General features: G+C 42.7%; 17 protein-coding genes across 19 annotated transcripts, besides 83 other annotated features; 8 read left to right on the top strand and 9 right to left on the bottom strand.

The window, feature by feature from the left end:
• Positions 1-342: part of a dispersed repeat that runs on past the window's edge.
• Positions 343-767: a mobile genetic element.
• A 2,957-nt stretch (positions 768-3,724) lies between these two features.
• Positions 3,725-5,595: a dispersed repeat.
• Positions 4,095-4,288: a mobile genetic element.
• Positions 4,299-4,450: a mobile genetic element.
• Positions 4,596-4,801: a mobile genetic element.
• Positions 4,599-4,795: a mobile genetic element.
• Positions 4,638-4,801: a mobile genetic element.
• Positions 5,596-18,893: 13,298 nt separating the features above from the next.
• Positions 18,894-18,928: a tandem repeat.
• Positions 18,929-19,291: 363 nt separating this feature from the next.
• Positions 19,292-19,332: a tandem repeat.
• Positions 19,303-19,311: an inverted repeat.
• Positions 19,303-19,401: a mobile genetic element.
• Positions 19,393-19,401: an inverted repeat.
• A 3,933-nt stretch (positions 19,402-23,334) lies between these two features.
• Positions 23,335-25,077: a mobile genetic element.
• Positions 24,249-24,409: a mobile genetic element.
• Positions 25,049-25,077: a mobile genetic element.
• Positions 25,078-26,959: a mobile genetic element.
• A 23-nt stretch (positions 26,960-26,982) lies between these two features.
• Positions 26,983-27,067: a mobile genetic element.
• Positions 27,004-27,069: a mobile genetic element.
• An 18,525-nt stretch (positions 27,070-45,594) lies between these two features.
• On the bottom strand, positions 45,595-47,869 carry EKO05_0010026 (uncharacterized protein; the record flags this gene model as incomplete). Its single annotated transcript, XM_038942788.1, has 2 exons — positions 45,595-46,757; positions 46,858-47,869. 2 exons carry the CDS (start codon positions 47,867-47,869, stop codon positions 45,595-45,597), a joined length of 2,175 nt encoding a protein of 724 aa, XP_038794578.1.
• Positions 47,870-48,026: 157 nt separating this feature from the next.
• Positions 48,027-48,062: a tandem repeat.
• Positions 48,063-48,451: 389 nt separating this feature from the next.
• Positions 48,452-49,568, top strand: EKO05_0010025 (uncharacterized protein; the record flags this gene model as incomplete). Its single annotated transcript, XM_059637673.1, has 2 exons — positions 48,452-48,597; positions 48,710-49,568. The coding sequence occupies 2 exons, from the start codon at positions 48,452-48,454 to the stop codon at positions 49,566-49,568; spliced, it is 1,005 nt and encodes a 334-aa protein (XP_059493656.1).
• Positions 49,269-49,301: a tandem repeat.
• Positions 49,569-62,808: 13,240 nt separating the features above from the next.
• On the bottom strand, positions 62,809-63,249 carry EKO05_0010024 (uncharacterized protein; the record flags this gene model as incomplete). Its single annotated transcript, XM_059637672.1, has 1 exon — positions 62,809-63,249. The coding sequence occupies one exon, from the start codon at positions 63,247-63,249 to the stop codon at positions 62,809-62,811; it is 441 nt and encodes a 146-aa protein (XP_059493655.1).
• Positions 63,156-63,197: a mobile genetic element.
• A 495-nt stretch (positions 63,250-63,744) lies between the features above and the next one.
• On the top strand, positions 63,745-64,457 carry EKO05_0010023 (uncharacterized protein; the record flags this gene model as incomplete). Its single annotated transcript, XM_059637671.1, has 2 exons — positions 63,745-64,127; positions 64,193-64,457. 2 exons carry the CDS (start codon positions 63,745-63,747, stop codon positions 64,455-64,457), a joined length of 648 nt encoding a protein of 215 aa, XP_059493654.1.
• A 304-nt stretch (positions 64,458-64,761) lies between these two features.
• Positions 64,762-64,863, bottom strand: EKO05_0010022 (uncharacterized protein; the record flags this gene model as incomplete). The annotated part of the gene is made up of 1 exon (XM_059637670.1): positions 64,762-64,863. One exon carries the CDS (start codon positions 64,861-64,863, stop codon positions 64,762-64,764), a length of 102 nt encoding a protein of 33 aa, XP_059493653.1.
• Positions 64,864-66,230: 1,367 nt separating this feature from the next.
• Positions 66,231-66,533, bottom strand: EKO05_0010021 (uncharacterized protein; the record flags this gene model as incomplete). Its single annotated transcript, XM_059637669.1, has 1 exon — positions 66,231-66,533. One exon carries the CDS (start codon positions 66,531-66,533, stop codon positions 66,231-66,233), a length of 303 nt encoding a protein of 100 aa, XP_059493652.1.
• A 341-nt stretch (positions 66,534-66,874) lies between these two features.
• On the bottom strand, positions 66,875-67,172 carry EKO05_0010020 (uncharacterized protein; the record flags this gene model as incomplete). The annotated part of the gene is made up of 2 exons (XM_038942857.1): positions 66,875-67,120; positions 67,170-67,172. The coding sequence occupies 2 exons, from the start codon at positions 67,170-67,172 to the stop codon at positions 66,875-66,877; spliced, it is 249 nt and encodes an 82-aa protein (XP_038794574.1).
• Positions 67,173-67,555: 383 nt separating this feature from the next.
• Positions 67,556-67,894, top strand: EKO05_0010019 (uncharacterized protein; the record flags this gene model as incomplete). Its single annotated transcript, XM_059637668.1, has 1 exon — positions 67,556-67,894. One exon carries the CDS (start codon positions 67,556-67,558, stop codon positions 67,892-67,894), a length of 339 nt encoding a protein of 112 aa, XP_059493651.1.
• A 1,211-nt stretch (positions 67,895-69,105) lies between these two features.
• Positions 69,106-69,137: a tandem repeat.
• Positions 69,138-70,610: 1,473 nt separating this feature from the next.
• On the bottom strand, positions 70,611-70,973 carry EKO05_0010018 (uncharacterized protein; the record flags this gene model as incomplete). Its single annotated transcript, XM_059637667.1, has 1 exon — positions 70,611-70,973. The coding sequence occupies one exon, from the start codon at positions 70,971-70,973 to the stop codon at positions 70,611-70,613; it is 363 nt and encodes a 120-aa protein (XP_059493650.1).
• An 8,002-nt stretch (positions 70,974-78,975) lies between these two features.
• Positions 78,976-80,618: a mobile genetic element.
• A 916-nt stretch (positions 80,619-81,534) lies between these two features.
• Positions 81,535-81,566: a tandem repeat.
• Positions 81,567-84,804: 3,238 nt separating this feature from the next.
• EKO05_0010017 (uncharacterized protein) lies at positions 84,805-87,051 on the top strand (the record flags this gene model as incomplete). Of its 2 annotated transcripts, XM_059637666.1 has the most annotated exons (2): positions 84,805-86,913; positions 86,965-87,051. In XM_059637666.1, the coding sequence occupies 2 exons, from the start codon at positions 84,805-84,807 to the stop codon at positions 87,049-87,051; spliced, it is 2,196 nt and encodes a 731-aa protein (XP_059493649.1). The 2 variants fall into 2 exon arrangements, with proteins under 2 accessions (XP_059493649.1, XP_038794572.2); XM_038942748.2 differs by having other exon boundaries at positions 84,805-87,051.
• A 2,288-nt stretch (positions 87,052-89,339) lies between these two features.
• Positions 89,340-89,424: a dispersed repeat.
• Positions 89,351-91,218: a mobile genetic element.
• Positions 90,144-90,352: a mobile genetic element.
• Positions 90,144-90,355: a mobile genetic element.
• Positions 90,150-90,346: a mobile genetic element.
• Positions 91,219-91,491: 273 nt separating the features above from the next.
• Positions 91,492-91,628: a mobile genetic element.
• A 4,806-nt stretch (positions 91,629-96,434) lies between these two features.
• Positions 96,435-102,238: a mobile genetic element.
• Positions 97,134-97,208: a tandem repeat.
• Positions 102,222-102,225: a direct repeat.
• Positions 102,226-102,424: a long terminal repeat.
• Positions 102,226-110,554: a mobile genetic element.
• Positions 102,229-110,550: a mobile genetic element.
• Positions 103,194-103,221: a tandem repeat.
• EKO05_0010016 (uncharacterized protein) lies at positions 103,691-104,621 on the top strand (the record flags this gene model as incomplete). The annotated part of the gene is made up of 3 exons (XM_038942754.1): positions 103,691-103,960; positions 104,008-104,301; positions 104,349-104,621. The coding sequence occupies 3 exons, from the start codon at positions 103,691-103,693 to the stop codon at positions 104,619-104,621; spliced, it is 837 nt and encodes a 278-aa protein (XP_038794571.1).
• Positions 105,651-106,270: a mobile genetic element.
• Positions 105,672-106,246: a mobile genetic element.
• Positions 105,672-106,255: a mobile genetic element.
• Positions 105,678-106,267: a mobile genetic element.
• On the bottom strand, positions 106,761-108,725 carry EKO05_0010015 (uncharacterized protein; the record flags this gene model as incomplete). Its single annotated transcript, XM_059637665.1, has 1 exon — positions 106,761-108,725. One exon carries the CDS (start codon positions 108,723-108,725, stop codon positions 106,761-106,763), a length of 1,965 nt encoding a protein of 654 aa, XP_059493648.1.
• Positions 106,842-108,262: a mobile genetic element.
• Positions 106,845-108,238: a mobile genetic element.
• Positions 106,848-108,121: a mobile genetic element.
• Positions 106,848-108,133: a mobile genetic element.
• Positions 106,854-108,127: a mobile genetic element.
• Positions 106,854-108,196: a mobile genetic element.
• Positions 106,854-108,238: a mobile genetic element.
• Positions 106,875-108,127: a mobile genetic element.
• Positions 106,884-108,184: a mobile genetic element.
• Positions 107,178-108,112: a mobile genetic element.
• On the bottom strand, positions 109,049-110,278 carry EKO05_0010014 (uncharacterized protein; the record flags this gene model as incomplete). Its single annotated transcript, XM_038943013.2, has 1 exon — positions 109,049-110,278. The coding sequence occupies one exon, from the start codon at positions 110,276-110,278 to the stop codon at positions 109,049-109,051; it is 1,230 nt and encodes a 409-aa protein (XP_038794570.2).
• Positions 110,350-110,554: a long terminal repeat.
• Positions 110,551-110,715: a mobile genetic element.
• Positions 110,555-110,558: a direct repeat.
• An 11-nt stretch (positions 110,716-110,726) lies between the features above and the next one.
• Positions 110,727-112,787: a dispersed repeat.
• A 1-nt stretch (position 112,788) lies between these two features.
• Positions 112,789-113,043: a mobile genetic element.
• Positions 113,043-119,070: a mobile genetic element.
• Positions 113,388-113,435: a tandem repeat.
• Positions 116,551-116,729: a mobile genetic element.
• Positions 116,551-116,732: a mobile genetic element.
• Positions 116,551-116,744: a mobile genetic element.
• Positions 116,575-116,729: a mobile genetic element.
• Positions 119,068-122,973: a mobile genetic element.
• Positions 120,202-120,252: a tandem repeat.
• Positions 122,974-123,030: a dispersed repeat.
• Positions 123,031-123,039: 9 nt separating this feature from the next.
• Positions 123,040-123,073: a mobile genetic element.
• Positions 123,045-126,330: a mobile genetic element.
• Positions 125,583-125,591: an inverted repeat.
• Positions 125,583-125,727: a mobile genetic element.
• Positions 125,719-125,727: an inverted repeat.
• Positions 126,293-126,885: a dispersed repeat.
• A 279-nt stretch (positions 126,886-127,164) lies between these two features.
• On the top strand, positions 127,165-128,367 carry EKO05_0010013 (uncharacterized protein; the record flags this gene model as incomplete). 2 transcript variants are annotated; one of them, XM_059637664.1, is made up of 6 exons in its annotated part: positions 127,165-127,264; positions 127,321-127,580; positions 127,632-127,650; positions 127,701-127,892; positions 128,033-128,259; positions 128,314-128,367. In XM_059637664.1, 6 exons carry the CDS (start codon positions 127,165-127,167, stop codon positions 128,365-128,367), a joined length of 852 nt encoding a protein of 283 aa, XP_059493647.1. The 2 variants fall into 2 exon arrangements, with proteins under 2 accessions (XP_059493647.1, XP_059493646.1); XM_059637663.1 differs by having other exon boundaries at positions 128,033-128,367.
• Positions 128,368-129,427: 1,060 nt separating this feature from the next.
• On the top strand, positions 129,428-130,965 carry EKO05_0010012 (uncharacterized protein; the record flags this gene model as incomplete). The annotated part of the gene is made up of 2 exons (XM_038942856.1): positions 129,428-129,747; positions 129,801-130,965. The coding sequence occupies 2 exons, from the start codon at positions 129,428-129,430 to the stop codon at positions 130,963-130,965; spliced, it is 1,485 nt and encodes a 494-aa protein (XP_038794568.1).
• A 1,191-nt stretch (positions 130,966-132,156) lies between these two features.
• On the top strand, positions 132,157-135,534 carry EKO05_0010011 (uncharacterized protein; the record flags this gene model as incomplete). The annotated part of the gene is made up of 1 exon (XM_038946986.1): positions 132,157-135,534. The coding sequence occupies one exon, from the start codon at positions 132,157-132,159 to the stop codon at positions 135,532-135,534; it is 3,378 nt and encodes a 1,125-aa protein (XP_038794567.1).
• A 69-nt stretch (positions 135,535-135,603) lies between these two features.
• Positions 135,604-135,654: a tandem repeat.
• A 447-nt stretch (positions 135,655-136,101) lies between these two features.
• Positions 136,102-136,139: a tandem repeat.
• Positions 136,140-136,153: a tandem repeat.
• Positions 136,154-136,180: 27 nt separating this feature from the next.
• Positions 136,181-136,225: a tandem repeat.
• A 58-nt stretch (positions 136,226-136,283) lies between these two features.
• Positions 136,284-136,318: a tandem repeat.
• A 92-nt stretch (positions 136,319-136,410) lies between these two features.
• Positions 136,411-136,441: a tandem repeat.
• Positions 136,442-136,592: 151 nt separating this feature from the next.
• Positions 136,593-136,666: a tandem repeat.
• A 153-nt stretch (positions 136,667-136,819) lies between these two features.
• Positions 136,820-136,860: a tandem repeat.
• Positions 136,861-137,335: 475 nt separating this feature from the next.
• On the bottom strand, positions 137,336-139,169 carry EKO05_0010010 (transcriptional regulator opi1; the record flags this gene model as incomplete). The annotated part of the gene is made up of 2 exons (XM_059637662.1): positions 137,336-138,674; positions 138,739-139,169. The coding sequence occupies 2 exons, from the start codon at positions 139,167-139,169 to the stop codon at positions 137,336-137,338; spliced, it is 1,770 nt and encodes a 589-aa protein (XP_059493645.1).
• Positions 138,906-138,932: a tandem repeat.
• Positions 139,129-139,167: a tandem repeat.
• A 207-nt stretch (positions 139,170-139,376) lies between the features above and the next one.
• Positions 139,377-139,409: a tandem repeat.
• Positions 139,410-139,448: the final 39 nt, after the last annotated feature.

Genomic DNA, 139,448 nt, shown 5'->3' with positions numbered 1-139,448 from the left:
TGCTAGTATAAGGAAGGGTGGGATAGACTAACCTGACGCGTTAACACACTTAATTGTTGTCACCTACTCGCAATTGCCTGGCTAAACGACAGTAGCGCGTCTAACTGTGTCAGAGCTAGTAACAACCTTAGACGTTAAGGCAACACCTATTATAAACCTAGTCTTATTAAAGTTATAGATGTCCTTATTAGGTATCCCATATATAAGGCGTGTCTCCTCTACCAGCCTGAACCACGCGCTAATCCTGACAGGATCTTTACAGCGTGCCCTTTGTGAATGGAATTTCCTATTCCACTTTGTCTAGAGTTCTGGCTGGCGCTTAATAAAGCGTGCTACCCAGTTCTTGCCTAGCGAAGGAGGAGGAGGATTTTGGCTGCGGGCAGTAAGGAGAGTGTCTGCTATTCGTCGCACATTAATAATCTGGGGTAGAAATCCATAACAATCAAGGTCTAAGATCTACTAAATAAGGGACTGCTCTTTAACAGGGCTAAGCTTAAGGTTAACAGACGTTGTTGCGTCTTTTGACTTAATACCCTAGAGGCGGCGGCGGAGCGTTGTACGAGGCACCTGGTAGAGCAAAGCAGCCCTATTTTTTAACTAAACGCGTCCTGATTTAACAGCAGAGGCAGCAAGAAGGCATCTACCCTCTGTAAGGGAGGCTTAAGTACGTTGTGGTTGAGCCATCACAGTTGGGATGAAAGAAGTTTGACGCGTTTTGGTGGGGTTGGCTGGATACTGGTGTTGGCCGCTTACTGGTGAAACACGTTAGGCCTCTAGTTGCTTACGTAAGAGTGCTGAAGATATCAGCAATTTAGCAGCAAAACAAGCAAGCAGTGCTGACTTATAAGCAGAAGATATTGTTTTACTTCTACTTGTAATTAGACAACTTTAATTACTAATAAAGCCTACATACGTTACTGCAGAAACAATGTCTAATACAGTTAAGACTGCAACTAGGTGCACCGCCTATATAACCTAAGAAGGAGAGACAAAAACCTGTAGCATTCAGACAAGCTAAGTTTCCTATTAGTCTAGGACAAGCTATTAGAGTAGGCAGATTAACTTACGTTGTTGCTTATAAGAAATTAGAGATTATATATAATAACTACGTCTAGCTAGAAGTATATTCCTGTTAAATAGGGCGTAGTTGCAATTGTAACAAGTCTAGCAACCTCTAGGCCTATTAAACTAATACTAAAGACAATTCCTGTAATTATCTCCTAACAGTAATTATACTTAAAAATCTAAACTTCTACCCTAAGAAGATTTCTAATATTAAGGTAAGTAAGTATGCTGCTTAATATTAGTCTAACTAGGAAACAAATTGCAAGACAGACACGTATAAAGGGTGTTATGTTAATAAGTATTAGTACAGTACTAAACATAGGGGGCTTACCTCTTTTGTACCTGTTCTATGCGTTATCTGAAATAGGACTTGTAGAGAGTTGCACCGTCATGGACTAATTCTCTTTAGTGGAGCCTAAGCAGAGTAAATGACGGAATAAGAGACAGATTTCAACAGCTGCATGCTCAGCTTTTGGGAGATCCACCTAATCTTACGTTGGTGCGGCCTTGCCAACCACTAGAATATAGGGTTAAAGCTCTAGGTGCCTACATCTTTAGGACTGTAGATTGATGCGATACTGTATATGCAGCTGCACAGCTTTTGTCAATGTCTCTAGAAAAGGCAGACAATATGGTCGACTTGTATATAAGCTGGGTATATCCAGCGGCATCCAGGATGGAAACCAATGTTGACCCCTGAGCACGAGAAGGAGCGCTAGGAATGGGCACTTGAACACAACTCAGACCTCCACACAGATTGTGACAACGCGCTAGCACACCCAAACCGACAACTATGTCTGCCTGTAGATGGACAGCAACGGGACTTGCCATTGTCCCTTAATGTTTAAGATAAAACGTAGCCAGAGAGTTTCCTGTTCGCAATGCACCAACACCATCCATCGAATTCCTCAGATTGAAGACCGATTGTGCCCCTTTTAATCCCAATTAATTCGCAACGCTTGCGAGCATGTTAGCATGCAGCAGCGTAGAGTTTTTCAAATTGACTGACTTATTACTTAGCTCAAACTTCTAGGAGGGATAGAGGCATGCAACTGCTGTTCTTTTTGACTTTAAAGACTTCGTATAATATTATGATATTATTGATGGTCAGGTCTGAGTTACAGTTGATATCCCAAAGAATGTGCATCTTGGAACATCCGTTAGGGGCAATTAAGTGAGAAAAGAAATCTTACGCTGAAACGAAGAACACAACTCGCTTTGGGTTGTTTATGGATCCCATCATGACAGTGCGGCTCCGAGGCTGTACATTATCGCCTAATCTAACGCAAGATTTCTAGTTAGTTATGGGTACTGTATTTCTGGTAGCGCGCTGTGCAAAGGATAGTAATGTTCTGCGTCCGTTGGTGTATAGGTTCGTAGCAGCCAATGTTGCATCTTTTGGGCGAGCTGGTGCGTGTTGGAAGTGGTACGCTACAAAGATTTATAAAGTCGCGGCGCATAGCACCGCGTTGAACTTGAGCTAGAGGGTGATTGTAGTTAGACGCGTCTGCAGAACTAAGGTCGCAACCGTGCCAATAATGACATAAGCCAGTCTCTGCAAGCAATAAGCTAAGACTAGATAGACAGTCCGTGCGTACTGTTGTGACTGTCAACAGCCTCCGCCCTCCGCAACCCCCTCACCAATCTGCCCCAACTGCTGCACCATCTCAATACCGCAATAAAGCGTGCGCCTACAAGCCTTAATCTAGATAAGCTTGCAGACAATAGCATATATAACTTTAAGCGCTTAAAGTTATATAATCTTACTAAGCCTTTCTACATCTTTAACTGTGTATCTAAGTGTTGCAAGTTAAATACGCCTTTACTTACCTAAGAGATGCTTAGCAAGCTCTACTGTGCTATAGGTGCAAAGTTACAAGAGGAGTAGATAGCTAATTGCACATAATCTGTGCTGTAGTAGGCTAATAAGTGTAAAAGCAGTAATAAGCTTAAGATGCCTCTGTTACTAACACCTAGCGTAACGTCCTCTAGGGGTTACTGCTAAAGAACAGCAAAGCTAGTTTAATAACAGCGCTTATTAAGTCTAGTTAAAAAAGCAAACAGTCTGTAATATTAGGTAATAAATATAGCAGATGTAAATATATTTGTTAATTACTTTTCTAAAGCTCCTGTAACAGTTAATAAACAACTTAGACATGTCTTTAGCAGAGTAATATAGGCAGCTAGCCAGCAGGGGGCAGTTAAAGGGCTAGCGAGGCAGTATTGCGAGGAATTAAGGGTGTTAGCAAAGCAATGTGCTAGAGAGAATAAGTAGAGGAGTTAACTGTTTCTAGGCTTACTACAGCCGCTGCACAGACTTAGACTAGAGGTTCTAATGCTTAATGCATCTAAGAAACGTAAGTCTGCAGCTTTAATTCTGTACAAACTGTTTGAGCAGACACTAACTACAACCTTAGATAGCATAGGTATTAGAACTTAAACTAACAGCACTATTACTACATGACTTTATTCCTTGTCCTACAACCCTCCTCTAACAGAGCGTTCTGCAACGTTCAGATCCTGCCGTCACTAACGCAGCCACACCCTAGACTTATTCAGATGCTTTAGTCCTCCTAAACACCCCCCTGTTCAGCATACCCTCTACTGCTTTCAGTAATATCTCTTCTAAGAGTCTAAACAGCCTTACAACACCTAAACTAGATAACGTACCCCACGGACGAGCCGGTCACCGGACGAGTCGGTCACTTTTGCCAAGCCCCTACCAAACTACCCTTCACATACTAATGCCTTCTCAACAACACCATTCAGACGCGTTAAAAGAAGCTCAGATACAGCTTGCGCTTCAGGCTCTTAAACAAGACGCGACACTCTCTCAGCAACGCGCTGCAGCTATCTACAGAGTCTCTCAAACAACACTAAGCAACTGACACGCAGGACGACCTTTACGCGCTAATTCTATAGCTAACTTGCAGAAGCTAGACAACAACAAGGAGAAGGTAATTGTTAAACATGTTCTTAAGCTAGACGCGCGAGGGTTTTCCCCTTAGCTCTTAGATGTGGCTACTATAGCTAATTCTTTGCGCGCTAAGCGTAATCTAGGTCCTGTTAGCGCAAACTGGCCTAGTATGTTTGTTAAGCGGCACCTAGAGCTTATAGTCAAGTTTAATCGCAAGTACAACTACAAGAGAGCCCTCTGTAAGGATCCTAAGGTTCTACAGAGCTGGTTTAGCCTAGTAGCTAACACTAAAGCTAAGTATGGCATCTAGAATGAAGACATATATAACTTTAACAAGACAGGCTTCATAATAGGCCAGATCTCCCCAGGAGCAGTTGTTACAGCTTCAGAACGACAAGGTCGGCCAAAGGCTGTCCAACCAGGCAACCAGGAGTGGGCTACGGCTATAGTAGGCATCAATGCCAAAGGATAGGCCATTCCTGCCTTCCTTATCTTTAAGGCCCACTACTACCTCTCTGCCTGGTACAAAGAAGAGGATCTGCCTTAAGACTGGGTTATTAGAGTCTCTAATAACGGCTGGACTACCAACAAGCTTGGTCTGGACTAGATAAGCCACTTTGACAGGCATACAAAGGAGCGTACTGTTAGCACCCACCGTTTGCTTATTATTAATAGTTATAAGAGCCACAACTCTCTTAAATTCCAGCAGTACTGCAAGGATAGCAAGATAATTGCTCTTTACTTGCCTCTCCACTTATCACACCTTACACAGCCTCTTAATATGGCTTATTTTGCTGCTTTAAAGAAGGCGTATAGGCGCTAAGCCAAAATACTTATACGTAACCAGATTAACTACATTACAAAGACAGAGTTCCTACCATGCTTTATACGCGCCTACAACGCTGCAATTACTTCTAGGAATATCTAGGGAGGGTTCCGAGGCGCTGGACTGGTCCTGTTTGACCTACAACGGGTCATAAGCAGCCTTGATGTGAAGCTGCGCACGCCATCACCACCACTACCTGTCAACAACGAGCTCTGGCAGTCGCAAACCCCAAGCAACACCCTTAAACTAGGGTCGCAATCAACGCTTGTGAAGACGAGGATTCAGAGGCATATAGATAGCTCGCCTACCTCTATAGTTAAAGCGTTTAAGAAGGTCTTAAAGGGGGCAGCTATAATTGCGCACAAGCTAGTGTTAGCGCAACAGGAGATTGCTGAGCTTTAAGCTGCTAATAAGGCAGCTACACAACAAAAATCACACAAAAGAAAGCAGGTTAAGAAAGAAGGTACTCTAGTAGTTAAAGAGGGCTAGCGATTAACAGCCCTAAAAGAGTTTGGGGCGCGTTGTGATGGTAAGAAGGCAAAGAAGCAGGTGCGCGCTGAAGTAGGTGAGCCTTCCTAAAGGCGCTGTGGATGGTGCAGTAAGACTGGACATAACGCGCAAACGTGTAAGAAAGAGGTAGAAGTAGTTTCTAAATAATATTACAGACTGTACTGCAGTTTGCAGTGTCAATTTGGGTTGTTTTGGGTTATAATGGGGTGGAGTTTGGTGGGGGCTTGGCAAAAGTGACCGACTCGTCTGGTGACCGGCTCGTCCGTGGGGTACGTTATTGCTTTTAGCTTAGCGCACATATCTTTTAGTTATATGTAAAGAACTGCGCTAATGCTATTACAAGACAACTGCTCTGTCCTAAGCAAGCCACACTAGGCGCAGATTAGCCTGCGCTTCCCCTTCCTTATTGTTAAGAGCAAAGGTGGCGCAGCAGGTGGAAATCTAATTAGGGCGCAGAATTAGTCTGCGGTAGGTGGGGCCTGTGCTCTTAATATTCTTAGAGATTTAGAATGCATTGTTACGCGAATACAGTCCTAGTCAGACCATGTCCAGTCTAGGCAAGGAAACCCAGGCACGGAGCAAGAAGAAAATGACCAAACACCGTTTATCCTGTTCTCTGTGACAACAGAAGGGCCTCTGCACAAAATATGGGTCTACTATAAGGTCAGCAAGGCATATTATATGACTTGCTACCGCGCATAGCAGATAACGCGGCTTAAGGACGCAAGGGAATTTGTGCAAGCATTAGCTAGGATTGTAGAGTGGGGCAGAACAGAGTTTAGAGAGAGTGTCCTTAATCTACTGGGACAGATTGAACAAGCTGTGCTCAGAGGTGTTTTAACACAGATAGTTGAAAAGAGGTAGCATAGATATGCCTAATGCGAGACAAGAACCTTTGGTCATTATTGAGATTTAGCCTCGGAACTGATCCTGATACAGAGGCCAAGCCTGAAAACATCGCACATCGTTCTGGAAACGCTTTGCTTTCAGAAACGCTCCGCTCCTGCAAATGTACTGCTCCTGAAAATAGCTTGCTTCCGCAAACATACAGATTTTAGAATCACTTTGCTCCTGCAAATTTACTGCTCCTGAAAACGCCCTGTTGTCACAATCGCTTTGATTTTAGAAACGCCCCGCTCCTACAAATTAACTGCTCTTAAAAATAGCTTGTTTCTGCAAACATTTAAATTTTAGAATCGCTTTGCTTTCAGAAACGGTCCACTCCTGCAAATGTACCGCTCTTAAAAATAGCTTGCTTCCGCAACTATCCAGGTCTTGCAAACATTCGGTTCGTATAGCATCAGCCAATTAACGTTATAATAGTTCACAAAGTATCTTTCTGTAAACCCTTGTATAAATACTACATGTTTTGGCTGCTACACAGAAACGACGCTAATAAAATTTGTTGGCTGATTTACTGATTGCCATTTACCCTTAAGCTTAGCTATAGATCTTTTATCCTCCTAACTGTATGCGTTAAAGCTATTCGCTGCATGTGCTACAAGCAGATAGTTTAACAGTACAACTCCTTCTATAATAGATCTGACTAGCAGATCTGTTATGCAACTAGTACAAACGCCTTTAGGATATGCATGTAATAAGTATGTTAGAAGAGCCATTAATCCTCAGTCCAGTAGCTTCTTAGGATTATTTCTGGAACCTTATTAGTAAATTGAGCAAGTTAAATGTAAGATACAGTGCTTACACATGTGTCTTAAGCAGATAGCTACAAGTTAGCATTATCCTAACGCTAAGATAAGAGGTTACGTATGACCATCTCTTGCCAATTCTAGTGTGCCATTTAAGACTGTTCTTGCGTTTTTATCTAGCTTGCGCAGTAAGGCTGTTATACTGCAAACTATATATTCTCTCTAAGATAACAGACTTTACTACGCTAGCTAAGCCCTTTCCTAACAAAAGGTAAATGCGAAGACTAGAGTTGTGTTTTAGTAACATATGTTCATGCTCGTACTAATAATACAAAAGGACTCTTGCCATTCTAAGTTTAATAGGCTTAACTAATGAGTTAGCTGAGATAACCTTAACACACTGTAGGCTCTTTAGCATCTTTTCTGTCAAAGACGTCCCTGTTACTAGATTGCTAGTCAGAAGCCAAGACTATAGATCTTCCACATCCCACCTATAGCAGAAAAGGTTAACAAAATCTCCTACATCCTCTTACAGGAACAAATTACTAATCTTAATAATGTATTAGATCTCTACGTATAAGATCCTGTAAAGCTAACTTAACTAGTTGTATAAATAGAGCTAATAAGTCACTGTAACTCCTTTAGGCAATATAAATGCTGTCTCCTAATTCAAGCTTATATCCCAGTCAGACGAAATGGTGGACGGCGATATGGAAGCCAGCCCCGGCTGAGCAGCTGAGTACAGTAAAGTGCCATCTTCCAGAATGCACTCAGACTCTGCATCGTTCACAACCCCAATACGTAGAAATTCGGGTGCGTCTGAGGTAACTTCTGATTGCAGAGTAGCCCTTGACTCCTCCTGCGTTGGGTTTTGTGTTGTATCTTCTATTCTGCCGTACCAACCTGGTTCTTTTCTGTTGAAGCAAGATCCTTGGCTGACTCCAAAAATAACTGAATCGCAGCTGTTTGCACTACGTTCTCTGGCAACGGTTAGATGTGCATTGGGAGTTGCAGGAAAGAGCCCTATGCCTTAAGCATTAGATAAAGATGTTCCTATAGCTGCATTAGAGTCCGCGAAAAAAGAGTGCTCAAATGCCAACGTATAAGGGAGCAGCTTTGCCTGGATAGAGCTAAGATAATCGCCCTCTATGGTTGCAAGCAAGGACAAGAAGGCTTTGCCTACGTGCATGAACTGCTTATTGTTAGTTAGGTACATCTTGACTATGTCAACATACTTCCTCCTCTGCATCTTGCATTCTAGCCCAGGCATAGCTTAGCAGAGCCTGGTCCTCAATTGCATTCTATTCGATGTTAGAAACAGTGGTTTCAGGGGATCACTGTACATGCTAGGATTAGGTAACGCATAAAATGCGTAAGGATAAAGGTGTGTACAGAAACAGGTAATTAGAAGAGTTTGCAGAATACAAATTGTAAACCAATGTAGATATTATCAAACCGCTCTTAAGAAAAAAAAAGAATGTGCTGCAGTTAGTTTCCTTAGTGCTTTTAAAGGGGTTGACATTAATTTTTAGATTGCAGTTAGTTAGATGTACTATCTAATAGGCTAGCTGGTGCAGCGCCCTCTGTATAAGTAGCTCTAACTAGCCTAAGTGACGTGGTATCTTAGTTCTTACTTAACTACTGCTCCCCTAGTTGTTATCTATTCAGCATGTCGGTGGACAGGAGACCTAACAAGCCAACCCGAGCGTTTAGTAACGAAAATGGCTTTGCACGCTACATAGAGCAGAAACAGAATTATAAAGGCAGAGTATTTAACAAAAAAGGTTGGTCCACAGAGCAAACAACAAAAGATCATCAGCGCGAGATACATAAGGTGGAAGGGACCTTAGAAGTTTAAAGACAACTCTTGTCCAAACTAGCAGTGTATGAGAATGAGATAGTAGAAGACCCAGAAATGGATGAGTACCAGAATCGCCTAAAGGCTTTTAAGGCAGACACAGTCCAGGCAATACAAAAGACGTGGGATTAGGGTAGCAGAGTTTCTACCCATTAAAAACCGCTTTATATGTTGCATTGATATATAAATATCTTAGTTGTTTGTCTGTTAATTAGTTGTACTTGAACAGGAGACTAGGTAGTTTTTGCTTTCTAAGAAATAGTAGAGCTACAACCTTAAGGCACTTCCTTTACATCAGACAGTTAAATAAAGATAGAATTAGGCTATCTAAAAATGCACCTTTAAGAAAGCTGTACTTGTAAGTTTATAAGAGATGCAATGTATACTGCTTGCTATGCTGGTCTTAGAACGTTACTAGCTTAACACTGTGTCTCGCTACATCCTATATAAGCCTACTCAAAGCGTTAAGGCTATAGAAAGTATTATAACAGCTAAGACAAGTAAAATCTTGTATATTAGTACCCCCTTTGCGTTCTCTTTCTAACTTGCTGTGCTGGAGAAAGGAACGCTAGGCTTAGTAGGTGTGGAGAAGTTTTAGGTTGCGTTGGTTCTGTTATTCCAAAAGGGTATTAGCAAGCAGAGAGGCAGGCTGGTTAGGAACAGAAGATACTAAGAACCTGTTGCATCTGCTGTAGTTAGCACATTTAATAAAAGGATTGTTGCTGTCTTCTTGCAGGCCTCGCCAGTTGCGCTTGTAACATTGCCTTCTCCTCGCTGGAATAACGCATGTAACAGCCTAATAAGTACTAAAAAGTATAGAGATTTCATTGCGGAAGGCTACATCTTAACCTAGAATACTAGAGCTGCTATTCGAATATATGTTAACTTAATGGACTAGTTAATGTGGAAGCCTATTTAACTGTGTGCACGGTGCCATTATTGCGGCCAGCACAAAGACGCTAGCCCTTCCATTCTTTACGTGTGCTCTGCAAATACAAATACAGTCAGATCTACGCAACACAGAAGAGACACAAGACTTGTTTCTTTCTTGTAGAACACTAACATAGAGTTAATTGTCTCTAAAGTGCGCGCCAAGCTTGTTAATCTTACAGTAACTTATGCAGATGCTGGCCACAAGAATGTTACGCTTAGCCTTATTTCAGACTTTTAGCACGCTTTATTCCTGCTTCTTAATAAGAGAGTTCGTATCAACAACCTTAAACAATCTAATAAGCTTAGGGATGAGATATTACAACTTTTTAGAGATAAACATCTAACAAAACTAGTATAGCTGTACCTTAACTAACTAGATATGCAGGACTAGTGCTTTGCCTAGCTAGGCTGTAGGTTTAAACACGGAGCAGCGCTATATAAGTCTTCTTAATGCAAAGAGCACTTTGTGTGCAAAAATCATCAGTAGAGCCCTTGCCTCGCGAAACATAAGCAGATAACCAAAGGAGCAGCGGATGAAAGTACCTTAGATGAAACTGCTCCCTTAGCTAATTAAGTAGAGAGGAAGCTTAAAGGGGTTGGCAAAAGCAAAGAGAAGACAGCAACTATTAACACGGTAAAGGAAGAGAACCTAAAGAGCGATAACATAAGGTTTAAAAAGAAGGCTAATAATAAATAGGACTAACCTGCAAAGTTCAAGGTTAAAGATGTGCAATACCTTTTAGTAGATGACTTCAACTATAATTGCAATAGCTTATTAAGCGAGATTCAGGTCTGCCAGCTGCGAACGAAATTAGGAGAGCTTATGTAGGTTCTAATAGAAGATTATCTTTAGCTAAAACACAAGTACGCTATGCTAGCATCTAGCGATAAAGATGAATGTGACAATGAAGTTGTGGATAGAGAGGGTATGAATCAGCAGAATGCAGACGTCAGAAGACAGACATGGTAGCATCAGATTTAGACTAGACATCTACAAATAGCTATAGTTCTTCGTAATCTCACTTGCTAGAGATGCCTACACGTGACACTATTAACGTCCCCTGCCCGTAGGCGAGAAACGCCCGTCAGCGAGATGGATTCACCGTTCACGCACCTCGACCAATGCCACGCACATCCAGACATCTGCAATGGGCGTGATACTCTTGTTCAGCCTCTTGACTTCCGAGCCCTGTATAGCAGCAGGAAAATTACAACAGTTGTGGTCGTACCGGCATCATTTCGCGCGCAGCTTCGAAGACCATCCTGCCTTTAGACTCTGCTCTGTCGCCGCCCTTTAGTTTCTTTTCGAGCCTGGAATGCTACAACAGTAGGCCTAGCCTAGATGCACATCGCCCCAGGCTGTGAAGCTGATTAGGTGTTGGAGATGTGGTCTCCGAGGCTATCTCCGTGTTGACAGTGTCGGCCCTTGGCGCTGTGCGTTTTGGCAGCTTCCTGCAGTGTGCTTATGCAGTAGCGACAAGCTCAGCGAAGTTGACGGTATTGTATTTAACGCTATACTCTTTTGGCATACGACGTCGCGCCTTTCTAGGAGCTTCACTGCACCAGCCACACGATGTTCATTACACAGCCCGACAGAGGACGCTAAGCTGGTAAGGGATAATACTATTCAGACACCGAGCGCAGCCACGCCGTGCTGTCCAGGTCAGGAAATGGACGGTCGACCGAGCAGTCGCTTGTGCGTGTCAGGCGCGACACTAAATTTACGTATAGCAAGATCTTAGATGTTGGGTTGTCACACACCACTTCTGCACGACAGGGACTAACTTACTCCCATACACTTCCCCTTATCTTCTGTGAAGTATCGTGCACCCTATATATCTGCGGCCGTTCGCGTACGACTCAAGGACACAACGAGCAAGAGGAAACAGTCCCCTAGCTTGTGTCGTCTAATAGACGGAGACAAATGTTTGCGGGATCAATAGGTTTGCTACACGTCAATAGTGCACGTCCATACCCTGCCCGATCCAACGCCCATAGCCACCGTAGGGCCGCACACAGACGAGCACGATGGCCGGTACTCTGACGGTATTTAGCTGCCGGTGAGAAAGAGTGAGTTGTCTGAACGGTGGGTCCATCTCGCTGAGGGGCGTTTCTCGCCTACGGGCAGAGCACGTTAGCTATCCTAGTGCCGTTCATTCATAATAGGAGATACAGTTATTAACTTAGATAACTAGATTAACTACAACTTATGAATAAGAATTAGATCTAAAGAGCTTCTCTGTTTTTTTTCTTTTCCTTCTTTTCTAATTAGGTCCTAGCGCCAGCGTTATCTAATGTAAAATCTAACTGTACAGAGCTACTAAAGACAAGCTTACTACTACAAAATATAGCCTAACCTAGTTGTTAAGCTGCAATCCAACACGTATGGCTCTACAGAGTAACGTTGCCGCAGGGGCTTAACTGAGGTTCAATACAGCTTTCATTAGCAATTGCTGGTGGTAGTAGTAGATTGCATTAGCTTGCCTGAGTTAGGGACTGCAGCGAAAAAATAGAGCAATCCTTAATTAGCCCTAAGGAGTTTGTGCAGCTGCTGATAGCCTGCTGCAGTGTAGTTATGTTCCATCCATTTTAGAAGTCTCTATAATAGCTAGAACCTTTCATTATATAAGATAAAATTCTAAAACAGTAGACATTCTTACCTGTTTAATCGCCATTGCTAAGTAGGAAGTGTCTAGGAACATCTTTGAAGATAGCAGTCTCCTAAATTGTTTTGTAAAACAGAGCTGGAATGTAAGTATTATAATGCTTAGGACATGTGCCCTATATAACAAGGTCTAGATAGGCTACATAAGACTTATAGTTATCAGCACTAGGCATATTACTATTCTAGCATAATAGAATTATTAACTTAAGGCAAAGGCTATCTGCGTAATTTAAATTAATAAACGTTCTGTTTAGAAGGATGTAACGAGCTAAAGATCCTTTAGAGGTGCCACTATAATTTAGACAGGTGAATCTAATAGCTTTTTCTGCGAGCGCTTTTAGCGTTTTGTTATCTAGGCCCTACAAAGACTGTGGTATATCTAAAGTAGGAAAAGACACATTCTGCCTGTTTGTGTCCCCTGCAATTATCGTAAATCCCAGTAGAAAAGCAATAATGTTGTCCCTAAAGAGGAAATAGTAGCTGTATCTGTATTAGGGCTAGCTTTTAGGTATAACTCTCTATATCTACATAAGCATTCCACCAACTTACAGAACAATCTTAATGGTACTGTTCCTGTAGGAGAATATAAGAGGCGGTGTCTAGTAAGCAGACATGTTATTAAGGACTGCACATGTGGTACAGTTAGGCTGCACTAGACTATTATAGGACAAGGAGAAGCTTAAGTCTAGGCTAGAAATTAGGCACCTATCTTTACTAGTTATGTAAAACATACTCTGTCCCCTATGCAGCGTGTGTGCGTGTTAGGACAGAAGCCCCTTAGAGACAATTGGATCAATCTAAAAGACTCCTAATTGTGAATAGCACAGGAGCCGCCAGAACGCTTTAACAACTAAGCAAAGAGTAATAAGGAAATAGAAGAGCTTAATAATTATATTAAAACTGCTAACATAGAGTGTAGAGTTTATCTGTTAAATTTATTCTATACACCTAAATAGAAACGCCTTAATGTACAATCTTTAAAAAGTACAAAATAAGAGCAGTCTTTTTTAGAAGCCTAAGTTTATCACGCGTTTACCGCCTTCTACTTTTTAAACTGTGCTAGGTAAAGAAGCTACTGCTGTTTAGTTAAGTCTGCATACGTTGTGTCTTCTACTAGATTAAAAAGCTCTAGAAAGTCTGCATGAAACTAATCCTTTAGTAAGTTTCCAGACTCTGTTTTTACAGGAGTCTGCTTAGTTTATATCTTAGGTAAAAGTTTAAAGTAATATAGTAAAGTTAGAGGCCTTATAAGCGTTAGGCTTACTACTAATTTAACTATAGTGTATCTTAATCTACTCTAGCAGGACGCTGCTTTTTTCTTGTAAGCTAACTTATAGAGTAGACTAGGTCTACCTAAGATCCCACGTAGACACTTTTCCTTAAACCTGTTCTCTAGCCTAACTACAATGTTGTAGAAAGTAATAGACTTTTACTAGTCATCGTGTCTGTCCATTAGGAGTTTTATTATTAACCTAGTTTTGTAACTGTAGCTACTCTTATTCTTAATATTGTATCTTAAAATATAGAGTGCAGGATCCAGATAGATAAAGCAGCAGGTAGGAGGTTGTCTTACTCTATAGTTAGGAGCTAATACATTAACTTTAGCAGTATGTCTAATGCCTATCTTAGAATCCTAGTATATTACAAGAACCTTTACTTTACTAAGTATCTCTATTAGAAGTAATTACCTCTTGTCTTTGTAGGTCTGTATAATCCTCTTAACAATACAGTTACTGTGCTAGGTAACATCTCTAGTTCCTTTGTATCTAGACCTATCTAGGAGGGTTAACTCAAAACGAGCGCTGTAAGCGTCCGCAGACCTATACCTAACACAGTACTAAATCTAAGTATATCTAGCAATATAGCTAAAGACTTCCTTATTATAATTCTACAGAAAGGGTCTAGAATGCTTGTTATTAACGTTAACATCCTATGCTATATTAAGGTCGTCCATAAGTCTATTAGTCACATTTTTTAATCCCTCCTAGTGTTCTTGCCTAGTCCTTTTAGGTTTAGACAAAGTTCTTAGAGCATTTACATGTGTTGTTTCTAGGCCTAGAGCACTAACTGTAGCAGGTTGTCTAGTCGCTCTATATCCTCCTACGTTTTGTCCTGTTATTTCCTGCTCTGTTAAATCTTGTTTAATTGCTCCTTGCTGTACTAAATCTTGTCTTGCAGTATCCTGCCTAATAGCATTACTTTCTATTGTGGTATTAACCTCTAGACTAACTACTGTAGTAGGGTTTGTGTTTGCTTAAGCTATAACTCTGTTGTACCTAGCCAGCGCCTTCTGTATCTTATCTAGTCTGTTCTTATTATTATTAGTAAACATACCCTGTTCCTCTGTCTCTAGCAATTTTGCACGTTCTGTATCTAGCTTTCTGTACTTGTTGTTATAATGCTCTATCGCTAATTGTTTCAGATGCTAGGTCTTTCTAGATTTGTTTATTTTGCCACTTATGCTTATGCGTTTCTCTAGTCTGTTTAAAAGAACACTTGCATTGCGGTGATTCTTACTCTATTTATACCCTGTACTAAACCAACTTTAGGACAGTAATAAGAGGGCGTCACTATATTTGCGCACCCCAGCACCTTTAAGCATCTTGTATCTAACAACGCCTAAGCTGAAAATTACATTTCTTACTAGGATCTAGTCTCATGGCTAAGACTATGATCTTGTAGACTTAAGAGCATTGTACTGTACCGCATGCCATCTTAAAGCTTTACGTGAAATCTAAAAAGCCTAGCCTAAATAACACCTAACTCTTCATGTTACTAAAAAGAAGAATGTTACGCCCTTACGCAATTTGTGCTTAGATCTAGTAAGCCTCTGAATCTCTACATCTCTCTAACAGTCTGCCTAAAAAGATCTCCTCCTAAGCATACTCAGGAACTGGCGGCCTTAATAAGTTACTAGGTAACGAAACATCCTTTATAGCTGGTCGTAATTCCTTAGGTAATAGCTTTTTAGAGAAGAAGTCTTTGCTAGTCTTTACTATAGGCACTAGATATATTAATTTCTAGAACGTTAGATAATTACGTGCAACAAGAGCTCTAGGAACTTACAAGCTAGGTAGATGACAGCAGCCAGTCTAATTAGGTTAGATTCGAATTGTAAACGTAGAGCTGGCTGTTATCCTTCTAAATGCATATCTACACTGCTACTTTATACCAGTCACTTATCTTATAACTATAACAAATAAAGTTGTTCTTCTGTTTTTAGAAGGATTCTTGCTGTAAACTTTTTAAGGCCATAACAATCTTAACACAACAACAGTGGTAGGGCACTAAGCTACCTATTTATATGCATTAAAGGCGCACTAACTACTTCTATAGTATATTAGTAAGTATAGACAATGTGTCTGGCTTACCTAGGTATAGATTGCCTATTTAGTCCTTCTACCTAGTACTCTGTCCTATCTGCAGGGCTTACAGCCTTCCTCGTTCTATGTTTTAGCATTTGCCTGGCCCTTTAATAGCTGGCTGCTCTTGTAACAGATTTTCTTCTTAAGTATTTAGTATACTCTACAACAAGCCCCTTTAGGCTATCTAGATAGCGCATTTTAGTAAAAGATGTGCTCTTTAAGTTGTTTTATGTAAGTAGCAATAGTATTTGCTTAGGTTAGGGTGTGAAAACAGCTAGAGAGCTAAGCAGTTAATCTGCTTTAATGCTTACAATAAACCTTATCCTTCTGCTTTCTAGTATAAGTATAGCAGCTAATATCTTACACATTTCCCTAAGATTATACCACCGTACTCACAGCATAGTAGGCCTAGTTGCCCTAATTAAGGGTTCTATTTACGCAGTTATAGAACTTACTGCATATAATTAGACTAGCAATATTAGCGCAATAAGCAGAACAACAGTATATTCCTATAAATCTGTGTTTGTATTGTGGTCTTACGCACTTAGATACTTAGATGTCTTAGGCTAATAAGTGTTACTTCTCTACCTGCTTTCTGTTATTATATGTACAAGATCTTTTAGATAATTTACTTTAGCTGCTCTACATTAATTTGTATATTACTATAGTTTTATGTTCCTAAAGCAAGTAAGATAGGCTAAGTCTAAGTAATTATGGGGATATGTGTGTGGATAGCAACCTACGCTTACAGAAACTTCCTTATTGTCTATTGTAACTTTTTAGTAAGCAAGCCTAACACTAGTATTCTAGTTAAGAACGTGCACAACAATCTTTATATAAAGGTTAAACCACCTAGGCCTTAGAAAGTTAAACCTAGTTAGTATGTGTACCTCACCATAATAAGACATAGATTTTTCTTAATCCTCTAGCGCCACCCTTTTATAGTAACAGGCTCTAAATTAGAAGACTATAACTTCCAGTTACGCATTTAACCTAGAGTAGGCTTTACAAATTAACTTCTAACACAGACCCTTAGTAGAACTACAGAACTTAGCGCTTTTATAGAGGGGCCTTACAGACATAGATTTAATCTACAAGACTTTAGTACAGTAGTTCTTTTTGCTAGTAGGATTAGAATTTTCAGTTATATTGCATATGTTTAAAAGTTAGTACGCAACTACTAGCAGTTAAAGACTAAGACAAGGGACCTTCTCCTTGTCTAGCACGTAGACAATAAGTACTAGTTAGACTTGGTGTAGGAATCCATGAACAATATACTTAGAAGAGACAATCTTCTAGCTGTTGCGATGCGCTAAGATACACGCGCTCTGCACAGTAATAGAAAGATAGGCCGATATATAGGCAGTAGTAGCATTAACAAGACCCTAGGGGTACAACCTGCCCCCTATAGAGAAAACGTAAGTCTTATAGCAGGAGCATTAAACATTACTAAGAGCTAATGCTTTCTAGATAATTAATGTTTATATATACGGCAAATACAAAATACTAGATAAAGCTAGACATCTAGCATTATACAAACAGGCAGGTAGCTAAATTGCTAAGATAAAAGGAAAGCTAGATATGCAGCAAATTATCAGCAACGTGCTTAAGACAGGAGTAGGAAGAGTTGCAATCTGTAGTAAGCTTTTTAATCTACTATTGTAACACTAGATAACACAAACAGTATGTGCACACCAGCAAATAAGACATTAAGCGTAAGAAATTGTTACCTGTACCAGCTATAAGCAAGTAAGGTTTTTAGAGCTAAACTTCCAGCTATATAAACTAAGGAAGCATACTAGAAGGAAACAGTCCCTACTAATCTAATGTTGTAGTATTAAAGCAGCTTAGGTAGGTAGCAATTAATATTAAATCCATCTATCTATTGATAAAGTACTGTTTTTTAGTCCCTTTAATGCTTTGTAGGGCGCTATGAAAGCGTTAAACGCTTTCTCTTGGTTGTAACAAAATTGGTCTACTGCATCTACAACTGCTTTTAAAAGATCTTGAATTTTGTCTAAAGCTGCTTTGTTAAGTAGAGCAATGATACACGTATAAAGCAAATCTTAGGAAATACTTCTAACTTCCTCCTTAAACTTCTCTGCGTGCTAATAGCATTCTTAGTAAAACATAAGCTCTAGCCTTAATTCCCTATTTCTTTAATTTAGAAAACTAATATACTAGACTATGTCTCTAGGTTACTTAGACTTTTACATGTTACAAGGTTCTATTTCTATCGCAATTGTCTAACCGCTATAGCATCTTACAATGTAGTTAATTTAATTAGCTTTAAGAGGCGTTCTACGCAGCAATTGTCTTACAGGTAGATCTATAGTTAAGAGTAGATTTTAATAGGGGGTGCGCCTTAAGACTGCTAGAAGGTTGTAGGCAGAAAATTGCGATTAGGTCTGTTTTATATTAAGCCTACCGCATAAGCTTAGCTTACCCGTTATCTGCGCACATAGATTCTAGGCAATTAACTATCTTTCTAAGAACGGGAAATAGCTTAGAAAAAGCCAGACCTGTTAACGTCTAGCATGCCTCTCCTGCACCTAAAGCTCTAAAGCAAAAGATTTATAGTAGAAATAGGCCAGTAGACCTTATGCTTCTAAAGCTTAAACTAGCTCCTTATATGAAGCACAAAACTTTTAAACTAATTAACAAAGATCCTGGAAGACACTACCAATCCATACACAGTGTGGATCTAGAAGGGGAAAGGCCCTACTGTCTAGTTTAAGAAATTGCCTTAGACGTTACTAAGCATGCCTATTAGGTTAGAATAATCTAACGCAGCCTGGACAAATCTGTTTTTAGGCTAGAAAAGCTAAATGCAAATCTTCTTAATGTCTTGTCTGTATTTTGGTCCTAAAATTCCCTATTTACAGTATTGAATAGGCCTAGCGTTCTACTGTCTGAGGTTGCCGTCTCTTACTCTCTACAGCTAGGCTTGGCTAAGGTAAGAACAATAAGCACAGAGGTAAGGGTAACTAGATTTGCAATAGTTTTTGTATTAATAGTAGGTTAGGCTCTTTCTAGTGTTTGCGCTCTAAGCTTTGTAGGCATTTATCTGTCTTTAATTAATATAGAAGACATTATAATCTTAGCAAGTAATAGTTAAGTTAAAGTTAGTAAGTATAAAGCGTTTGTTAGAAGGTTGCCTAACTGCTAAACTATAGCAAGCATACAACTAAGCATCGCTGTAAGAAACAATAGCAGACAACAAGGCTAGTGCTTTTAGAATCATGCTAGAGGACCTTACTTCCTGTGTTCTAGGTCCTTTAACCCTACAGCAAAGTAACAATCTTCTTGTATTTATTTAATACGCTAGTATAGCAACATACTTAGAGTTGCAGAAGGTATTTATAACTCTTATAAGCAGCAATATTATGCTAAGACGCTTTAGGAGAATTTTCTAAAAGGCTCTCTACCTGCACTATTACTAATTCCTTTTGTGTTAAATGTACAAATTATTGTGCTTCTAGTTAAGCATATAGCAGAGACTTAAATTACTAAGTTAGGAATATTATAAAACTAAAAATTAAAATAGTGTTAGGCTTATAGATACTTAATTGTATTTTTATTGTTATAAGAGGCATTATTACTTCTTCCTAACTAACATCTTTCCTTGCTGTGGTTTTCTTCGACGAATGTCTTTAGAAGCGAGTTTAAGAGCCTTGTTTAGGCTGGTAACCTTATTTGTCCTATCTTTAACTTGTTAAGATAGAGTCTTAACTTGCTTAGAAAGCTCTATATTACGTTGCTGGAAATCCATATTTTAATCCATCACGTACTTTAACTTAGTGAAATGCTCCTCTTCTAAGTGCTAACTAGAAACCGCCTTTACAAGCAGTGTGTTCTTAGCTAACTCTAAAATTAATGCACTAATGCTTTAGCTATTCTGTAGTTCCCCTACTTCGCCTCCAGCCAGCCTAGCTTAAAGGTTATTTACTAGACCCTCAGCTTTTCTAGCAACCTTATTAGCAAATTCCTTTACGTCTTTTACAGATTAGTTAAGATTGCTATAAAACTTCTTAGAGCTCTTATATTTAGCTAAAAGCTTATTATAGCACTCTTGCAGCTCCCTAAATTGCTAATGTAGGAGTTCATAATCCTCTCGTTCCTGCTGTAGTTCTCGCTCTGTTGTAAGAATCTAGCGCTGTAAATTTCTAATATCGCCCTAAGTTGCAGTAAGGTGTTAATACATGCTCTGTAGCTAAGCTTAGCCATAATTATATAAACAGCTTATGTTTAGTGCAGCGTTAACACAGCATGTTTAGTAGCAAGACTTAGTAACCTCCTAATGCCTAAGGTTAATGATAAGACCACTAACGACGTAATAGCAATACCTCTGGTGGTTTTTTTAATAATGCCTGAGATGGCTGTAGCTAATTTATTGCATTAAGATTTAGCGAAATGCTTTGTTAGATATAGGGAGTTGTAGTGCAGGAGCTTATTTAAATACTGTTTTAGTAGTGTATCGCAGTACTACTGGGATTAGGGGGCTTGGAAGAAGCGTGCACGGCTGCGGAAGAGGAGGAAACAAGCGGCACTGCGCTAGGAGGCCACTCCACGCCACTAACTAGTGTTTCAAGTTGAACGTGCTGCTAGTACAATCCGCAGTAGACTTCTATAGCTGGCGCTTAGTAGGACTATTACATTAGCGCCTGATTAAAAAGAGCTAGTATGTATAAAAGAGACCTCCTTAGTTAGCTAACGCATTCCAGCTTTACTGGTTCAGAACAGCACAGCTAGAAGACGCTACTTAACAGCCGCAGTTCAAGAACTTAGCTAAATAAGATAAACCTAACTTGCAATACAAGTGCTGGCTGCATTTAGAAGTTTTAGACCTTGTAATTAGTTAAGATGTTCTAATATAAACTTATTACTAGCAGCTTCTTTCTTACGCTGTGCTACTAGCTATAAGTACATGTACCCTTTGCTAGGCTTCTAGCTAGCAACTAGTATAGCTTTAAACAACTAAAAAGCATAGTTTTCTAAGCAGGGTACATTTATCTCATCTTTAGATGTAATGCTTGCCTTAGGGTCTTCTAACTCTTATCTGCCGCCCATTCCAGAACAAGAGTAGGATTTTAGCTAGGAAGAGAATATGTTTCCTTTACCAGATCCATACAAAGGCTTTAAACAGACCTTAACTACTGTTATTAAGGGGTCTGCTGTTAACAATAACAAGTCATCCCAACTACAGGAGGAGCTAGTTAAACTACAAAACAAGGTCTAATAGTTACGTAATAATATCTTAGAGCTACACAACATGTTCTGTAAACAATTAGATAGAATAGACGTAAGTATTACTGTAGCTTAACGCTATATTAACAATTTAGTACCTTAGTCTGTTAAAGTTTACAAGAAGTTTTCCAAATTGCTAGTAATAGCAGCAAAGCAGGAAAAGCGAGATGAAGGCAATACTGGGTAACCAACTTAATAGAGCTACTTTAACAGATATTACTCTCTTACGTTATTATATAAAACTACATAATATCTGCATACATATCTTAATAAATTACATCTTACTAAGCTACTATATAGCAAGAACAGATCTAGTAAATTAACATCACAACTAAGGGTAGATTAAGAACACTAAACAAAGGCTGTACAGGTATCTTAGCCTAACTACTCCTATAGTATTAACTTGTATACTAGTCTTGTATAGCTATACAGCCCTTATTTACTTACTATATGCCTGTTTATATTGCCTTCTTTCTATAATGCTGTCTTAAGTAAACTAATTACAGTTTTTGCGCTCTACTTGCCTCTACTGTAAAATTGATAGAATTGCCAGCAGACGTTAAATAAGAGCCAGTACGAGCACTTACAGTCTCATAGTCAGGAATTGAGTTCGATCAAGCCAATAAAGAATATAAGTAGGTGTACTCAGATTGATTGTTTAAGTGAATATCTTCGAATTACTAGATAGCCCATTGCTACATACTATATGGCATTCCTTACCGCAAATTTAGAGCACTGTCTTTTAGTGAGCCTAGTCTTTAGAGTTACAGCTCTTTTCCTTTTCCTGCTGGTCTCACACTAACAACCACTTCTACCTGCATAGTCTATAGTTTAATGATCTAATCTACTAAACCTATTGTCTAGCAGCTAGAGTCTTGTAAATTGTGTTATAGACTGTAGAAACCTGCTAATTCTGTGCTAACGTATTTAATTAAACTGTAGGTAAATAGATACGCGCTGGTTAACATAATAGACCCTAAGATTTACAGTCTTACAATAATAGCCACATGCAGGACAAAGACTAGGGCCTCTAACATTACCTAAGCTAGTGCTGTCTTCTATAGTAAAGGAGGCAGCTAGATATTCTTACATAATTCTTTTAACCAGAGCGCGTGTATCTAGGCTGTGACAACAGATGGAACTAAAGCATACTACTGTTTTCCTCTTCCTAGCCAGCTTCTAGTTAAGCATAAAGAAGAATAAGGAAGCAAAGAGCGCCTGCGTAACGCTGGAGAAGTCGTATCTTTTAACAAAGGTCGCAGCTAGATCTTCTAGTTCTGGTATTTTACTAGCATTATTAAGCAGCAGCTCTTTGTGCAGCGCTATATTTATGCAGAAATATTTATATCTTTCCTCTCTAGGGATTTAATTTAGGTGATCTTCCTAGCTACCCTAGGCGCTTAACATAGCGTTGAAGAGCTGGAACAAGCGTGGGAAGAAGCGGTCGCAGAGACCTAATCTTCCAGACACTATCTGCGGTAATTCTAGGTCTCTAGCGAACCCTATACCTATTAAGACAGCTAGGTTAGGGGTACTATTCTAGATAGCTTTTAACTCCCATTTAGCAGGGTTAATAGGGTTATTGTGCTTTCTAGCACTACTGTCCTGCAGAAATCCTAAACCCTAGATAAACTTTGCTAGGAAGTAGGATAGGGCAGCAGATGTTGCCCTAGCCCTAACTATAATAAGTTTAAAAATATAAAGAAAGATGGAGAACCTACGCGTTGCAGATAAGAGCCTTATCTTTTATGTTAGAGGCTTAATAGTGTTTATAACCTGCAATACCCTATTAGCATCTTGTTTAGAGATAGGATATAACTTTTTACCTTGTCTAACCCCAGCTCTATTGTAATTAGAAAGGATGCAGAGTTTTGGGCTAGACACGGTCATTGTAGTAACCGCTACTTTCAGTCCTAACACACCTGCGTTAAAACTAAAAAGAGCAGAATCTAATCTAAATGCTTCTTTTACATATGTCTCTATCTTAGCAGCTCTATATAAGCTGTCTGTTAGCAGAGAAGACAAAAAGCTGTATACTTTTGTAAATAGGCTGCATCCTAAAGGTTGGTAAGGACAAAAAATGCGTTTAGCCAGCTGCTTAAAGACAGCAATGCACTTATCTATGTTGCGGCGTAAAAGAAACATGAGCACAATAAGGCCACCTGCATCTTGTAATAAGTAATTTTCTATCCTAGAAATTAAAACAAGAGTGGTACTTACCTGTGCTTGTACCTAATGTTAGATTAAACTCGTCGTAGATGGGATATAGAAGATTTTAATACTAATTAAGGGCGTGCAGTAACGTATTCAACGGGTGAGTCGGCCACACAGGCGAGTCGGCCACTCTGCTAAGACCACACCAACATTCTACCTTATAACGCGATAACTCAACAACAACATAAACCTACGCCCTTAAAAGAGGCTGCAATACAGCTTGCGCTCTAGGTACTTAAACAAGACGCGAACCTTACTATATAACGCGCTGCAGCCATATACAACGCGCCTTATAGCACACTACGCAATTAATACACAGGACAACCTGCACAAGCTAATTGTACGCCAAGTTAACAGAATATAGATCAGACTAAGGAGGATGTGATTGCTGAGTACATTCTTAAGCTAGATGCACGAGGATTTGCCCCTTAGCTAGCTGCTGTAGCTAATATAGCCAATTCTTTGCGTGCTAAGCGTAATATAGGCTATATTGGCATAAACTAGCCTAATATATTTATTAAGCGCTGCCCTAACCTTAAAGTAAAGTTTAATTGCAAGTAAAACTATAAGAGAGCCCTCTATAAGGATCTAGAGATTATATAAGGCTGGTTTAGGCTTATAGCAAATGTTAAAGCTAAGTATAGCATCTAGGATAATAACACGTACAACTTTAATAAGATAGGCTTTATAATAGGCCAGATATCTATAGGAGCAGTTATTACAGGTTTAGAGCATTAAGGACAGCTAAAGGCAGTGTAGTAGGGTAATTAAGAGTGGACAATAGTCATACAGGGCATTAATGGCACAGGGTAGGCTATTCTACCCTTTATTATCTTTAAAGGCTGCAACCACCTCTCTACCTGGTAAAAAGAGGATAATCTGCCCTATAATTGGGTTATTAGAGTCTCTAAGAACAGATGGACTACTAACAAGCTTAGTCTAGACTAGTTAAAGCACTTTAATGCCTATACAAAGACGCGCACCTAAGGAGTGCACTAGCTGCTCCTTATTAATAGCCACGAGAGCCACAACTTCCTTAACTTCCAACAATACTGTAAGGAAGCAAACATTATTATACTGTGTATGCCTCTACACTTATCTTACCTCTTACAACTACTAAATGTAGGTTATTTTGCCTCTCTAAAGAAGGCATATAGGCGCTAAGCTAAGAATCTTATACGTAACTACCTTACTTATATTACTAAAACTAAGTTCCTATTATGCTTTATAGGCGCCTATAAGGAGACATTTACTTCTAGCAATATCTAAGGAGGCTTCTAAGGCGCTAGAATAGTCCCCTTTGACCCAGAACGGGTCATAATAGGTCTTAATGTCCGCCTACGTACCCTACCGCTACCTACTGTAGAAGATGAGCCCTGGCAGTCCCAAACCCCAAGCACTACCCTGCAATTAGGGTCGCAATTAACGCTAGGTTAAGAGAGGATTTAAAGGCATGCAAGCAGCTTACTAACTTTAATAGTTAAGGCCTTTAAAAAGCTTGCTAAAGGCGCAGCTATAGTAGCGCATAAGCTGGTGTTAGCTTAAAGGGAGATTACTAGGCTTTAAGCAGCAAATAAGGCTGCTACGCGACGTAGATCGCATAAAAGAAAGCGGTTACAGCAGGAGGGAGTCCTAACAGCTAAGGAAGGCCTTTAATTAACTACTCTAACTAAGTTTAGGGCGCGTGGTGATGGTAAGAAGGCAAGGAAGCAAGTACGTGTTGAAGGAGGTAAGGCAACCCAAAGACGCTGTAAAAAGTGCCACAACGTAGGGCATAACTCGCGCACGTGTAAAAAGCCTAAAGAAGGTGTTACTAAATGATATTATATAACGTACCCTACGGGCAAGCCGCTTAACAGGCAAGCCGCTCACTTTTGCCAAGCCCCCACTAAACTTCTCCTCCTACACCAATGTCTTCTTAACAACACCATTTAGACGCGTTAAAGGAAGCTTAGATACAGCTTGCGCTCCAGGCTCTTAAACAAGACGCGAATCTCTCTTAGCGACGCGCTGCAGCTATCTACAGGGTCCCTCAAAAGACACTAAGCAACCAACATACAGGACAACCTTTACGCGCAGATTCTATAGCCAACTTACAGAAGCTGGACAATAATAAGGAGGAGGTAATTATTAAGCATGTTCTTAAGCTAGATGCGTAAGGATTTTCTCCTTAGCTCTTAGATGTAGCTACTATAGCTAATTCTTTGCGCGCTAAGCGCAATCTAGGCCCTATTAGCGTAAACTGGCCTAGTACGTTTGTTAAGCAACACCTAGAGCTTAAAGTTAAGTTTAATTGCAAGTACAACTATAAGAGAGCCCTCTGTAAGGATTCTGAGGTTCTACAGGGCTAGTTTAGCCTAGTAGCTAACATCAAAGCTAAGTATGGCATCTAGAATGAAGACATGTATAACTTTAACAAGACAGGCTTTATAATAGGCCAGATCTCCCTAGGAGCAGTTGTTACAGCTTCAGAACAACAGGGTCGGCCAAAGGCTATCTAGCCAGGCAACCAAGAGTAGGCTACGGCTATAGTAAGCATCAATGCCAAAGGATAGGCTATTCTGGCCTTCCTTATCTTTAAAGCCTACTACTACCTCTCTGCCTGGTACAAAGAAGAGGATCTACCTTATAACTGGGTTATTAGAGTCTCTAATAACGGCTGGACTACCAACAAGCTTGGTCTTAACTAGTTAAAGCACTTTAACAGGCATACAAAGGAGCGTACTATTAGCACCTACTGTTTGCTTATTATTAATAGTTATAAGAGCTACAACTCTCTTAAATTCTAGTAATACTGCAAGGATAACAAGATTATTGCTCTCTGTTTGCCTTCTTACTTATTACACCTTATACAGCCCCTTAATATAGGTTATTTTGCTGCTTTAAAGAAGGCGTATAGGCGCTAAGCCAAAATACTTATACATAACTAGATTAACTACATTATAAAGACAGAGTTCCTGCTATACTTTATACGCGCCTACAATGCTGCAATTACTTCTAATAACATCTAGAAAGGGTTCTGAGGTGCTGGATTGGTCCTATTTAACCCAGACTAGGTTATAATAGCCCTTAATGTGAAGTTACGCACTCTATTACCACTACTACCTGTTAACAACAAGCTCTGGCAGTCGCAAACCCTAAGCAACACCCTTAAACTTAGGTTGTAATCAACGCTTATAAAGATAAGGATTTAGAGGCATATAGATAGTTCGCCTACCTCTATAGTTAAGGCGTTTAAGAAGGTAGCAAAAGGGGCAGCAATAATTGCGCATAAGCTAGTGTTAGCGCAACAGGAGATTACTTAGCTTTAAGCTGCTAATAAGGTAGCCACACAACAAAAATTACACAAAAGAAAGCAAGTTTAGGCAGAAGGGACCCTAACAGTTAAGGATAGCCTACAATTAATAACTCTAAAGGAGTTTAGGGCGCGTAGTAATAGGAAGAAGGCAAAGAAGCAGGTGCGCGCTAAAGGAGGTAAGCCCTCCTAAAGACGCTGTAGACAGTGCAATCAGACAGGACATAACGCGCGAACGTGTTAGAAAGAGGTAGAAGTAGTTTCTAAATAGTATTACAGGCCATACTGCACTTTACAGCACTAAACTAGGTTGTTTTGGGCTATAATAGGGTGGAGTTTGGTGGGGGCTTGGCAAAAGTGAGCGGCTTGCCTGTTGAGCAGCTCGCCTGTGGGGTACGTTACTGTACTACTATAAACAATGCCAATGTGGGCCAATGCAAGCCATAATAGGGTAGAATGTTGGTGTGGTCTTGGCAGAGTGGCCGACTCGCCTGTGTGGCCGACTCACCTGTTGAATACGTTATTCCTAACATATATATGCCCTAAATACCACCTCTATTAAGGATAAGCAACTAACTTCCTGCTGTTAGTGGCTTAAGACAGATAGTAAGACTACCCTTAGATTAACATAAAATGCATTAGGAGATAGAGTATAAGCATTCTATATGCTCTAATTTTAACCTAAACTTACAGCTGCAGGAATCGCAAGGAGTATGTCTACAGCGCAGACTATGTTTAGGCTTATAGAAAAGATAGTAAAGACACAACTAAGAGCTATAAATAGCATCCTAGTTAATAGGAATGTTCTTAAGATTTCTTTTATGTAATTACACTGCTGTAAGCGTGTCTTTCTTAAGATTAGAGTAAAGCTAGCTAAAGATGGTTTTTAACTGTGTATATGAAGATGCTAGTAATATACCATACTTAGAAGGCAGCAACAAGAGGGCTTTGTAGCAGTAAGATTTGTATAGTAACTTAAAGACCGCTAAAGGTTTAAAGCCTGTTAGTTAGAGTTATAACACAGCATTTTGTGTAGAGAGTACTTACAATACATTCCTAGCGGGAGACTATTTAGTATAAGTGCGGATGCTATATACTCTAAGGCAGCTTCCTTATCTATATACTTATTAGCACATAAATCTAAGAAATTCTGTAGGTAGAGCTAGAGATGGTCTTCTATCTAATTGCACTAACGCGTAGCAAGAATAAAGCTAAATAGTAAGGATATGCATGCCGAAAGGTGTTATAATGCTAACTTGTAGAATATGTTAAGATAATAGGCTAAGTAGAGCGTTTTAGAGGTACTTCTGTTTTTTCTTATTATGTTTACATTAGAAAGGATAGCTTTCTTTAGGGTAGAAAACCTGGAGAAAGACAAGGTTTTGCGGGTATCTGTTAGTAATATCACACGCTGGATATTACTAAACATGGGCAGGCCTAGGTTACTCTCCCGTCTGTACGTGCTGCTGGTGACAAAAATCACCTGCGGTTTCCAGACCTAAGACCAACTGCTATAGTGTGCACATCTTTGTAAGAATTAGATTGCATCCTTACAAGTAGAGAAGTCATCTAGGAAAACACAAATAACGTTAACGAATAATAGTAGCAGTCTGCCGACTACAGTTTCTACAAAAGACTTAGTCGCAGTTGCAGATAACTGGTCTAACAGCTACCTAACCCTATAACTTAAATATCTATTCTGGTTTTGCAATAGCTTCTGTATGCTAAGAGCGTTATCTATGTCTAGGCTTACAACTAGTAGCAGATATTCACTTTCTAATGTAGAATTATTAGTCTGTATTTGTGTAATTCTATGTGATTTTAACTGGATACGCTAAGGTAGCAGTAATCAGCGTGCAGCTTCTCTCTCACGCTTACCAATCAGCAAAACAGTAGAAGGAAACTAGTTGTGGGGATTGCGAAAATTAGCAGTGGCGCGCTGTAGGCTACCCCCAGACGTTAGAAACTAATTGTTTCCACTTTAAAAGCTGTAAAGCCAGTCTGGACAGTTTTGTGGCGGCATCCGTACTTAAGGTAAACAGAACACAACTTACTTAGGTGTAAGGAATCATTAGCATCTACATGTTTTATATAAATACAGTTTAGAGATAAGTAGATTTCTATTAGATCTATTTTAAGGTGGGTACCTGCTATAACACAGTATTTATAAACAGACTAGAGCTATGCTAATACCTAGAAACAGATTATAGCATGACCATTAAGCTTAAACAATATTAATACTACCTTAGTACTGCTAAAATACAACTTACAAACCTATATTATAGTACACTTAGTACAGAGTCTAATAATTGTATTAGTTGTTGTGTATCTAATTTAGAACACAACCTACCTGCTTTAATTAGTTACCCTAAATACCAGGACTATCTAACTAGAGCTGGCATCTCTCTAGATGCGCTGTATACGGTGGGGCATTCTCTAAGACTTCCTCTTCTAGAGAGTGTTAAGGTGCCATGCCTTTACAGATGATTTTACTTAGAGACAGTAAAACAAAATAGGTTGCAAGGCTAAGATAACTAGTGGCTTATTAATCTTTACATTTCAGGTAAGAGCATTATTAACTTACTAAGAGTTTAGCTGCTAAACAGCATATGGACGTACCTACAATTACGTTAGTCTAGATTTGTTAATCCTATATGCAACATGTGCCTCTTTATAATAGGGAAAAGTTCCTTTAACGTTATATTTAATTCTATAAATACGAGAAAGAGTACGCAGTTGCTTCAAGTTAGAAAAGGCTACTTAGAGCTAAGGCAAAGAGCCTGTATTAAGTTTTGCGTAATAAATAGCTTTTTAACTGTCTTAAGAAACTAGAGCCATTTTGTTCTCTATAGATGGGCTTTTAGCTTAGCTCTTTTCCTCTAATTCTAAGCTGGCGATGCAGATAGGTATAACTACCCTAAATCATAAGCAAGTTAGATTGTTTACTCCTCTAGGAAATTAAATACTATCTTAGTAAGATATATGCAGTCTAGCATATAATTATAGGTGGCAACGCTTATCTCTATAACAAGCACATAATTAACAAGCTTAGGGGCCTTACGCCTCTGTAGAGTTCTTATAACTGCTTAATAATTAAAAACTTGTTTGCTATATATTAAATCTTTTCTTACGTCTATAATCCTGTTATATGCGCTTAGATTCTTTAAAGGGTTCTTACTGTAAAAGGATTTGTTCTAACTTTCTAGACGTTCTTTAAACACGTTAAGATACTAGGACCTATTATGCTTCCTTTAAAAGAGTTGTTTCTAGTAGGTAAGCTGTGCCCTCTAAGGGACGAGTTTAGCCTAGTATCTAGACGTCTTCCCTTAGTAAGAGACATTTTACTTTAACAATGCTATAAGCAGCCTTAATAAAATAAGTAATAATACCTGTTACAGTACAGCAAACATAATAAGTACTTTTCTAAGTGTAGTAATCCTAGAGCCTACGCGTACTAGCAACTCTATCTCTATTTACTTTGCTACGCGTAAGGCTAGTAAAAGCCCTACAAAGAAAAACAAACACAGACACAGTTATTAGAGCTTCCTAGATAGGTTATTTAGCTTAGTTACTTTACACGCAGACTTAGGTTTAAGTCTAACTAAATCCTCTCTCTCTATAATTAAGATCTAGATCTTTTGCAAATTCGCATATACATGCTTTAAGAAAAACCTAGTATCTTCTTTTCTACGCCTGCTAATAAGTTTAATGCAGAAGCAAATTCTTGTTAAAAGGGTTAAGTGATCTTTAAGCCTTGCCTGCCTGCGCTAACACCTCTAATAACAACTAACAGCGCAACTACCTTCTAGATGCCAAGGAGTCACCTAGAGTTGTTTCTTCCTACAATATGGAGCGCTCTTACTTAAGAGCTAAGATACACTTTAACAGAGTACAGGGCGCTTATATTAACTTCGATGTCCTTCTTTAAGAACTTTAGATCTAGCTCCACCAATAGTGTTTGTGAGAGCTCTTACCAGGCCCAATTGCTTTTACGCTCTTCTTCTGTTTACTTAGTGCCTGTAAATCCTCACCATGTAGCAAGACGCCACAACGCCAGTATCAGATTCTGGCATCTGCCCTAGAGCTAGGATATGCATCCACTTGCGGAGTATAGATGTGATGAAACTAGAGATAATATTAAAAGAATAGTGAGCAGAATTTGTGCGCAGGGCGTAGCGCCTCTGTTTGCTCTAGTGGATAGAGATGGGCGTTTAAGGCTCTGTAATCCCTTGCAGATTATGCATTACTGTAAACAATTAAGGCAACTAAACAACGTATACTATATATATAGTAGTAAAAACAGTAAGATTTAGATTATAAAGAAGCTAAATGGTTCTTAAAACTTAGCTTGCTAGCTTGTATGCAGAAATCAAAGTGCGTAAGACTTATTAAGGTAACGCCAGTTGTATCTTTTTCTTTAACACAGATTGTTGCTTCCCCACACTTATAGAGCGAGTCATTGTCACCTTTATTAAGCTAAAGTTTTTCTGCATTATCCTGTTAGGGATAGCTAATGTTCACACCAACTGCGGCACAGTTGCGTTTACTTTAGGAACTACGCAGCTAGGCTCTTGCAAAGCTACTAGGTTGATTATTACAGCACAGCACCAAAATGCAGGTATTTAATAAGAGCGAGACTTCTAATAAGTATATAACATATTCTATAGAGATTTGTATATGTTAGACAATATAAACTAACTAATAGCTGCAGTTACAATAGAAAAGACTAGGTAGTAAGTAAAGCAAGCGTGCAACTAGTGCCAAGTTAAGAAAACAAAGGTAAGTCTACTACTCTAGATGTATTTAAGCATAATTCTAACATTATTATTGTGTAATAGGGAGCGTGTATACAACAAATGTTGAGCTAACAACTTGTTATGTAACTATAGCTAGGATATAGGCTAACAGCGAAATAGAAGTCTCCTATAAGCGTCCCCTAGGATAGTAAAGCAGTCTTAAGTTTCAGCTTACACTACTTGCAGGGTAGCGCTTCTTAAAGCACAGAATAGAGAATTATAGGATGTAGTATAAACACTGTATAAATACATGCAGAGTAGTTACAACTTGCCAGCCCTACTAGCGCAGAGTTTAGGAGATAACTACCTACTTCTGCACGACATTGTAGTATACGTGAAAGCACTGCCTATAAGTATAACAAGTAGGCATAAAAGGATGTTATACCCTATATCCTGGTCAGAAACAGCGCCTACTATGTCTTTTTTACTACTACAGCTAGAAAACTTACTATTTTTTACTTTTCCCGCAACTTTCCTCTAGCTAAGCACTGCTACAGCCTTGTTGATGCAGCAAGACTTACTATAGACAAACCACAATTCATAAGGAATAGATTATAACCGCATGCAAAACAGATTGGACCTGTAAGAACTCTTATTGTTTATAGAGACAGAAACAGCCAGGGCTGTAGGACTTAACAATTAGTTAGTTAACTACTAGGCATGACTATTAAATGTACGTAGTCGTTAGGCGTATTAAAAGGAACTTGAACAATAGAAGTGACGATTAACTGCGTTTATTCTAGTGTAGTTCTCTAAATCTTAATATGTCTTTCGCGCTTAGAACAAGTGCCCTTAAATTGTCTAAGTAGATGTTACTAATACGTCTTCGTCGAAATTCATATAGCTACCAAACATGGTTTCTACCAGTTCGCTGTAGGCCTTAATATCCTCAAAATCTGTGCTGCTAGATAAAACACACTCCAAGTCTATAACATCAACATTTGCTAAATCTCTAGACAATTTCCTGTCCTCTGCAATCTAGACCTCTAAGCGCCTTACCTTATAGCACGTGTCTAGCTGTATAATTTCCTTTGTGCAGTTTCTATTCACTTCTCTACCATCTCTACTCGTAGTGCAGATATAATAATAGATTTCAGCAGTTACTTCCTTAATTAATCTACTAGCGTCTAGTAGCTGCTATCTCTCTAGGTTTGCAGCTCTTCTTATACTTTAAACGCGAGCATCTATCTCCTGTAGACTTAGACTGTCTTCTAGGATCTACACAGCTACTTTGCTTTTCTCTTGCAGGCAAAGAGCGTTATTACTACTTAGCAACTTTAACAGTGTGTATGCTACTTCTGCACAGCATACTACACTCTGTAGCGCTAAATCTGTTATAAGGCTTAGCAAACTTAATTATGTTTGTGGTAGCAGACGTTGTACTTAAGAGCAGAGCATACTCTGTGTTATAATTACCAGCTATCTGCTCTATAGGCAATGCTTTAAATTAAAGTAGATAAAGAAGAAACACATCTTAGATTAGTTGGTCCATTTTGGCAGAGCCTAGGACCCTTGCGACGCAAAAAAGCATAAGGAGCTTAGACACAGAAGACGTTTCTAGCTGTAGCGTTTAAATAAGGTAGCTGTATGCTACAGTATTGTATACACAGGATATAGTAAGAATCTTATATTATTAAACAACATCTGCTATTTATATAAGTGTTAACAGTAATATGCTAGCCTGCAGTATAAAGAAGCTATAAACTAACTAACAGATTAGATGGAACACTAAGGGATCTTCATCTAGCAGCGCAACGCACTTACGCACTAAGCCGCTTTAGGTAGTAAAGAGCCTCTAGAATTCTGGTAATGTTTAAGACATCTTTGAAGAGGAGACAAGAAACTGAAAATGTTGGATCTGGATCTTAACGTTACTGTTCTTGTATGAATTCATTGTGAGGTAGCTTAAGTGCAGTGCTGTCAAGTAGGGGTTAAATATTAGATACCATATGGTCTGCATTATAACCCCTTATATAGAGTTAAGCGTGGAAGTACCAGTATTAACAAGATACGCTAGAGGGTCTACCTAGTCTTAGCAGCGACCTGTCTACGTCTGCTCTTAGCACCACTCACCTGTTCACGTTAGTTTTCAAACTGTTGCTAGTTGCTGGAAAGTTATGCAGTTGTCTGGCTATCTTAGATAGCCAGCAATTTTCGCTCTTAGAGATCAGCGTTAATTCGTCATGTCTGCCCACTCTGCTGTGATATTGTTCCAAGACCGATAGCGCCAACACCACCAGCCTTACTTCTTTCACTAGAATCTCAGCGCTTGCAGCACCAATAATAGCTATACCTGGTCTTCCAGACCTATGCACAGCGGCAATCACATAAGTCTCCTGCTTAGGCCGCTGGGTTCTAAGCCATTAACTTCTAAACTAACCTTAAGATGTGACTTAGGCGCATTAAGCATGTATTAATGATCTGTAGAGGCTAGACCAGAAATTAGCGCATGTAGACGATGTGCAGGATCACACTACGCAACAAAAGATGCAGAAATAGTTGTTGTACAGTTAGGTGCGGGCAGAGTTGGTGATAGACGAATCAAGTCCAAATCAGGTTGTTAGTAGGCACGGCCCGACTTCTGGACCGAGATTTAGCTCCTTACTGTAGGCAGATAGCTACCAGTTAGAAGAGAGTGTATATAATTTTATTGTAGTATCCTAGCTCTACTTGTATTAAAGCCTGATTACGGCACGAGTAGTACAAAGGTTTACAACAACAATGTTACTAGATTAACAATACGTTCTTGGATCTTGTTTTTGCAAAGCCTATCTCAAGTGTATCTTTCCTAATGCAGTAATAGTTGCGTCTGTGTCAGATATAGTCACATCTTCTAGTTCCTCCTAGAGCTCTAGCGCTTAAGTAGAGCCAATTCTGTGATCATTGCTAGGGATACTAATTGCTGGATTCAACGTAAGAGCTTTGTAGAGAAAGTAAGGGGATGGCGTTGCATCTGTAACTAGAGTGTTCTTAAGAGCGGTAGGGGAAAAGCTTAGTAACAGGTTAAACGCTCTGCAAAGTAAGCGATAGTAAACAACAGTTAGTCCTGTAGCAAGCATTATAACGCCAGCCTGTCTAATATATCTAACTTTGCCTTATAAGTCTTACATAAGAAGAAATAGAGTTATAAGGCAGACTTGCATTAGGTACAGGCCTGTTAAAAGATGTTTAAGTGCTTTAGGATAGAAAAGGCCCCTATAATCCTGCTTAGTAAGAAGAATTCCTAGACTAGAGTAGATAATCTAGAACAAGCTTAAGGTAAGAACCTAAAATAGGATAATAATTGGTGATATAATAGCGTAGAGGAGTCCTGTCTGTTTTAGTGTAAGCTATACCAGAAATCTCTAGGGTATAGAACCTACTAATGCAGGAGAGGTTTGTAAAGACAGGTAAGAAGGTACCTTATTATAAATCCTAGCCCCTTCTTTGTATTATTATCTGGGTAACTGACTTGTTAAAGATTAGACTAAGTATTAGCTTTCCTAATAGACAGTCCAGCTGCAATAAGGAGCCAGCGCTTATTAATAGGGCCTGTAAGAGAATATAGGAGAGGAAGTAATTACTTACTTTTAGCAGATTCTTAGCTAAGGTTACAGCTAACAAAGCTCTACTTGCTATCTTATTTGTAATAGCAGTAAGCCCTGCAGACAGAGATACCACAAGAGTAACTTAAATAAAGAGGAAGTAGAAGTAATAATCTTAAATCTTAAGTTTAATCTGGCTCTTAGAGGAGATACCTTGTTTCTGCAGAAGGTACTCTAATATAAAAAGAAACACTTTTATTAGAACAGCCACTAGGGTAGGAGGTAGCACACCTTACAGCAGACCTAGGATAGACACTAGAAGCTTGTTAATCTAGCCTAACCAAGATACCGCTTAAGTAATGTAGATAATTTAGGAGAAGAGCCCTGCAAAAGCTACTAGAACAACGTAAGCAATTACTATTACTATAATAAGCACATTTAAAAGCACAGTACGTATAGTCCTACCCTGCTATGTAGTACTAACATTGCTCTATATTACATTATCTACTAATAAAGGCATTGTCTAAGCTGTTATATAGCCTAATTAGGTATATATTACTATTTAGCACGTAATGTAGGTAGTAAGTAGATTAGTAAAAGTTATAAAGGCAGAACGCAGTAAAGGGAATTTATCTTGTGTTGTGCGATAAAACTGCATCTTTTCACCTATGTTACAAAGCTCCTTTTAGTAAAACTAAGCAGTATTAACCTTTTTAAGTCTTAGCTAGACTAGAACGTTCAAAATCCTCTGTAACTAGAAGCTTAGGCGTCTGCGCTCTTTCAGAATGCTTAAAGTCTTTTCTCTCTTTTATACGCCTGCTCTGCACACTTTCCTTATGTTAACAATTTCAGCTGCTTTAAGGGCTTTAGCTAGCTGTTCCTGCCTTACTGCCAGTTTAGAGACTGCGCTATAGTCACAATTAAAGGAAATAGCAGTAACTTTACTAGGGAAAACCTGGAATTAAGACATAAGCGCCTTCTTAGACATCTAATTATCTAGTATAGAGTTAATAAGTACTATACGCAACCTTACGTAGGATAAATGTTATTAAGTTACAATATAAAAGGTTAGCTTGCCCTAGATAACTAAGCAAACATGTCTAGTAAAGATTAAACTTAACAGGAGATAAACCTAGTACCAATCTGCTTGGTTAAGGCCAACGTTAGACTATCCTAGAGCATTAATTCCACTTACTCCACAAGCAGCAGTCTTACTATTAGTGTAGTTCAAAGGGATAAGAATAGGCGTTATAAGGATTAAAGCAGGAGCAAATATTAGGATTAGCAAATGTAAATAGCGGCAGAAGAAGTATGTGTTAAGATGGTTATAGCGACACTTAAAATAAAGGAAGTTAGCTGCGATATTACTTCCCTAGGTTAGGTGAGTATTGTCTAGATACTTTGGAGTAACAGCACTGCGATAGTTAGCACAGGACCAGATAGAACACTGTAAGCTTACTAGAGATTAGGAAAGTGCTTGCAGATAATAAGGAAAACAAGGACTTCTAGTATAAATATAAGTATAGAAACAGATAAAGAAGCTATAAATGTGCTTAAAGAGACACCACAGAGCTGCTAAGCTCTAGCAAAGGATTTTCTAAAGGTTTCGTCCATTAGTCTAATCTGGATTTAAGTTCCTATGCTGAAAGTACCAGCACATAGTAGATAAGAGCAACAAAGGCTTCTTCTACTCTCGTTCAACGCTCTAGAAAAGGGCTAGTGTGACAAGCAAGAGGACTTTGGAATTTCGTGCTGGTCACACTAGGCCGAATAGGGTGGGGTCTTAGAGGAAGCGTCAGCTGGCAAGCAAGCGCATCTGCTACAGACTGCACTAGCGTAAAGCAAGATAGGCTATAGATAGTAGTTGGGACCCAGATCAGATGCGGTATGCGCATGCTTAATTCTAGACCGTCTCCTGCTGAATTTGCTTGAAACATTCGCCTGTTAAATCTGCCAATATGGTAGATCCAAACCCTTCTTTGTCATTGGCCTTGGAACGGATTAAGGTGTGTATATCCTAGTTAGTTAAGTGCTGCAGCTAATGTATATAATCTCGAAAAGCGCTTTGTAGATAATTAGTTACAAGAAAGCGATGCAATTAACTGTAACAACCTTACAGCTCTAATAGACGCGCTTAATTGCTTAAAGAAAGACGCACAACAAAAACTGTCTATAAAGAAAGCTACTCTAGATAAGCCGCCTTTAGGCAGAGATAGTGCTAATCAAGGGGTGCAGAGATCTTCACGCCGCATTGCGTCTGTTTCTCAGCCATCAGCCTCGCTTTTCGTTAGTGAGCACGATACAGAGTCAGACTTAAGCAATAACGCCAGTTCTGTTAATCACACGACGATAATTGCGATTTTAAAGACCCTGTTGGAAGATCCGACATCAAGCAAAAGACTAATAGAGCCATCTTCTTTAATGTATAATACAACAAGAACTGCTTTTAATGCGCAAGACGAACGTATAGGCGCACGCCCCGCACCAATCCCTAGCAGAGAGCCAGGTACTCTAACTCATCAATCGCCTTGCTCTAAGATTGACACGCCGTACCAAGCAGCAGACAATCTGGGATACAGTAGAAATTAACTAAGAACTAAACCTCTAGATAATTTCCCTATCGACCAGCCGCATCTAGAGTTAGCAGAGCAGGATGCACCAATCTTGGCGGCCTGTGAAATGGAACTTAAAGACAGCAACATAGAAGATCTTAAGATGTAAGACACATCAACTCTACAGTTCTTTAATAAAGCATTTAAAGACATGTTTGGCACCCCTATACAGCATGATTTAAGAAGAGATGTTAAAAAGGCTACAAGAGGCTATAACAAAGAGCATCTAATAGACCAAAATTACATGCAAAGCCCTAGAAATTATTTAGTATTTTAAAGCTACTTAGATCTTGCTTCTTGTTTAAGCTTTTGCCTTCCACACAAATCTGTAGAAGATGCGGAGAATAGAGATAGCCAAGAGCTCCTTCTGCCGCTAGTGGAAGGGAGGCCTCTTCCCCTAAGACTCCTCTGCGGCCTAATCTACTTATTGGTTCCTGGTCCACTTTGTGTACTAGAAGTCGACTTCAGTGAACGCAGTGGAGAATTCCTGGATAAGAGCCTGGCCAACAACTTTGCAGTAATCTTACGCCAAAACGGAGAGGCCCCGCCTCTGCTTATATTAGGAGATAAGAAGAGAACGACGCTGTTCATTCTCCATAGCTCTACAGCAGAAGTTCCTTTCCTAGACACTTTATGCTTAATCCTTCCTAAATAGAGGAAAGAGTACATTAATGTATAGAGCTTACTTATCTAATTCTTTATATTAGCTAACATTATACAGCCTTATAATGTTAAGCTACATTTAGAGAGCAGCCTTCTCTCTGTCTAGATAGTAGAGGCTTGCTTTCAGCAGCAGCTGCTAAATTACGTTTACATTTCCTAGGGGAGCTGTTAGCACCTTTTTAACGCGACTTAGTTCTTAAATAACATAGCATCTCTAGCAAACTAGCAGCTTGCTAGCTGATTAATACTAGACTTGTTAAAGCATATCTAGAGATGTAAGACTAAAGCAACAATATCCACGTGTTAAAGCTTAAGAACTTTAATCTTAAAGCTCTGCATAACGCACTACTCTAGAAGCCTGCTGAAATTTCGCGTAGATAGTGCCTAAGAATCTTACAGTGTGTGTACAAGATTAGGTCTCCCTTTATTCTTAACTTACTTAAATTAGCTTGTACCTAAGGGCGCTAAGATTAGACAAATTAAGGGATAGAGTAACCTGTTGTTAAGAAGCTCCTTTATATCTATCTCTACTTAGACAGCTAGAAGAGTTAGAGCTATATCCTAGTCGCCAGAAATTAATACATTAAGTACTGTTACTTTAAGACATACTTGCTAGCTGTTACAGCGCTTTAAAAAGAGAAGCGCAATAGTAACTAAGAGAAGCAGAGAGTATTAGCACAAAAGCTGACTGCTAGCTTTAAGTAGGGCCTTAGTAAGGAGCTGCCTCCTACGCTATACAATAACGAGATCCGTTATATCTATAAAGATCTTAGTCCCTTAGAGAAGAAACAACAGGCTTAGGACATAGTAAAAAATAAGATTTTAAGAAAAGTTGTAAAGATAGTCTAGGGCAATAAAAAGCGTATCTAACGCAACATTAACAGGTATATTAGGGAAGGTAAAGTTCTACACTTTATACTTTAAGGCAGGATTGCCTTAAACCTAGGTCTGCTTGTTCTATTGCCAAGTTTTAGGACCTAGCCGCCTTCTTTAAGCACAGCTGAATTTAGAATTAAACTTAAAGAGTCTAAGAAAAAGAACCTCTGCAAACCCTTTAAGATAAGAGAGTAAGGTTTAGCTCCCCCTATAGTTAGATATGTGCTAATAACAGCAAACAGCATAGATAGATTAACGCAAGCAGAGGCAATTTAGTTTAGCAAGGTTTTACAGGCTAGGCTAGGGCTGCTAGAGTAAGTACTAAAGACAATTCTTAATCTTATCTTAGATAGTCTTACAGAAGCTCTAGATCTTTATAAGCGTGATGTGAATTGTTTTAAGGACAGACTACTTTGTTTCTTTACGTAACAGGATGCAATCTTGTACGTACTTAGACTACCTTACTATCTCACTAAAGTCTACCACGCTAGCTAAAAACATTAAGCGGCTGTTTTGCTCCTATATATTTCCTTAATCCTCAGTCCAGGTCTAAGCCTTACTTCTATCCACTAACTCTGTGCAAACGTCTGTACATCCTAGCCATCGCGCTCTAATAAATTATGGTCCATGCTTTGAGTATAAAGGTTAAGTCTGGAAGCTATATAACTAGTGAAGATATGTGGTCTTACTTAGGCGCCATTAATATTAACCGCTGGAATCTGCTTGTATTCTGGGAATGTTTATAGCACTTAACAAACAACTACTATAAACTCTGTGCACATAGCAATAGAGGGTAGCTCGTCTATGCCTAGGGCGAAGACCAGCTGCTTATTGCCTAGGAGCCTACATTAGAAAGGAAGTTAATCTAGCCCTCTCCTTGTGACCTCTTCTATAAGCCGGCCATAGAGGTCCAAAAGAACCAGCCTAGTCTTTTTAGATTTGTTGCAGCTAAGGCTCTGCACAACTGTCTAAACACAGGGGACTGTTATCTTGCTTTCTTAGCCTACTAGAAAGTCGCCCTAATAACAAGAGGGCTCTTTTTCTATCTGCAGGAGGCTTTTTCTAGCTATTAAGGTTGCATTGTGCACACTAAGCAGGACAAGGTCTGGATACAATAGGAACCTACATAGGTGTTTTATTAAGATTTAGATAAGAAAAAGAAAGAGCAACTCCTACTGGTATGCTATAATCCTAAAGCGCTTTTACGTTGCTTTTATAAGGCAGTTGTTTACTACTCTACGCGCTTAGTAGTAGGAAAGAGATTTATGTAAAGATTAATTAATAAAGATTTGTTTTATTCTTTACTATAAGCTTTATACGTGTTTATACGTGTGTAGGGTATGTAGGGGCACATACTCTCTACTATTGTGCAGATCCAATCAATCTACCTGACATGAAGTCGTCTACTAGCTAAGAAAAACGACTTTTCTTCTTGCACTTCCTTGATGCTTCTTCTTTGCTACCTAAAAGGATGCAATCTGGTAGGTTGATCGCCTCTGATACCAGAGTCCACACCTAAGCTTACTAAAATAGCTTTTACTTCTTCTAAGAAGCGAGCTTTGTATAAAAAAAATGTTCTTAAAACAGTAAGTGGTCTTAGTCTACAGTATAAATCTGTAAGCTTAAGTTTGCAGGAAGCAGCCAACGCTCTTAAAAATATTTTCAACAATAATCTTGAATTTCGAGCCCCAGACTCCAAGTTTGCAGCTATTTTTAAGAGACTAAAAACTAATAAAGCCCTTTAGGTAATTAAAAACTATAGGCTATAGGTAGCTTAAATTTAACTAAATTTCTTACTTAAATTGACTATAAGCTAGGAAAGGAGTATTAGCCTATTGCATGCCTAAACATCAGCAAGTCAAAGCAGTACAGGGAAGGAGTGGAGGGCCACTACTACATTTTGAAATCTAAGCATAGAGACATAAGCAGAGACTTCTTAATTATTGGTCAGCACTTCTATGTTAAGAAAACATGGCATTAACACCTGTAATACGTCTACTCTAGCAGCTGCACGCAGACAACTGTAACAACATGCTTTTTCCACGCAGTATATTAGGCAAAAGACAATTAGTATACAGTAGAAGAAGTTAGTAGTATAAAGAGTTATAATAACTACGTAACAATTAGGCTACTCTGAATTGTAGACTATGCGTATAATATATAATATTTATACAATGTATTCTTGCTGCTACCTTATATTACGCATATGAGCGCAGTTAATCTAAGGCTAGATCTACCAAACCAAGCAGCATTCTACGCACAAAGTTCCTAGTAATAACATGTAGGGAGATGCTAGCAGGAAGCTCTACGTAGTTACAAAACCCCATATTGCTGTTACCACAACAGCTCAACTTGCGCTAGACACTACCAGCTCTAGTATTAGGTAGACTAGCGAAACAGATGCTATAGGAATCTATCCTTTATAATTTACTGCTCTTTTTATCTTTGTAGATAGCCTTATAAACTTTAATACTTACCTCTAAGAGAATGCTAGTATAAGCTTACAACACCGTGCCCTTAACAACAATAATGCTAACCTTTAAGCTAAGTCCACCTCTAGAAGATTCTTTAACATTAGTTAAGGCCCAGAGTGCAACGTTAGTTAAACTAATGCTGGTCCCAGCGTTGTACAATCTTCTTATAATGCTTTTGTAGTTATATACCGCAAAGTTAAGGGGAACAGATTCCATGTATCGTGGAAGGAGATCTCTTGCTTTTTAGCTTATTCTTTCTTAATAGCGCTTCTTTTCTCAAGGTTAGAATGCAGCCCTTGCGAGAGCGGCTTATTGTTGCCGCAGTGAACATTGCCCTTAGCCAGGAACAGATTAAACCAATAGCCTTCGCGCGTTTGCCTAAAGGCAGTCTGCTAGTCTAATTCTCTAAGGTGCAGGCTGCTAGTCTGTACTAAGTATTTGGTCCACAATTAGACCTCTTTGTAAAGAGTCTTAATGCTAGTAAGCCTTAATAAAGCTTTAGTGTCTCTAGTTGGATAGCAAAGTAGCCAATTAGGGAAATTAACAGTGGCACCTCTTGGCTTAATGCGATTGAAGACAAACTTTAAGACAACTAGGAGATCTAATTGCAGCTTCTAGTGGTCTAGTAAGTCTTCGTGTAATGTTATCTAAAACGCTCTTTCTGTTACTTACGCCTAGAACTCCCTATTGTTAACTAGATCCTATAGGGAGTTGTTTGTCTACTTTAAAGTTGTTGCTAAAAGTTAGGTGCGTGATGGCATATCATTAATAGGATGTTCTTCTATAGAAAAGAGTTTAGAGTTAACACAACCTATCTTTAGAAGATTAGATTAGGCAGTAGATGGTTGTTCGTAAGATAAGAGTCACAACAATACTCTACTTTCTTAAGCTAGGACATAACCTATGTTATATAATTATTACTTATACCTTAAAAAGTTGTGTATAAAACTCTAACCTCTGTATAACCTGTAACCCTGTATTAGCAGTCCTGTGCATAACTTAGCGTATTGTATAAAAGAGGCTGTAGTATCTATTGTCTTTTGTAATAACAGTGTAAAGAGTTACTGTATAGAATATTCAAGATGCACCTAGTACTTTCTTAGGCTCTAGTCCTGATTGCACTGGTTAGTCCTCACGTCTTTGTCGGCGATCCTGTACCATTTCAGTGGAATCTCCAGGTAGAAAAGTTAATTATGCTAATGAATGGCAACCTAAACTACCTGGGCCTAGGTTAGAGTTAACAACCCTTTCTATGCAAAGGGTACTATAGAGAATCAACTTACACAGTGCCTTAGACAACCTAGTATGCTGGAAGTAAAGCCACGTTCCAGTACGTTGGCTTAAACCTAAAATACTTACTTAAAATGGCTCACAATATGTCTATAGGATTTACAATTTAACAAATATAACTAGCGCTAGCATGCATAACCTAGGTGCGGCGCATTTAGGAGGCTCTTGCTAGGTGTTATTCTCCTACAATAACAGAGAGACCTAGATTGTTGTGTAGAGTTAGGAAGGAAACTGCGTGCGTGTGCAGAAAGGACAAGAAGGACAACTTACAAATTCCTACAATATTAAACAAAGCTACTCCTTTTATATTCCTAATTCCCTACTAGGGGCAGATACAATCATTTTTGCATAGTAGGATCTAAATCTCTATTTACAATGCACAACTAACTTAGCAGGACTTGGCTAAATGTATCTAGCAATTAAGAATTCTACATGTTATGCTTGCCTGTTAAGTTAATAGCAGCAAGTTCTTTAAACAGCCTCCTGTTAGGCTATCTAATGTATATTACTAACCTTTAAGCAACTTTAGAGACAGCAGGTTTGTAGTATTTGTTATAGTCTTAGTGTAACATTCCGCAGAACGTATAGATTCGCTACCCTCAACAGTACAGAGGCATTAATCCACCTATAGTAGCAGATTTACCTTAAGATAACAGCTAGGTTTAGTATACAGAGCTTAAAGATAATGGTGGAATATACGGCTTAGACAACAAGGAAAGGACTAACGCTCTAAGACTTTGCTCTAATTTAACTAGCTAAGAGTCTAGCACTTCACTATACATAAGCCAGCTAGAAACAAGCAAGAAGCAGTTTTAGAATAGTTAATCTCTGTTAGCTGTCTTATATCGAGCTACACAGGTCATTACTACATCCTTTTAGTCTAATGTGTTATGGGCGGTACCCTCAAATGAGAGATCCAGATAGGCGACCTGATTAAGATTACGCCTCTATGTGCAGTATAAATCCAGGCAATAGAAATTTATCTATGCTTCTGATATTCGTTGAAATCTTGCGGTGAAAACAGTTGTAGGCAAAGGGCAAGCGTTGAGATACGTGCGAGACTCAAAGAAAAGCTTCGCACAATAGGTTTAGAGGTAGGCTAGCTTTTACGCAACGGCACAAGGTGAAAATTCTCATAAGTAAGGATAGAGAATCCTAAAACTGTTGCAGTATCGCTGGATATAACGTCCCCACCCATGTGCCGAGAAGCCCACCGCAACGAGAAAACCAACAGGTACTTCGACCTTATACAGCCTTTTTATTACAACATCCTAATTGTCTACTCTATCTATACTTTAGCACTACTCTATAGGCACTCCTAGATATTTATATATCCTTATAACTAAAAATTACAACTGTCTTGTCTCTATTGCACTACTATCTGCAAAGAGCGTTTATTTGCTGTAAAACAGACTTACCTTACCACAGCGCCAACGTAAAGCTCTAAACACCTTTATACCTGCTAGGAAAATTAAACATAAGCTAGTAAACCTTACTACAGTCCTAAGAAGCTCTTGCTAGGCCTGTAGCTGTTGTTGTACAAAGATACATACAAGTTTGCTATAAGCGCTAGTACTTCTTAACTTAGGCTATAGCTAATTCTAGCTAGTGTAAGATAGCCCTGTACGTCTTGTATTATTATTACACTATAACCTTACTTACACTATAACTTAGCACTAGTAACTAAGTAAGCGTAGTAGAGTCTGTAGCTAGGTAGAGCTGCCTTATTCCTATACGCGCATAGTGGCTTACTAAGTTAAGACTTAACAAGACACAATCTCTATTACCCTATAGGCTAATATTGTACAGCAGCTTAAGTAAATTAGCACCTTTCTTATGCTCTAGAAACAGGTCTTTGTAAAGTTCCTTGTCTAATTACATTGTCTTTCTGCTAGTATTCTATATTAGCTAAACGTAGTCTATACTTTCTACATGCCTACTACTCTAATATCTGTTGTTACTTCTGTTTAGGCTTTAATGTTACCTTAACTACGTTTAGATTGTTAACATCTAAGAGTGTAGACTTAGACTAAGCTACAGCAGCTTTATCTCTTACATTTACTTAAGTCTGCTTATTAAGTAGTTGCTGCGTTAAAGCATACTTCTCTAGGCATACTTAAGTTAACAGATAATCTAGCCTAAGTAAAGCCTAGTAGCCTATATAGGCCCTTTTGTAGAGCAGTAAGGTGTCTTTATACTTGTTCTATTAATGCGTAACAAAGGCCAGCCAGTAAACGCTTGTCAGCGTGTCTGGGTGCTTCTTACCCAGCGCTATCTCTCTCAGCGCCAGCGTCTTGCGGTGCATCTGCTTGGCCTCTGCGTGCTTTCCCTAGCCGCTTAGTGCCTGCGCCAGGCTAGACATGCTCGTTAGCGTGTGTAGGTGCTTCTTGCCTAACACCTCCTGGCTTAGTGCCAGCTCTTCTTAATGTATCTGCTTGGCCTCTGCGTACCTTCTGTGCTTACTTAGTGCCTATGCCAGGTTGTTCATGCTAACCAGCATCTCTAGATGCTTCTTGCCCTACACCTCCTTGTTCAGCGCTAGCGTCTTGCAGTGCATCTGCTCAGCCTCTGCGTACCTTCCCTGGCCGCTCAGTGCATGTGCCAGGTTGTTCATGCTGACCAGCGTTGACAGGTGCTTCTTGCCAGACACCTCCTTTCTTCGCTCCAGCACCTGTCAATGCGCCTGCTCCGCTGCTCTATATCAGCCTAGCGTCTGCTTGCACCGCCCTACCCTGTCTAGTAGTAACATTCTCCGCACATTTTTGTACACGTTAGACAGACCTGCTACATGCTTAGCGTAAGGCAGATACGCTGTCTACGCCTCTTGCGTATTGTAGTCTCCAAAGGGCACAATCTCTAGCAGTCGCTTCAGTGCTCTTTCCGCCCAGACGTCCCACTGGCCGTGGTTTTTGAGCCAGCTGCGAGTTGCTACGTGCACTAGTGGATGGACGTCGAGCGCTTTGCTTAGTCCTTCTTGTCCACTCTGCTGCCGCTCAGTGATGAATGCATAAGCTTTGAGCGTCCCGATCGCCTCTATTTGCTCTACAGCAGACCCTGAAGCCGGCAGCATCGCCACTGGTATATTAGTGTTCGCTGTGCAGGCTATGAATGACAGGTGCTGCGCAGCTAGCTTGTCGTGCTTGCGAATCTGCTCGAACGAAATGATCCACGTCGTGGTCACTGGGTTTCTAATCTCCAGGTATCTGCCCTGATCTCCGAACTCTTTACTGAGAAGCTTGGCGGCTGCCTGCTCGCTCGCTCTGTACAGCGAGATGTAGTCAGAGAGGGTAGTGTTGTTCTTGTTAATGAACGCGGCTGCTTGGACGATGGCAAGAGCTAGGAAGGTGAGCATGTTAAGAAGCTTGTACACAGCCTCTTCATCCTCAAGCTGGCAGTGGTGTTTCTGGAACAGCCGGATCCTTAGCAACTCCGTCGCCTCTGATACGTCCAGCTCACCCAGCTCGATCACTCTGCTCTCAGCTAGGTCAACTGCAGCTTTTGCCGTCCGGGTGGTGAAGACGATGGAGCCCTTGCGGCTGTATGGAAGACAGTCAATAAGCCGGTCTGCGCTGCTTTCCCTGTCAAGCGGCTCAAAGAGAACACTGACGTCGTCTGCGTTGTCGACCACCATCAGCCACTGCCCCGACCCCTCGTCGCTCAGCCTCGCCTTGACTAGTTGCTTCACGTCAGCCCTGGCGTCTGCGATGCCTGGAATACGCAGCAGCGTCCCTATCTCGCGGTACGCCTGCTCGAAGCTAGCCTGGCTGACCGCCGGCACCCAGAAGACGGCGCGCGTAGGGTGCTGCTCTCGTGTCCGATAAGCTGTCTCAAGGACGAGGGCTGTCTTGCCACAGCCACCAAGACCGTATACAGCGAGTCGGCGACAGCCTTCTGATGCGACATTCTTGATAAGCTGAGCGAGCTGCGACTCTCGCCCGACGAAAGAGAGCGGCCTTGGCAGAGGAACAAGCCACAGCGCTATTCTGTGTTAGTTATCTGCTCAAACTGCCGCCTACTCATATGTATTTAATTGACATACTCCTACGTGCTATTATCGCAAAGCAGACGCGCCACTAACCTTCAGTCGACCCCTCCATCTCCTTCACTGTGCCTGGCTGCACCCTGCACAGCAGCTCGCGCGTGAACGCAGCAGCGTTGCCCGCAGCGTGCGACCGCCACACGTCGCTCTTGTGCGAGTCGGCGTAGTCGGAGACGCCGCGGACCACCAGACACCGTCGGTTGGCGTCGACGCCCGCTGCCTCCATCTCCACGCAGAGCGCCCCGTCGCATCGCGCCCGGATCTGGTCCCGCAGCTCGCCGTCCTGGATCACTGCGTTGCCCGTAGCGATCCGCCCGCGATGGAAGACGAGCGTCTGCCGGTCCTCCTCGGTCCGCTGGGGGCGCTCAACGAGCTCGCTCTGATCGCGGCACGCCGCGCACTTTGAGGTGTAGTCGCCGTTGTGGTGGTACGCAGCCCTGAACAGCTTGTCGTGCTCGAGGCCAGGGTGCGCAAACTTCCTCTTCTTCTTGTGACGCTGCAGCCTTGCTAGCTGGTCCCCGAACGTCGCCCTGCCCAGCTCGTGGTCGGACGCGAGCACGCCAAGCGCGTTGGTGAGCCTCCAGTCCGGGTTCTGCATCGTGCCGACTAGCTCAAACTGCCCGTCGACCTTGGATCTGCCACGGTCGTGGTACACGCACGCCGGCTTGCCGTCACCGGGCCATCCCACCACCACGTCTCCGAGGTGGATGTTCTCTAGTGACTCTTCAGACACCTCAGGACTGGGGATGCCGCCTCCGATGCCCACGAGCACCGCCATGCGGATGTTGCGAAACGTCTTGAACATGGACCCCGTCAGACGCCCGGCGTTGACGTTGCCCGTCTCGCCCGGCGGACAGGTTGCGACGACGACCGCATGGCCGTTGATCGAGCCGCAGATGTACGTGTTCTCGTCGTAGTGGGTGTCGTAGGGCGGGGTGGGGTGCTCCTCGTCGAGCATCAGGCGGGCAGGCAGCAGCTCGAGGTCGGCAACGGCGCAGATCCAGGCGACGTGGTAGTCGTCGCAGGCGCGCTGCCTGTCGCCGGCGGCCATAGTCGTGTGAGTGTTTGGTGCAGTACAACGCAGGCAGAAGAAGCAGCGCTGTGGAAGGTGCCAACACCCGTCACAGGCGAGAGCGCGAAGGAGGGTGTTTGACGCCTCAGCCTGATTGCAGTCTCTCCGCCTTAGCCTGGTCAGCGTGATGTGCCAGGCTGAGCTGCGCTGCGCTGTGCTGCGCCGCTCGCGCGTCACCCGTCAGCCGTGTGCTATGCTCCGGGTGCCGCGAGCCCTACGAGGCGTCGCGGAGGCGCTGCAGGGAGGGAGGGCGTAGCGCTTGGCCGCGCGCGTGGGCTGCCGCCCGATTGAATCTTTCACAATGTCTTCTTGATGGGCAGACTTTGACTTGCTTAAGTCGTTGCTATGGTATTTATAATCTGACATCAGTCACATTCCTATCGCTAGGCTCTATACTCTGCTAGATTAATGCATCTCCCAGCGGCACGGCGACCCAATCATCGCCCCGCACTCGCGGGGACATTGGAAACGAACACCGAAAGAACAGCAGCGTACCCAGCAGACACCGCCATCATCTCGAAGCTTGAAACTTTCAAGAACAGCGACACAAGGAAAGACAAGATGATGATGCACACCGAAACAACTACAAGCTGGACGTTCTTTGACGACTCACGCGACATAATAGCTAACGGTGCAATGATGAAGACAGCCGTCAGCGCTGCAGTCGTCACCCGTCCGATGACCTCGGCGATCAGTATCGTGTTCTGGTACGACCACCGCCGCTGTCTACCAGTGATCGACCCGAGACCTTCGCCATTGCTCTTGGCCTTTCGCGACAACCTCCAGTACCGAAAGGCCCGCAGGTACTTGTGGAGCCAGCGCTGGAACGGGTCGGTCCGCGACCGTCTCCATCGTTTTCACCACCCGGACGCGGAAAGCAGCAGTCAAGTTGGCAGAGAGCAATATCGTGGCGCTGAGCGAGCTCGAGGAACAAGAAGCAGAAGAGATATTAAGGCAACGTCTGCCTGGAAAAGAGCTGCTTGAAGACATTGAGGTTGTTCACGAGTTCCTTGAGCTTCTCACCTACCTTCCTCTTGCCATTGTGCAGGCAGCGGCCTTTGTTGTTGGAAACAACGCTCGCCTTTCTGACTACATCGCTATCTACCGGGGCAGCGAGAGGGAGGCTACTGATCTCCTCAGCCAAGACTTCGAAGACCAGGGCAGGTACCGGCAGATCAAGAATCCGGTGGCGGTGACGTGGTACATCTCATTCAGCCAGATTCGGGCGCGAGATAGGCTGGCTGCGGCGTATCTGTCGCTGATGGCTTGCACGACTGGCGAGGATGTGCCTGCGTCGCTGCTATGGCCGGGCAGGACGGTGCTCGCAACGACAGAGGCGCTTGGAACGCTGAGCGCATACGCATTTATCACCGAACGCCAGCATCAGCAGCAGCAGCAGCAGCAGCAGCAGGGTGCGACAGGTTTTCAGCACCGCGAGCGAGCGTTCAACGTCCACCAACTGGTCCGCTTAGCCACTTGCAATTGGCTCAAAGAGCAAGAGCGTTGGCATATATGGCCACGTAAGGCGTTGGCGCAGCTGCTAGAGGTAGTGCTGTTTAGAGATCACAAGACAAGAGAGATGTGGACTGTATATCTAACGCACGCTATACATGTAGCAGGCCTGCCTAAAGTGTATAAAGATAAGAGGAGATTATTGCTGCTGGAGAGGGTAGGATAGTGCGAGCAGACGCTAGGTTGCTACAGAGCAGCGGAGCAGGCGCATCGACAAGTGCTGGCACTAAGAGAGGAGGTGTCAGGCAAGAAGCACCTAGACACGCTGACAAGTGTTTACTGGCTGGCCTTTGTTACGCATTAACAGAATAAGTACAAAGACACCTTACTGCTCTACAAAAGGGCCTATATAGGCTACTAGGCTTTACTTAGGCTAGATTATCTATTAACTTAAGCATGCCTAGAGGAGTATGCTTTAACGCAGCAACTGCTTAACAAATAGACTTAGGTAAGTAGGAGAGATAAAGCTGCTATAGATTGGTCTAAGTCTACACTTTTATATGCCAGCAATTCAAACACAATGGAGGTGACTTTAAAGCTGAGAGAGGAGCAACAGCAGACAGTAGAATAGTAGAAGCATAGGCAGCACATGCTGTGTTCAGGCAACATAGGATATTAATAGAGAGACAACATAATTAGTTAAGGAGATTTACAAAGGCCTGCTCCTAGAACACAAGCAAGGTGTTAATGCACTTAAGCTACTATAGAACGCCGGCCTAACAGACAATAAAGATTGTGTCTAGTTAAGTCTAACTTTTAGAGCCACAGTAAGCGTACAGGAATAAGAAACCTACAGATTAGCTATAGGCCGGTCTGCCTAGCCACAGGCTTAGCAACGCTTTCTTAGTTACTAGTACTAAGTTATTACGTAAGTTAGGTTACAGTGCACTAACAATACAAGATGCTTAGGGCTGTCTTGCACTAGCCAGTGATAGCCGCTGCCTAGGTTAAGAAGTACTAGCTCTTATAGTAAGCTTGCATACATTTACATACAACAACAGCTACAGGCCTAGCAAGAGCTTTCTATAACTGCAGTAAGATCTATTAGCTTAAACTCAACTTGTCTCTTAGATCTAAAAGTAGCAAGAGCTTAACGCTAGTGCTGTAGTAAGGCTGTTCTATTCTACAGCAAAAGAACGCTTATTACAGAGAGTAATGCAACAGCAACAAGACAATTGTAATTTCTAGTTGTAAGGATGTACAAATGTCCGCAAGTATCTGTAGAACAGTAATAAAGTATGCTTAGAGCAGATAATTAGGACTGCGCAATAATATTAAGGCTGTATAGAGTCCAAGTACTAGTTGGTTTTCTCGTTGCGGCAGGCTTCTCAGCACACCGGTGGGGACGTTACACTTAAAATAGGTAGTTGCTTCGGAAATAATTGAGAGCTAATTCCTTTATTGCCCCTTGTTGCTTAGGTAAGTCGTTCTTAAGACGTGCGATTTCTCCTATTCGTTTTGAATACAATCTATTCCTTATGTGTGCTGCTAAAGATCTAGTGCTGCGTAAGTAAGCCAGCACTTCCTGCACAGTGGTGCATTTTAGCCCGCTTACACGCATTTCTGTTTTACCCCCACCTTGTAAACGCAGCTGAGCGTTACTCATTATCTCGACCATGTTGTTAACTATCTCGACAGGCCCGAATGGCATTGCTGTCTGCTGACTTTACTGTGGATATAAATAAGTTATGTTCTGCTGCTTATAGGAAGTTGTTTCTAACATGTTCCTAGAAGTAAAACACTCTTACCAACTTCAGCTTCGTCTTTTCTAAAATCGTTACGTAACTACAAGGCGATCGCTCTGCTAAGATGAGCCACGCTCATAAAGGCAGCCGTTGCTCGCTCTGTGGAAAATGCTGATCTGGCCGCGCCGGGCGCGCGCAACACAATTAAGGATTAGACACGCAGATTTGCTTAAGACAGATATGTGCCAAAATTAAGCATATAATGCAGAAATCTTTAAGGAGTAGTAGTAAGGCTAGTAGCCTAGCTATTAAGGTTTACTATTATCATCACGCTAGCCGTCCAAACGAGGCTGGCCTTAATTAAACGCACATCTACAGCTCTAAGCTCTATGCCAAATCTCTTCCCAAAAATCACAGGGTACCTCCGTACTCCGAACCGTTCACTAGATGTTGTAAGATAGCGCCTTGATAGGAAAGCAATGAGATAGGGTCTTAATTATTGGAATTAAATTGATTGAGTTGATGTACCATTTCTACTAAGACTTAATAACATTAGGCTCACTAAGGCTCCAGCTTTAAATAAGCAGGGTCTAAGCAACATCCCAACAACATTGTTGGCCATCTAAGCGGACTAAAGCGGCATTACTACTAAATAAAGCAAAACGACTTACACTAGCGACATAGCCATTGCTTCCTAGCCAGCGATAATAAAACGGTGTAAGCAAGGTCGACGTTAGTAGGTGTGTGATTATCCGCTTGCATTTTGCATCCAGGCCTACCTAATCAGTATTGTTCTTTTATGTTTAAATGTCTCTGGTTCCAAAAACACTTTGTATTGACCTCACTTCTGAGGTAGAACACTGCGCTGTGTGCTCAGCCATTCTTAGAGAAGGGAGTAGGAAAGCGAGCCTTGTGTATATACTAAAGGATTGTTATTGTATAAGTCTACCCCTACTAATACTGCAATACATAAATAATTATTAAAAGGTTATCTACAGCTTCTGTTTACAGTTTCCTAGTGTTCTGCCATTTCTTCCTTGCTAACATGCAGACTATCTAGACTTAGGGTAGTAAAGGCTGCTGCAGCTCTACAATCTTAAGTGCGCTATCTGCTTTAAACAGGAAAATTCTACGCGCATTGCTCTTGTTTATAGTAAGTTCACGTTACTTATAATAACACTAGCTAATATATTAGGCTATGTATATTATTAAACCTGTATTATTTATTAGGCTAGACTGTGTTTGGATTTAAGTGAGACTTGTGTAGTTTGTCCGACCTGTAGAAACAGCAGGACTAAGATGTAGCGATTGCTATCACAAGATCATGTTGTAATGCCCGCATAGTAAGATGTTAAGATTCTGTTACTGTATAATAGTCTATAGATGCACACTTAACAATCTTTACTTCCAGATCTGGCAGCTTCGACTGCATAAGGCGTTTAGATCCTTAAGGGTGTTATTAACTGCAAGGGAGAGCGGATTGTGTTCCTAGAAGTCAAGTTAGCATGCTAAATTTCTGGCACAGCTAGACCCCTGTAATCTTGCAACAAGTATCCTGTCTCCTTATCCGAGCTTATCCGTAGTCTTCTCTACGTTGTAGCAAGAAAATCTAGCGCAGTAAACACTAGTAAGTTAAGCGATACTTAAGCACGCCATAACTATCTCTTTAACTTCAGTTTAACCAGATAGAACTACTATAACATCTGCAAAATCTTATTACAGGGAGTATCTGCTCGTTTTGTCCGGACCAGTTGAAGTTGCCCTGTTTTTGGCAGATTGGAAAACCTTCAAAGACAGCGTTCGAAAGATTGCTGGAGATTTAGGGTGGACAGATGTGAGCTCTACTTCACACAAAGGAATACGACAGGCATAGTACAATTTATTAAGAGAGGATAAGGCAAAAGCTGCATACAGTACGCAACGTTAATAATAGAAATAAATACTACTAACCTAAAGTCCTCCAGAACACTACTCAGAGATCCTGCAAGTAAGAGCCTGCTTAACAAGGAGAACATCGGCTAGTGGATATCTGCTGTTACAGTACAATTGCGCCGTCCCCTTTCCCGCTGCATCTTAAGTCAGCTACTACCCTTGCAATCTTCGCGAGCTTCCCTATAAAATCATGCTTAACTTTAGTAGGGCAGCTGTCTTTGCATCTCAGAGCATGGTCCGGCTGTGGGATCACTTTTTTCTACCTCTGTAATTCTGCCCTTTCTATGTAGCAGACCTACATGTCCCTAGTTTTGCCAGAGGTCCTAGTTTCGCCGGAGGTTTAATAAACGGACTGCTTCTAGTCTTGCAGAAACTGTTCTATCTTAATATTTAGAAGCATGTATAACCTTCAGATCAGCAGTTATAGAGCGTACAATGCGAAAGGATTGTGCTGCTCTTAGACACTTCTAGACTACACATAATTGTAGCACTTAGCACTTTACGTTATGATTACGCTTAGATATACGCTTAATTCTACCCATTGTGTATGAAATTTTCTAGGTGCTGAATTTGCTAGATGAGTACTTAGCAGGATAATTGCTAGCGTCTATCTGTGCAAATCTAGTAAGCCCGCCTAACTTAAAAGAGACCTTCTCCAGACTTGAAAAAATGTTGGTGTCACCTCTAGTACAGTATGATCACTGTGCATATCTTCCTAATAACATTAGCAGTTACAACTTGGGCCTATATGTCGTTGTGGTATCCGCCTCCTCTAGGTAGCAGCCTAGAAGCCAATCCCTTAACAACACGGGTGGACAACAAATTCAATTTTCCTATTAGATGCTGTAACTCTTACAGCGAGCTAACACTGCCCTCTCTTAGTAATTGTTGTAGTTATCTTAGTCTTTTAGATACAGAAGAAGGCAGACTGCAGGTAACATAGGAACTAGGCTAGGACGCATATTTCTAGCTTTCTGATTACACGTATAAAATTAGTGCTCTAGGATTAAATTACTATAGCAGAAGCTGTTAAGTGGGCTTTTCTGTAGACAAAGGTTAGACTTAGAAAGTTGCAGCTTCATACTATAGGAACTGCCCCTACTGTTAGAAAGATGCACTTTAAATCTTCTAGTTTAGGGTTCCCTTAAACATACCAGGCGGCCTAGCTGTCTTTTCTTAGGTCTGGTTAAATCGGGAGCACGAATCCTTTATGAACTGCGCTTCGGTTCAGATTGGCAACAACCCTATGCCCATTCACTCAAACAGTACACCTAGTTCAACCATGTATCATGTTTCACTCGCATCTCCTACTAATAAAGTTTCCAGAAGAGGACAACACAGATCTGGTGATTACAATAAAGACTTGACCGGTCACAGCAGCCAGAGCAATCCCAAATTGACTAGAAGTCAGGGGGAACACGCCAAGCACTGTTACAGCAGGAAGCATTTTACGTACTACTACCATATGCGCAAAACTCACAGGCATCTACTATCTAAAGAGTATCGTCACAGTCCAAACAAACGTGCTTCTAATGCTTGTGATTGGAACACTGCACCCAGAATGGAAACTAGCTACTACTCTGTAGATGCAAATTGCGCCCCTAAGGCAAAGCTAAACAATTAAAACAGTGATACCTTCGAGATTGGCTGGAGCGATGCGTGCGGCGTTATTAAGGGGGATAAAGAATATACTATTCAGGATATCAAATGTGGAACTTAAGTAATAATAGCTTGGTGGCCGCTTTTACGGTACGTAGAACGAAGAGTCTTATGCTAGTTCTGTCTATGTTATTCGCATCTTTAGCTAACACAGCTAGGCCTAGATTTCTTAAACTAGTGTGTTAGTTTCTAGAGAACCACTAAGCTAAGGAGTTTACAAACATAGTATAGTGTAATAGATCTACTAAGTTACGTGTCTATATAAGCTATGTGCTAAAAAGAAGTAGTTTCCTTGCTGTACTTAAACTGATTATAGCGCAGACTCCTTAGAATGCCAACAGAAAATGAAAGCACAAACAGGATTGCTTCTACTACAAAAGCAAAGATCCCCTGTAATCAAAGCACCGGTATTATACTAAGAAATTGCTCTAGCCCAGTAGCTTATAGAGTTAGTTTGCGCGTTTTATAGTGGAGAAAGTGTAGTATTAACTTACAAAATAACAGGGTTGAGAGAGCGAAGCTAATACTGCAATCCTTGTACGTTGATAGGAAGAAGGTTCCACATGCTAGCCATCCCCATATTGCAATATTAGCAACAGCCAACGCAGCTGGGTGTGTTGAATTCACAACTGTAGCACCGACCCAGTAGAGCGCTGCAAAAGTCCAAGCAAGGGGCCCAGCAACAGTGCCGATATGGATAGCAATTGGTGTGACCAGGTTCATGAAGTATGCGAATAACAGATTAAGAAAATTAAGAACAAGTGTTATCTCACATAGCTAAAAGTCCTGGCGCACCCATAGATGCATAAAGGCTACAAGGAGCAGGTTTGAGGCAATGTAGTGGGCACTTAGCTTAACCGCAACGGTATAGTATACCATCTCGGTAGACCAGAGGGACAAGAGGTAGACAACCTGCAGTGCGAGAAGAACTACCCTAAGGCTAATTCAGTGCTCTTTCTTCAATACTTCATGGTATTAAGCAAGACTTATCCTACCAGTAGACTAAGGTCATAATACCGCTCTGTGCGAATGAAGTCACAGCTTGATGCTGCCAAAAGGTACAGCGTGAGCCATTGCAACTTCCTTCTTTGTCAAAGATATGATGCACTGCTGTGGCAATAAGGAAAAGGTAGGAGATGCCTGGAGAGGCCTTGTAGAGAAGAAGTGACTGTTTCAGCCATTTCTCCTGGTATGAGATGGCACTTTGGTCAATTGCGGTAGTAGACATGGTGAGTGAGGTGTAGTGCGAGTGCTTGCTCTAAGACGCAATAGACAAAGGCGCTGTAGGTAAAAAGATAGATGTTTATGAATGGAGTATACAACAACATCTCTGCGCTCTCGGTTCTAGTCTTTTTAAAAGTAACGACTCTTGTAGTCTAGAACAGGCTCTATTAACCATTCTTCCGGGCTTCCGTACGGATCGGCAAGGCTAGGTTTAGATTTTTTAGTTATAATTACTTTTTATAATTGAACGAAGAGTTGATACGTCCGCAGAACGAGTTATGTCACAGGATTTTAATAATCCGCAGTGCTTAGATGCAGGTATTTTTGTTCTTAAGTAGCTAGTTTCGACATGTCTTTGATTGATGTTAACGGCAGAAAGACTTGTGTTCTTGATTCAGCCATATCCATCCGAACAAAGCTTTACCTTCAGGCATACCAGTTAGGACAGTGAAACAGCTTACTTACTTAACTTATGTTAACAAAACATTATTATGAAGAGGTTATTGTAGAACCAGGCATCTTAAGTTAATACTAGAGACAGTTAAGCTAATGACTTAAGCTAGCTAGCGTAGGTTTAGGGCTAATTATACTATTAAACAATAATTTAATGCATATGTAAGAGAATTTGTCTTCTTCTACATAATTACATTGTTGTAGGCCCTTTCATTCCTTACTTAACCTCTAGGGCTGTGTATGTCAAGCTAAGTGATTTATAGTGCCAAAGCTAGGTGAAAATATATGTGCTTAGATCTTGTTTAATTAGCTTAGGCAGCTAAGGTCAAGAAAGCGACACCTAGTGAGGAATACACTTGCGCAGAACAAAGTCATTCCAAAAGTGCATCCAGCAATAAAATGCATGCCACAGGGCTAGGTATCAAGTATATAGTTTGGCTTTAGTCTTAGGCTAATTGACCGTACCCACAGGCTTAAATCAAGATCTCAGCTATCTCAACATGCGTTATCTACACTTGTTTATCCCAAGCGCGCTCCTAAGCAACGCATTCGCGCAAACCACAATGTTGTCATTACAGAACAATTAAGTGGAGCAAGCAGATTGTGCACAAAAGGTAGGACAGCAGGGCAACAAGCAACCGCGCTCACAGCTAATAGCTGACCCAAGCTTCACTTCTGCTCCAACGCAACGTGGAGAGACTGCAATGCGCCAATTACTTCTTCAGATTGCTGTGTCGCCACAGATCGGCTAAATAACGTAAATTCCATTGCTATAGAGCTGGGCCTCTGTTGTCAGTTCTACAGGTAGGTTTGATCTGGTAGCAAGTAAGCATTTCATGCTCTAACTGTGCAGCGATGATAACTGTAACACGCCGTTCAAAAAAGAAGGCAGCGGTGAGACTTAGTACCCTAGATTAGAACAGGTATCAGACAACTTTAAAGCGCAGGTGGGCAGCTATATGTGCAACAACGGCACTTTCTCCTCAGACTGCCCAGGAGCTGGGACAGCAGACAGAACTGTATCAGGAGGCGCGGCAACTTCTACCGCGTCTCAGTAAGCGATCTGAGCTCATTTCGTCTCCGAAGTACCTACGGAAAGTCACCACCTCCGAGGCGTGATCATCCCGTTCTTATGGTTGACAGTAGGTTTTGTACAAAGTTGATACAAACAAGAGTAATTTAGTGTTAACAATCTGTTGCGGTTAAGAACTGTGACATTAATCTGCATTGCGTGATCCCCTATACGATACAGCAATCCACTCACGCTCCGTTAGCAGTGCAGGCCAGCGGGGGGGCCGAAGGCTGTCGTACATTGTAGGGGATCAGTGATTACTTACAAGGGCAAAGACCCTGGTGTGGCAAAATTGTATTCTCGACCATTCAATTGCCCCATGTAGAGGTTATAGTGCAAATGGATGCACGGGGTGACGTTCCCTTCCTGGGCATGCACGAACAAGATCAACGTTGGACTGTCGCCAGCCTCGTGGCTTGCTTGCGCGTCACAACGCAGTACGCAGGGGGTGCCCGCATTAACAGATGCTCTTATGCGCCGTGCAAGGCACACAACACTTCGCGTTAGGGTCAGTCAGGGGATAGTGAATACATTAGACTAAACTAAGCAAGGGCGAAGTTGATCACTCTTCCCGCCATCCGAAGCAGCCGCGCCTACGACCGCGTCAGCTAGATATGACTCTCACCCTGGCAGCTTCGCGGCATCAGATGATCCACTCCATGGGTGTTGGTGTAGAACTCACTGCTGCTCAGGTAGGTAGCTGATGCCGCTGGCTGCAGGGGCCGGTTCAACCTGCGCTGCTTTGGGTCTGTCAAAGCGCCACACAACGGCGCTTGGTCCATCTGGGCCCCAAAGTACTTAACTCTTGCAAGCCTAGCTCGAAGTGTCATCAATATTTGACTAGAGAGCTACCTTTCTAGACCACTCTATACACATCGGCATTCATACACTCTAGCATCAACACACAAACAAGGCGCTGCAGACAGTAACTAAAATGTTAAGGTTATAATGGTGTCTACTATTGTACAGATCCAATCGCAAATCTTTTAGCAGAACCAGCCCACTTTCGCTCTAATGCACTGTTTTAGCCCTACTAATCGGCTGCATTTTCCACTCCAGTTAGTGGTGCGATCTTGGTGGTGCACTTGCAATCCCTTATCGCCTTTAAGCGCTTACTGCTCTAAGAACCTTGCAAGGATACCTTGATCCTGAGCCTGTAAGACGCATGCTAGGTTTCTTACGGTCGTCTGCGTAGAAGGATAATAAGCCCTAAGCTCCCTTAACCTTCCCTGAAGAACCAGCCAGTTCAGCTCTTCTGAGTCCTAGAGATTGCCCTAAAATTGTAACATACAGGCTAGATTACTTATACTTATAAGGGTAGAAGGATGTTACAAACCTAGCTATTCTTCTAACCCCTTTAGCGCTTACAAATTTAGCTTAACTGCTTCTCTAAATTTCCCCTAATGTTGTAGGCTTAAAGCCAGGTTGTTTACGCTTACTAGCGTGTCTACGTAGCATTCTCCTAGCACAATCTCACTCCCTTTAAGCGCTTTCCAGTTCAGCTTCTCTGCATCCTGGTACTTGCCCTAATGCTGCAGCACTAATGCTAAGTTACTTATGCTTATTAGTGTAAAGGGATGATATAACCTAAATCTCTTTTTAAACCCTCTTAGTGCTCGCTAATAGAGCTCTTCTGCTTGGCTGTGTCTCCCCTGTAACAACATAACACTTGCCATAATGTCAACACTAGTCAGTATTTGCTCGTTAAGCGGATTTAAAAACTGCTCTATGACTGCAAGCGCCTTAACTAGGAAGTCTTGTGCCATGTCATATCTTCCCGTCATCCAGAGGTACCACAAGGCGTTAGTAAGCGTCTTTGCCTATAAGATCGACAGTTCCCTAGTACACAGCTGCATGTGATAGAGCAACTCCACGTGTAGAAGCAGCTGCTCGCACTTTACCTAGTTCTTAAAGTCTCTGTTAGGGAATTCTTGTGACATAAGATAGATGAAAGATTGCTTTAAGTGCTCTGTCTAACCAATTAATATCGAGTAGGCTTGTGTAGGAACCTGCGTAGAAAGGCACATGGTGAATGTATTAATCTAGGTCGTTACGGTCAAGAGGGAGAATTCCTGCAAGATCGCAAATTCTTTGTCACAGCGACTGAATGACCTTTAGTTCCTTTTATAGCAGTCCCGTTCTGCTGGTCTGCATAGAATTTATCTTGTAGGTTAGAGGAATTTACCAGGCAGCAGGAAGCAGGGTGCAAGAAATCACCGCAGGTACTCTAAGTGGACTTCTAACAAGTTGTAGGACGAGGCTTACACTTCTTAAAAAGAAGCTGGGCGCGCAGGACACTAGCTGCTGCGCTTAAGTATATGCTACTATCTACTGTGTGAGCAGAAAATACAGCGCTTTAGCACAACACACTGTAAAGCACAATGCTTGCTAAAAAACTGCAGGAGCTGCTGTTTGATGATCCTTTAATATTAGTTAACGTTCAATGCCATTATAATAGGGCGGCATGACCAGTGCCTATCTAATCAAGCTTAACCCCTTATGCGCTCATCCTGTTCTTTCGCACTAAGAGCGGCGAACCAAATGAAGTCATGCCGCCATCACGACCCTATAACATAGTTCATCAAACCAGCTAGATACGCAGGAAGATGCTTTAATGCAGTTACAGCTTCCAGCGTAAGGTACCTAGACAAGTAAAGGAGAGTAGACCACCCTTTGGAACTATAAAAGGGCTAGCTGAGACAGAGAGGCAAAAAACTTAACCATTGCAATGCGGCACATGGAATAGCTTTCTACAATACATTTCAAATGTCTAACAGATAATAGAAATACCAGATACGCACTCTAGTTGCTACGCTAAGAGCAGCTAATAGATCTTTTCCTCTTAATGCCTCTAAGCAAGGATAACATAGATGGAGTGCTTAACATAACAGCCTTACGCAAATTAACTAGCAGCCTGTGTTTATCTGCATTATCGACGGTACAGAGACCAGACCCCATTAATTTTCCCTAAATCTAGTACTGCGCAAGCCTGACTACTGCATGCTCCAATCTGGCGCGCTAAGACGTATGATTTCGTAGCAGGTTGTAGGTCTCCTGCACAGCATCTACTTCCCCAGTCTGCATCTGCGTCTTAAGATTAGAAACACTAGCATTCTTAGATATAAAGGTGCGCAAAGCTTCATTTTTAACTCTAACAATGTTGTAAGTACTGTTCTGACTAATGAAGACAAGTGTTTCTGCGATGGCAGTATTGGCTTAACATAGCTCCCAAATGTGTGGTACAAGCGACTAAGGAGTTGCTTCGCTGATAGTCTGTAGGGCAGCTCTGATGCTTAAGCAATCCTCTGCCATTTCAATCAAATAGGAGCGGGATGTGGCTACAGTGTGTATTGCTTATGTCTAAGAAATAACTAGCAAAGGGGAACATGTTATTAAAACTTAGAACAAGGTGTAAAATCGTAAAGCATTAATAAAATAAAGCACGCCTAAAACTTCAGTCCTTAGCATGTAGATTTAAACCCACACTTACCTAAACGACCACCCTAAATCTCTTATCTTTTAGCACCTATAGCACCGCTAATCCCAGATATGTGGTACAGCCGCTACGCTATCCACTTAGTAGCTGACCTAAGCCCAGCATTGTTGCGGTTTACTGCCTAAACAGACACTGCGAGAAGATATAGACGACTAGCAACAGCGTCCACTAGCCACACAAACTGCTGCTACATAACCGGCGTACGCGCGCGTACACATTGTGGAGTATACAACAGCGCAAAGGTACTAGGTAGGTTAAGACGCCCGCTTTAGACCCCTAGAGATTGGCCTTATGCGACTACATCACGTACGGTTCACACACTGGGGCGTAGCAATCAAGTGCAGTATTGTAAGGCACCACAAACCTGTGTTGCACTTAAATTTCAGCTCCTTTCCCTGCAGACAAAGCCTCTTATATAAAGTCACAACGTAAGCCCTCCTCCTATTCAAATCCTTCCATACAAATCATATCAAAAACGTGTTTAATTGTATTCTCCAGGGTGCTAAACAAATCAGAGAAAGAGAAGAATCCTATGCCTCGCTCAAGTGGGAACAAGCCGCACATGCCCATAATGGAAGTTAAGGCCTCTCCTTATACCTGATATGATAAGGATTAATGCAGTTTTCTATAAAAAGAGCACGTCACATCACTTGCACTTACTGCTTCGATCTTTGTCTGTCTTCTCTGCTTTTAGTCTTATCTCTACTGTAACAGATCCACTAGCTTTCGCTTGGTTATCTTTGAGGGCGATGGAGGTCCGCTCGCACTCTCCCCTACGCTACTTGAAGGTGTCATAGGCACATCCAACCGCAGCTCTAACCCAGACGCTAACGTTAAAGCCAAGGACTTTGTTCTTCTTATCTTTTTCTTAGGGCGGTTCTTCCAGAACGCAGGAAGTGCTGTCTTGATTGACGCCAACCGTTCTCCTAACGCAAAGTTAAGATAATTGTGCAGCATTAGTTGTAACTCTAGCAAGTTGTCCAGTTTGCTCATGCGTGCTATCTCTACCTGCTCCATTCTTGTGTACACCTTGCTGTCTTCTACCACTTCTCTCTAGTATATCTAATATATGATTGTATAACCTTTAGTTGTTATTAAGAAGTGACACGTCTTAAGCTATATAGGGGGCTGATTAGGATACGCAAGCGAGTAGAAGTAGTGCATGTAGTTAACTATAAGGGCGCCGTTGCGGGCAGCTTAAAGGGAGGCATAGACTTGGTTTTCGCCAGAAATAGCAGCTTTCTACTAAGCAGTAAGAAAGGGAAAGTATGTATTAGCGTTGTGAACAACATTGAACCTGTAGCTGCAGTTAGATAAGCAGACTGTGTTAGGCTTGCTACGTACCAATCTGCCATGTTATCCTCCAGGCGCGTAAAGGGCATGGCAAATGCAGGCGTGTGTGCTGTCACCTCTGTAGCTGTAATGTATCCAATGCAACTATCTGGTTGAGGTCGCATAAGGGATCCCCACAGATCTGGTACAGTCACACGCGGCGGCTTAGGAAGATAGTCTCTTATTAAATTAACCTCATCCTTCAAAGCCAAATACTTAGTTCCGTCAGGATAACCGTCGCCTTAGAAAAGAATGTGCTCCTCCATCATCCTCCAAGCGGAGATTTTGTTCTTAACTGATGCAGCCCTTTGCATGTCTGTGATTGCTTGTGCGTGAGGTGATAGCTCTTGCTCACAATCTTGTTAGAGAGTCTTTACAAAGTCCGCAAGTGCGCTTGGAAGCTTGATTCCTTTGTCCACAGTAATGTTGTACCCAGCCAGCTGCCTCTTATTAGCGATGGCAGTGTCTCTCTGTGTGGGAGACAGGTTTCTGGCAAGTGACATAACGAAGGTGGGCGGCGTGCGATCTTCAAGAAGGCGTAGGTTCTCTTGTGTCAGGCGCGGCTGGGTAGAATAATAGCCAAGTGAACAAGCTTGGCGTGGCTTTGGACTGCGAGGATGATTGGGAAGGTTGTCGTCAAAGTTTGTAGGGCAGGAACTTCAATAGGAGTGCTTTGCATGAAAGCACTGTCTCTTTCGTGCGCGGGGAACCAAGGTAACAATAGCGCTGGCTTTCTGCTTTGTGGATAGAGTGCTTGGCAATGCCGTAACAGAGCTGTACGCGCGCTTTCCCAGCATAAGAAATAGAGGTTAAAAGTACTCACGGTAAGGTAGAGACACAATGCTGACATCTGACAGCGTCCCAATGTCACGGCTAGCAACAGCCGCAAGTAGGACGTGCACTGTGTCCGTGCGGTGGCGCACGGACTCGCGTGATGCACGCTGCTTGAAATATTGTTAATAAAAACTGAGATGACGCAGAGCGTAAATGGCATAGGTTTTATACGCACAAGGGCCAATGCTGCACTGCTCTACAAGGACCGTCCTATATGGGGAACCTGATTGGTGTCAAGGCCATGATGCCGTGCCGCATGCCAAAACCCAGCCAGCGTGGCTTGCCACGTTATTGTTTTTCGCCTAGCGTAGGGGTCTCCACGGCAGCTTTATCGTAGTAATTAAGTGCAACGTTCAGCTAGCCATTCTGATCACAAAGGCCACAGCGTTTGAGTAGCTACAAGAGTCGTTCACCTGCGCCAACGTTCAACTGTGGTTCCCATCCCCGTGTGTCATCCCCTCAAGCCTTCACCTACAATTTCGGGTACACCTTTCAACAGAGTTGTAAGCACCATTAAAGTTTTTGTTCAGCTCCGCTAACAAGTCTTACGTTTAGTACTAGTGTACACGTCTGCATCAAGAGGGCTCCAGCCAGAGCGAACCTCTCTCTTGAACTGCTCTTCAGCAAACGAACACTGTTATACGGGCAATTCACAATGTCTGTCCCCAATATTCCATGCGTCACCAACTCAGAGCATAGCTTGAATGTCCACAACTTCCATCCTCCACCTTCAGGTCAAACAGCTCTCCCACTACATATTCCACCATGCGTCACAACACCCCCACACCGCTTCCATCTACCGCTTCGGGAGCAACCGCTTCGAATCCACGCCGAAGGTCCACTACTAGCTCTTCAAAAACTCCTACCTGAGGTCTCATGGCACCTCACCACCCACTCTCCGGAATTTCTAATGTGTGGCGGACCTAAACTAGCGGAGCTGGTGTATCAGAAGATATATGGCCGCAAGGCACGACCTGACGTTGCTGGGGACATGGTAGTGAGGGATGAGTACATGGGTTGGATACCAAATGCACCACCGTATGTGATACATTATCTCACACGCATCCCCACTTTAAGAGCCTATAACCCTAATACTGCTGTAGCATGATCGATTACTATGGCGTTACATTCGACCACCTTGTCCCGGCAGACGATACTAATCCAGAAGTCCTTCAAATCAATATTGTTGAAATTGAAGATGATGCAGGCATGTACGCGATACAATATAACCGATTCGAAATCAACCCAGCGGACTATATTGGGAAGCAAGTATTAGGTGCGCCGAGGTGTTGTTCAAAAAGAAAAGGGACAACTGATAGAAGAAGGATCAACAACGCAGTGAATGAGAGGGAAGGAAACACCATATAAATGGGGAAGAACGGACTAAGGTAGAAGGTAAATGAGATTGGGGCGAACTATGTAGGATCTTGAAATTATATAAAAAGGTTCTTACAACCTTTAAGCTAGCGTAAAATCATTTAATTAGAGCAAAAGAGGAGCAATAAGCTTAATGTTTATGTATCCTTAGGTTGTTCGCTCTGTCCAGTTTCCTTCGCATTGTTTAGGTCTGTATAACTGCGCCTGACTATATCTCCCTAGAACCTTTTAACACCTAAGACGAAGGAGGTGTATCGCAAGCTTAAGCACCGCAATTAGTGGTGAAAGTTCTGCCTTAAGCATAACTCTTCACGCAGGTCGCAGGATTTAGACACGCGGTCGTTCTCGTTCCCTTCACATGACCACACATATAATAATCTGTGTATACAGTACACATCTTCTACGCGTATTCTTAGCTAAGGTGTCAAGAAGATGGGAAACTTACTATAGACTTGGAGCAAAAGAAAAGACTTTCGAGTAAATCCTATTTTGCGTTGAGGATTTGATAGTTTCCTGATAGATGGACTGTGAGGTAGTAAGGGAAATCTTTTTCCAATGTCAGCAGCGCTCAACACTTATACTGTAAGTGCCACCAGGTAAATCCAACCGTCTAGGAATGGTTTATTCCGTCAGTTTAGTTGGTATCTTGAACTCCCCCGGGCGTGCGTGTGCGCATGCAGGGAAGTGGCCACATCGGGCCAGCCGTGCATATTGATGCATGCCGTATCAACAATTACGCGCTGCGGTATTAAAGACCTCAAAGGGCGGCTATTCTTGGCATACATCGGCTAGCTTGATGTTTCCCTCCTCAATCGCTTCGTGAAGAAACGCCATGTTAGGAACAAATTGTATAGTGTAATATATAGACTGACAAATAGAGATAGAATGCCTGAAGGGTAACATAGTGCTCTCAGATGTTTTGTGTTCTGCTCGAAGCTCCCTCTGCGCAGACGGAGCACCATTGCCGTAGCCCTGCTTCCGCGGCAAGAAAATTGGTGGACCTGTCCTTCTTGGCCGATAATTACAAAACTGCCTCAAGCCAAGCGGGCGCTTATACATGCGAGAAAGAGGCGCCTTATCACCGCAATACATCAGCAACTTGGTCCCAAACAGCAAGACACGGCACAGAATCACCCATGCTGGTAGATGTCTACCTCCTAAGGCCGTGCTTATCGGCCCGAACTTCTATTTTTGACAGTCCGCCATTGGCTTTGCCTGCTCTAGACCTACTGTTCTACCTGCATAATCGCCTTCTCATCCGCCTAATCATCTACCTCATTATCTGCCTCACTATCTGCCTAGCATCTGCCTACTCATCTGCCTACTCACCTGCCTACTCACCTGCCTACTCACCTGCCTACTCACCTGCCTACTCATCTGCCTACTGGGCTGCCTACTGTCTCCTTAGTTACCCACTCAGCTGCCTATTCCTTCGCCTACTACTCCTTGGTTTACTTAGCTACCTATCTATCCACCTACTCGACTGCCTGGTCACCACCCTATGCCCAAAAGGCGTGTAACAAAGGGGTTGCGAGATGTCGAGTCTGCCTGGGAGCAGATCACCAAAACAATCAAGGTGCAGCTGTCGACGCCAGGTTTGAGTCTATCTCAATTACATCGCTACGAGAAAGTCGTAACAGAATGGCCGAATGGAACCCTTCCACACACTTCCCTCAAATATTATCGCTTTCTCCTGGAAGTTAAGGAGGTAGACTCAGACTACTTCGTCCTGTGTATAATCGCTTTCACTCAAGCTGAACTTGATCATACCCAACAGCATGTAAAGGACGCCCTACTCAAACGCATCAAAAAAAATCGCGGCGGTGCAAACAACGCACGCAATAAAATCATCGCAACTATAACCACAAAGACAGCTTTGCAGCCAGGCCAAAAGTCTAGCCAAAAGCTATTGAGTACCACGAGCAAGTGCGTCTCATTTACACACGCCGAACGAGAGGGAACACAGGAGATCTTCGGCGAAGATATGGCGAACAAGATCAAGAGACCGCAGATGGATAGAGATTGGAGAGCAGTCACGATGCGATTCCCCAAAAAACCCGTTAGCATCCATGACTCTTGCTCCTTAGATCTAGAGATTCGCGAAGAACATGTGAAGGAGCTTGCAAAGTCTCTCTTAGGAAGAGAAATAGACTGGGAGCCAAATTCATTTCCACCACATTTCTCGTTTAGAATAAGGGGTGCATCTGAGGAGAGTCTTAGTGCTGTATTCCGGCCTGTGGTTCACGAAGCGATTAACGAAAGACGAATGAAAGAGCTAGCAGAAGGAGAAGAAGCGGAATGTATCTCCATGACTTTCAGGCGAGGTGGAGCAACTATCAGCTTGCCAATGGACCTGTACAAGGGAATCCAAATTCAGAGGAAGCTTTGGATAAAGCAGCAGCATGATGCTATACTACTTTGAATTTTCCGCCAACAATGTACAGATTCATGCTTGGAGCAACTTTGAGTGACCCTTCACTCCTTTTTATGACTGTTGAGATTGTCTTCCCATTATCCTCCTCAAACACCGTTATAGTGCTGCCCCTCCAGCGCACCTCTTGATTGTCGCCCGTTACCCAGTCAACGCCATTCTCTTGCACTTTCGAAAAGTCTTCGCTTTGATCAAGTTCTTTCACATCGTCGTCCTTGAGAGCCTACACACGATTAGGATGAGTCTTACATGGAAAACAGATAAATACTTACCATTAAATTACAGGGAGCGTCAGTTCGTGGTGCGCGAGTAGGTACTGCCTGCAAGTCGCTGGAGTTGTTGCTTTGCCCAAGAGATTGTGGATGCTGGAAAGAACGCGGAACAAAGCACGCTGGCTTTAGCAGGTCATCTGGCAGCGTATGTCCCGGGGGCGGAGAAAGGCTATCGGCGGGGTCGTGGAGTCATATAATTCGTCGCAAACGTTAGGCATCAATGGCGTTGGGCCGTAGCAGATTTAGAAGCAACACGACAAATTGTAACGGGTGGATAGGTAGGTCTGTGAGCAATGAAGAATAACACAGCAAATTCTGCGCGTACAGAATGAGAGAAAAGGTTCGTGCCCCCACACCCGCCGCTGACGAGCTTCGCCTGCCCCGCAATGTCACGTGATTGGATATCGTATCTTAGTGTTCCATTCAAGAGCGGTGAGAGAGGCGCTGACGAGCCTAATACCTGTCTCGCACCATCACATGATCAGGTGTCCGTCACGGGTGCATGCACTCCCTTGTCTACCTTGATATATTCAACGCATAGGTACACGAATGGGCACGTGGACAGGCACGTGGACAGGCACCTGGGTAGGCACCTGGGTAGGCACCTGGGTAGGCACCTGGGTAGGCACCTGGGTAGGCACCTGGGTAGGCATCTGGGTAGGCATCTGGGTAGGCATCTGGGTAGGCATCTGGGTAGGCACCTGGGTAGGCAACCGAGCAGGTAACTGAGTGGGTACGTCTGTAGCCACGCTAGTAGGTATGTAAGTAGGCACGCAAGTAGGTAAAGGAGTAGGTAAGCTCACGGGCGACTATGTGAAGCTGTCAATGCAGGCATGCAGGCCAACCATGGAAGGAATTTGGAAATCCTAATTAGATCGTTTGTGGTCCCACATCTTGTCAGTCCATGCATTACTTATCACGTATATGCAGCCTCTACAACAGCATAGGGCAGGAACAGCGAAGCTCGCACTGATTCAAAGATGTGTCGGCATGTATCGCGGGTTTTGATATGCTCCAGGGATGTGACAATTCCTTGTAGCTTTCGTAGGCGGGCCGTACCATCAGCATACCGGAGAGGCGTGGTTGTGGCGGTAAGAGATGTATCGAATGTGAATATGGTCGTCATTGTTAGTATAAATGATCGCAGTTAATCTCCAGTTCATCAATTTCTCAAAGCCATTACTCCTCGTCTTGCTTAGCACATCCCCTTTGCTCAGTGTATTTCTCCTTCAAAACCTTCAATACCTCGATACCTTCGACATCCTCGATATCCCGTTCATTCTCGGCTCCCTTCAGAACAGAGCTCACTGATACGCTCAGCACCTCTTCTGCGGCTTTTACTGTACGTTATGAAATTGTCCAAGGACCGAGATAGCCTCTAGGTTGCTCTAAGGCTCAGCTTTTTCACGATAGGCACAGCATCCAAATGCCAGCCAGTAGAATCAGGGCAGCGGTTGCTTCCTTTGAGCACAGACTGACTTCTATAACAGTTCTTGCTGAGTCACTATGTCCAACTCTCAAGAGCCAGACTAACAGAACACCAATCCTTTAGCAAGACAGCCCGCCAGCTCACAGCAATCCACCGCTCTTGATAACCGCAATCAGCTCGCAAATGGAGCTCCTAGCATTCCTCCTTCGTATACAACGGCAGATTTAGGATTACAAAGGAACGGTACTCAGACGCGTCTGACAGGTAGCAACGAGCGTGTAACAAATGGGGTATAGTGTTCAGGACAGTGTTCTTATCAAAACGCACAGTGCTATCTCTCGTTAGCTGGGCTAGTAGTAGGTGGTCATGCTACAGTGATAGAAATAATAGGTCTTGAGTTTACTCAGTTACTTAAGAATATGTAGGCTTTGCACGTGATAGAAAAACCTGAATGGCGGGTGGAAAATGCATGTTATGAGCAGCTTCAGCGTTCCCAGCCACGATATCGATTTGATCTGATTAATTGATTTGATTTGATTGAGTCCTACACGGTTTCAGCTGTGGAATGCAGCTGTGCCTGGATGCCAGACGTGGCAGACAGCCGACGCGGTACGGACGTCAATCTGCACCGCCCCACTTCACTCTCAAAAGAGCCATCTGTCCCTAGAGGCCTGGCGTTGTCTGGCTTTTATTTACGACTATGTACATTTTGTCTATAGAAGTAACGTGTTTGCCTATGTTTATGTTCCTTAGATTGTGTTCCTGTGTGTATGCTGTACTCAAAGCCTTATGTGTGCAGCAATGTTCAAGGCTTATAGAGGCACAGTTGCCTCGTGTTTTGCGACCGCAATACCTTCAGTCTCCCCCCAGCGTGTGTGCTAGCTTGCCCCGATACACCCAGGGCCTGGAATATGTTCCCTGATCTCCGATGTTATGCTGCCGTCCGCTGGGTTCCTATGCGGCTGTGTTGTGTGGTGACCTGCCGCCGGGCGCAACGGCAGCAGCATTTCGTCGCAACGCGGCTTCACAAGAGCAATGCTTCGCTGATGCGTGCCGTTAAGCCTACTAAACGTAAGAGCTCTTGCGCGAATCTCCTCAGACCTTGTTAGGTTGTACTAAAGGGGCACTACTTTCTTAACACAGGGGGCAACAGTGGACAAGGCTGTCTAATGATGTGTGAGTATGTTTTAGCACCTATAGTAGCATGCTAGGTGTCTATAAGGTAATTTGCATAGAGGTAATGCTGTTTAGCCTAAGGGCGCGTTAATGCGGGACGTTGCGGACATTGTTGGATAGTGATAGGCTAGCCAGGAAGCCTATTAGTAACTTTGTTGTTTGTATTGTGACTGTGATGTTTAAGCGGTGTCTGGGCTCCGTCATCGCATCTTGCGTTGCTGCGTCGTGGCTAGATGGTTGTCGCTGCATTTGGGTCATCTAGGGTCATTAGTGCCAAGTGTCCGGAGCGAGGTCGGCTCCCGACGTGCACGGTCATATCCCACGTAGCATCGCATTAAACATACGGTCATGTTTCTTGGTATAAGACATCGCCCCCTGCACTTTGTCATAAAACACCACCAGTTGCACTTTGATGTACTGCAAACATGTCTCCTTACAAAACCAGCGAACAATCGACTCAAGCGGACCTCAGCCTGTCGTTACTCGCAAATCTTGCAACAACATCAGCTTTACAAACACATCTTCAAGAGATCACACCACTTTTAGGAACTCAATCACATCTACAGGGCATAACGAAGCTAAAAGAGGGGGTTTTTGCGTATAGGTGGATACCAGAATTTAATTATCTTTGCACCAATGTCCTTAACAGCGTAACTAGAGAGTTACGTTTTATTACTACAAACAATAACAACGCCTCAGGATTATAAAGACACTGTAGCAAAAACAGGCGCAGTGGTTCAAGAGCCGAAGCCGGGTGAAAGCGCATACCCCGGAGCCGCAGTGCTACTCCTTCACAAAGCCAGACTTCACACAAGTGATGATGAAATATTTCTCCTTCAACGCTTCCCCATAGACACGAAAACGCACAAAGCAATCATTCGTCGCATTCTGGAGATGGATCCCATGTTCAAAACCGCCAGCGTTACAGGCATGAATACGAAGCTCTTTACACAGAGTCTTACAGTTCCCACAACAAAAGGCGAGACACCCCTGCAGTCAGACTCGCTTTGCCTGGTACTACAGAACGTCTGTTTAGAGATGGTACCGCAACTAGTTCCTTTTCTCCTTGTTCCCTGTCTCACATCTAAGGTGGAAGTAGCATAACCGGGGTTAGTAAAAGACAGCTTGTGCCTAAGGACTTTCGAACCTGTAGCTGAATTCAATTCAACATTCCTCAAAAAAATAGCTTGTTTGATCATATCCTAACAATTCTGACAACCCATAAGAAGGCAAAGTTATGTCCTTGTCATAGTCAGCTCTATCAGCTTCTGATGTTACAGGCCACTAGCTTACCCCCTCCTCTTCCAAAATCGGTACAAGGTCCCCGCGGGGCACCGCAAGGGAAGTTAGGCTAACACTCCCGTGCTTAAGAGGTGGTGGAGAGTTGTACTGCTGCTCTAGATAATTAGGTATGTCTGTTAAGAAGTGCTGGCCCTCTGCTTAGGTTGTACTCCTATTGTTTTCTTAGATTAGGGTTAAGCATACCGCCAAAATTTGTAGGCCTTTATTTACTAAGACTCTCTGTTGCTTGGCGGTGTTTGTATATGTCTCTGTAGGACAATATAGTTAATAGCTTTGTAGAGCATAATAGAAGGGTATAGGTCCTTGCAGATTAGAAGGCATAGTATGGGAGGGTGGTCTGACATTAATTCCAGACCTAGGTCTAGCTGGTAATTGCGAATGAGTGCGTCTGAGATTTTCGCTGCTGCCTAAGCTGGCGAGCTTTAGCAGTATCTTGTTATCTTAGATAAGTAAGCTAGTATCTACGTAACAGCAAACAAGTTTTATTAAGCAGGTGCGTTCTTTAACAATTTCTACCACCTTTATGTTTTAGACAAGAAGCTGCTTAGTAAGGTATTCTATTACTTTAAAATTAAGTGCCTTAGATTATCTTTCAAGATCTAGTAAGTGCTCCTTAACGTAATTGCGCAGCAGCTGAACATCCTCTTTTAGAAGACTTTCTGTGCTGTAATACGTTAGACAGTAATAAAAATCAGGCGTTTCTATACTTACTCTGACTTTATCCCAGCTACTAAAAGCAAAAAGCCTAGACCTGCCTGTTCTGCAAGTTTAAAATAAACAGAAGAGTGTAGGTACATCTTTATAACAGCGTCCTTTGTTGTTTTGTGTGCTTTAGCTACTGCCTCAAACACATATAATTTGCCCTTCTAGCCCTTTTTAAGCAGTAAGTTTAAGGATACTGCACATTAATTAATTAAATAGCTAAATAAGATAAGTTAAAGGCAGTACTATAAACCAGCTTAATTTAAGTGCTTATGTATCTCCTGGTATATCGCCTGTGCCTATACAATCAGATCCGTTAAAGTAGAGCGTTTAGTAGTCTTAAGTAAATCAAGTTTTTATGTTAAATTAATTTCAGCAGTGCGTAAAGCGATCCTACTTAGTCTTTTTAACCTTACATTACTTAGGATACGTTAGAAGTACGTTTTATGTAGTGGCTTTAGAGTATTACATGGCTAGTAAGTCCTGTTAGGATTGTTCTGTGGCTGGTGTAGCAGTGTTAAAGCTACATTAGCGCTGTTAGTTAAATTCCAGAGTTCTTAGATAACTTGAAATACGTTATAAGCGCTGGTTTCTTCTAGAAGAAATTTATACTACTTAAGTAAACTTCCTTTTTATACAAATTAACAGAAACATGCAAACAGAACCTTAATGCTATTAATTTCCTAAATAACACTGCCTTGCAAGGTTATACTTACTTTATTCTTAATAACATAGGATAGTTTGTATTAATTTAATGCTTTTACTAAGTTGTTTTAAGTAGGAAAGCTCATTTTTACTCCTCGCGAAAGGGGGATGTTGAGGTTCGCTAGTGCTGTTGCAAAAGGGCGTCTCTAAATAGCTTAGAGCACAGCTCTAAGACCTAGAGTTTTGCTCTAAACTACTTTTAGCACTAATCCTTATGTGCTAAGGCACAAACCAGTTATCCCTAGTTTAAACGTCCTAAAGTGGTTTTGTTAAGCAAGCTACAGGCAGCTAAATTGCATTTCCTATTAGATCGCTTAACACTATATTTATCTAATCTTTCTAAACAATGTTATGTAGAGTTGCGTAGATAGGGAACAACCAAGTACAGTAGTGGGCGTTCTGACAATGATTGCAAAACTCGCATAAATGCTGTAATCCTAGACTACTACAGTGGTTGCAGAGTTGTGCGTGGACAAGGTCATTTGCAAGAGACTAGCCATCCCAACAGGCGTGTCCTTTTCAAGTTGTACGTGCTTTTGCTGCTTAGCTTAGGCCAGCCACTGTTCACGTTATATCATGCTTAACACAAGGCTAAGAAGTCCTTTAAGTTTTGTCTTACCGCTTCTGCGTCTTTCACTAGTTCCCTTCCTACACAACATTTACTTTTAGATAGCTAGAGCTACTACTAACGCAACTGTATGTAACTAAGCCCTATTGTTGTTACTGCTAATTCTAAAGACAGGCTGTAAACGCTGTTGTAGCGTTTTATAAATACTTAAAGTGCAACAGATATACAATTATTGTGCTAGAGCATTTCTTAGTTAAAGACTTAACCTAGCTTATAAAACTGCAGGTCTAGGCTATTAACATAGGCGCTATATCTAGAGTAGAAAGAGACATAATAGTAAACACTGCAGCATAGACTACTAAAGGCCAGCCCTGTGTACACATTAACTTTTGCCCTGTCCTAAGAGACAACTTTAATTACTCTGCATTCCTTCCCTTATCTCTAGTAGAGAAATATAGTTGTATTGTGGCAGGCGTGTGTGTAACGTCCCTGGGCTAATATAGGCAGTTATACTAACGCATAAAGTTCCTCCCTTTAAGCGTAGATAATAGCCTGAAATTGCTCTTAAAAAGGTATGCAGAGGCAAAATATGTTCTGAAACTCTTAATAATTAATGTAGGCTCTGGCTAAGACGGAACGCCAATCTTGTTCATAATGATGGTTAAGTACGTGCCACCAATATGTCCATCGGTAGCCTTATAATTGACCCTTCCAGAACACCTCAGATCGCTCATCCAGCACTACATCAACCATTTGTTCGCCATCAACGTTAACAACTACAACAGAAGCAAGAGAAGAGAGCCTTGGGGCGATAATGCGACGTCAGCGACAAAATGATAGTGAGCAGGATGGTTATGCGGCTAAAGCTTTTAAGCTAAAGCGCGCACACACTGCACAAACTCACAAACCTAGCTCTAGGTCTGCTTCTATACAACTAACATTCTTGTTAGACTCTATTATACCTAACTAAAAAGACATTATTTATAGACTAACAACCAAAATAGGAAACCTTCTCCTGCTTCCTCTAACCACAACCAAAGCAAAGATGATGGCTTACCTTAAGCTGGACAACTAAACACATGGTCTACTCCTTGTAAGCGACTGTATCACCGTTCAGCAGTTATTTACTAACGTAGAATGTGGCTATAGGCGGAAGCCTACAAAGTGCAAGACTCTACATGTCAAACCCTCAACAATCTATCTTAGAAAGATCTTTTAGTGGAAGTTAAACACAAAGCAACCTTAGAGATGGTTAATAAGGCCTCTGCAAAGACAAAAAATTTCTACAAAAAGGGCAAATAGTGGAATAATGGTAACAAAGAAAATCAGGTTGCGTGTTAGTATCTTTACTAATGCTTTTGGTATAAGTTAGTACACCTAACAGGACTATTGTAGAGCTAACATGGTATAAAGAAACAACAGGCAAACAAAATCAAACAAAGCTAGAGCTGCTGCAACTTAAGACTCTAGGAGAGGCGATCATCAACCCCTAATCGGAGAAATCTAAGGTGGCGGCCACTTCTCTGATATAGAGTCTGCCAAATTACCTTTAACAGGGCAACCAGAAAGCCAGCGGCTGGGAGGAGCCTGCGACCGCTCTAACAGTATGAGACCTAAGTGTAGGGCCCAATTCTATTGTTAGAGGTGCAGAGAATTGTATCTCAGGTGTATTAGGTAGGAAGAAAAGTTAAAGTGGCAGGGCATGCAATCGTTGTTCAGATTAACAAGCACCTCTTCTGCAGTACTAACCACTGTACCTAATCTATAGATGGCTTTTAACATAAGGGCCAAATCTTCAACAGATGCGCAGTGCGGGAATAGCGTGTTTTCAGACGTGCGAAAGGACTGGATTGACCCTGTGTCATTGTCATTTTAGAATAGAGTTTTGGAACGCGCGTATTTATCTAAATACTATTCTTAGAGCGTAAGATAATACATGCTGTTGCTGTCGCTCCTATGTTATGTAACAAGCTTACGTAGCATCCTATATATGCAGTGTTCAATATAATGCTCCTACTTACACTGCACTTAATTTATATAAATGCACTAATCGCTTCCATAAGTGTTCACAACGTTGTATCTGGAGGCTTGGGCTGCAGTCATTATCGCACTGTGATTCATTGCGCTTCTTCTGCTGGGGAGGGGTTAATCCTCAGGCGAATTGCCGGCTTTTCATCTCTTCAACATTCGATGATTGTTTACAATGGCGCCTTAGCTGGTGGATCATTGGCGTGAAGGGGCCGTATCCGCGTTCGCGATTGCCATTTACCTGGTTTAGGGCGGAGGAGACCAGAGCGCCTAGGCATCGTGCGTTCGCTGAGACTGAAAGGCCGAACTGTCCGTGTTATATCAAGGTCACAGCCTACAAGGCTAAAAGGTTACATTAAATCCATTAATTCACCGCCCCTTTGTCCTTTACTGGTTACTTTTTAACATGTACTTCTCCGTAATAGCCTCGCTTCCTATTGGCTTTAGTTCTCTATTCCTACTCGCCGAAGTATACATACGCTACATCAATAGCTGCTGCCAGAACATTCTACATCTCCTACACCGCCAGTACATTGTAATAAACTTTGTCCTCTGGCTATGCTGCGTCATCTGTACGGTAGTAGCATTAGCAACCAAAGTCAAAGCTGTATTAGTGTTGACATTTCAACTGGTATGGATGCAGGCGGCGGTCCTGAAGGTCAGTGTCACCAACTGTGGCAACCGTTTGCTAATAATCTCCAGATTTATCATCTTCGGATACTTCTGTTCCAACCGGGTGAATCGTCGCTACCCTACGGAGTACTAGGTCTCACTTCCACTGTTTGCCTCCAGTGCGTTGCAGCAGGGCTGTGCATATGGGATGTGGTGCCTGGTTCAACCCCTCATTAGGTAAAATTCGCCCTGGTCCCTATTTTGCATGTCGGCTGGAGCTTTTACTACACCGTCTTAATATTATAGGTCTTATAGATTTGTTCAGTTGGAGGAAGAAGAAGTCAACATCTACGGAAGTGGCGGGTTTGTGGTCTTCTTGTCGCACCACTACTTATAAGTGCACTAGTTGGTGCAATTCCGCTGTCTTTGTGGTACCCGCCGAAGATTGTATTTCTTGTAAGTTATTATAGTCTCTCATGACACTTACTAACACATCTAGATCTTTTGCGCTGTGCAAAGCTTACTTTACGCGGTCACAGTCGTTTCAGTAGCTTTAACCAAAGCGAATGATCCCCAACTAAACTCACACAACAAGGTCGAATTCTTACAGGATAAAAGCATAGGAGAGAGTACGCAAGTAATAAGTCTTACCTCTTGCAAAGATGGATTTAGTGCTGTAAGCAGTAAATGTAAGGTTGCATGCTAGGGGATGCTGTGAAATCTCTTTAGTCTTAAAATTTGCTTTCTATCTTTAATGAGACTTTATCATTTCTTTCACGCTATACTAAGCTCCAGCATTATAATCAATATCTCTTACCTCTTTATGTACAATTAAGAACTCATTAACCAGATTACAACGTAATGCATATCATGTGCTTCATAATGTCTGACTTGTAGGACACGGCCATCAATTTGCTCCGGGAACTTGATGCGGCCACACAAGTCGAACAGACCTTAGATGCTGATAGGCTACGACAGGAGTTCTTGGCTTTCCTGATTCGTTACAGCATTGGCTCATACGCGCAACGTATCAAGCCTAGTAACAATGACAGATAGCCAAGCACGCACATCTCTACCCTTATATTTGTAGGTTCCAGTCATAACATCCGTGTTGCCAACTTTCTGCGAAAATGCTGACATCGTTACTCGTAGCCCCCCAGAAGACTCACAATGGCCTTTCTTACCTCACCAGCAAATCATACTCCGTATCAACGTTCAGACGTGTCTACCATCTGTGAAGGCGGCAACACAAGTAAGGTCTGTTCCATGTAACCTTGCTCCTCCATAATAACGTCTCAGGTTCCAGTAACGTGTTCGATATGACCTTGAGCACATCCGCTGCCCCTGCAAACGATGTGAACCTCTCCAGACACCCTATTCCACACGGATACTCTCCTCAACATGCAAATCCTATTCTACAGGTACCACTTCCTCAAAATGCATGTCCTCAATACGCGTACCCCCACGTCCAAAATTGGCACACTCCCATCTACACGACCAGCGATCGAGCTACATCAAATAGACAACCCACCAGAGGCAACCATCTGGCGGCACAGAATAAGAAACGCAAGTTCAACAGCAACAGTGATGGTGGTCATTCTGAAATGGAGGAAATTAATACGCCTATTATCAAGCCCATATCAGCATTTCAAGATACCAAAACAGAAACAAACAGGCTTAATGAGCCTACAGGGGTCGTAGGATTTCTGTACAAGAACTTTACAATAGGGATACCAGATAATCTTTCTACGCACTCGACAACGCTTGTTGCACACTAACAGTCTTCCATTAACGCGGGTGCAGTCTATGGAGTGACGATACTTACCCAAGTATCCTTTTGGAGAATCTTTAGAGGGAGATCCTTGGTCTTGTTTAATTCCCCGCCAATCAAAAGAGAGCTTATCGATCCCGCACTATTTGTCTTGTCGCTGGTCAAGGCCGATAATCTCGTCTTAGCAGGCATAGCTCTAGTTGGTTACCCTACGTCTCACAAAATTGCGATAACTACACAGATAATCAGTCTGCCAAAGGATACCATTCTACGGGAAATTGCTAAGGAGTAAGAATATGGAATTGTAAGACACATAGTAAGTAATGCTGATGATACGCAGTTTCGCTACGCGTGCGCCTTAATCTTTAAAATCAAGTTCTACTAAGCGAGTTTTATCACAAGCTAATTGACTATTTAATGTGGCCTCTAAAAACGTAGATCACTCCATCTGAGCCATCCTTCTGTTCACAACGATTTTGACTGGAGATTAGGAGGACAACTACGGGATCTCACATTCGCCTGGACAATGCGCTGGCCCCACAGCCTCCTAGGGTTTCACGCAGGAGTAAGCACCTAGAAAACTCAGAGATGTACACCAAAACTAACGCTGAGGAGCCTAGTTCCACTTCGCTCCTTTCCTACTGAGGTTAATTAGGGTAGGATGGCGGTTGTGGTATGTCCCAAGTTCCTATTGTTGAGCAATATACAACTACCTACAGAATCTATAACAATCTAGACTCTTATTAAGTGGTTGACTGGCCGTATCGACGGTTATAACGGTTAAAGCGTTGCTAAAGAGGAGGCTCTTCTGCAGAACATTTCAGCATAGGCTGCAAGGATACATAGTTACCTCGATACTAACAACATAAAATAGCAGGTTTTCTTAATTAGCTTGATAGGAAAGCGGGTGAAGTTAAGGTTGGGCGCCTAGAAAAAACTAGGTGGAATGCGTGGAGGCGACTTCGTAGTACAAGATAAAGAGGGAAAGGGGAGTAATAAGGTGATTCAGATAGATGAGATTTAGGATAGCATTTAGGACTAGAAAATTGATGCGCTCTATTTTCTTACTTAAAATGTCTAAGTAGGAACCATGCCTTACGGCAATAGCTAAGGGAAGCCAGCTATGTCCTAGGTCTGACTGCGGGTTTGGCATGCGTCTGATTGCAGTTAAACCCTATCCTAGCATCACGCACTATAGACTTCCTGCATTGCAGCTTGCTCTGTAGCAACATTAATTCAGATTAGATTAAGGGGTCTCCTAACTTACTAGGTAAATCTACTAAATGTTGTTATGCAGTAAGTGGTTAACTAGTTAGTTCCTTGTATAAAAGGAGCTGCGCTCCTATAAACAGGCAGCAGCAACATGCACATGTTCCAAGTGCGCAAAAAGTCTTTATGCAAGCGTTGCTTAGAGCTGTGTGCGCTGTAATTGCTAAACGCCCCCTTCCTACTTGCTAGGCTAGGAAGTAGGAAGATTAACAATTGTTTCTTATAATAATAAAGCTTAATGCCCTCTGTACTAATGTCCCCTAACGTGCTTTATCTATTTAATGCATGCATATACAATACACGCGCAAATTTAACCTATACGCTAGAGAAGCGCATATATAAGCTATTAATTAGGCTATACACATAAAAGAACAAAAGCTAAGCTTTCGCTTAAATAAAATCTAACACTTAAGGTTAACAACCTATCCCTAAACTAAAATGCTGTTAACAAAGGCACTAACTTTACAAAACACTAAGAATAAGAAGGAGATAGAGGAGTACGTTGTACTAGAGAGTTTTGTGCTGTTTAAGGACATTCTTATAAAAGGACAGAAACTAGCTTGCAACCTTAGGATAGTACAGAGCGCAAAGTCGGATACACAGACAGCCTTTCTAGGGTTCCTCCCTAGTATTTTAAGACTTTCTTGCGTACAGGTATCCTGCCCCCCTATCAGCCCTAAAAACCTAAAACAGAAGCCTTGGGTTCTTGTGTGTGGGGTTATGGTGGACAAGCGAATAGTCGGGGGCGCTTTTGTTACGGACTTTAAGGGGTTAGAGACCCTCACATAGAGCGCACTTAACAGCAACAAAAGCAAGAAGCTCGCAGCTCACTACACCTCCCTACTTTCCAGGTAGCCCTGCCCTGAGTGCCCTTCCAGCACCTTACTAATTTAATGACAGTCCTATTAGTACAATCCAGTTGCAGCACTAAATCAACGCAAAACGCGTAGCTGCTCAACAAGAGATACTTAAAACCCTATTGAATCTGGCAGATCTTAAGCAGTTAGCTCGAACAGCATGCGAGCACTACAGAGAAGAGGCTGATAAGCTGCTACAGCACTTTAAGCTTATAGATTTCACATACTATCGCCTCTTGCCAGATAAAAGCAAGTGTCCTTATAATGCTCACAATATTGCGGCTGAAGAAATAAGCCGACTATTACACTAAGAACTTAAGGTGAAGTTAGCTGTACTGTCTGCTCTATTTAATTAAAGCATGCCTGTAATATTAAAACTAATATTACGCTTCCCTAGAGGCAGAGGCGTATATATTACCCATTAAACTAGCCAGATAGTAACTAATTACACCTAGGGTACAGGTTGTAGGCTAGGCTGTACCTAGCTTTACCTAGCCAACCTTCAGCAAGCAGAGCAGCTTAGTAACGCATTTGTCTGTGACATTAAACTACCTTTACTCCCTAAATCTAATAGGACTATAATTATAGAATATCTATAACAAGCTATAACATAGCTAGTTAATACACTACACGTTAAATTCTAAAGCGTTAATTAAGTATAGTTAATTAACTAGAATTTAGTATCCTTATTTAGCGTAAGCTTTAGTAGCAGTATAGCAATGTTAGCATAGATAACTATGTCTTGTTTTTAGGTACAGAAGTTAGTCCTATAAGCTCTACTCCTAGGAGACTATTGTTAAGACCCTAGAGACTATGCTAATACACCTATTAGCTACAAGCGTGCGTCTAAAGATAGCCTTAAAATACTAGAAACCCTTAAGATAATGCTGTATATGTTACCTTAATTAAGGTCTAAGCCTCTAGAGGGCATGTATAATAGCCCTATATTTTTAATAGCTTATAATTTTCCTAAGATTTAGAAAGTAAAGACTGTAAAGGATTGGCTGCTAAGCAGCCTAGGATGTCCTAATAAGGCAACAAGGATTTTTATTTGCTATAGGTTAGAGGATAAGCATGTCTATTTCTAGGACATAGTAGAGACTGTTAAATAGATAAGAAGAAATTAGCAGATTTATATTAATTTTAAGGTATAGATAGGTAAAGCACATATATAGGATGCTTAGGAGCCGCTTTCTTTAGAACAGAAAGCTTTTTTTAGAATGTTAAGATAACGAAATAAGGATTCTATACAGAACGAACGCTCGTCTAGAGCAACATCCTCAATTAACTGGCGCTGACAGGCGACCTACCGTCTTTAAGCTTCACTCTGCGGCACCTGCTCTAGAGTCATCTATAGCATCCAAGCCTAGCTGTTGAACGCTCAAATATCTCCTATCTATCAGTGTTGTGTGATTAGTGCGCACTTTCAGGGCTATACCTCTTGTTTAAGTTGCGGCAGGCTATTTTAAATGGTCTAGGCATGCATACATAAAGATTAACAGATATTTAAATTAGTTTCTGGTTTCTTATTATATCTAGCAATGAAGTCCTTGCTGGTTCTTAAGGTCTTAATTTGCATCGCGGCCTGCACTAGTTCTCCAGCAAATATTTTAGTCAGTTAGCTGCCTCTTTATTGAAGAAATTCTGACGTACTGTAGTACACCATTTGCACAGACAGAGACAGTAAGGGCATGTGCACGCAGACAGAAAGCCGCCTAGAGGTTTGCAATGACATAAGCTCTAAATTATTTAATGCCCTTAGTGTGGACTCTTTTTTGTCTAGACTGTAGGTTTTCTGTCAGATATGGGCGTAAGTGGCCGCTAAGATTTCCTAGAGCATATTTTTACATGACATAGGTCTAAACAGTGCAAAGAGTACACAGTAGGTCTACCTCACCTTAACAGAACTAGATTACCACAAAAATGGAATCTTGTTAGAGGCACACTTAATAGTACTATTAATTTTAATAATAATGTTTCTAGAAGCTTTTGTTGTATAGAAGAGGACAGGTTGCTTATAGAACTCTTGCAGTTAGGAGCCTAGAACATGCGAGTTTGTCGTAATATATAGGCTTAGCGACTTAAGTTAATCATAGGCTCTTTGTGCCTAGCCAGGCTTAAAGTAAATGAAATCACTCCTATCTAGAATAGCTGATATGGCATTGACTTAAATTAACTAAGTAGAAAGGCTAAAACTAACTAAGGTCTGTCTAGGTCCTTTAGGTGCTACGCAATTCACCTCAATTATATGTACAAGCAGTAGCCTTTCGCTGACTCTAATAGTAACCTTTCTTAGCCCAATCATCTGGTCCGATTTGCACTAACAACAACAGCAACAGCAAAACTAATCTGCAGATGACTTGTTCCACACTGTACTAGTTGTAAGGTACCATCACCCCCTATAACTACTTGAGGTATCGTTGCGCAGCGCATGCAAGGACCTCGCTAGCCTAGTCAAAGTTAATAATACTTAAAGGGCATCTTCTCCAGTTTCTAGTGTTCCTCTTCTGCGTTACAACCAGGGCATTGTCGAGAAGCTAAGGGCGTGATGAGTTCTTAAGACACAGTTGCAGACAACACACTATATCAGGTATATGTAAAGAGTGCATAATTAGCAATTGTTATTAACTATCTTAGGAATATCTAAATAAAATTGTTTGTGAAGCTTTAGAGTCTGTAGAAACTACAGATATAAGCAATCACTTAAACAGTAAAAGAAAGTTTAAGCTACTTAGAGAGCCTGCTTTAGATAAAATTAAAGAGACAGCACAGAACAGCACTAGTAAGACTCTGCCCCTTACCTGTCTACTAGAACTAAACTATTACGCAGAGCACCACCTTAAGGAGAACAATGCTAAAATACAACGTCTTTAGGACAAGCTAAATAACTTAGAAGAGCAGCAAAAAAACATCTGTACTTAGATACGCAATGTGCTTTCTTATCTCTAAGAAAGACTTAGATATAAGGAACAAATTACTTAAGGACCTTTGTTTAAGAGCCCTAGATCCCTTAGAGGACAGGATAGTGCTGATATTTTTAGCCCTAGTAACAGCACATCTCACTCTAAGAAAAGAGTATGTAGATGTTTATAAAAAAAAAAGACCAGAATTAAAATAAGACTAAGATTTAGGTCTTTTAACAATTTCTCCTATTTATTACATTCTTTATGTTTTATAATCTACTAACAGAATGATTACTACTCTGCTTATGTCTAGTAATAAATATAAAGAACTGTACTCCTAAGTATTTTCTAACTTAAAATTGCTTCTATAGGAACTCTCTAAGCTTAGCTAGCTACCTATGTTTACAGAGTTGTGTAAAGAACTTAAGAGTAGTAAGGAACAGCTATTAGACGCAGTATAGTTCACCTACAATGCTGATAGCAGCACAGGGTCTAATATAAGGCACTAAGTAAAAAGTAATTAAGAATTATAAAATATTAAGGTACTACTTAAAGTAGGTAGCGTATAAAAGTTAGTATCTGTAAAACCTACTTTTATCGCCTTATTTGAACATTAAGCTGTAAGAGAGATTAGTTATGCACTAAAAGAGATGTAGCATGCAATTACACCTTTTTCTAACATATTTATAACTGTTATTATATATAGGAGCTGTTTGTATAGCAACATGTTATCTAGCTTAAGCACTCTGTTCTAAAGCTGTTAATAAGGTAATCTTTGTTTAAGAGTTACTTCTAAACCTATTGCTAAAGAGTATTAATATAGTCTTTAGCTTTCTAGCGCAATTTCTATTAATTTTCTTAATTCCTTTTCCTTTTTTGTATAAGTTAGGGGGTAGGAAGGCTTATAGCGCTTTACAAACTTAGTTTTAATAACTAACAGTTTTGCTTTTATAGCTACTACTATAATAGAGAGCAGGACAATGCTATAGTAAAGCGTATTATAGACTATAGGCAAGATAGCAGTATTTAAAAGTTTAAAGGCATCTATTAACAAACTGATTGCAGTAGAAAACAAAGGTGCAGGGCTAACGCAGCTTAGTTATCCTTTGTCTTTGCAAACACGGCTGCAGCGTCTGTTTAATTGTGGAACATTGTTATAGTCTCTGGTCCTGCACTGTTAGTAGAAGGCTGTCCACGCAAACACAACAAGGCCTTTCTATGGACGTGTCGCAAGCAAAGCGTTGTCGTACCGAGGTGGACGGCACAATGAGCCCGACGGCACAATGAGCCACCCCACCAAAATCATACTACCACTTCAACACGCAATACCTACACCAAGAAAAACTTAATTAAGGTCCGTCCATACGTGCCGAGACGCACGGTGTAACGATACAGGTTCGCACTCCGGACTTTCAGAGCCTCTTGTTCACTCATCTACAGACCTTAGATTGATATGCAGCATTGTTTAGTCAACTCTACACCAGTCTATTTGTCCCTAAGAATAAGTGCTGCTGTACTAGCTCTGCTATTAATTGCTTTGTTAACACTGTTAATTAACCCTTTGTTAGTGCCCCCCTATCTATTCACAGCCTAGTAGATCTTTGTAAGGATTAGAGAGGTTAGAAGTAAGCGAAGTTAAGGAAGATTGTACCCTTAGGCGTTAGAAGCTCTTTTAACTAAAGAAGTGTGTAGTCTAGCAATTTTGCTAATTAGGAGAGAAGATTACAAATTGCAACCTAGCGAGTCGGAACGCCACTGCGGATCGGTCGCGGAGACGAGCTGTGGCGCACGCTGTTGGTTTTCCGTTTTTGTTTCGAGTGATTTTTAAGCCTCGTTGCGGCATCGTGGCCTCAATCCCAGCGCTAAGCCACGCTGCCCGGAAACGTCTCAATGCGCTCACCGCCGTCTGTGGTCAGCCACCTCGCGACTGTAACAAACGAGATAAGTTGATTTAGTAGATAACTGATAATGGGAAGTGCATCGCAATGGGGGCGTGGTCATTGCGAAGATGCGACTCGTCGGGGCTGTGCTGGGCCTGCATGAGCGCAATCAGCCGCATCTGTCATCCGCCTCCAGACCGTTTGGCATCCTCTCAGAGCTCAGAACATGGTGCAAACCACCAGCTTCAGCCTGCAACACTAAAACCGCTGTTTCAACCGTGTAGCTACCCGGGGCTTTGTAGCCATTCCTACCCTTCTCCGTGAGCTCTTCTTAGAGAGCCAGCCGCGGCGCTCTCATCCTACCAAACTGCCGCGTCGAGCCTCTCGCGTCTCCTCCTCGCCGCATGCGCCTGTCACACGTCCACCCGAACCGATGCGTCTTTTGCACTACGACGAATGTGGTGAGCTCGGGATCGTAAGCTTCGACGATCGCGCGACACCGCCTTATGCGATACTATCACACACGTGGGGATCAGATGCGGAGGAGGTGACTTTCGCAGACATCGAGGACGGCGATGGCAAGGCCAAGCGTGGCTACGATAAGATTCACTACTGCGGACAACAAGCACGGCAAGATCGCTTACAGTACTTCTGGGTTGACACCTGCTGCATCGACAAGACAGACAAGGCTGAGCTCTCTCACGCCATCCGATCGATGTTTCGCTGGTACCAGAACGCGGCGAGATGCTATGTGTATCTATCGGATGTATCGACAAGGAAGAGAAAAGTCGACGCCAAGCTCGGCAAGTTCACTTGGGAGGCTGCTTTTAGGGACAGCCGATGGTTCACGCGTGGCTGGACGCTTCAAGAGCTGCTTGCTCCAAGCACTGTCGAGTTCTTCTCCCAAGAGTGGGCGAAGCTTGGTGATAAAACATCGCTGAAGTTGTTGACTCATAAAATCACCAGCATCTCACCCGAAGCGCTTGACGGAGCCCCTCTTTCTCAGTTCAGCGTCAACGAGCGACTGCGGTGGAAAGAAGGCCGGAAAACCGAACGCGAAGAAGATGGAGCGTACTCACTGCAAGGTATCTTCAGTGTCGACATAGCGCCGGTGTATGGCGAAGGTGCAGCTGGTGCTTTCAGACGTCTGATGAATGAGATTCACGAGCTAGAAAGATGCATTCAAGACGTACGCCACACGGACCCGCGTGACGACAAGAAGCGCATCGAGGAGACCAAAGGCGGACTGCTAGCTGACTCCTACCGCTGGGTGCTCAACAACGCTACTTTCCAACAATGGCGGCAGGACCCACACAGCCGACTGCTGTGGATCAGAGGCGATCCCGGCAAGGGCAAGACGATGCTACTCTGTGGCATTATCGACGAGCTGAAGAAGTCGACGAATGATGTGTCCTTCTTCTACTGTCAAGGTACCGACTCCCGCTTAAACAGCGCCACCGCGGTGTTGCGCGGCTTGATCTACCTGCTCGTTAAGCAGCAACCGCGGCTGACATCTCACTTGCGGAAGAGATACGATCAAGCAGGCGCTTCTCTCTTCCAAGACGCCAACGCCTGGGTAGCGTTATCCGAAATCTTCACATGCATAGTGCAGGATGAGGACCTGAAGTCAAGCTGTCTAGTTGTTGATGCTCTCGATGAATGCGCGATAGACCTGCCCAAGTTGCTGGAGCTGATCGTCCGTACTGCGGCGTCGTCGTCTCGTGTAAAGTGGCTTGTGTCGAGTCGGAACGAGGGTCACATAAAGCAGAAGCTCAGGTCAGTTGGCGACACGGCGAAGCTGAGCCTGGAACTGAAGCAGAATGCGGAGCAGGTGGCTCGAGCAGTGGATGCATACATCGATCAGAAGCTGTCTAGCCTCGAGTCGCTCGAAGAGGATGATTTGCGAGAGCAAGTGCGAGATAAGCTGCGCTGCAAGGCGAACGGCACCTTTCTATGGGTTGCTTTGATGATGCAAGAGCTTGAGAAGCCAGAAAGCTGGGACCCTCTCGCGGTAGTAGAAGAAGCGCCAGCGGGCCTGCCCCAGCTATATGATCGCATGACGGACCAGATCCGGCAGTTGTCGCCAAGGAATACGGACATCTGTCAGTCTTTGCTCTGCACTGCAGCAATCGCATACCGCCCGCTCTACCTTGCTGAGATGGGCAGCTTGCGCGGCTTATCATGTCGGGCGACAGCCTTGGCGGACACTGCGAGGAAGATTGTAGCGATGTGTGGCTCATTCCTAACGATTCGTGAGGAGCAAGTCTACCTCGTTCACCAGTCAGCCAAGGACTATCTAAGCGATAAGATGCGAGCTGCAGCGCTTCCTTCTGAGAACAAGATGCACTATGACCTATTCATTCGGTCGCTTGAGCTCATGTCTACCACACTAAAACGTGATATGTATAGCCTTGGTAAGCTAGGCATCTCGATTGATGAGGCTGAACTACCCAATCCTGATCCGCTGGCGACTGTGCGCTACTCGTGCGTTTACTGGATCGACCATCTGTACGACTCGAAGCCCATGTCTTGGGGAGATAGTGTAAGTGGTTTAAAAGTCGCAGGTGCCGTTAATGAGTTCATAAAGCAGAAGTATCTCTACTGGCTAGAAGGGCTCAGTTTGTGCAGAAGCATGGGGAAAGGGGTGATTTCGATGACAAAGCTATGCTCTCTAGCTTAGGTACGGCATACAAAGATAATGCAGTTATACGATCGTCTTATTGCACACGCTAATTCTTGTAGGTAATGGAAGATGCGAATGAGCTTACTGAGCTTGCTCAAGATGCTAGCCGATTCGTCATGTACCATAAAGGAGTAATTGAGAACTACCCTCTGCAAACATATACATCTGCATTATTGTTTAGTCCGACATGGAGCGCGACAAGAAGGTTGTTCCAGCACAAAGAGTCAAAAGGAATCACTGTTAAGCCAGCGATGAGCGACAGCTGGAGTGCTTGTCTGCAGACCCTTGAGGGCCATAGCAGTGGTGTCAGCTCTGTAGCCTTCTCGCACGACTCAAGCAAGCTGGCGTCAGCGTCAGAAGACAAGACCGTTAAGGTGTAGGATGCGAGCAGCAGGGCGTGTCTGCACACGCTTAAGGGCTATAGCAGCATTATCACCTCTGTAGCCTTCTCGCACAACTCAAGCAAGCTGGCGTCAGTGTTATACAACAAGACTGTTAAGGTGTAGGATACAAGCAGTAGGGCGTGTCTGCACACACTCAGGGGCTATAGCAGCATTGTCACCTCTGTAGCCTTCTCGCACGACTCAAGCAAGCTGGCGTCAGCGTTATAGGACAACACAGTTAAGGTATGGGATGCAAGCAGCAGGGCGTGTCTGCAGACGCTTAAGGGCCATAGCAGTGGTGTCAGCTCTGTAGCCTTCTCGCACGACTCGAGCAAGCTGGCGTCAGCGTCATAGGACAACACAGTCAAGGTGTGGGATGCGAGCAGCAGGGCGTGTCTGCACACGCTCGAGGGCTATAGCAGCATTGTCACCTCTGTAGCCTTCTCGCACGACTCGAGCAAGCTGGCGTCAGCGTCACGCAACAACACAGTTAAGGTGTAGGATGCAAGCAGCAGGGCGTGTCTGCACACGCTCGAGGGCTATAGCAGCAGTGTTACCTCTGTAGCCTTCTTGCACAACTTAAGCAAGCTGGCGTCAGCGTTATAGGACAACACAGTTAAGGTGTAGGATGTAAGCAGCAGGGCGTGACTGCACATGTTTAAGGGCTATAGCAGCAGTGTTAGCTCTGTAGCCTTCTCGCACGACTTAAGCAAGCTGGCGTCAGCGTCATGGGACAACACGGTCAAGGTGTGGGATGCGAGCAGCGGGGCGTGTCTGCAGACGCTTAACATTGGCAAGACTCTTTACAGCCTATCCTTCGATCCGACTAGCTCCTTTCTCCGAACTGAGATAGGCCCCATTGCCATACACGACCTAGGAGGTCCTAGTAAGCCAGGTCTCTTGGAACCCGCACGTCCTCAGTATCTAGGCACAACCCTCAGCTCCGATGCCATATGGATCATGTATAACAGCAGGAACTTGTTGTGGATACCATCAGAGTATCGACCGTCATGCTCTGCGGTGTGCGGGAACAGAGTCAGTATAGGCGTTGGGACTGGCAGAGTGTGGATCTGCAGTGTTAACCTGGACACCCCACGTGCGGTGTTATCGTAGTGTAGACATAAACCAGTCGCTCTCTGCCCAAGCATAAGCTTCTGAAGTATGCTTTGAAGTGGCTACAAGAATATACACAAAAGAACACAAGTATGCTTCCAACATATTTCTTAAATCATTCGCTAACGCGAAAAAATCCGTAGTTCCGCCCTAAACTTCTTAATCCACCATAGGTACAACAAATTGTCTTTGCCTACTATAAACGTACACTTGTTTGTTATAAGGGCACTAAGGGGTTATACTAAACCTAGGCTAATACTGTTAGTAATAAGAGCTATACCTTTCTAAATTTCAGACTATACTTTAAGAAGGCTATTAACTTTACAGAACTAAATAATACTGTACGTAGAGCTAATATTACTATATAGTATAAGAAAGACGCCTTTAAGATGCGTAGAGGGCCTACCTAAATTAGATACTTAAACTATGTTTCCCCCTTCTTAACGTAGATAAAGAAGTCCCTTCTTGCCCTTAGGCTGAATAAGACAAGTCTATTTAATAATAGTAAACTACTAGGCATGTATTACACCTAGACATTTATACGCTCTTTAGATTAGATAAATAGCGCATCTAATAAGTATATCTAGACAGCACTTAATAACAAAAAGCTTACTGTCTACGCTAACACTATAGCATAAAAAATCATCTTTAACAGGAATAAAACTATAACTAGCATTACTGTGCAATCTTTAGCCTTAACCTACAACATTTACGTATTAAAGGAAGTAATTGTATTAGCTAGAGCTTTTTACAGTCCTTAGCTACTAATAGTGTTAGGTATTAGACCTAAAGAAATCCTGTAACGTACCCCACGGGCGAGCCGCTCAACAGGCGAGCCGCTTACTTTTGCCAAGCCCCCACTAAACTCCACCCTATTATGGCCCAAAACAACCTAGTTTAGTGCTGCAAAGTGCAGTATGGCCTGTAATACTATTTAGAAACTACTTCTACCTCTTTCTAACACGTTCGCGCGTTGTGTCCTGTCTAATTGCACTGTCTACAGCGTCTTTAGGAGGGCTTACCTCCTTCAGCGCGCACCTGCTTCTTTGCCTTCTTCCCATCACTACGCGCCCCAAACTCCTTCAGAGTTGTTAATTGCAGGCTATCCTTAACTGTTAGGGTCCCTTCTGCCTAAACTTACTTTCTTTTATATAATTTTTGTTGTATAGCTGCCTTATTAGCAGCTTAAAGCTAAGTAATCTCCTGTTGCGCCAACACTAGCTTATGCGCAATTATTACTGCCCCTTTTACTACCTTCTTAAACGCCTTAACTATAGAGGTAGGCGAACTATCTATATGCCTCTAAATCCTTGTCTTTACAAGCGTTAATTGCGACCTAAGTTTAAGGGTGTTGCTTAGGGTTTGTAACTGCCAGAGCTTGTTGTTAACAGGTAGTAGTAGTAATAGAGTGCGCAACTTTACATTAAGGGCCATTATAACCTGGTCTAGGTTAAATAGGACTAATCTAGCACCTTAGAACCCTCTCTAGATGTTCTTAGAAGTAATTGCAGCATTGTAGGCGCGTATAAAGCATAGCAGGAACTCTGTCTTTATAATATAGTTAATCTGGTTATATATAAGTATTTTAGCTTAGCGCCTATACGCCTTCTTTAAAGTAGTAAAACAACCTACATTAAGGGGCTGTGTAAGGTGTAATAAGTAAGAAGGTAAACAGAAAGTAATAATCTTGTTATCCTTGCAGTATTGCTGGAATTTAAGAGAGTTGTAGCTCTTATAACTATTAATAATAAGCAAACAGTAGGTGCTAATAGTACGCTCCTTTGTATGCCTGTTAAAGTGCTTTAACTAGTTAAGATTAAGCTTGTTAGTAGTCTAGCTGTTATTAGAGACTCTAATAACCCAGTTATAAGGCAGATCCTCTTCTTTGTACCAGGCAGAGAGGTAGTAGTAGGCTTTAAAGATAAGGAAGGCTGGAATAGCCTATCCTTTGGCATTAATGCTTACTATAGCCGTAGCCTACTCTCAGTTGCCTGGCTAGATAGCCTTTGGCCGACCCTGTCGTTCTAAAGCTGTAACAACTGCTTCTGGGGAGATCTAGCCTATTATAAAGCCTGTCTTGTTAAAGTTATATGTGTCTTTATCCTAGATGCTATACTTAGCTTTAATATTAGCTACTAGGCTAAACTAGCCCTGTAGAACCTTAGAATCCTTACAGAGGGCTCTCTTATAGTTGTACTTGCAATTAAACTTGACTTTAAGCTCTAGGTGTTGCTTAACAAACGTACTAGGCCAGTTTACGCTAATAGGGCCTAGATTGCACTTAGCGCGCAAAGAATTGGCTATAGTAGCTACATCTAAGAGCTAAAAGGAAAATCCTTGCGCATCTAGCTTAAGAACATGCTTAATAATTACCTCCTTCTTATTGTTGTCCAGCTTCTGTAAGTTGGCTATAGAATCTGCGCGTGAAGGTCGTCCTGTGTGTTAGTTGCTTAGTGTCTTTTGAGGGACCCTGTAGATAGCTGCAGCGCGTTACTAAGAGAGATTCGCGTCTTGTTTAAGAGCCTGGAGCGCAAGCTGTATCTGAGCTTCCTTTAACGCGTCTAAATGGTGTTGTTAAGAAGACATTGGTGTAGGAGGAGAAGTTTGGTGGGGGCTTGGCAAAAGTGAGCGGCTCGCCTGTTGAGCGGCTTGCCCGTAGGGTACGTTAAAAGTTTAATATTAACGTAGTTGCTAATTGCCCTAGGGTAGAACAGAATATGTAGGACTACATTATGTTTAGACCAGCCTATAAGGTTAACTTTAATACGCTTAACAATACGCTACACAGTCTAGTTACGCTTACTAATACCTTAGTTAACTATGCTCTAAAGAGCAAAGGTGTACTCTTATCTAATATTATTAAGTTCCTTAGTTAGGAGAAGTTGCTATAGGAGTTCTGGTAAAACTTCTTGTAGTTAACTACAGAAGCTCTAAACGAGTTTACAGATAATTAGCTAGAGGCTAAGGTAAGATTAGGCATACTTATAGAGTAACACTAACACTAATAGCATACAACTTATTAGCAGTAACAGGTACATTAGCAATTTCTCTCTTCCTATATTATAGCAGCCTCTAAATAGAAAATAATATACTATAATCCTTAGTAGTATTGTTACTCTAACATCCTACAGCAACGTAACAATCTAGTCTTTGTTAATAAATATCCCCCTACTTATTAACCCTAATTAGCTCACGTTAAAGGCTAACTAAGAACTTGCTATTACTCTATACTGCTGCATACGCTAGATATAGGCGTCTAAGACTATATAAGAGGTTATTATTAGCAATAAGTACTAGCTAGGCATAGACAAGAACAGTAATAAGATAATTCTTAGTGTAGTGCAGGATAGCCTTATAACTATCTAGCATACCTCCTGCACATGTAAGATAGGTTAGCAGAAGGATAATATAGCAGTTGTAGATCTAAGAGTAAAGGTCTACAGAGTTTAAAACCTAAGAGTTGTAGATGTAAGCGCCATGCCCATTCTTCCTCCTAGGCACCTAACTAGTACAATATGCAAGTTAAGACATGTACTTTTAAGCTATAAAGTTTGCATACTAACGCTTACACAGATACAGTTATAGAGAAAATTACAGCTAGTATTATTAGAGCTAACCACCATTTAGTTAAGTAAATAGCTACTTATCTAATTTAGCTTTCACTTACTTCCTAACTTTTAATACTAACAATGTAGCTCTTCTAAGATACAGACTACATAACTAAAAAGCTTAACTATAAACATCACATTCTAGATCTAATTTATATAACAAGTTATCCTAAAGACTAAAGCAAACGCCACTTAACGCACTACAAGTCTACAACAATAGCAGATTAATAAGCTAAAGCGAAGTAGTCGCATTTAGCCACGCTAAGGTGTAGCGTAAGGAACTAAATGCAACTGCAGGCATACTTAGAGCTATCTAGAAAAAAAGAATATTGCAGCAGCCTTACAAGCCTTTCTTCCGTAATATGTAGTAGCGCAGTTTTACTGCACCTAGCGACCAACTAGGGAAGCGTTTACATATCTCTTCCCACTCTATACCCTGTCTATCCTTTAATAAGAGTAAAAGCACTTCATCTAACTCTAGCCACTGCTTATGCGTTTGTTAGCTGTGGTTTTTTGTAATTTCTTCTCTATTCTTGTCCTCTTTGTCCTAGGTGTTGTCTGAGTAGTCTGTTCTATAACTAGCAACATTATTATAGGAACTACTCATCTACTCTACATTTAAGCCTCCACTATTACAGAAGCTTAAGACACTATCTTTAAACTAGTAACCTAGCAGCATCTATAAGTCTAGCGATAGCTAGGTTATACAGATAACTTTGCCTTATTTACTAAAGAATTTATAACCTAAAGCTACTAGGTTAAGGGACAGGTTAGAGTTACAACACTAGACAGTTGCTGCCACAATTAACAACCTATTTGGGATAATACAGAGTGTAAGATTAGTTATCTTACTAGATATATTAAGACTAGGTCTATAGTTAATGTTAGTTCTATTGCAAGCTATTGTGTCTAGAGAGGATGATTGTAGGGAGCAAGATCGAAGCCCCCTATTAATCCTGGGCCGTCCCGGCATTTGCTTTTGTTGTGGCTGCCTTAGTCTCACTTATTGTTGTGCCCTTGTAGGTACCGTACTGCAGTCTAGTAGGCTAAGGACAGTGTTTAATAACTTGCGTCCCATCTTAGGTGCCTAAGCCTTGCGTTTACGCTGTTCTAATATTAATAGAGGGGTATTACATACCTTATTATAGCTAGGTTCCTCTTTAAAGTTTTCCCTAACTTTGCTACTGCTACCACGTCTGTTTATTACACGCTAGTTAGCATCTAGAATAACATTATATTTACCTTCTATCCCTTTAAAAGAAAAGATAGATCTTCTTAACTGCAGTAGTTTATTAACTTTTCCCTAGACATCTGCGCCTTAGTTGTCTTCTTTATCGCGGAGATCGCTTAGAGGCAGGACTAGATGTGTGGCACCATTGTCTTTATAGGCAGCAGCTTAAGGGCTAGGAATAGAACAGAAAGCTTGGCCGCTAAGGTTTAGTAGAGACGTTAACTTAAGCGTAGATACAGACTTAAGTATAGGACTCTATAGCTGTTGCTTAGCCAGCCTTTACTACTTAGCTAAATAGGCGCCTTCTAGCTCTGTCTCCACTACAACGTCTGTTGCTGCTGCTAGGTTAATTGTTATTGTACTAACAACTAAAGAATAACATAACTGCTTACTTGTTGCAGACAGTCTGTTTGTTACGCCAATAATATTAAAGAACACTCTATCTTCTACTAGTAATCTTTCTTAGACAGTGTTAACATAGCCCTATAGAGTATTTCAGTGGTACTTACTATAACAAGAACTTTCTACATCGCCTGCAGAGAAAGCGTGATTTATACCTGCATTAAGATTACAGCGCTAGCTAATAAAGTCTTCTTTATTGCTAACAATTAGGTTATAGTTGTTCTCCTAATAGCTAGAGGCCTTATTACTAGGCTAAACATCTACAGCGCTGTTACGTTCTTTAAACGTGTTAACCAGATAAAAATCTATGCCTATTAGTAACATCAGCACTACAGCTAACTTAAATAATTACCTTAAATGCTTCTGTTAAGCAACCCTTTTATAGCTAAATCTAATGTTTCAACGCGTGTGGCGTAACCTATTACTCCCTTGTTAAGCAATTTACAGCCAAGCTAGTAGTAACAGTTACTAGACGCAACATTGTACATGCTTTTGCTATAGCCTGCTCTAAATACATCGCAAATTGTTAAGTTTATCCCCTTAATAGGGCCTGTTAGCTAGAATTGTAATGTCTGTTAAGAGACAGCGTAAAGGTTAGTATCTGCACATAAGTTAGCCTAGTTTAAGTTGCTTACATAACTAAAGAGCAAACAATACCTTAGTGTAGTAATTCTAGATTATAAGTTGCCTTCTCTATATAATCTCTATAAAGATTGTTCCCTATAACATTAGCCTTAGTCTTTAATTTAGTACGCTTTAGTAACGCAGAATTGTAATGTCTAAACTAAGATAAAGTAGTCTAAGGAACTAAAGTAAAAGCAGCTATTATAAGATTGTAGTAGGATCTAATAGACTCTAGCTAAGGAAATAGTGCTGCGTCTAGGAGTTTAAGTAGAAAACAACTTACTAAGCTAACAACGTCTCTAGGGAAGAAGACATCTAGGTAACAACGCTAAACTAATCGCAGTGTCTATGCTCAGTGTCTCCAGCGCTTCTCTCCTCATTTAACAATATCTTACTCTTAACTTACCTATTACTGCAGAAGTTACTAAGGGTATGTATAACTCTCTAAGCGCTCCCCTAAGTGTTCTTTTAGACTTGCTAAGAAAGGGCCCTTAATCGCCAGCTATTTATTTGATTACTAGATCATCAGCTGCAGCATAAGCCAGATAAGATCTACTCCTAGCGTCTTACATAATTTTAAGCACCCTGCACAGAGGTTACAAAGTCTAAGCAGTATGCAAGTGCTATAGCGCGTAATACCGCTAGGTCCAGTCCTAGAAGAACCAGTAACACCAGAGAGAGTGGCTGTGGTATCTACTCAACTAAAGTAGTTGCAATAACAACGCTGGGAAACTCAGACTGAGACACAAGCCTGAACACTACTTACCAGAGAGCGCTCTTGTTTCAGCCAGAATAGTAGTAGAGCAGGCTCTACCCATCCCTTACAGATTATGCCAACGTTAAAGTCAAGCTATTAGCTACTAGCGTCTATGCACACAGCCCCTGCTAGTCACACTACAGCGTCGCACCTAAGACAACAAAGGTTAGCCGCATTATTACTAACAGACTAAGCTGCAGCATGTAGATATCTAAGCCCAGATCAGCCAGCATATTACAGAGAAGGACTAAAGGTAGAAGGAAGTAATGCTAGATAACAAGAGCTGGCATAAGTGCCATTAACTAGAAAGTGTGTTCTTCTAGCTGTAAGCAAGATGTGGTTACAGTTCTTTTTATCTCTTACTTGCTACGCCAACAGTAATGCTGAACTGCCAGCTACCTGTCTCTTAACCTCTAACACTTACTTGTTGCACTACAATACTGCAATATTATAGGCACTGTAGGTATCCTATACGTAGCAAAGTATTGTAAGACCCTAAGCGCAAAACTAGCGCCTTACGCAAGTGACTAACCGCGTCCAAGAGAGAGACAGTTCAGAAGTAGCGCCTGCTAACAGAGCGGATTAGAGGGTGTGTTCAGCTAAAGGAGTAAGGTTGTCTTAACTAAGTTATACATAAGACAGTGCTTTGCAGAAGCGCACATGCTAGAGAAAAGCAAAGGAGAAACAGGCTAATTAGTTAGCACTGTAAAGGGCTAGACTATGCAGCATGCAAGCATCCCTCCTTTAACTGTAGATGTGTTCTAGGTAAGACTAGTGTAGAAATAGGGACTAAGCCTATACAGAAGGAACGTATAAGGCGTCCTATTTGTAAAGTTGTTACTGTTACGTTACGTTGCAAGTAAAAGTCTAAAAATGTGTAAATTCTAGAGGATATTGCCTATGTAAGGGCTAGAGTAGTTAACCTATATTATAACTAAAGGAAAGACAATTAGGCACTATAGTAAGGCAGTCTAACTTTTCTAAGCAGGTAGCTAGGTTTAAGGAAATGCCTTATAAGGTATAGCTGGGTTATGTAGGCAGGGGGCGGCAACTAAGCGCAGACGAGGGGTGGCGGATAGAAGAAATAAGAGTAGAGAGTAATAGGAGGAAGAGAGAGAGGAAAGGTAACAGTAGAGAAGGCGTCTTTATAGCAGATGCTGAGGCCAATTCTTTGTTTAGGCGTAGCGCGAAAGCTGTACGCGAGGCTCAGATTACCTAAACTAGATGCATCTATTTCCTAATGTAGGCTTGCCGTCTGCTTTATTACTAAGTTAATAAACTTAGCAAGGTTATTAGCGTCTACTTAGCAGACACAGTATATAATTAAGTTAAGTATTACATACTCTATAGCACACTGTAGGCAGTATAGTGTTACTACGTTTACTAGAATATTTTTACTGTTCTTATTTTTGTAGATGTACTTTATAGCTTGTGCTATTTCTGTTATCTTCCTTTAGTTGTAGTCTGTTGCTAATTAGATTGCTAGGTATTAACTATTAAAGTTGCTTATGCCTCTATATTGTGCAACTAGGTTTAGAATTTACTAGATAATATCTAATATTAAGTGTATTATAGCTGCTAATTTGTTAAACTTAGTAACTACTGCACTTATCTAGAAGTTAAGCCTTTCCCTCTGCGCCTGTAGCTCTCCTTATGTAATCTCTATTATAAACTAGCTAACTATAGATCCCTCTATGTATAGCATTAGGATATTAGCAACCTTAGTAATGTCCTTACTCTTAATAGCCTTTAAGACTAATAACTACCGCACTACCCCCTCTCCTGGTTCTAGCTCTTTCTGTGCAATTGCCCTTTACTACAATATTATAAACTTTGTGTGTAGTTAAGTAGATATAAAGAAGTTATAAGCTAATATTGTAAGGGGGAGAGTTAGAAGTAACAGGGTGGCTCTGCTTTAAGAGTGTTCTAGGCAGCTATAGGCCTGCTTTTCTTCTGCACTTTTACTTACTATTTATGTTTTTTACTTACTGTTTATAGTTTTACTTACTTACTTTTACTTGCTATAATTATTAATTGTTTATAAACAGTTGTTTTAGTTATAAGCTGTTAGCTTGTACCTTTCTCTGTACTTAGTAAGTGCCTAGGCTAAGTTATTTTTACTAGCGTTAAGTTTCAGCTAATTAGGAGTTAACTAGTAAGACCTAGCAACTGCTAATCAGTTTGTAGCTTTAGCAGTTAGGACGTTACCCCCTTATCTTTAGCAGTCCATCCTATAGACTGCACTACTATTCCTTATTATTAGAGTCTAAATTAGATAAGTTATTATATATTTTGTATTATAGTCTTTTGTACTATATAAGAGGTTAAGGGTAGATTTTAATGCTTAGTAAATTATAACCAGCAGGTGCTCTTCCCTTAACTGCTAGAATAGGGGTACTTAAATTCTTAGCAGCCTTGCTTTATCTGCTCTGTGGAAATATGTCCTTATAGTTTTTATTCTAGCTATCTTCTCTCTATACCTTTATAAGTCCCTTCTCTTCTAACTAAATATCCTCTAGTAAACGCTTATAGAACTTCTTTATTCTCTACCCTAGTACTGTATATAGCATGCTAGTTCTATTAAGGTCTTTAAGCAAATAGGTGCCCCTGTCTAGCTGTGTTCTGTTAAGTAACACTTAGTATAGCCTAAGCTACTTCTTTCATAACTTCTTATCTCTAGATATGTTAATTTGTCCCACTAAGTCCTACAGTAGAACTAGGTCTCTAGGGTTAATCTGCTTATACCAAACTTTGTTGTTATTGTCCTAATATTCCTTTTTTAACGCTCTTAGTTAATTAGTTATGCTAACTACATCTTTTAGGAACTAATCCTAGAGATCTAACTATATAACTCTAATTGCGAGTAGTTAAGCTCTGTTCTTAACCTTCTAGAATAGTAGTGTTTGCTATGTTAGTAGTAACAGTTTAATTAGAAGAACTAGGTTCTAGCTAGTAATAAGTTAATATGCTAAGTATCCTATAGATTGTATAGAGATCCTGTTAGCTAAGAGCACTATTAGGAGGTTATCTACCTATAACCCCTTAAGTTTTATAAGTGCGTTAATAATAGGTTTATATCTACCCTCTACTTTTCCTATTACTTAGTGGTTGTGTGTAGATGCCTGTACCCTCTTAATCCTATAGATTAAAGTAAGCCTCTTAACTACTTTAGTAAAGTCTAGTCTGCTGTTAACTATAAGTCTTCTTATAGTACTCTACCTACAGACAATGTCTTTGTATAGGAACTTTACTACTGTTAACAACTTGTTATTATAAAGCGCCCTTGCCTCTATCCACCTACTTAAGTATTCTCTAGCTGCAACTAGGTACTAGAAGCCTCTGCTTATTAGCATATATATAATATTAATAGTAACTAACTCCTACAGCGTATAGGAGTAGGTACTAGTTAGTATATCCTTTATAATCTTAGTTACTCTAAGTTAGCACTCCTTACACGTAGAGATTTTTCTCTTAACACTCCTGTACATGTTAAGCTAGTAGTATTATTAAGAGACTATAGAGAACACTGCGTTTATACCCCTATAACTAATAGTTTAGTAGATGTCCTATATAACTGCAGTTTAGATATCTACATTATTAACTACACACCTAATAGTAATATTCCTTAATGTTTTTTAGAATAAGTAGCTGTCCCTCTTAAAGAAGTTTATAGCTCTCTTCTTCTAAGCCCTGCACTCTTTCCTACTTAACCTAACTAGGGTCTTTAGAGAGTGTAGAAAAACAGCAATGTCCTCTAATTCCTAGGAGTATTCCTGTCTTAGAATCTAGGTAGTTGTTGTGTTAACCTAGTTACCTAACACTACGTTTGCTATTAGGTTTTTAACAAACTCTTTAATATTAGATTTAGGTTTATCTAGGTTCTCCTACCCCTCTAGCTTTAGGTATCTTAATAGTGCGTCTGTAACTACGTTCTTCTTTCCTAGTACATAGCGTATTTTAAAGTCCTAGAGTAGAATTACAGTAAGCTACCTGTTTATAACTAAGCCTAGAAGGTCTAACAACAACCTATTTAGCTAGGCAATTAATATTTAGGTGTTAGTCTTAATAATAAAGTGTATACTATATAGCTATATCCTAAACTTCTTAAGTGCCTAAATAACTGCCTTGCATTTAAGCTTTGTTAAGTGCTACCTACTTTCTACCTTAGACTAGACAGTGCTTTTAAACCTGCATAGATGTTGTTTTCTGTCTAGGCCTATCTGTTTAAGGCATGCTTCTGCACCTTTATTGCTTGCATTAACTAAGAGAAAAACTAAACTAGGATTTTTGTAAGATATTGTTATAAGCGCAGGTGTGTTAATAATATGCTCTTTTAGGAGTAACATTAAGCTCTGTTCTGCGTTGCCCTATTGCCATACTACGTTATTCTTTAATAACTAGAATAGTAGCTTTGCCTTTAAGGCAAACAAAGGTATCTAGATATGGTAGTACACTACAGTTCCTACAAACATCTAGACCTCCTTTAGGTTCTAACACTCTAGCTAATTTACAATTTTGTTAACTTTCTTTTATGCTAGATATTGTCCTTCTACTAAAACTTTATAGCTAACTACTCCTAATTAATTGTGTCCCTAGTAGCATTTAAGTCCTAACACTGTGCTGCTAGCTCTTTCTATGTCTATAAGGACCCTGTCTAGTTACTAGATGTGCTTAAGCATATATTACCTAACACTAGGTAAAGCCTTCTTGCTATTGTAATCTGTCTTTAGACTACTGCTAGTAACGTTATTAAGAAAAGGAAGTGTATCTAGCTAGTAATCCTTAAGAATCTTTATTATAATTCTTTAGAAGACAGCTACTAAGTTAGTAGCCCCTTAAACTAGGGTATACAATTGTAAAAGGCTAATTAGTATTATAACTGCTGTTATGTCTCTACTATCTTTGTACAGTGTTATCTAGTTATAACTAGAGAAGAAGTCTATAAGTAACATAATCTTACAGCTAGCAAACCTCTTAGAGAACTTGTCTGTAGTTAGTAGGGTTCTTGCATCTTAAACAGAGACCCTGTTTATGTATTAAGCGTTATTAATAAACTAAAATCTACTATCTTTCTTAGACACTAAATGCTATAGGTTTCTATATTAACTGTGGCATTACTTAAGTGTTCCTTACTCTAACCTTTTGTTTAACATCTTAACAAGTTCTCCTTCTAGACTTCTTACAACAGGGAAGGTCTTAACCTGCTAAGCTTTGTGTAGAATTGTCCTAATTTAGTATAGAAGAAAAACCTCCTTCTAAATCTGCCTAGATTTAGAAAAAGTAAAAGCTATAGCTGCTTCTCTGTTTAGGATTATTTCCTTAAAGAGTGCTATCTCTGCTAGGAATAGAGTATTACTAAACTTCTAATCTTTTATTCTCTAGGGAGTAAGCCTTTTTCCTCTTAGGAAAGGGGCATATTGCCTTTTAAATAAGTAATTAAAAGGCCTAATATTATGTAGCCTTAAACTAAGTATTAGCTGCTGTTGTTTATATATAACTCTTTTCTAGTCTTTCTAACTAAGTTCTATAGGTTTATTAGGTTGTAGATTATTAATAGGTTAAACCTTTACCCCTACTTGTTTGTAGAGTGTGTTAGCTTCTTAGTTTTTAACTATATTATACTAACCTCTTATCCTTAATAATTATAAGTTTATTTAGGATAGTAAGATAAGGAAGTCCTTATCTGCATGTACTTGCCTAAGGTCCCCTCCCTTAGAGATCTACTAGAGACTGCTAGCATTGTTCTATGTAAAGATAAAACCACTTAGGCCTTTTAAGATTCCTAAATCTATAGCTGTACGTAGGAAGTAGTAGTTCACTTCTGCTAAGTAACAGAACTTTAGTGTTGTTAGGTCTTTACTAGTATCAGAACATCCTAGCCTAATTAAGGAGTTCCCCTAACTTTTCCCTTATTCTAGTTATGCTCTACTAGGGTGGAGTAGTAAGGAGATAGGTCTGATGCAATAAAGGTAGCATTCCTTCTACTATTATTAGATATAATATAGCATGTAGTTCTTCTAAAGACGTTATACTGTATAGCTAGTCTTACTAACAAGCACTATAGCGTTCTAAGGATAACTAATCTTGTTAGGTTCCTTATAAGTCTAAAGTGCGTTAAGGTTGTAACTTCTCTAATCTAGACTGGGACATTCTACAACGTTCTAACAAATAGATCTATACTACTATTAGCTGTAATAACGCCCTACTCTTTCCCTATTAGGTATGTTATTTCTTTGTACACTATTCCTAGCGCTTAAGAAGCACTAAACCTTATTAAATTTATCTAAGCTCTAGTGTTAATTAAGCAGCTAACTGCATATAACCTAATGCAACCCTAGCATATTAGTAAATCTTAGTGCACTAGCGTCTCTAACCTAGTAGTTTCTATAGTTTTAGCTAGCTTATTTAGAGGATCTTTATTGTCCTATGTATTGCTATATGCTTCTACTTAGTAGCTCCTACAAGCATTCCTCTCTAATCTAACGTTAAAGCATTAAGCCCTGCTGTTCTTAATTGCAGGGTAATGTTTGCTAAACTTAGCGCTAGTGCCGACTCTTATAATTTCTGGCTAATTAGCAGTTAACTAGTAAGACCTGTTAACCCCTAATTAGCTAGAACCTCTAGCCCCTAGGATTGCTATGTTAACGCTCCTGCTAACTATTAGGTTAGAGTCTAACTCCTTTATAAGCTTCTAGAACATTGCTTAGATATAACCCTATAAGACTAAGTCTATAATAGTAATCCCTTATACTTCTTAACAAAGAATTACAGTTAGAATCTTGTTTTTAGATAGTTTAAGTAGGTCCGCTATTCTATTATCTAAGCTAGTTATTAAATACTTCCTCTTTTGCTAATTTAATAGTAGAATAGTTTCTAATACTCTCTCTTATAATCGCAGTTTAATAATAGCATACAGCTAACTGTAAGGTTAACTAGTAAAAGGTATTATTTATTTGCTCTCTATTAGCAAAGGGCTTAACCTTAACAAGTCTTTAATATCTACTGCTAACCTATCTCTAGCATTATTATATGCTTGCTTAACTATAGCTTATTAAAATTGTAAGGGCACTGTAGGCAGGCAATAGAGCAGAGCGATATGGGATGAAATAATAGGTAATATTGAGAGATAAGACGAGTCCTTGATGGATGAGTCTTCAGGTGTGTGGATATTATATACTGGTCGGTAGGTCTCCGGGCTTGGCCCGGGGTCTGTCCGAGGTATCCCCTGTTGTAGGGAGAACACCCGTGACAATAGCCCCCCCCCTTCTGAAGGTTCGTCCCGAACCGTTTTGGGGAATCCCCAGCGCCATTATTAAGCTCCAGAAAAACCTCCTGTAGAGGGAAAAACTTAGGCAGGAGAAATGTAGTGTGGCCTGGGGTGACTATCCAGCATCAAGTGAGGCCGGGTAGCTGTTTCAAGAGCAATCCCACAGATGCCAGCTACACCGTCGTCACGACGCTTCCTCGGTGCCCTACCGGGGCGGCACCGCTGTGTTGCCGGGCGACCGGGTTTTCCTGCATCAAGTGAGGCCGGGTAGCTGTTAAGAGCAATCCTATAGACGCCAGCTACGCCGTCGTCGCGACGCTTCCTTGTTTGCCGGAGTCTCAACCTAGGTCAAGTCCGCAATTGTCAGCTCCATGGCTTGATGGGTAAGCAGTGGCTCGAACCCGACGTCACAAAGGTCAATCGCCGAAGCGGCCTTTGGCTCAACCCGTGGGGAGCGTGACTGTTAGACGTCACGAAGGTCAACGCCGAAGCGTTCCTTGGCTCTGAAACCCGTGGGGAGCGTGACTGTTGGACGTCACAAAGGTCAACGCCGAAGCGTCCCTTGGCTCTGAAACCCGTGGGGAGCGTGACTGTCGTTCGTCAGACGTGTAGGGGCTATCCGCTCCCTGCGTCTCGCGAGTGGCGACCGGCACTGGGCCGGGGTCTGCCCTGCGTGTGGACGTTTTTGTTTATACTCTCCGCGACCCCCTAGGTGGTCGGGTGCCTTGTGCCAGGGATCGAAATCCCTGGGGCCTGAGTGGTGAGTGAGTGAGTGAGTGAGTCCCCAACCGGTGACGTCCGCGAGAGGATCGCCAGCGGCTCCTGCAGCCTGTTCCTGCGCGAACTGGTCTGCGGGATTCGCTCATTCACGGGGGATCTCCTCCGCATGCCGGCCTGTGACAGTGAGCTGTCAGCCTTGCCATGCCTGACGCCTTGCCTGAACTCTCGCGCAGCGTGGTCCGGCTCCAGCGTGTTTGTGTTTGCAACGTGAATCTCGGGTGAGATTATTGGACAATATCCAATTGTCGGTGGAAGTGTTGCCTAGGTGCAGGCAAACTTTTGTTTGTTTGCGCGTGAATTGCGCCCAGGTGAGAGAGCGGTCAGAGGTCGGGTCGTTGCCGGGTGCCTGCTGGGCCGGCGGGCACCTGGTGTATATAAGGACTGTATTTCCCCCACCCACAGTGCCTCATCACTACACCACCATCCTCATCTGCCATCCAACTCTTGCCCATTTCAACTCTTGCCCCCAACATGACTCCCCCGCCCTCGCACATCGCCCGCCAGGCTCTGCCCGACCACGTCTATCAGCTGCCCGACAACATGCAGCCCCAGCCCTCGCTCTCGCGATACTGGTGCCGCGGCAGCGTCACGCGCCTGACCACTCACTCCAAGTACGATCCTAAGGGCACCATTGAGTCGTTCATGTACGTCTTCCGTCGACCTGGTGGGTACGGGCTCCGCAAGGACAACTTTGGTGTGTGCGCCGGCTGCGTGGAGGCGAAGGTCGGCGAGTGTGTCGAGGTATTTCCTGTGTCGCCCCGGTGTCTGTCCGTGACTGATGTGTGTAGATCGACCCTGTCTTCCGCCGAGCCGTCAACATGCTCGACTTCCTCATCGATCGGGCCCTCCGCAAGACCAACGAGGAGACTGCCAGGCAAGGCGACCAGGCGACTGAGGACTCCGTCGATGACGCCGTTCAGTCGTTCTGGCAGACCGCCTACGACTACGCTCTGGGCTGTCGCAACGGCTTTGTCGCCTATGATGCTGTGGTTCGTCGCCGCGTCAACAAGTCTGGTCTCTCCGAGACCGAGTACGCCCAAGCGCGCCAGGTTTCCCGGTCGCACAACCTCCAGCGGTATATTGTGAGTGTTGTTTTCCTCCCCTCTTTTCTTGAGGCTGACATGAGTAGGCTGCGGTCGGTACGGTCGGCGCGAAGCTGCCCAACAACGTGGTCATCGATGCCGTGCTCGAAGAGCACTTCCAGAAGACGGGTCGTGCGAACGAGGCGGAGAAGCGCTGGTACTACTATGGTACTGACCTGCCGTCGTCCGCCCAGGCTCCCACTGCCGCCTTCGAGAGGATATCTGCGTCGCCCACGAAGCTCACTCCGGGTGGCCGTCGACGCCGTAGCCCCTCCTTCGAAATGAGCCCGAGTGCGGGTCGTGGCGGTCCTTCTGCCTAGTGTGGTAGTAGTCGTAAAGACTCTCCACTTCTATAGTGACTTTTGATGAACCTTGCAATTGATCTTCTCTTCTAACTTGAACGTGCCATTCTTGCCAGTGATGTATCGGATAGACGCCGGGCCTCCTTCGGCCACCAGCTGCACTTATTCTGGGAGCGTCCATCCTCACTTCTCGGCTGGGTTGGAAGGATATCCTTTTTAGGAGGCAGACTTCTTAGGACGTCCTCTCTTACGCTTTGGTAGCGTTGGTTCCCCAGGCACTGCCCGGTCACCCGCCGATGGATCACCCGCGCAAACGCTTTGGTGATAATCCTGAAGGATCTCATCGCAGTGGTCGAGATGGTCAAGTGGTTCCCAGGTTGCCTCTTCGTTAGGCCAACCCAGCCACTTGACTCTGTACTCCCTTCCTCGGGCTACAGTGTCTCGGTGTGACAGTATACCTTCGACCTCATACCTGTCGCCAGGCAGAATGTCTTCCGGTATACTGATAGGACCTGGCTAAAACCCGCTGTTCTCCAGGGGTTCCCTCTAGCGCTCAAGTAATGATACATTGAACACCGGGTGCACTCTGTCCATCAATGGGGGGAGCTTCAGCCTGTACGCCAGCTTTCCTATCTTCCTGAGTACCACAAATGGTCCAAGGTAGCGAGCGTCAAACTTCTTTAAAGGACGGCTCGTCATCAGGTTCTTGGCCCGCAGGAGGACTGAGTCCCCCTCGGCGAAGTGTTGTTCTGACCTCTTCGTATTGTACCACCAGGCGTTGCCCTTTTGTGTGTACTCTAAGGCCTCTTTTGCTGTTCTCCACATGTCGTGCCAGCGCTCTAAGCGTCCGGCGACCTGCCTACGCAGCTCCGGCGTGGTTCCGTCTTTGTCCCAGACAGCTGGGGGCTTTCGGAGCCAGTGCTCATTAGGCATCCCGTCAAATCCCTTAGGGTCAGTGCCAAAGGCGACCTTGATGGGAGATTCTCCATGTGCGGAGTGAGCTTTAGAGTTGTAGGCGTACTCGGCATATGGCAGGAGGTCTACCTAGTTATCCTGTTGGTAGTTCATGTATATGCGTAAGTACGTCTCTAACTCCTGATTCTGATGCTCCGTTTGCCCGTCCGTCTGGGGATGGAACGCCGTACTGAGCCGGTGGTCAATCGTCAGGTGGTAGCAAATATCAGACCAAAATTGGCTGGTGAACACTGAACCTCGATCTGACAGCAGCGTATCTGGTGGTCCTTGCTTCGAGAAGCTCTGTTCCATCAACAGTTCGGCCAGGCGCTGGGCAGTGATCGTCTTAGTACAGGGTAGGTACCGGACGTACTTACTAAACTGGTCCACAAGGACCAGTATAGCGTCGTACTCGTTCCCCTTAGCGTCTATTGACTTCGGTAGGTCTGTCACAAAGTCAAGGGAGAAGTGCCGCCAGGCAGTATTAGGGACTGGAAGTGGTGTGAGTAAGCCCCACGGCTTGTGCCTCCTGATTTTGTGGAGTTGGCACGCGGGACACCTTCGGATGTAGTGATGTACGTCCTTCATCAGCCCTGGCCAATGGTACTTCTTCTTAAGTACTTCGGCGGTCTTATCTACGCCGTAGTGACCTCCCATAGGGTTATCGTGATTCCTTGATAGGATAGTGTGGCGCAGAGTGATATCATCGGGAATCTAAACTTTCCCACTCCTGCGTAAGGTCCTACTGGGGTCAACCTCCCAGTGGTGTTGTGCCTTCTTCGCTCCGCCATCCGTCCCGGTCGTCAGCGACAGCTTTCCGGGGTATAGTACGTCCCGTTGCTGGACCTGCTTGACAAAATCCGCTAGGATTGCTGGTGTATCCAGGGCAAAAGCGGAATCTCCTTGCGCGGCTTCGTTCGCAAGGTTTGTAGGGGCACCGACTCTGCCGTCTAGGCTACGAAGGAGAGCTTCTGCGACGTCAAAGTTCGGTCCCCTGGCTTCGGTAACGGGCCGATCCTGACTTTGGTCAATGGATGGAGGATCGGGATCCGTGGGAGACGAATCTCTATGGCCGACCTGATGCCGGTGGAATTCCTCAGGGACGACTTCGGGTGGTTGCCGGACCCCTGCTGGGTCTGCCACGGGCACGTCAAGCCCAGATGTTGCCTGTGCATCGTGTTGAGCCCTGGACTCGCGAATTGTCTAGATCCGAAGCTTCTGTTGTAAGGTGGGTAGCATGGCGTCCCGCAGGGCCTGCTGTTCTCCAACCTTAAGACCTTGTGCGTAATCTGGACGCCTCGATGGGCCGTCCGCTGCGTTTTCAGGTCCCGGCTTGTATTCGACTTCAAAGTCGAATCTTGCCAGCTCCTCCGCCCATCGGGCTTGTTTAGGAGAGAGCTCCTTCGTTGTCATGAAGTACCTCAGGTTGTTGTGATCTGAGAGTACTCTGATCGTCGCCGGGGCGTGTTTGAGATAGTGTCTCCATTGCCTAAAGGCTTCGACGATCGCAGACAGTTCTTTATCGTGGGTGTGCCATCTGATGGATGGGCCCGTGAACTTCCGGCTCCAATACGCCACAGGCTTCCAGTGAAGCTCTGTGGCCAGGTCGGACGTTTGGGGTTGCAACAGGATGGCTGCCATGGCGAAATCTGACGCGTCAGTAAGGACGATAATAGGCTTGTTCGGGTCAAAGTGCTGAAGCACTGGGGCCCCTGTGAACTTCTCCCTAATCGTAAGGAACGCCGTGCGAGCTTCCTCTGGCCAGTGCCATGGTTTATACCATTTTGTTAGTCCCTTCCAACTCTTCTTTAGTTTCGCCCCCCCCTCTTCTTGACCGGGGACCCCCCAGTCCTCCTCCAGGCGCTGGGCGGCCGTCATATAGTCGATGAGCGGCCGGACAATTCCTAAATAGTTAAATATAAATCGCCGATAAAAGTTGGCAAAGCCTAAGAACACTTGAATATCCTTATAACTAGATGGTTTGGGCCATTTAGTGATGGTACGGACCCTCTCAGGGTCCATTACCACACCGTCTGGGGTGATGACGAATCCCAGAAACTCCACTGATTTACTGGAGAAGACGCATTTGCTTGCCTTCGCGAACATCCCCCACTCAACCAGACGATCTAGGACCTCCTCAACGTGCTTGTCGTGGTCCTCCTCGTTCTGGGAATAGATAAGGATGTCGTCCAGGTACACCACGCAGATCCTATCTAGTAAGCCTCCCAGGGCTCGGTGGATATAGGATTGGAACGTGGCTGGTGCGTTGGCCAGCCCGAACGGCATGACCAGGTATTCGAAATGACCGTATCGCGTCTTGAACGCGGTCTTCCACTCATCGCCCTCCTTGATCCGGAGCCTGTGATAGGCGTCACGTAGATCCAGCTTAGTGAAGACCTTCGCTTTCGACAGTCGATCCATCATTTCGCTCACCAGTAGGATAGGATACCGGTTCTTGATGGTTATCTTGTTCAATCCCCGGTAATCGACGCACAGTCTCATAGTACCATCGGGTTTGGGGACGAACAGGATGGGGGCTCCCGCCGGCGACTTGCTTGGGCGGATCCAGCCCTTCTCCTGTGCCGCCTCGAGGTATTCCCGGAGTATATCCAGCTCTCGGCGGGACAGGTTATAGATCGGGAGGTTGGGAACCTTGGCACCAGCCTCGATATCTATGGAGTGATCATACTCCCGGTGTGGTGCCAACACACTCGTCTGCCGTTTGCTGAAGGCAAACCACTTGTGATGGAGGTGCTCTGGCACATACTTGAGCTCCTCCATATCTGGGGCGTCATCTTCTGGGATGGGGCCGCCGTCGATTCCCACTGCCATGATCCTTGACCATTCGGCGAGGGGCGCGTCCGGCGTCTGTCCGGCGTCCGTCCGATGGACGTCCGCTGGACCACCCATGCCCAGACTCTCGGGCTGTAGCAGGTATGGCTGCTCGCCTGGCTCCAGATCACTGAACAATTGTTCGGCGGTCACCAGCTGGACTCTCTCGACGTCGTCAGTGAACCACTCGTAGGTTCCTGTGGAGAAACGGATACATAGGTCTGCCTCAGCCAGCCATAGATACCCCAATACTAGGTCGTACCCAACAAATGGTGTAGACCAGAATTTGGTTAGCCTAACCGTTTTGGGTGTTCCCTTGCTGTTGTGGCAGACCATCGTCAACTGGTACTGCTCAATCAACGACAGCTTTGTATCGTCTAGGACCACCGCGTTCGGTCGCTGGTCAGTCCCCGCCGGGTTGAGTCCTAGGTCTATGGCTACCTGTGCGGCGATAAGGTTCAGTTCCGAGCCTGAGTCGTACAGGGCCCGGAGAGTTTTAGGGTTGCCCTCAGAGTCAATTAGCTGGACAGTGACCGCTATGCGGGTCTGCTTCCCTTTGGTTTCCGGCCCCAGTCGTAGGTGGGAAAGGTTGGCGACTAGGGCTTCCCATTTCCCTGGTTGCTTCCACTGGACTGTTGGTTGCCACCTCCGCGGCCTCTCTAATGGCCCCGTTGCTGATAATAACCACCCCTATTGGATTGTTGGTGGTAATTGTCCCTATGGGACCCCTTGCCGCCTGACGAATTAGCGTTATTGGTTGCTGGCCGGGAGTCTCCCGGCTGCTTTCCGGCGTCGCTCCCGGAGGGGGTCGAGGCCCGGCTGTGGTGCCTTTTAAATCCTCCCCTATTAGGAGAAGAGTAAGGTCTTTTGTTTCGACCGCTGCCTTCAGCCCAGAGGCTTGAGTTCAAGGGGACTGTTGCGGTCTCTGCGTTACGGAGGGCCCGTTCAAACTCTATCCACTCAGTGATGTGTTCCAGGCTGCCATTGCGCTGGATCTCACGTTGGAGTTCGTGGGGAGTAAGGCTCCATACAAACGCTATCTTGAACTCATAGTCATCCGTGCCGTCGTCAAACTTAGCGAAGTTGCGGGGCAGTAGAGACTCCCGCTTGTTCAACTTCATTAGGAAGGTGTTGACGGAATCGTCGGCCTTCCACTCATAGTTGAAGTACTTATCGTAGTTCTCGTACTGAGTGAAGACTGGGTCTTGTACAAGCTGCTCCTCCTCTGCGCGGAGGTCGGCCCAAGTTCGGATTGATCCCTCGTTGATACGTTGTTGGATCAATTCTCGATGGACACTATAGTAGATAGTGCCCATGATCCAATAGGTGCGGGTCACGGAGTCTTCAACTACTTGAGCGTACTGGAACGCCGTGTCTATGTCCTTAATCCACTGGTCCACCTGCTGGGTCGATAGAGGCTTGTTATCCGTCCCAAGTTGTGGCTTAGGTTGGACGTTGTTGAGGACTCGCATTATCTTGCCTGCCTCGTCGAACGCTGGGCGGTGGCTACCCGGCGTGGGTCCAACGTGCGTCCGCTGCAGGGTCTCCACTGCCCGGTTGAATTGCCGCTGCCGGATTTCGATTTCTCGTTCGGGGGCGCCGGACAATTCTGCCTCGTTGAGTGCCTCCAGCAACAACGGGATAGAAGCCTGTAGCAACTCCATTTGTGTGACGCGTGGCGTTGGGACGTCTGGCGTCGCGATGCCTGCCGCCGTGGTGGCTGACCCGCCCCTGATGTGAGGGTTGAGCGGTGGCTCCATGGGTGCCGGCGATACCCTGGGCGCGTCGTCGCGGCGTTGCGCATCCGGCTCCTGACCGAGGTCGTCGCGAGGGGGCAACTCCTCCACGTCGCTAGTGGTTAAGCGGAGGTTGCGTCGTCCTCCAGCCATTGCTGATGGCTGAGTTTTTTCCTGTCTCTCTGCTGCCAATTGGCTGCCTGTTCCGAGAGGAAGTATGAAGGATTCGAATTATAAGGGCACTGTAGGCAGGCAATAGAGCAGAGCAATATGGGATAAAATAATAGGTGATATTGAGAGATAAGACGAATCCTTAATGGATGAGTCTTCAGGTGTGTGGATATTATATACTGGTCGGTGGGTCTCCAGGCTTGGCCCGGGGTCTGTCCGAGGTATCCCCTGTTGTAGGGAGAACACCCGTGACAAAAATATTAAAGGTCTTTCTTTCCTAACCGCAGCTCTCTAAGCTCTTTCTAGGACAGTATTAACTTAGCGGTCGCGTGCCTTATCTAACCTAGTTACTGCGTTTAAGGAGGAGCTATCTTTAACGTTATATGCCCCTAGTACAATATCCCTATTATTAATATAATTAAGACTATAAACTTTATAATAGTTATTATAAAGAATTTAGAAGTTCTAAAAAGAGTGTAATAACTTATAGTCTAGCTTATAATTATCTATTATAGTTAGTGCGCTAACACTTCTAATATTCTTTCCTTATAGGTCTAGGCCTGGCCTAGATCTATACATTACCCCTCTAGGCCTAGAGTCTACACCTTTAAATAGATTAGGCTTAACTACAGAGGCCAGCTAGTCTAAGACATCCTATAAAACTTTAAAGTACTCTTAAATCTTCTGTTTTAATTAATTAAGTTAATAAGTAGGCAGGACAGATCCTTAGATAGGTTTAATATAATAGTAAGCAGGGCTAAAGTAGTATCTACGTTAACTGTCTTAGTTAAGTTAAAAACTGCACTACCCTATGTAGGTAAGTGCTCTGTATAATTTACACTTATAGGCTTAGTAGTTTAGCTCTCTATATATGTTACAAGAGTTACTATACTCTCTTCCTTAGAAGTAATTTACTCCTTGTCTTAGGTTAATATTCCTAGCTACGTTAGTGATGTAAGAGCCATCGTTCCTTTCCTAGGTAGCACTAGCTCTAGTTGCTTAAGAAATAAAGTAAGCCTAATTAGTAGGAGACTAAAGGATCTCTCTTATCTGATTGTTGGAGTTCATAAGGGTGCTAACCTCTGCTAGGGACAGCTTCCATCCGCCTATTGCCTAGACAAGCTCTTTAACGTCTTATTAACACTAGAAGGTAGAGGTATTTTGCTCTTACTACCCTAACCAGCCAGTTAATCCTTAGCCTAGGTAATAATAGACTTAGTGTTAATTAGCTCCTTAGTGCTGTTTATAAGGCGCTAGGTTTCCTTAGTATATTTATTATCCCTTCTAAGCGCTAATTCCTTTAAGCCTTAGCGCTACTTATACACCCTTTTTATAAAATTATAGATATTATTAAGTATAAATAAAGATTGATCCTTTATGTCTAGCCTGTTTTGTATGTTAAAGAGGACAAGGTCTTTGTTAACCTTTAGCAGTCCTAAGAAGAAGTAGTATCCTTCCTTAGAGGTTAGAATCTAATTATTCTTTTAATATATATTACTATACACTATAAAGTTAGTATAGTAGTGTAATAGTCTAGGGAAGGCTTAAGAGGTTTCTTTAATATAGGCTTTAAGGAACGCTTAATTACCTATGTGTTAAGCAGTGTCTTAGTCTTTCTAGTAATCCTTCATAGCAATCTAAAGCTTAACCTAATTGTCTAAAGCGTATAGTTTTAGGCGTTTAATAAACCTCCTACAGTAATTATAACAGTAGTTAGGAAGGACCCTAACCTTCTACTTATTACTTAACCCTCTGTTTTCTGCTATATAGTTATAGTTATTAAGGAACTCTATAACCTCCTTTCTATTAAAGGATAGTTAAATAGACCTTCCCTTTATTAGAATAACAACCTAACAGCTATTTCCTGTTAGGGAAGACAGTGTCTCTATAGAGTCTAAAGGGTTGTCTATAGTAGTGTACATTAATCCTTAGTAGTCTGTTATATTAAGTAGATAATAGTTTCTTATAATTAAAGTAATCTTAATTGCTCTGTCTGTTAGAGCAGCTTAGTCCCTGTCTTTTATGTTCCTCTTGTCCTAAGTCCTAAGGAATAGGGCTAAGCAGGTCCTAAGAAATAGGGCTAAGCAGAACTATACAGATAATATATATAATAAGCATTAGAAATTAGACTAAGATAGTCCCTTAGCTAAGGCTTTTCTAGGTTAACTAGATACCTGCCTTATTTTAAGCTTGTTTTTCTTATTTTCTAAATAATAGGTCTGATAGTAACGTCCTGGTCTAGAATTAACAGGATAATTCCTAGGCTGTGCCCTAGCCTTTAGAGTGGCAGATATTTAGATAATAACATCCTAGTCCAGAATTAACAGGATAATTCCTAGGCCGTGCCCCAGCCTTTAGAGTAGCAGATATTCAGATAATAACGTCCTAGTATAAAGTTAACAGGATAATTCCTAAACTACACCCTAGCCTTTAGAGTAGCAGAATTTTAATGTTGCCTGCTATACTATGCCCCCTAGTTAGGTTACTATTTTGTTCTAGTAAAAGTATTAAAGCATCTTATTAGCAGGCATATTAGGAAGGATACTTATTATTATTATTGTTAAGGGTTAAAGAGATAGGTGATATAGTAGTTAAATTCTATAAGTTAGTGTTTCTAGTTGTTGTTGTAGGTGTTGTGCCTTAACAGTTCCTGTTAAGGTCTCTTATACCCTTCTGTCGGCCAGATTACGTACACTAGCTAAGCGTCCTGGTTCTTACTAAGGAAGTCACCGTGTGCACCGGCACAATAGCATAATCTAACCTTTGTAGGAACTATTTACTGCAGGAAGAACTGCTTACACTCTACAATAGCAACACTTGCGCACGTAAGTTAACCTTATCTAGTATCTACGTTAAGAAGCGAGATTAATCTAAGGCTAGCGCTGTTAAGGCTAAGATAAAGCAAAAGAAGATGTTAGAGGAGAGTAGTAGCAAATCTAATCTAGACGCGCCTATTACCCCCTGCAAGAAGGTATTATAGCATGTTTTAACCTATTTTAATAATATCTAACTTCTTATATAGTTAAAGTACTAGATTGCAGGCACTAGAAAGACACTTAGTTAGCTCTAAGAGGAGCGGGAGGAGCAGGAGGCTGCTGAGCAGGCCGCCGCTAACGCTGCTGCTGCTGCTACTGCTGCTAAGAAGCCTTATAGTAGTTATAAGGCTACTACTTATGCCTATAGTAGTAGTTATAGTTAGTAGGTGTTCCTTATAATAGAAGGTTTAGATTAATAATACCTAAGTTTGTAGTTAGTAGATAGTTTTAGGCTAATATAGTAATTAGGTGTATTACACTCTTAGATAGTCTAAATAATACTAGGAAGGTATTCTTCTATACTAATTCTTCTATATTTGCTTACAATTGTAACTATATAACGTAGTATGTAACTTTCTTTATCTCCTTATATTAGAAATAGCTATAATAGGCTAAAAGATGTCTGCTTTAGCTAGTCTGTATTTCTTTAGGTAAGGTAGGGTTATATTTTCCCTTAGCATAAACTATTAAATACTTATTAATTAAAAAACCTCTATAGGGAAAAATTATAATTAAGTAAAGGTATTTAGCCTTTTTAGTCCCCCTCTTTTTTAGATTTTAACCACAATGTCTTATTACGCAGTCTAAGTAGTTACTTTATAATTTTCTAGTATTGTTTTAGCGCTTCTTTAGAAAGATTTGTGCTAATTTCCTAGGAATTTTCTAAGTTAGGAATCTATCCTACTTAATAAGGTATTCCTACTGTCTATTAGCTAATTACCTTCTGTTAAGGACTTTTTCTCTATCCTACACCTTCTCTTCCCCTTTAACTATAGGTTTTTATATTTAATCCTATATAATTAGGAGTTAACTTCTTAGTGTGTATAGGTCTAACAGTAACGCATAGAATACTAGATAGATCCCTTTTGTTCCTAGCAGGTCTACTCTATATGCACTAGGGCCAATCTAGGCTGTAATAGTCCTAGGTCCTAGGTATTTCTAGTCTAGCTTCTTTTTTAGGCGTACTATCCTAATATTCTTACTAGAGACTAGTACTTTGTTGCCTACTTTAAAGGGTGCTAGTAGTCGTTTCTTATCTAAGTGTTTCTTTTAATACTTGTTTAACTTTTCTATGTTTGCTTTACAGGTAGCCTGTAAGGTAATAACTCTAGCAGCTAATTCCTTTGTAAGGGGAGATTCTCTACCTTTTAATACTAAATTAGGCTAATCTGTGCTCCTTAGATCTATACTGTAACAGGCTTAGAAGGGTATTATATTTATAGATGCATAAATACTATTATTATACGCAAATTCTGTAATTAAAATCTATAGGGCCTAATTGTCTTATTCTAGAGTATATTAGTAACGTAAGTACTGTTTAAGAGTCTAATTTTGCCTTTCTGTTTAGCAATCTATCTAGAGATAATAGGCCATCGTTAAGACTTGTATTAAGTTTAAATAGTAGTTAAAGGTTTCCTACGTCTTTAAGTTTATAAGCAGCCCCTAATCTAAGATAATTTGTGCTAGCGCGCTATATAAGCAGATGATTTCTCTAATCTAGGTATATATTAGGTCTTTTCTATCCTAATTAGCCCTAGCTAGTATGTAGTGTAATATTTTAGTTAATTTACACACTACTACTAGTATAGAGTTATACACTAGCCTAGCTACCTTACTTAGGGGTAATTCTGTAATAAAATCTATTGTTACGTCCTTCTATAGTTAGCTTAGCACTAGTAAAGGTTATAATAACCTGTACAGTTTATGTTAGGCAGCAGTTAATCTCCTATATACTAAGCAGTTGTAGTAGTAATTAGATATATCCTTAGTAATACCCTTCTAGGTATATCTGCGCTAAATCTTCTCTAAGGTCTTTTGTGCTCTAAAGTATCCTAACATTAGGTTATTATAACATTCTTTAATTACTTACACTTTATCTTTTAGCCTTATAAGTAAAATACACTTCTCCTTAACTGTATTATCTTTTTCTAGGTTATTTTGTCCTATTTTAACATTGCTTAACTCTTTTTTAGTGCTAGAGAGTTTGTCTGTATTGTCTAAGTCTGTTGTTAGCTCTATATGACTATTCTCTCTTAACTTATCTCTTTTAAGGTCCCTTATGTCCTTTCTTCCTTTTACAGACAAACAAAGGGTTATAGCTGCTACTAGGGGAGCATTAGAGTTCCTTCTAGTTAGGATCTCCTAAAGCAGCTGTACAAAAGCCTTATTATACTTTTATAAGGGGTCTTGCGCCTCTCTTATATAATTAGGACGCTGTAAGGGTCTATCCGCAGGGTTTATAGACCCTAAGCAATAAGTAATTATAAAGTTAAACTTAGATAACACTTAGTATACCCTTACTTGCTAATAGCTAAGAACCTTTGTCTCTATAAACTATTTTAGGTTTTAGTAATCTGTTAAGATTATAAAGAAGGTACTGTCTAAGTATCTTTGCTAATACTGTAGGCTCTAGACAATTGTAAGAAGTTCCTAGTTATAAGTATTGTAGTTATACTCTGCTTAGATTAACTTCTTTAAATAGAAGTCTACAGGCCTCTATTAGGCCAGCTTTCCCTCCCTAGGGACTAATTAGCTAAGGATTCCTAAGATAGCGCCTCTAGAGGCATCTACTTCTATCCTAGTCTGTCTCCTAGGTACAAAATAAACTAAGATAGGTACGTTAATAAACAAATCCTTTATATTCTAGAAAGCTTATAAGGATTCTTTGCTTAGCTTAAGAGGCTAACTCTCCTCCTTCCTTATTACTTAACTAGATTTAGCTAAATTTAGCCCTTTCTAGGTCAATTAGGTTAATAGTAAGGCTAATTTAGAAAACCCTATAATAAATCTCTAATAGTAGTTTATAAATCCTATAAATACTTAAATATTATTAACTATATACAGGATTAGCTATTCTTAGATTGTTTTAACCCTGTCTAGGTTAATGCTTACCCCTTTAGGCGAGACTATATACCTAAGGTACTCTGTACGTTAATAGTGCTATTTACACTTATCTAAGCGCATATAGAGGTTTACTTTGCAAAGCCTCTCTAAGACCTCCTTAATATGTCTAGCGTAGTCTTCCTCTGTCTTAGAGTATACTAATATGTTATCTAGATACATAATATAAGTTATATTAACTAATCCTATTAGTGCCTTATTTATATAGGCCTAAAATTAGGTAGAAGTATTTATAAGTCTAAATAGTGTTACTATGTACTAAAAATGTCTATACCTAGTTTAAAAAGCAGTCTTCTATTTATCCCCTTTCTTAATTTAGATATAGTAATATGCCTTATGTATATCTAGTTTGGTATAGAACTTAGCTTGCGCTAGTTGTTCTAGTAACTCTATAATTAGTAGTAATAGATAGTAGTTTTTAACTGTTATCTTGTGTAGACCTCTATAGTCTACACATAGTTGTAGGTTACTGTCTTTCTTCTTTAAAAAGAGAATAGGCGCCCCTGCTAGCGACCTTAAGTGTTATATCTAGCCACGTTGCAGATATTCTGCTAGATACTTCCTAAGTATTTCTAATTCTGTTATAGATAGTCTGTACAATAGTTAGTAGGGAGGAGTAGCTCCTTCTGTAATATTAATTACTAGGTTGTGCTCTCTATACTCTAGTAGGACTTAAGTATTATCTTCTAATCCTAAGTGCGTATATTTGCAATACACTTCTAAAATTAGGCCCTTTTTAGCAGATATTAGGTTATATATACCTAATAAGTTTACTATACATATATAAACATCTACTAAGAGACTTCTTATAGTGCGTTTAAACTCTTTAGCATCTTCTAATACTATTTTCTTTAGTTTAGGAGAGTCCCTATACTTCTTCCCTTAGAAGAGCATACACTAGCTTAAATAGCTTAGCTTAGGGTTTATCTAGTTAATCTAGGGTAATCTAAGGTATATCTTGTACCTTTATAGGTCTATAACTATAAAAGGTATCTGTTAGACCTCCTGTCTTCTACAGGAGTTAATAATAGATACTTCTGCTGTAGTTACTCTATAGATAGGCAATTCTGCTCTGCCTACACCTTTAGCTACTATTTTATTTAATAGTGTAACCTCTAGATCCTGCTCCTTTGCTAGGAGAACTAAAATTAAGTTTAGTTGTAACCCTCTATCTATTAAGGCTTCTACATTCTCTATATTACCTATAGATCCTTTAACTATAACTAGGCGTATATGTTCTAGGTACACTACCTTATAAAGAGAGATATTCTCCTTCTTCTCTTTAGACAATTTAATATAGGCTACAAGAGAGGAGATTAGCTCTTAGGTCCCTTATCTTTTCCTAACTTATCTAGAGCAGGGTCTTTCTAATTTAACTTTAGCTTTAGGCAGTTAGGGCGGTAGTAACTAGTTTCTCTGCACTTAAGGCACGCGTTTTAGGCCTTATATGGCCTGTCTTAGCCCTTTTTACCCTTTACTAGCTCCTTGCAGAACTTCTTAGACTTAAATAACTTTTTTAAGGTTTTTATATTCCCCTCTAACCTAGAGTTACTAAATCAGCGCTTCTGTAGTCCTTTGTTAGTTGTCTTGCCCTTAGCTAGAGTCTTCTTAGGTAGCTGTTAGCCATGCTGGCCTAGTCTCTAGTTAATAATATTAGCTTATTCCTCTACCTTTAGGATTGTGTCCCTTTAATTATAGAGGATAAGGAATAAGTCCTTTTATATGCTAGGGAGCAGTACAGCAACATATTCTAGGACTTAAAGCTCTAGCATATGTAAGTTGCCTAGTTCCTCCTATAGTAGACGCATAAAGTCTAGCAGATCTATAGGGGACTAAGATTTCTGCTACTTATATTGCTTTAAGGATTTGTACGCCGCTTACTTGCGTTTAGCCAGCATTTCTAGAGCATCTAGCATAATTCTTTTTAGCTCTTACTACGTTAGTTCCTAAGTTAGTTAATTACAGCAGTTAGTTATGCAGTAGGCCTGCTACAACGTCTTTAGGTTCTCTAAGAGGTACCTTACGCTAAAGTTAATCTTTTGTTCCTCTGTAAGGAAATTAACTAGGGATTAGAGGAAGTATCCCTTATAATCTCTCTCCTAATAGTTATATTTAGTGTGGTTGCGCTTTACGTACTTCTATAGGGGTTTTGGTTATAAAAGGTTTACAGATAGGGAAGATTGTAGTTTCTCTACCCCTTCTAGTACTTTTTAGAAGGATAGGATTGTTGCTAGATCTCCTTTGTTGTATTTGCGTCTAAATTTATAAAGAGAGGAAAGTTCCTCTTAGTCTTTTGTCTCTTACAACTATTTACATAAGTTTTCTAACTCCTGTGATTAATTACCTACTTCTAGGCTATTCTAGCCTTCTCTAGCTAAAGCTGCCCTACAGATACAAATTCTAGGGTAAGGTGTACTACCTAGAGGACCTACAGATCCTCTTAAGGCACTATAGATGCTTAGTGTCTGTTAAGGTATCTCCTTATCTGCAGAGGGAGGTGTTACCTCACGCTCTACCAGCTCTCCTACAGGTAGGTTGTCTTAGTCCCTCTCTAAAGACAGTAAGCCTAGATAATTTGGTTTAAGACTTATAGTAGCTTAGGTCTATCTTTAATTATAATATAAGAGTAATTAGAATATAAAGAGTGTACAAAGCAATTACAAGGGAGGATAGGGTTAAAGAGGATAGCAGGTGTATTAAGGTACGTAGTGTGTAGTAACAAGACTAATTACTAGAGTATTAGTAATAACCTCTGACACCTTTATATAGTCTAGGCTGACTAGCCCCATAGTAGCTCGCTAAGACAGGCAGAGGTACCTCCGGGCCTAGCGCCTAACAATAATATTGTCTACATAGAAGAAGATAATAACTCTATTCTTAATTAAGCAGCAGGGTTTGTAGGGAATAACTGCAAATCTATAGCTTGTTAGAGTAGATATAAATTCCTTCTACTAGAGGAGTAGAGAGATTCTTAGTCTATATAGTGCCTTATATAGCTATAGGACTATACCTAGTTTCTAATACCTACGTAGCATCCTTATATAGACCTCTCTATTAATTAATATATAAATAAAGGCGTTTATAATATTAAACTGCTTAAGTTCTAGGTTATATGCTGCTAAAATTGCTATAAGCATTCTAAAGGACCTGCTAGCTAGTGTTACTGCGTAGGTATCTTAAGAAGTAATATTTTATTGCTAGTTACCTTAGACTACTAGTTGCGCCTTATATTTAAGTAGGTAGTAGTTCTTATTACGCCTATATGTGTATACCTATATACAGTTAAGTATCTAGTATCCTACTACCTTAGTCTTTATTAGGGGTGCTTTAGACTATAAATTTATGTTCTAATAGCTGCTAAGGTGTTCTTTCTTAGCTTATTTAAACTATTAGTAAAGCAGGTGGTCCTCTAGGTTTAATTATGCCGTTAGCTCTAGTAGGAGTCAGCTTTAATAAGGCTTAAGCCCTTTTATTAACATCTGTTTTAACCTACCCTTATTAATATTATTGCCCTAGTATGTGCCTATGCATCTGCCTTATATACTAGCTATAAATACAGCTTTCTATAGGATAGTTTATAAAGTTCCTTAAGATTACGCTAGCGTTAATTCTAACTAATTAGCAGTTAACTAGTGCTACCTGCTAACTCCTAATTAGCTGTTACCTCTTACTTACTAGGATAACAACAACATATTTATTAACAACGCAACTAGTAGCAGAGTTAGAGGAGGAGTTAGATATATATATCCAGCTTTCTGTCTATTATTGTATCCTAGTTAATCTTCTGTAGTATTTAAGTGTGTAATAGTGTTATCCTTATAGAATAACTAGATTTTAGCCTTATTTTAGGGTAGAGGTAGAAGCTCTACGCTTCTTGTCTATATTACTATCTCTTTAAGAGTGATATGTATAAGGTTGTCTATTAGGTCCTAAGTCTAGCTACTAAAGATAGTATCTTTATTAAAGATTATATCTCTTATGCTAATAACTTTTACTAAGGTTAGAATTAATATCTAATATATGTTTAAGGATTAGTATCCTACTAGGTATCCTACCTATGCTCTTAGGTCTAGTTGCTAGAGTTGTAATTTTCCTTAAAGGGTGTTACTTATAAGAGCAAAGGCTTTAAATCTATATACTTTTAGATATGCCTAGTTTAGTTTCCTACTTTATATATTTAGACTAGCTAGTTAAGCTATATAGGTAAAGAACACATTATAGAGTGTTTTCTAGTTATTTAATAACCTTAGTGTTTAGTTATGTAGGTATACTACTGCTCTTATAATCTCTAGCTACATTTCCTATAGTTAGTTTACGTCTAATCTTATAGTGCGTGCCTTATCTTTTATTACACCCTCTAAGCGTTTAGCACCTCTGTTCTATACTTAGGTGTCTAGTGTAGAAGGCTTAAGCCTAATTAATTATGTAGCGCACTATCTTAATACTTCTAGTTTTATTGTAGTAATTTTACTATTATACTTAATTACCTTAACCTAGATCTTGTATTAATTTAACAGGAATTATGTAAGAGTGTCTAGGAAGTAGATAGTTATCTTTCCTAGTTAATTATCTTTAAAATAGAAGTCCTAGAGGAAGCTAGATTACCTGTTAATAGTAAGTAATTAGCTCTTTTCCTTAGTAAAGCTTCCTTTTTTATATAAGTAGAAGTTAATTGCTATACGTTCTCCTAGTCCTTTATTGCTTATTTACAGTGTTTAACTAATTTGCCTCTTAGTCTTAGCTTGTCTGCAAGTATTACATTAGACTGTAGTAATACCCCTAACTCTTACCCCCTAAGATTATTAGATAAGGTGTTTAATAGTAGCAGCTCTAGAGTGCCCTATTTGCTTGTGCTATAGCAGAGCAGTAGCAGTCTTAGGTATTTAGCTTTGCGTTAATTATATTGCAAATGCTGTCTATAGCTGTTCCCTAAGTACCTATTATCTATATTGTTTATCTAAGGATGTAATAACTGTGTTATCTACTTGTCTAAGCTAAGTTAGATCTCCTTTTATGTCCTACTAGATGCCCTGTTAACGTAGTTGTTAGAAAGAGACAAGGTTGCAAAGTATGTCTAGGCACTATGCTATATTGTGTAGTATAAGAGTAGTTAGTTAGCTTATATTTAATAGATAGAGATAGACAGTGCTATATCCCTATATCTATACCTAGAAATTTCCTGCCTATAGGTAGTTGTTTAATATAGGTAGAGTAAGGTCTTATATCTAGTCCTTGTTATTTATAATATAGATAGTTAATCCTAAGTTCAAAATAAAGAGGTTTCTAAGAGGGTAGCTTAGTAGCTCTATATTGTATAATTCTTTAACTAGACTTATATTAATTATTAATATCTTCTATCCCTGTAGTTATTCTAGAGGTGCCTCTAGTGTTTAGGATATCTTAATAGCTAGTGTCTTAGTGTAAGCTTGTTTTGCAGATCTAACCTAATCTTAAAGGTTAGCATTTTGTTCTATCCTAAATTGTACTATCTTAGCAATTCTATTACGTAGGGTAAACTATTTTAGTGCTTTATCTTTATAGACGTAGTAGTAATCTTCTAGTCTATAGCGTTGTCTATAAGTAGGGCATTTTACTCCTCTAGCTGCTGCTGTATCCCCTCTTAGGAACTGCTTAGATGTAGTTATTTAACTAATGTTCTGTTTTTAATAAGGTCTTCCCTAACTCCCCTATGTAGTAAGAGTAGATAATACGTCTTTAATAACATAAGAGGTTATCCTGTTAGTGTCTAGGGTAGATTTACTACTAGCAGCAAGAGTTAAGTTGTTCCCTGCAGCAAAGGCGCCCCTTTACTATCTCCCCTTAGGGTAGTACTTACTTATATGCTCTTAGAAGCGTTTTATTATTTCTTTATAAGTTATATTTTATTCTTATCTACTATAGTTCTAGAATATTATTACCTAGGTTAGCGCTATTTTTATTACTAAATCTAAGAAGTCTTAGAAAGTGTCTTATATATTGTATATTTTAGTAACACCCTCTATTTTAGTATTAGTTACAGCATAATTATACTTAAGGAGCTAGGTATCCTAGCTTCTAGGTTATCTTATTAGTTTAAGGGCTGCTAGGTATTAGTAGCGTGCGCATAATTGTTCTTCTTTAGCATTAATGCTAACTATATATTTAAAGCTAATTAGCTATATTTAAATTAATTTACCTAGTTAGTAGTGGTTCTTTATAAGGTAAGGTAATACTAAGCTTTAGATAAACATTACTACCTTGTCTAGGTTAGTTTGTTCCTTATAGTAGTCTCTATCCGCTATCTTATAGGATTTAAGGCAGCTCTTCTAATAGTTATTATCTTCCTTCTATGCCTTTAGGCTGTTAGCTGATAGTTTAGATAGGATTTTAGGAAGCTAAGGGTTTCCTTATTTATTATTGCTAAGGGCTAACCTCCTCTTATAGTTAGTAATGTCTAGGGCGTTAGGTACTTATAGCTTAGTTCTTAGAGGGATAGTCTAATTTAGGTCTATCTTCTCCTATACATCTAGAGAGGCGCAGTAGGTCTGTAGTTAATGCAACTAAGGTATGTAGGTTGTGTAATCTATAAGAATAATTATTAAATTACGCATTGTTAATAGCAATACATTAAAAGGGTATTTTAGTAGTGTTAGTAAGACTCTTAATTGTTAGATAATATGCTTAATGTGCAAAGCTAATAATAAAGGTAATTAATTAATAATTATCTGTCTTAATGGCTCATTTTATGTGTGTGTGCCGCTAGCCCCTAAGTTAACCAAGGTTAACCCTAAACCCCCAACTTGGTTCGGTAAGGTCGGTTATCTGACAAGGGTCTAGTCCTTTGTACAGCAGCTAAAATCTAGTAGGGTCTAGTAGTAGACCTGTTAGGCCAGTCCTCTATATAACAGCTAAACTCTAGCAGAGTCTAGCAGCAGACCTGTTAGGCCAGCCCTCTACACAACAGCTAAACTCTAGCAGAGTCTAGCAGTAGACCTATTAGGCCAGTCCTCTACACAACAACTAAACTCTAGCAGGGTCTAGTCCTTTGTACAGCAGCTAGACTCTACCTATTATCTACAGTTCTACTTAAATATGTCTATCCCTTTCTTAGTTAATGTCTACTTATGCCTACTACAAGACACTAGTATAAAGCTTAGGAAAGTCTTATTGTGTCTAGGTGTAGCCTTTTTAACCCTAGGCGTGCCTAGTGTTAAAGGTATAACAATAGACAGTGTTAAACCCTTATAAGGCTTATTTCTAGAAACCTTACTTAAGGGCGCTTATATAGGAGTTAAAGCTACACTATTACTAGTGTTAGTTTTCCTATTCTAATACGTATACGTTAATAGTGTTATAAGTCTACTTAAGTGTTAGGACACTGCTAGACTTAATACTACTAGTGTACTTGCACTAGGTAATACTAGCTAGATAAACTGCGCTGTTATACTAGTATTAAGACAAGCTGCAAGTTGTGCTAATTAAGAGCTAAGACTCCTATCTAGAGTGGCCTGTAACTGTGTAGCAGTAGAGACCTATAACTACACTATCTAGTTACACTATTTCCTCTTCTTAGCCTTAGCTTCTCTCTTAGCCTTATTCCTTTAGTAAGCATTTACTGCAAGCATAGGGAGCTTACCTGCTAGCTACTATACCTTATTATTAAAACGCGTCTACTGCTTTAGATAGTTAAAGTTCTTAGCTAACTGCTCTACTGTGTACAAGTGTGTCTTACCCTTTTTCCTATTACTCTTAGTAAAGGCGTAAACAAACTAGAGGTGTAAAGAGCTGTGTATAAAACTACTAGGTACTATAGGATAACCTAAATTAATAAACCCTAACTTAAGAGTAGCCTTTATTATTAATAAGGTGTTTAGCTCTTTAAGTACAGCAGCAGCAAGAGAGCTAGCCTGCAGCAGCTTAATAGGCTTTAGCTAGTCTAGCAGCTTAACTAAGTCTACGTGTAAGCTAGCGTTATAGGTAGAGCAACACTATCCTAGCAGAATAATCTGCTGTTACTCTAGTAGCAGGTTATACCTGCCTAGGTCCTTAAGAAACCTATAATAATAACATCTACTATTTACTATCTTTAGCTAGAACAGGATGCTATTACACTACTTCTTCTTACCCTTAGTCTAGAATTAAAGTCTCTTAGGTCTGTTATAACTATTAACTATGTTAGTTAGATTAGGTTCCTCCTACAGCTTGTCTATGTTAGTAGTGTTACCTAGTATTACATACTGTAACAGCTAGCTTAGCTAAAAGCTACCTACTAAGGCGCGTAAAGTAGACACCTAAGCGCGCTTCCTTAACAACTATTATAAGGACGCTAGAGTAGACAACTATGCTCCTCTCTCTACTACTAGAGGCTAGGTCTTACCCTCTAAGTTAAAGAGCTAATATAGTAGTATAATAATAGCCTTACTAGATAGACTATCCCTACGCACACTATGACTAAGGTATTACTAGAGATTGCCTAAGCTCTTACTAATTAGTATACTATAAGTTACAACCCTTATAATATCTTTAATATTAATACCTATACCTAATAAAGTTATAGCAAAGATAATATATATATAAGAAGTAGAATGTTTAAACTTAGTATATGTCTAGTTATAGTTAAATTTAGCAGTATTAGTATAGAATATATGCACTATATCTAGAATATATAAGCCTTTGTTAGAAGAGGCTTTAGTGTACTTCTTCTTAGGCAGCAGAGTCTTAGACAGGAATACTAGAGCTTCTATAACCTACAGCGCTGCTACCTAGAGCTGCTGTTATCTATTAATAAAGATAATAGTCTTAGGAATCTTCTTTAGTGTTGCCTTACTATTACACACAGCCTTAGTTAATAGAAAGGCTAAGGTGTCCTATACTCTCTACTTTATACATAGTATTAGTACTAGGTAAAGAAACATATTAGGCTAATTAATTAATATTTATATAATACGCGTCTTATACACCCTTCTACTACTAATAGCTCTAAAGCTAGCTTTCTAGAGCATGATGCCTTTAGTAGCTGTATTAAGAGTAGTAGTATATCTAAACTATATTATATTATTATAAAGAGCAGTATGTAACTTACTTAGTATTACAAACTTTAGTTAGAAGGTTTCCTACTAGGAGATAAGGTGCACCTTATTAATAGCTACTAGTCTAATGCGCGCCTAGAACTCTGTCTGCTTTAGTACATCTTAAAACGCTGTACTAGATGCCTATTCTAGCCTAAGAAGAATGTGTGTAAACTCCCTCTTAGCAATCTAGTCTATAAGCTTCTTCTTAGCAGTGTAAGTCTTCTTGTTCAGCAACACTAGGTTAGTACCTAGCAGTCTCTTAATATTATCTGTCTGCTCTTTACTAAGCTTGTTTAGTAGCACTAACTATAGTGTTATCTTCCCTATTAGTAGTGTAAATATATAGAAGATAACACTCTTACTAAATCTAGTATATATAATAAGTAGAATATCTAATTTAGTAAATATAAGTATCTGTAGTACATAAATTTGTTCTAGTTAGGGCGTAGTAGTATAACCCCTATAGCATAAGATAAGCATAAGACAATATTTAATAACCCTAGTCTAGAAATTAACATTTTCTTCTAACTGCGCAGTATTAATAAGTTCTAGGAAGGTCTATATGTCCTAATAGCTAGTAATTTAATCTTTAGACAGTCTAGCCTCCCTATTAAAGAGAGTAAGGATTTGTGTCTGCTTCTTTTCTGTCCTCTTCTAAAGCTCTCTTGTCTTCTGTTCTGCCCTAGAGGCCCTTACAGGCTTACTTTAACTATCTGTTAAAGCCTTAGAGCTTCTATCCTTTTACTAGCCTATTAAGCTACTAGAGTTTACTAGACTTACTGCCTGCGCAGGCAGCTAGCAGATAACAGATAGCTGCTAGAGTTTACTAGACTTGCTACCTGTGCAGGCAGCTAGCAGATAACAGATAGCTGCTAGAGTTTGCTAGACTTGCTACCTGCTTAGGCAGCTAGCAGATAGCTGCTAGAGTCTGTAAGACTTACTGCCTTTACAAGCAGCTAGCCGATAGCTGCTAGAGTCTGTAAGACTTGCTGCCTTTATAAGCAGCTAGCAGCTAGTAGACAACTAATCTAGCTACTAGAGTTTATTAAGTCCTTTCTATATATTAGATGTAGTGTGTAGTAGTATACAGTAGTAACACTACACTAGACTAGTTATACTAGACAGGGCACTATAAGAGTCTTAATAGGGTTATAGATAATACTAGTAAATACTATAAATACTTTTAGTAATAATAGGTAGCATAGTAGGTGTTTGCTAGCAGTAAATAGGATTAAAGTTTTAATGTAATGCCTTTAGTAGTATAGTTATTAATAAGAAACCTAGTAAAGTTAGACATAATAAGTATAAGGAAAATTAGAATTTCTTGCTCTAAATATTTATATTACTGTAAGAAAATTAGACATAGTAGTATTATACAGTTAATAGCTAATAATAATTATAACTAAGGCCTAAAATTGCTTTACACTAAACTAGGAACTAAAATCTCTTAGACGCTCTGCTTAGGCTTTACACTAACTTACGTTATTAATCTATAATTAGCTAAAATTCGCACTAGTATGTGATTGGCTGCTAGAGTTTGCTAGAGTTTGCTAGAGCCTGCGAGGGTGCGCTAGGGTAAGCGGAGTGTCGGATTAATGAGATAAGTCAACAGATGAATACATAAACTGCACGCCACACATCATCCATATAAGCCTCTCCATCCCTCTCCACTCCCTCAATCGAGCACCTTTCCTTCACAATTGTTTCTGCCACAGTAATCTCTACAACCCAACAAATCATACGAGCAACATGCTATTTCCCGAAAAGATGAATTGAAAATGCTAAATCATACATCGACACCATTTGCACCAAGAAAAGCTTCGATTATCACCTCCACGCGAACTACAACCTTCGCTCAGACGATCCTCATCACATCGTCCATATGGTCAAGGACAGGGTGTGCTATCTTGTTGCTGTCCGTGCGCAAGGACAGGACGAATTCTACTTGGAGGAACCATTGCCTGATCGGAAGTATCTTCGAGGTAAATAATATCTCTTCTGCATTGATATTCCTTTATGGCATACTGACAATGTTCAGAAGCTGTCGAGGCAGACATCTCCCGCGCGACCCTCCTCATTAGCAAGTGGCCAACTGAGTTCTTCGATGCCGACGTTGCAGCGAAGTACGTCGCTGGTGTGTTTGCTCTGAACAGGTTCGATTACACGCCATTCGAGGGTGTCGCTGCCGAGAAATTCCAGGGTTATGTCACGTTTAATACTGCGAGACACGCGTTTGCTGTCGGTATGTTCGAGCTCAAGGTTGAGCGGAAGGACTGGACAAGGAAAGAGAAAAACGCGGTACAGGTGAAAAAGCAGGATCCTATGCAAAAGGAAGATGAGATGAGATAGGGACTGAAGAAACTGAACGGTACGTGTTTTCGCTTACTTCTTGTTAGGAAATGCTGACTCTCCTTATAGAAGCCGTCGAGTTCAACGTATGCCGCGTTTTGAACCTTATCCCCAGCTCTCTCTGGCCATCAACCTTCTCCGATGTCAACGAAGCCCGCAATTTTGTTGCCAGGTACTGCCACGATATCAGATTCAGGTATACAGGATGGCCGGATGTGGCGCTCACAGGTTTCAACGGTTCGTCAACTACAACGCCGCGAAGTATGCTCTTGGAGATGGCATGTTCGAGCTGAGAAAGAAAGCACTCGAGAAATCCTTGAATAAGATGCTGTAAGAAGAAACAGGTGGAGATGTTTCAAGCAAGGATGAGATCAAGGTCATTAATGTTCTGACATTTGCAGGCGAAACCACGACAAGTAGGCTTGGTCACAACGAGGCTGATGACTTCGTCGATGATGTCAGTGCCACAAATGTGAACGGCTTTGACGACGACTACAAACTCACTTCCGCCACACCTACTCCACCGTCCGAGGCATCAGATTCGCCTGCGACAGCCGGAGCGGTGGATGACGAAGTCGAAGAGTACTCCGCCGATCAAAAGGAGTCGCTTGCCGTCGATCCTTTCAATGCAAGCACACTTACTTTTTGTTACCTTCCGGGCCTCAACTGACTGTGGGTGTAGGACCTCGTCGCTGAACTTCAGCGTGGATACCTGCTCAAGGCCGCTTTTGCATGAGCAGCCTACAAGATAGAACATCAAGTGTCTTATAGACAATTGTACCAACAACACAAAATATGATAAGGAGTAAGTTTGGAACGTTTAGGGTGTTTGCGATGGGTGCACTTGCTCGATCGCTCTACATTACTTGCTGAAGGGTTCAACCCTCTGATTATCATGCTCCGAGGCAGACATTACTTCCTGGGAGGCGATCCGTGAGTCCTGAGTATACCTGCAGATTCTGCTGCGATGTCTGTAACTACTTGAATAAAATATTGTGTTTAATTTCGGCACATATGTATAACGCTTCTGATGTTAATGATGCTCTATCGACAAAAGTGAGGGAAATGTAGCCCGGCCAGATGAGCCGTCCTCGTAAGCTGAGACGAATACAGGCCTATCTCCCTAGTTAGCTCGCACGACTCAAGTGACCAAGCAGATGATCTATGTAAGGCAAGTAGGGTAACACATAAGATTGCACGCGCAAGGTGGTGTTGGGACTGAACGTCGAGGACAAGAATAGGTCGCTTGCCCCACAGTCCGTGCATAGCGGGCGCTTCGTGTCCTTCCGACCAATCGACCAAACGTCATAACCGCCTTACCACCCAGCGTGAAACGTTCATCGACATTCATCCAATGAGGTCTTATCATATCAGCAACTACCTTTACACACGGTGTGGATGAAAGATGTTCCGCATGCGGTCCTACCTCGAAGCGCCCACGCGAAGCTGTTTTCCGTTCACGGTACCTGCGGTACGCTCCGCAGGGGGGTCAGCAGGCGCCGCCCTTCCCTGACTCCAGATTTGAAAGCGCCCAGAGATTTCGACATGCTTTATGAGAGGATGCTCTGGGGACAAGCCGGCCTTCCGGGCGATCTGTGAGTGGTTCGTGCAATGCAGGTCCTTTTTAGTGCATCGAGGTACAGAAGGATGAGGCCTACAAAGACACCATGGCGCCTCAAGTGCATGCGAGACGTTTGAGCGTTCATCCCTATCGCCTCTTGGCCAGTCCCCAGTGAAATATCTCATTTCGGCATCATACTACAGCTTGCTGGCCTGAACCGTCTTCATTGATCATCATGCCACCGCGATCTCTCCTTGTCTTTGCAACTGTACTGTTCGCTCAGTCTACAACTGCTTTCAATTGTTCGACAAAGCCTATCTATGTCGATATCCACAAGCGTGCTGTTCACGATTCGCCCGTTTTTCAGTATGGGTCTTTCATCGGAGTCGGTACGGGCGAGACAGCATCTGCCACATCAGCGCAAAACCACAGCTTGTGGCCTTCCTTATCGCAGAACCACGTGTCGTTTGGAGCACTCGGCTATTGCCAAAAGAGCGCACTCAGGGATTGTGATGTATCAACAGGAGGGTTTTACAGCAATAACCAGTCTATGACGTAGGTCGCTCGCGAAGGAGCACGTAGCTGTTCTTTACTCACACAGTCGATAGGTTCATCGAATACAAGGACTTCAAAACACTAGATGCGGACAGTAACAACACACTCGAGGGCTATTTTGGTCAAGATACGCTTCGACTCTATACACATTTCTTCGAAACGGATGGCGCATCCCAGACGCTTCTTCTAAATTCGACTATCGAAGTCGCAACAGCAGGAGCTATCGTTCCCGGAAGAGTAGGCATGGGGCCATCCTCGACGCTTCTGCAAGATCTCGCTGGTCGAGAGATGATCGCAGGCAAGACGTACTCGCTGTACATCGGCCAAGGTTTCGAACGCGCCGGAGGCAAGGTTAACGGAAGCAATGTCTTCGGCGGCTACGACTCTGGCCGCTTCACCGGAACGCCTCACCAGTATCCCATGAACATCAACAATGTGAACGCTATGAGCGTGCGCATTAAAGACGTTGTCATAACCGAAACAGGGAGTGGTGTGAACCAGTCTCTATTCGATCCTAAAATGTTTACTGATATGAAGTCGCGCCCTGAGACGTTCGAAGCCCAGATCACCACAGAGCAATTCCCACTATCGCTTCCGTACCAGATCACCCAAAACCTTGTCAAGGCTCTGGCTGCGCAAAAAGACAACTACTGGGGCGACAACTCTTTGAAGCTTACCAAGGACTTCAACGGTACCCTATCTATCATCTTAGAAGACGGCTTCACTATCACTTTCCCTCCAGAAGTCCTCAGGAACGCTTCAAACGTCACTCCAATTCAAAATCGCGACGAGAAAGACGACTCGCCATTCCTTCTTGGCTCCGCCTTTCTTGGTCAAGTCTATTTGATGGCTGACTACGACTCCAACAACTTCTTCCTCGCCGAGGCAGTGCAGAAAAATAACATGGTCATGCCCGTCACTTTCTGCCCTAAATCAATACCTGAAGCATATGAACGGCCAAAGCAGAACCAGTGGCAAAGCCAAGGTCTGATTGGAGCTGTGATTGGAGGCGTTATCGGCGGCTTGGGCTGCATTGGTGCGTTGTACTGCTTGTACATTAGCTGGTTGAGGAGGTCGGATGCAAGGAGACTGAAGAGAGATCTGGCAAGGAACTCAGCGGCAAAGATGGAGCAGATGGATGATGAGTATGCGCCCAGTTTTGATGCACCGCCTTCGAAGAGCGTCAAGGAAAAGGCTATGTTTTGGAAGAAAGGGTAACCGTAGTGCTTTCTCCTTCCTTTATACCCAGTGATTACAGCTTTTAGTCGAGTTTTATACATTCGAGATGTTTCCCACACCACAAGTCCACCACCTTCTACAACTGTGTATTCGAAGTTCAGTCACGCATGATGCTCAAACAGAGCTTAGTAAGCCCGACGCGGGCGCGTTCAGCCCTTACCATCTCGACTTCGTCTATCACCGCACTCCCACCTATTAATCTCACGACTCATCACTTTGAAGCGTCCAGAACGAGATCAGCGCCGTCTCAAACGTTGTCTCAATCACCCTCGGTGCGCCACAGTACCGGCAGATTGGTTGAGTGTTTGGTGGAAGCCGCACGCCAGCATGGTGAGCCAACACCACGATAAAGCGCCAGTCATCGTCTGCCAGGTACCTGGTACACAATGCATGATATCTGTTTTGGTGTGTCTGGGGTGTTCGGTGTCCAAGACATTGATCGGTAGGTCTGGCATATAAGATCAAGTCTTATCCTCCCTTGGGGACGTCGACCGCGACCGCGAAGGCTGAGCATCCGCTGTTGCACTGATGCAAACGATTCCCAACTACTAACGCAATCTTAGAATCGGGGGCTATTGAAAAGTCTTCTATTCGTCGACATCAGACGATAGACCAAGATTCTGGGAAGGGCGGACTGACGTGCGATGATGCTTCACCGCACCACGCGGTGCATGACAACTGCGGGAACGTGCGAAAAAGGTCCTCGCGAAAGATATCGGCATTATCAATGCATGAGCGTATGGCAGCAGAGGTTTTGTCGCGTGATGCGCGGCCAGGTTCAAACGATGCATTCCGTACGCATCCCTCTCTCGGCGCTATAGGCCGTTGTTTTGCCCCCCATTTTTGCCTCGCATTCCATAAAGTTTACCCAGACGACGACGGAGGAACGTCCAAAATACACCAGAATGTATGTTTACTCGCCGAGGGCCCAGTGCTTGACTTGTTTCGGGTCACTTTTGTTGCGGGTTTCGTTGTGCCGGTCGTTGTCGACCTATTCCACAGGTCAGGATATCGGAATTGAAAGAGGGGGACACTAATCGACAGTGAAGAACACTAATACAGCTATACAGCATCCCAACTTGTGCCTCGCGCGCGACCCTAGCAAAAGGTGGCGGAAATCGACAGGAGATTTGAGTTCGAAACCGGATCCAAGAGCGAACAAGGAAGTCAATGGCGAACTCACGAACACGCGCCGAGCCAGGCGGATCTCTAAGCACCACTACCATCATCGCCATCGTAAGCGCAGTTGGCGTAGTTATCCTGGGCCTCCTTGCTGCGCTTGTTTTGCTTCTCATCCGAGCAGTCCGTAGGCACAAGCAGCTGCTTGCTGATCTCGACGAACGGGGTCTGACCATAACCCAAGCGCAGAAGGAGGCCAGGCTCAATGAGGTAGCAAGGCCACGCGCTGTACTGAGGCGGAACACCATCTTGCCTTTCAACGCCAAATCAGGATGGGGGGCATTGCCCTCAGTGGAAACGATCGGTTCCGCAGCACCGTCCAGCGAGCCTTCAACATCAGTACCAACGCACTATGTGCCTCCGAAGCCGATAGAGCCAAACAAGAGAACCAGCAGACTATCGTGGCCTTTTCACAGTCGTAAACTATCTGGTCATACCATGAAGATGAAGAGATTGAGGGCTAATAGGCTTTCTGCTGTCTTGGAAGACCCAAAACCATCATCGCTCGTGCCAATCCTTCGTGCAGGTCAGCTGTCAGTATCAAGACCATCACTGGCGTCGCTGAAGGAATATGGAAGCCAGCCTTCTTCCTGCCAATCGTTGCTGAAGTATCATCCAGCATTTCGCACCCAGAACCAAGACATGGACGCCATAGAGCCAGCACCATTCGGGATCTCGAAACGATTGCAACGCGCAAAGTCGGTCACAGAAGTGCCTTTTGAGACCGAGCGCCCACAACTGCGAGCAAGGTCAACGAGTCTCCACAGTCAGGCGTCTGGGAAGGCGCCAGACGTTATCCTGCCACCTTTGCCGCTTGACATCGCTCGCATCAAGGATGAGGTTAGGAGACAAAGCCAGCTTCGCCACGCTCCGTCGAAAACCTCGATATCCAGTTTTGGTTCTACGGATACGTCCATTCTCAATCCTCGTCAAAGCCCGATCCTTATGCAGTCATCTAATATGCGGGCCCCAAAAATCACCAAGCGAGAGTGGAAGAACCACACACTCGAAAAGATGAACCCTGTCATTGAGAGCCGCGAGAGTATGTACAGCTTACACGGTTCGATGAAGAGCAGCGCGGCAGATATCGAGACAGCTTCGCCAGAAGCGCGACGGGAATTCATGGCAGATACAACAGCGCTTCCCCAAGAACCCAGCACGCATAGTCTCGGATCGGTCTACACACCCGGCTCAGTAGGCTCCGTCAAAAGGGCAGAGTCAGTCACTATGAGCAGGGTGGTCTCTGCAAGCACAAGCCCGGCCCCCATACGCACGAGGACGCCGAATCGCAGACCGAAGACACTGGTCACATCTTCGGGTTCGCCCGAAAAATACTCCCAAGTTGCTGCGAACTCAAGGATTACTGTGAGGTCGCCGAAACGCCAGACTTCGCGGGCGTCGTCCCGGAGCAGCTGCGGAAACCCATTCCAGTGGGACCCAGCACCTCTGTCGTCCGCCGGTAAACCTTCGGCATTGAAAGGAAGCCCGAGTGCGCGTCAGGGACATCGACGCGGCCACAGCGTGCGTATATCGTTGGTACCCACGATCCACTCTATCCGGAATCGAGTGCCCAGCCCAGCACTGATTAGTGAGGGTGAGAATGGCCCTTCTACGGAGACCAAGGCAGCCGCCCTTGGCTTCCCCAGTCATCGCTCATTACCCGCACCGCCTACATCCGAGATATTTGCACCCGAGCTGAGTTTTACTGCAACATCACTCAAGGCATCGTTGACCCCGACCTCACCCTCACTACATCTAGTCAACTATGATCAAAACTTTGTCGTTTCACCCACAGATCACATACTACCAGAGCTGTCGGAACGCGAACAGGATCGCCTAAGCGCTGGCTCTGTCTTCAGCTTGTCGAGCTTCCCACTTCCACTTTCAACAACAGAGCCTGAAGAGGAAACCGCGATTCATGTTTCCAATCACAGCTATGTGCCAGACACACCATACCTTCAGCAGTACCCTTTCAGGATAGGTACACATGATCGGCAGTCGTCTCCTTCTCAGACGAGCATCATCGATATTGACGAGTATGACTCTGAGCAGCCTGGCCTGGGGTTCCAAACTCCTACAAACATGGTTGGTCGGACTTACCAGTCTGCTTGCACCACCATTCCCGAGGAATCTTCGGTAGGCTCAAAAGCAACCCTGGACCGCGCACCAGCCCATTACGATGATTCTCCACCCTGCTCGCCGAAGACATTATCGCCACAACGTTTCACTTTGAATGGTCAATACAACTTACCAATTCAAGATACCACAATACCAGAAGAGCCGGTGCAGACGATCGACCCAGCGGTGTTGACTAAAGACAACTCCGGCCTTCTCAACAGCGGCTTCGAGAGCTTTCGGGGTAGTATCACACATTCGGCAAACAGCAGCCGCACCAGCATCGCCATACCAACCACGCCTGGGCTTTCAGACCCCCTCGACGTCGCTTTTCCGTCACTAAAGAGCATGGGTCCAGTTACGATGCGCTCTCAACCAAGTTCCATCTACTCTTCTCCATCCCACTCTCCGCAGAGATCCATCTTCGCCTCCACAAGCCGCTTAGTACCATGCTCTCCGCGCCCAGCACACGCCTCACTACCCACTATCTCCCTCAACTTTGCCGACATGCCGAGACTTGCATCCGGTCTGCCTCCAACACCGCTCCGCTCTTCGATCCAGCAACTGCGCCGCATGAACTCGGATGCATCAGACGCCCGCAAAGACAAAGCTGGGCGCGGCGAGCGCCGCTACCTGCGTCTGGGCCGGGACTCGAGCGTGCAGCTGCCGGGCGACGAGAGCTGGCTGGACGAGCTGAGCGAGTACGAAGCCGAGGGCGTTGAGTTGGACGACGAAGAAGTGCGCCGGCTGGTCGGCAGCGTGCTGGAAGACTGGGACGCTGAGGCAGACGACACGTACGATGCGTACGAGCACGCAGTGCTGGATCTCGACACAACGCCGCGCGCTGCGCAGGCACTAGGGGGCGCCAGGGGCGTGTATGTCGACGATGCCGTCGCGGGCGCAGACCAGAGCACGAGCAGCATCTGGGACGAGAGCGATGCATTCTGGGCGAGCAGCACGCCGCCCTTGCAACAAACCCAGTTCCCATCGAAGCCAAAGCCGACACCCACCATGCCCAAGCCAGGCAAGAAGCGACAATTCGAAGTCGCCAAAGACCCGTCCCCGGCGGAATCCCCTGTCCTAGGCAACCCAGGAAATAGCACCAAGTCGCGCACCAGCTTCGAGTACAAGAGCGAGCGCAAGCGCAGCGCCCTCGGCGACGGCACGCCCAACGTAGGCGCGCGAGCGCACATGGCAAGTCCAACGACCACGCCGGGGAGCTACTACGACGAGCAGGGGTTCTTGCGCGCATAGCACGCGCTACACTGCAGTCCCACTTTCCCGACACCCCTTCCTTTTCAACTGGCGCTTGCAACACGCAGCAGTCCGAGTCCGAGTCCGAGTCCGAGTCCGAGTCCGAGTCCGAGTCCGAGTATAGATAGCCGATGCGGTGGATGGTATAATTTCTATTCATAGTGTGTAATGAACGAAGCAGATGATTCCCGTTTCTTTCACTCAACATCCAAACTCGCGTCCCCCCCCCTCCCGTCGACAGCTATGCATGTGCTGACTCCACTTCATCTCCGCGGTCTGTACGCCTCGCACTCTCCAACCCGTCGTCCCAAACCAAAATCCAATCCATTCTCTCTCAGACGGGAATCACAGCCTGTCGTTGTTGAGCTGTCGACGTGTTTGCGCCGTATACACGCAGACAGGGCTAGCGTATTACGTTAGGTGTGGAGAGGTAAGGGGGTGGGATGGGAGGATGTAAGCGTTCATCACGGCGCGATAGCACATGATCAGCATAGCGTGCAATGCGGTGCGGAGTAGATGAGAGAGGGAAGAAGAGAGGTACACGTCCCCTTCTGACTTGTACGTGGGGTGTGTGTGTGTGTGTTTGTTTTGTGAGTCGGTGGGTGGATGGATGTCTGGGAACTTGACCTTTGTCTTCTTTCTTTTGATCTCTTGATCTCTTCATCTCTTCATCTCTTCATCTCTTCATCTCAAGCCAACAATTACAAAAAACAAAATTCCACTCTAGAAAGACTCTAGAGAGAGAAAGTAGCACAATACAGCACAATACAGCACAATACAGCACTTTAGTGCAAGCCTACTTCCCGCCAGTACAAGAGAGAAGAAGTTAAACAGCACCGTCATAAAAGAATAGCAGTACTTGGTAAAACAGTCCTAGGTGTTGGTGTTGGTGCTGGTGTTGGTGTTGTTAACCACTATCCTCCCTCCCCTCTTATACTAGCTAGTACCGCCGCGCATCCAAGTATCCTAAGTGATCACCTTGGCAGTCACTCTGTGCACGGGCGTAATAGCGTATTAGAATAGAGTGTGATGGAGTACAATAGAACATGATATAGTGGATAGGATAGGATAGGATAGAATAGAATAGAATAGAATAGAATAGAATAGAATAGAATAGAATAGAATAGAATAGCAAGACTACTATAGTACCGCGCATGCTGGTCTGGAAAAAGCACTGTTTTTTGCAAGTATGTGAGAAGGACGTATGTGAGAAGGACGTATGTGAGAAGGACAAAAGAGAGAATCAAAAGGGGAAAAAGAATGATGTTGGTCCTGGGTATGCCTATCTGTCTGTCTGTCTGTCTGTCTGCCTGTCTGCCTGTCTGTGCGTGATTACGCGTTTTCCGATAGAATGTCTTTTTCCCTCTGAACGAGCTCCTTTCTTGTCTGGAGTGCTTGTCGTTCGACTCTGTTCTGACTGTCTCCGTCGTTACTGTCGTCGTCCTTACTGTCCTCGTTCTACTGTCGTCATTCTGACTGTCGTCGTTCTGACTGTCGTCGGTCTACTGTCCTCGTTCTTAGTGTCGTGTCCTTACTCTCCTTGTCCTTTGTGTCCTCGATCTACTGTCTTCGTCCTGACTGTCCTCGTCCTTTGTGTCCTCGATCTACTGTCTTCGTCCTTACTGTCCCCGTCCTTTGTCCTCGATCTACTGTCTTCGTCCTTACTGTCCTCGTCCTTTGTGTCCTCGATCTACTGTCCTCGATCTACTGTCCTCGTTCTTGTCGTCATCCTGCTTCCTCGTTCTAAGAGTCGTCCTGCTCCCTCGTTCTTGTCGTCGTCCTGCTTCCTCTCTCGCCGTGGCTACCGCTTCTCGTCGGCAGGGTAGGGGGCGTGCCCGATCTGCCTCTTCTCGGCACTGCTCTCGCCGTTGCGGGAGGGTGGGGGCGCGCGGCCGATGCGGGCCAGCCAGCTCTCGGCGGACTGGACGGTGCCGTCGACGACGGTGGTGATTTGGCCCATCATGTCCAGCCCCTCCATGGCAAAGGCCAGCATGCGGTTGGCGCCTCGGACGGCCTCGCCCTCGCCCGCCTCTTCGTCGGTGGGTGCGGCGGCGGTGCGTCGGCCTGCCAGCTGCCAGCGCTGCGGCACGGAGAGCAGCTGGGTTCGCACGACCTGAGAGGCGTTTTGCGGCAGCGCGCCGCCGGTGTGGCGCGAGACGGAGTGCACGACGCCCTGGAGGGTTTGCCAGATGTCGCTGGAGAGGGACTTGATCTTCTCTGCGATCCTCCGCACCTGGGCGTCCTCGTCTTCGCCTGTGCGGGAGTGGAGGTCGTGGGTGTGGTCGGCATCGGTGGAGCGCCGTTGGCGCAGGGCGGCCTCGTACTCGTCGAGGACGAGTTTGAGCGCGCGCATGACGCTGTCGATGTGTGATGTGGCGGCGCGCAGGAGGTGCAGACACTGCCTCAAGGAGCGCAGGGAGGCAGCGGAGAGAGCGACGCCGAGACCCGAAGTGGTCATGATGAGCTGGGTCGACCAGGGCACGCGGGGGTGGTGGGCTGCGTGCGCCTGGCGCCTCTCTGGCTCCTTGGCGGTGGGCGTGGGCTCGGCGTCGGTCATGGTAGCGTTCTCCTCGTAGCTGGGGGAGCGGTGGTCGTCGTAGGCAGGCAGGGATTCGGCGTAGGACGAGTGCGAGCCGCGGCGTGCGCGAGAGCACGTGCGCAAGTCGAGGTCCATGGCATGGGCGGCAGGGCTGGCAGCTCGGTGGCGCTTGCGCGGGGCGTCTGCGTCGGCGTCGCCGTGCTCGAGGTCACTCGGACGGCGGTGGTGCTCGCCCAGGTAGCGGCGCAGGTTCTTCTCCATGCCTGTGCGGCGTCCGACCGAGGAGACGGTGTTGACCATGGGCGAGCCGACGTTGCGCTCGACGAGCTCGGCGCCGTACTTGACGAAGCGCGGCGAGTAGTCCTTGGTCAGGTTGTAGGCGGCCAGGGAGCCGCTGATGGTGCCGCCGAGCCAGGGGTGGTTGGAGGTCAGGAGGGAGAGCATGGGCTGCTGGGGCTCGGCCGTGGGCTCGCGGGCGGCCATGGAGGCGGACATGGGGGCGGACATGGGGGCGGACATGGGGCGGACATGGGGGCGGACATGGGGGCGGACATGGGGGCGGACACCGGGGCGGAGGATGCGGTGGGCGATCGAAGAAAGTCTGGGTCGACGGTCAGTACGGCGGGCAACAGGGCGAGGCCGGATTGCGCCTGGCTACGCGGGACGCACCTGGATTGCCCAGTCCGCTCAGGGCCTCGGCGGCCAGGCGCACGTCAGGGTCGTCCATGCTGACGCTCGTGTCGCGGCGGGGGGCGGGCTCGTCGTGGGCGCTCAGGACGCTCGCCGTGTCCATGGGGCTGCCCAGGTCGACGGGGTGGGCGTCGGGCAGCTTGGGCAGGGCCGCGCTGTGCAGGGCAGGACCGTCGGCCTGGGATCGCGGGCTCCGCTCCATGGAGCTGCGCGGGGAGTGACGGGCGGCGGTGGCCTCGGGCAGGTCCAGCGCCTTGAGGCCCGGCAGCCTGGCGTTGGCGCCGCGGGTGGGCGCATGTGTGGGCGGTGAGGGCAGCTGGAAGGACTCGGGCTCGTGCTGGACGTACGCGGGCGGTGCGGGGCGTTGCTGTTGCTGCTGTTGCTGCTGCTGCTGCTGTTGCTGCATGGCTGCGTTGCGAGGGTCGACGTCGAAGCCGCTGCCCCACCGTCCCGGCGCGTGTCAGACGGTCTACCGGCGATAGCGCCCACGGTGTTTGCGCAGTGCTTCGTATCCCCCAAAGCGCTCCTCGCGATGGGCTACCGTCGCTTGCTGCCGTGGGTCGAGGTCGGGGCTCGCGCGAAACGGCAGCGCTTCTTGCTTTCTTGCTTTCTTGCTCTCTCGCTCTCTCGCTCTCTCGCTCTCTCGGAGCCGGCGGTGGAGTGGGCGAAGCAACGAGGTCAGGCG

The sequence above is a fragment of the Ascochyta rabiei genome, chromosome 18, assembly GCF_004011695.2.
Source record: "Ascochyta rabiei chromosome 18, complete sequence".
Lineage (NCBI taxonomy): Eukaryota > Fungi > Ascomycota > Dothideomycetes > Pleosporales > Didymellaceae > Ascochyta > Ascochyta rabiei.
The sequence above is the reverse complement of the archived record's forward strand: the minus strand, read 5'-3'. Positions and strand labels throughout refer to the sequence as shown.